Source organism: Coptis chinensis, chromosome 1 (assembly GCF_015680905.1).
Source record: "Coptis chinensis isolate HL-2020 chromosome 1, ASM1568090v1, whole genome shotgun sequence".
Taxonomy (NCBI): domain Eukaryota; kingdom Viridiplantae; phylum Streptophyta; class Magnoliopsida; order Ranunculales; family Ranunculaceae; genus Coptis; species Coptis chinensis.
In genome coordinates, this window is record NC_141456.1 from 79,017,803 (window position 1) to 79,161,981 (window position 144,179).

The following is a 144,179-nucleotide window of genomic DNA, read 5'->3' on the forward strand; positions in this document are numbered from 1 at the left end:
AGGATGACCGAGAGCACGATCCGATGCTCCCTGTCTGGTTTTAAGTTTATTAGATATGCTATTTAGTTGGGCTTGGGCTGAAATAATCTCTTTTGTTTGTTTGGGCTGGTTTCCATTTTTGTTTGGGGGCTGGGTCCCTATGATTTAAAGTGGGTCAAGTTGAGTCATTAAGTCAGTTTAGACTTTTGGGCCAGGTTATAAGGTTTGGGCTTTGGTTTTGGTTTTGGCTTTGGTTAGGTGGGCTAGGACCATGGTTTCTTGGAAACATAGATGGTAGAATGCAGTGGATGACGACGTTTGATTTGGATTCGCTTTTGGAGCCTTATTTACTGGTTTAAGTTTTCTGAAGTGGAAACTTTTGATTTGAAACAGATGTACTAGAGTTGGTTAGTAATTTTTTTTATTTGTGAATGAAGAGTTGTTCTTTTGGTTTTAATTTGATCTCATTTTTCTATATCGTGTTTGGTAATGAGTTATTAGGGTTTCGTTTGATCCTGGGTTTTCCGAAGATGGAATAGGGTGACGATTGAGATAATTATATCTTGGATAATTCTCTCTTTTAATTTTCTAGAAATTAAGGTTGTGACAAGCTAACAACTTATCAATTTCATTTTTTCTAGTGTCTTCCAACTCCTGTTTACGCTTATTAGGCGCAACATGAAGATTAACAATGGAAGCGAACTTGGAAAAAAAACAACCAAACATCATAAACATCTTTAGAAGCCACAACTAGAGCAAGTTGTAGACGATGTGCAAAGCAATGCACATAATATGCATATAGGCTCTCCTTTAGAAACAATGTCTGTAATCCATTCCATTGACCACGCATATTGCTAGCACCATCATAATCTTGACCTCCTATATTTATAATATGCAAATTATGGCGAGCAAAAATATTGCATATAACTTCTTTCAAAGTTAAAGTGCAAGTGTCTTTAACACCAACAATACCAAGAAAATGCTCTCTAACAAAACCACCTCTATCAACAAATCTTAGGACAATCGCCATTTGCTCCTTGTTTGAATTATCTTGTGGTTCATCAACAAGGACACAAAATTTTGCATCACCAATTTCCTCACGAATTCTCTCTCTCACTTTATCGGCATAGATATGCAAAAGTGTCTTTTGAATTGAACGTGAGGTATATGTGGCATTTCTCAGAGCATCTTTTAATAATTCTGCAACCTTGTCATTCAACATCGCTGCAAATCCCAACACTCCCTTGAAATTTCCACCATTTTTTTTACTTTTGGACTTGTCATGGCCTCTAAAAGAAATCTCTTGTGGTGCAAGAAATTGAATACACTGAAGAATAGCTTTGACTAGCAAACGGTTCTTAACAACCTCTTCTTTAGATAATGTATTTAACACATTATCTATATGACGAGAAGGATCGGATTCATGAAATTTTCACAAGTTATCATCATCGCCAACCTATGAGGTGAGCAAGGACCTCTTTTATGTTGCAAAAAGGAGCACTTCTTTCCATTATTAAACTTCTTCCAACATTTAAAACCTTCAACGGTGAATGCAGGACGCTTCGGCGGATTTGTTTCAAACATAAAACATGGAAAATAATAAGTGATCAGTCCCCAAATGTGCGTTTTATTGCCTTTACAATGTTTCGAATATGCCCTTCTTATGCTTAATGAACAAACAACTTATAGTTTTTGCTACCATTTGCAGGATACAGGCCATTTAGGACGCATATTCCTAATACGTGAATTTTGGCACAAAAAAGATGGCTATTTACGCGGCTTAAGAAGATTTCGACTTGGGAGCAACAATGCCGAAAAGTCAAAGTCAAAGTCAAAGTCAAAAGTCAAGTCAACTGTCAAAGTCAAGGACTCAAGAATGAAAGCTAGTGTATGGGCTTAGGTCAAAAGCCCATGAGTTTGTTTCTAGAAGGAATGGTATAATTGTAAATGGTGTCCTATATAAAACCAAAGTTGTAGAGAAAGATCTTTACCCTAGATCTAATCTTTGGTCATTAGGAGTAGATTAAATGTTTTTAATTTAAATTGTTATTTACTTATTTTCAATTTTCATGTTCTTCAAGCTTTAGTGTAACCCAAGTTCTTAATCATTTCAATACAAGTTCAAGATTGAGAGTAATTCCAATAGCCATAAGAAAATATGAGAGAAGAGTTACAAAGTTTAGTGTTTCATCCATCAAAAACCATCCTCTAAACAGAGAGTCTAAGATGAACAACAAAACCCTTTCCACCACTATCAAAATACATTTTTCAAATGGCGCCGCCGTCATGGATTCATATGGGAAGAGGAAGATGGAGAAAAGCAACAATCATTGAACCCTTCTTCTCAATCTTTATTTCAATTTTTTAGTTTTTTTCTAATTTTCACTATTGATGTTTCGTTTTTGTGTGTTTCCAGTATATTTCTTCGCAAACGGAGCCAGATAGTAGCACGAGACGAGTCACCGGAACTTGCTGTAGAAAAAAAAGTGCAGATGGAGAAAACGAACCCGCACCGCGCCTATCACACGCGCCCGCAAATGAAATGCACCCGCGTATGTCAGACACGCGTCTGCGTACTACATGCATCCGCGAATGATTTCCCAGCCATAAATGACACGAGAGACCACCAGCATTACCTTTTTTTATCAGATGAAGATTCTGTTGGCTAGGAATCTTCATATGTAAGTCCACTTTAATTTATCATAGTCTGTTTAATTCAACTGTTAGTAGATAAAAAGTATATAGATTTACAAGTTTTTGAGTTTTTAAAAATAAAAAATTCAATTAAAAAAGTATTTTAAAAATTAAAAGTTTTATTAATTAAAATGAATTAGTAATACATCAACAAGATTAAAAATTAAAATTAGTTTAGTAGTATGTTTAGGTCTTAGTTTTCATTAATTGTTGTTTATGCATGTTTAGATTAAGATAACATCATATAGTTACGTCAAAACACAAAAAAAATTAATTTAGAGGCTCCAGCGAAAATACATCCTCTAAAACTATACAATACATTGTATTAGTTAAAACCAACCTTTTATGCATCATCCAACGAACGACCAATCACTAGTTCCTCTGTCCTCATAGCTGTGGGTTCAAAAACTTCATCACTATTTTTCGGTTAAACTACATCATCAGTAGTTTCACCACCCTCATTTTCCTTCACTTGAGAGCACATTTTACTATCCAACCAGATACCAAATCCTTTCTTTCGCCCAGAATTGCTTCCAGTTGCAACACCTTCACTCTACATGACCACACAATTGTCACCAAAGCATGTACGTCGTTGGTTATATAAACCAAACTCCTAAAGCCAGGACTTGATTGCCCCTTCAAATTGAAAGATGAGAATTTCTCTAGATGTAGTCAAGATACATTGTCTAAAACCACACCATACATTGTCGCATATAAAACCAATTTTTTTTTTGCATCATCCAACGGACGACCAATCACTCGTTCTTTTGTCCTCAAGCTACTGGTTCAAAAACTTCATCACTATTTTTCGGTTGAACTACATCATCAGTAGTTTCACCAACCTCATTTTCCTACACTTCTGAGCGCCATTTACTACCTGACCAGATAGCACCTCCATTCTTTCGCCCATAATTGCTTACAGTTGCAACACCTTCACTCTACATGACAACACAATTGTCAGCCAAATATGTACGCTGGTTATATAAACCAACCTCCTAAAGCAACGACTTCAGTGGTCCTTCAAATTGAATCACGAAAATTTCTCTAGATGAGGTCAAAGTACATTGTCTAAAACCACACCATACATTGTTCGCATATAAAACCAACCTTTTTGCATCATTTAGCGGGCGACCAATCACTACTTCCTCTATCCTCAGAGTTGCTGCTTCAAAAACATCAACTAAATTTTTTAGTTGAACTACATCATCAATAGTTTCAACCTACATAACCCAATAATTATCACTAAAGTAAGTATATATGGCACCTATATAAACCTAACTTAAGGTAAATACACGACCTTGTTACTCCTTGAAAATAAAACATGACAATTTCCCTAAATGCATTGAAAACACATTGTCTACTATCATACACTACATTGTCGGAGATAAAAGCTACCTTCAAACCATCATTAACCTAACATATTCATCTACATGTAGTCACACAAGTTAACAAGTAAGTAAACCAAAAATAGCCAAGTTATTTTAGAAATAATTCAACTTACGACATCAAAATATCCACTTGCGACACCCACATTAATTTGAGAAACATAAATGATTCTAAAATGATGAAAAACTGCCAACAGTGTGCCAACTCTTGCCGACTTCACTAAATTTTCCTCACAATCCATTATCCTCATCAGCCTCTGCATTTTTTGAGCCGCACTTTCAGGTGAAGATAATTGAGACTTTGGTCGTCCATCCACAAGACATTTCAACTTTCTCTGCCCTCGAATTGGGTCAACAACAATTTCACCCCACCTCTTTGCACCGCCTTCTACTACCAGGCTACCATCAACATCTTCTTCTATTCCACTTTCAACTTTCTTTCTTTTCGGTTCAACCTCACTTCGTACCACACTATCTAACATCTGCACAATAATAACATCTAGAGTCGAAATCAAATAATTTTTTTTCTCCAAATAACTATTTGCATTATCAACATAGTACGAAATAATTGACTTACCTCCCTCATTTCAAAGAGTATGTCTAGATTAACAGACTGTGTATAATCAGCCCTTTTCCTTTCAAACTGTAAGAAATATACTAGTCAAATATTAATAAAAAATATAATCAATTGAAACCAAAGTAAAACTAGTTCAGACAAAGCATAAAAGTTGTTCAACCTCAAATGCATTTTTCACAGCCGGCTTTTCTTTAACACAATCTGCAAGACATAGCACTTCCTTTACCACTAGAGTCTTCCAATTGTCTAATTTATTTTCCTAGATAATTCCTCTTGTTGTCTTCCTAGGAACTTTCACCCACCCTAGCAACCAGGGAAAAACATTTGCATCTAAACGATATAGACCCAACGAAATCACATGAACAAAAATCCAAAGCGTAAAGATTACTAAACACCCATGGACGGCCGAACTATCCACCTCATCATCCTTAATTTTCAAGTAAAGACTCTCCAATTCGTTTTTAATGCTTTGAAATACAAGATAACCCCAAGGAAACCTATCAAAGGCTACCAAATCCGTAACAATGTCCACATGTCTCACGCTAACTCCACGTTGGCCATTAGGGATCAAGAAAGACCCAAGGACATACATCCTGTTCAGTCTATACACATCATTCCAACACGATCAATCAGTCTTGGCGTTTTCCATTGGCACCAACTTAGCCTTTAGAATTTCGTCCAGTAATATTGCAACTCGGTAGGTACGTCGCCGAAGGTGAGCGCCTATTGGAAAGTATTTTTCCCTGAACTTTGTTGGCGTATCTTTGTCCATCCGGTAGTAAGTGTCTTCAGGCTCAGTACGTTGTCGATAGCCCCGTGAAAAGTGCAACATCAGACTCCTTAAAAATCAAACACTTGTCCCTAACTCTATAACTCAATGTAGTGAACCTCCTACTCAACATTTCCAAAATTAGCCTCTCATGGGGTAACAAGTTCAACCACCTCACTAGGATATGCATTGACCAAAAATCTAAAAGGAGACGATTGTAACTTAATTAATTCTTGTGGGACCAATTAATTGAACAAATCATTTTGCAGCTTTGACAAACTACAACGTGCCTATATCAACATATGTTTTCCTGTTTTTCTTATACTTTTAGGCTTCTTTTGTTGGCCTTTCTTCTTAGGGATAATGACCTTCTTTGCCGACCTTTTTCTCTTCATCATGATAGAAAGCAAATACAAAGATTTACTCTTTACTTGGACACAAAATAATAACCTCTCAAAAACACAACGACAAACAAAGAACATCTAAAAAAGGATTCAACTACTCGATATACAATTGGGACTAAATACAGTTTATTCAACTACTAACAAACGCAACAAAACAAGATCCTACAAATAATATAAACCAAAGATCCTATTTTCATCAACATTAGGGACAAACCAAACATAACAAATTTCTTCAAAACAAATTAAAATTCAAACCTATTCACCATCATGCAGCCACTAAAACTCTGTTGGGTTCGGAAATAGGAGCAATTTTGGGGTTTTAATAAAAAATGTACGGGTTTAAACGATTTGTTTAGAAATTAGGTTTGAAAGTTGAAAGTATTGAATAGATTCTAATATTGAACATTTCCTACTTGAAACGGCGATTGAAAAAGTTGGGATTCAATTTAGGAATTCAATTTGGGACTAAAAGTTGGGATTCAAATATTGAACAGTTTCTCCCTCTTTATTTAGTGATTGTGACTAAAATGTGGGGCAATTTGAGTCATAAATCCCCTGTGGGACCGAATCTCTGTCCATTTTCACAATTTCTCACCAAAAAATATATTCATGTGCACCGTATACATCATCTACTAATTACCAAAAACATCAATCAAACTTAGGGGTGCCACTTTTTTTTTCGAAAACCCATTTTTTCCGAATTCCGATCCGATATTTTTCCGAATTTGGCAATGATATTTGTGTTCCGATATCCGATTTTTTCAAAAAATAATTGGTTTGGAATTGGATGTGTTTTCAAAAACCGATCCGATCCGATTTCTGATTAATTTTCGAATTTTTCACATATAGTTGTCTATTTCATATAGTTACTAAATTAAAACTACAGATAGTTTACAAACCAAATAAAAACCCTAGAAAAGTAGAACATTGTCTCTCTCACAACTTTAAGAAATCAATATTGTCATTCTAGTACATGTCTTTCTTTCTCTCATCTTCCTATTAATTGAATTAATGCATTAACATGAAGAAAAAACTTGTTGAATGAACATGTTAAAAAGGTCTAACTTGTTTACTGAATTAATACATTTCAAAATGATTGCTAAATAAATGTATTAGCATAACTTTGAGTAGGAGAATAGGAGTACTCTAATGGGGGCCTTGAGTAGGAGAATAGGAGTAACATACCCGTACTCTATCTCCATGATCGAGTGCACCACATTACCCTTTTTAGCATTTAAATATAGAATCAGCGATCTTATCTCCGTTTTTCCCCTCTCTTTCCTTCCTTTTCAGGAAACTCAACAGCCCTTTCAATCTCAACTACCACTGCAGCTCGTGTTATGGAGTCAACATCATCATCTCCTCCTCCACATCCCTCTTCTCCCCAACCTTTCTTATGGAGCTCTCTATTTCATTCCAGCGCCACTTCTTCATCGACCAATACGGTTTTAAGCAGCTGCTCTCCCATTATTGATGATGGGGATGCGATAGTTCCTCAAGATCTTATTGAAGAAGGTATATCTGAATGGCAAGATGTTCTGATAGGATAGTTTCTTGATAAATGACTGAGTTATCCTTATGTCAAGAGCACTTTGGAAAAAATATGGAAACTCAAAGGCTCGATGGATATCACAACTGATAGAGATTTATTTTTTTATAAGATTGTCGATGCTGGAAGACAAATAGATGGTCCTGGAAGGTGGACCCATCTTCATTGCCGGCAAGATCTTTGTTATAAGACCTTGGTCTCCGGAGGCTGAAAATCACAGAAACAAAGTCATGACTGTTCCAATATGGGCAAAACTATCCAAAGTTCCCGAAGAACTAAAAATGGGTTATCCTTCCTAGCAAGTCTTATTGGAGGACCTCTCTGTATGGATGGTGCTACTTCTATGAAGAAAAGACTGGACTTTGCTAAGGTCTGTGTTACCACTCCGTTAGACTTTGATTTCCCAACCTCTATTAAACTTAAAATTCGAGGTAAACATGAATATGTTGATGTGGAATATCCTTGGAAACCACCTTCATGCACTAAATGTTGCTGCTTTGGACATTCTTCTACCAAATGTCATAGTACTCCAGCGCCCGTTTGGGTTCCAAGAATTAGGAATGTCTCTGTACAGAATGATGCGGCTGAGGTTTGGGTCCCAAGAGCTAGTAATGTAACTGCACAGAATGTTGCTGCTACTGTGCCTGACACTCATGTTATCTCTTCTGATGCTTCTACTAGTGCAACTTCATTGGTACAGAATCCTTCTACCCTCGCTGTAACTCTGACTATTGCCTCAGCGGGCAAGCCCACATATGGGGCCTCTCCTAGCGACCCCTGCTGCCTCTCTTCAAGAAAGGAATTCTCCCACTTCTGACAGGTCTACTCTTTACTCTATTCTAGGCAGTTCTCCCTTCTCTTTGAGAGCTTCTGGAAATCCTTCGGCCTTCATCAGAGACAGATCAAATGCCCTCAGACTAAGCACCTCTATCACTGGCCGAGGCAATGAAGTAGTGGTTTTTTCTGCTCCACAAGTGCAACAGGCCCCGGTTACTCAAGATGACAGCATACTTACTGAGGAGGAACTCTATAATTTTTAGGTAGAGTCCAACACTTATGTAGCCTTAGCGTTTGATGAGGATGGGATTGAAGATGACATCTCTGAGCAACAAGAGAAGCCCTTTGATGATCAGTGTGTGAATACTGAATAGTGTGAGAATTCCTCTCTTATCTCTAGACTCACTATGCCTTCTTAGGTCACTACTAGAGCTCAACTCTAGCGGCAGCAACAAAGTTCAGCTAAGAGAGGCAAAGGAAGGCCTAAGGGCTTGGGAAACAAAAATAAATAAAAAATATAATCATCATGAAGATATGTACATATAATGTTAGAGGATTAAATGATAGTACTAAGGCTAAAGATCTAAATAAGTTTAGGATAAAGAATAAACTTTCTTGTTTTTGTTTCCTGGAGACTAAAGTTAGAAGGGACAAGTTTTCTAGTATTAGCACTATTTGTTGTCCTTCTTGGAATTGTGTACACAATTATTCTAGTGCAATCTCTGGCCGTATTTGGGTCTCTTGGGACTCTTCTCTGCTATCTGTGCATAAGATTCTGGAGAGTGATCAATTTATACATTCTCAAGTAACAGTCTTGGCTACCTCTCAAGTTTTTCATCTCACAAATGTGTATGCCAGCAATAGAAGAACTTAAAGGATGGTTCTATGGCAAGATCTTATTACCTTTCATGGGTCTTTCACTGGTCCTTGGTGTGTTGTTGGGGATTTCAACAATGTCCTGTTCTCTCATGAACGGATCAGTTCTGATTTGGTGTATCCTAGGGAAACCACTCCATTTGCCAATTGTCTAAACATTCTAAGTCTTTTTTATCATAGTTCTAGTGGTTGTTTCTATACCTGGACTAACAATGGTAATGGAAGACTCAGAATGTGGTCTAAGATTGACATGTGTCTAATAAACCTTTCATGGACATCTCTCTTTCCTTCTTCTGGAGTTGAGTTTCTACCACAGGGCCTCTCAGATCACACCCCGGCTATGATAACCCTCTCTAATAAAAGTAAGTGCATAACTCCCTTTAGGTTTTGCAATTACTGGCTTGCCCTACCTTCTTTCAAGGATACTCTCATCAACTGTTGGACTATCCCTAACCAAGGCAATCCACCTTACATGCTCTTCAAGAAACTTAAAATCTTAAAGCAGGCTCTTAAGGGATGGCCTAGGCTCAGCTCTTCGGATCTTCAAAAACTGGTGGAAGTTACGAAAGCTAGTTTGGAAGACATCTAGAGACTATTGCAGTCAAGTCCTCTGGATATTCATCTGTGTAACCTCGAAAGAATAAGGAAAGATGAACTTTGTAACTTCATGCTCATGGAAGAATATGATCTCATGCAGAAATCTCACACTGATTGGCTCTCCTTTGGTGACAAGTGTAATGCTTTCTTCCATAATGCTGGCAAAGAAAAGAAGTCCAGAAGTAATATTTGGTCTATCTTGGACTCTTAAGGTGTTTTACAGGAAGGACAAGAGAATGTGGCCAAGGCTTTCATCTCCTTCTACAAAAAATTGTTGGGAAAAGAAACCCCCTCCTCTTGTTCTTTATAGTTTCTGGACTATCTCAATCTCCAGAATATCTCTCCTCAGATGGCATATAGTTTGATTATGGATATCAATGATCTTGAAATCAAGGAAGCTTTCTTCTCTATGCCTGACAATAAAACCCCTGGCCCAGATGGTTTTAATTCTTTCTTCTTCAAGAAAGCTTGGGATATTGTAGGTGAAGACTTCACCCTGGCAGTTAAGCATATGTTTGCTCATACTTTTATTCAGAGAGGTACAAACTCTACCCTTTTATGCTTAATTCCCAAAAATTCTGCTCCTTCCAAGGTAGAAGAATATAGACCTATAACTTATTGTAATACCATTTACAAATGTGTTGCCAAGATACTAACAAGCAGGATGAATGATTGCATCTCTCTTTTGATCTCTGAGGCCCAATCTACCTTTGTACCAGGCAAGAACATTCAAGACAACCTTATTCTTGCTCATGAACTTCTAAGGGGATATTCAAGGAAACATGGCACTAGGAATTGTGCCATCAAGATTGATATTAAAAAAGCTTTTGATTCAATCAACTGGCACTCTATGGTTTTGATTCTGTAGAGATATGGGTTTCCACCTTTCTTTATAGATTGGCTCAAAATGTGCTTTTGCTCTCCATCCTACTCTATCATTATTAATGGCAGAGCTAAAGGCTACTTTGAAGGAGAAAAAGGGCTGAGGCAGGGTGATTCTACCTCCCCTTATCTCTTTGTTCTAGTGATAGAAATTCTCTCAGGACTTTTAAATCATGCTCTTTCCACAGGACAGATTAAACCTCACTCCAAATGCAAGAAAATGGGCATTTCTCATTTGTTTTTTGTGGATGATGCATTCCTTTTTTGCAAAAGTGATATGGATTCAATTCTGGCTATTAAAGATATTCTTTTGAAATTCTCTGAAGCTACAGGACTGAATATCAACTCGGCCAAATCTACTCTTCTAGCTGGGTGTATGTCTAAAGAAGCAGGATTGGATCTAACAAATGCCATGGGGATTTCTCTCATTTCTCCACCTATTGTCTATCTTGGTCTTCCTCTCACCTCATCAAGACTAGGAATAAAGGATTGTCTTCCCTTGGTCGAAGATTGACTTCTAGAATCTCAAACTGGAAAAATATAAGTTTGTCAAGAGCAGGAAGATTAGAACTCATTCAGTCAGTGCTATCCTCTTTCTAAGTTTATTGGTCTAAAACCTTTGTGCTCCCAAAAAAGGTTCTTGACAAGGTTTCTAAGATATGCAATCATTTTCTCTGGTATGGGCCTAACATGACACCCAAAATACACCATGCAAGTCATGAAACCTTGAGGTATTCTAAAGAACAAGGAGGGCTAGGTATGACAGATGCTAGAACTTGGAATAGGGCTGCCTACTGTGGACTTGTATATAGAATTTCTAGTAAAGAGGATTCTCTATGGGTTGATTGGACATGGAGCCAGCAGATAAAGAAGCATCACTTCTGGACTATGAAAATTCCCTCGAGTTGCTCTTGGGTATGGAGGGGGATACTCAAACAGAAAAGTACAACAAGAAGATATATCAAGTATGTCATTGCTAATCAGAGACTCTTTTCTGGCATGATCCCTAGTGCTTTACCACTACTTTATGGAAACTGGCTGAAGCAAGAAATCTCATTAACCTTCAAGATGATGCAAAGGTTAGTGATATTCTAGAACATGGAGAATGGTCTTCTTTAATTACCACCCTTCCGGATGGTAACATCAAGAAATCAATTATGGATACAGAAGTGGATAGATATCTAGATAAAGATGAGGTTGTCTGGTCTCCAAGTAGCTCTGGTGATTTCTCGGTTAAGTCTACCTATGCAGTCCTCAAGAGAGTGCGTGCTAAGGTCAAATGGTGCAGAGTTGTATGGGGTAAGTTGTCCATTCCTAAACAATTTTTCACTCTATGGCAACTTCTTGCTAACTGTCTACCCACTCAAGATAGATTGATCAAGAAGAAAGTTTTGCATCATTCTCTGTGTAGCTTATGCAATTCTTCTGCAGAGCACTCCAAACATCTTTTCTTCGACTGTCAGTACTCAAAAAAGTTTAGGAAATGGTCAAAAGCAACATTGGTATTTCTAGTATTGTAAAGAACTACTCGGAAGAATGGTACAACATCTTTAGGATTTGTAGGCATACTTCTTCAACTGTGGAGATTTAAAAAGCTTTTGTTGGAGCCATGGTGTATGAGCTCTGGTGCGAAAGAAATAGAAGGAAGAAAAAGAACCTGAAGCTCATGGAACAACAGCTCAGTTTTAAGATCATGTCCTATATGAAGATGTATCTTCACCGAAACCTATTAGAGGTGAATGACTTACCAGCGAATAGAGCTCTGGCTGCTAGACTGGGACTAGAACTTAACTACACTGTTCACGAGCAAATCAGTTGCACATGGAGGAGCCCAGATGAAGAATATTATATGCTCAACACAGATGGATCAGTGTAGCAATCAGGTAATGGGTATGGAGGTACTATCAGAGACTCTCAGGGGAATGTCCTTATGGGATTTGCGGGAAGTTCTTCAAAGCCTTTTGTCATCTTCCAAGAGCTCTTTGCTATTACGGTGGGCCTTCAACAAGCCCAATCTTTAAGTATAGTAAAACTAGAAATAAATTCTGACTCTCTAGGTGCTATTAACATCATCAATGGCCTTGCTCAAAGTCCATGGTATTGCTCCAATATAGTGGCCCAGATAATATCCCTTAAAAGTTCTTTTGTGGATTGTATTTTTAAGCATGTGTATAGACAGGGTAATCAGGCAGCTGATTACCTTTCGAAGTTGTATAGATTATCAGTTGATCAGGTTATTTCCTTCTCCCCTCCTCTGGAATTTAAGTTACACTCTATTGTAGAAGAGGACAGGAAAGGAACTATGTACTTCAGAGATTATCTTAATACAGGTTGAGGTCGGCCATAACCTCTAAACTTTTTTTTAAAAAATAATAATAATAAATAAATGTATTAACTGGATAAATTGTTATCCTAAAAGAGAATCTGATTATATAATTCAAATTTCCGATTTACTTTCGAATTTAACCAATTCTAAAATTTCCAAAAAAATTCTGATTTTCTGAACTTTCTGAATTCGAAAAAGAAATTGCCATCCAAAAAATAATTGGATCGGATTTGGAAAGGATATTTCCATATGAAAAAAAAAATTGGAAAATTTTCCGAAAGCCCTTTATCCGATCCGAAGTCACCCCTCATCAAACTTAAAGGGATGCCTACCTAGAGTTGTGACAGCCAAGTAAGATGTCGATATCATGACGCTGAAATGCATATTTACGACAATCCAAAGAAATACTAATTAGTACTATGTTGTATTGTTACATTCATTGTCTGGTACTTTATTTTTTTTTCCAGTACTTAATAATTGAATTAACGGAATAGATAAAATATTATTGCAATCTACTGCAGTTAGTTGTCCCTTTTATTTTATTTCCCATTCAATGTTCCCTATGTTCAATGGGAATGTTCAATTGTATGCTCTGCATCAACATTGTTTGATATAAGTATTGAAGGCATTACATTATAAAATAATCGACACAAAAAGCAGTTTACATTGTTCACAAACTTTTACGTTCAAAAATATGTATTACCCACAAATGGTTTCAATTTAGAAATACATTGTCTCATTACCAAATCAGTCGTAATGCCATTTGGCACGACCATTACAATCTCTAACCACCTTTATACATCACTTGCAACTAATTCTTGCAGTGCTTCGCTTTACTAGATAATACACCCCATTCATTACTGGTCCGTTCTTTAGTTGGTGTTAATTACATGTATCAAATTTTCTGAAATAAGAAAACAAAATGTGATAGACTAAATACTTATGCAATCAGTTCCAGTCACCAAACCAAATATATTTCATTAAACTTTTCGAACAACTAATATCAACCCACATAGATTCACTGTAACAAAAATATTTGATCAGGACGCTTTATTAGCACGCTTTAATGACCCATGCATGCAACATTAACATTCTCATCTTCTTCATTATGAGAAAATAGTCAAGTCAACAAATAATTTATAAATACAAATGAGTCAATCTCCATTCTTATTATCGCATTTTTAAAGTACATTGTATCCAAACATCGTTTAAGAGAAAACATTTCGAAGCAAGCGAACCCTTTCTGATTCCTCATGCCATATATATAATGATCCAGATTTTTAGCTAAGGGTAATCTTATCATTTTACGTGTTGAGTTAGTGATTAAGTAGAAAATTAAGTGTCAATTGATCTTGGTGACGAGTATTGGTATATATTGTTGTGTAAGATAACTTTGGACTAATTTCGTTGAAACGAAGATATGTATTTTGAGCTTGGGTAGTTATAATTTTGACACTGATGGTTGTTTTATATTGGGGTTGTTCCATTATATTGGGCATGTCATATCGTTTTGGGCTTTATCTTAATTAATTGTGCTTACTTTTGGGCTTACTTTGTTATATTAGACTTGTTATATTATTGGGCTTATCTAAGTATATTAGTGGGCCCATTTGTATTAGTAGTTGCTGGACTCTTTTCCCCGCGTGGCTGCTGAGGAGAAGGACTAAAAAGAAATGGGAAAAAAATGTCCGGATTTTTTCAACGCCTCATGCTTGAGCTATTGGGGCTCTTTTCCCGCGTGGGTGCTGAGGAGAAGGACTAAAAAAGAAATGGGAAAAAATGTCCGGATTTTTTCAACGCCTCATGCTTGAGCTATTGGGGGGGGGGGGGGGGGTCTAGAGTTTACTTGGTGAGCGGTTAGTATGGGAATAGTGATGAGTCATTAGTGAATAGAGAGGAACTCTCTCCATTAAATCATCATACCAGGCATCGTATGGGCGCTTTTCTACACTTTAGCTGGAACAGAAAAAGAAAATGAAGTTTTATGCGCAAGAGGAGGTGTCCGGGGGATGTTTGATTTTTTTGAATTATAAGCTTAAAATCCTCGAAAGATTAAAAATAAGGGGATGTACGATATAGTATACCGATTCAAGGTTGAGAATAGGTTAGTGGACGTTACATGATTAGAACAGGAGTAAAGAGCCCATGCCGCCTTCTTCATCGGAATGGCTTTTAATCTATTCCCATAGATCCTTACCCCAAATAGGAGAACTACGATTGGCTTGATCCCTTAAATGGGTATGTAGACAGCCACCCGGCTCAGCCGCTTCCATAGGAAAACCCCCACCCCTTGTAGTAAGGGAATCAGTTGTTCAAGTTATTTTATTACTGGTTAATTCTAGTACAATTCATTTGCCTACAAGTATAAACTAGTGTAGAGAATATGTAAAGAACACTCACACACAAGACGAGAATATATCGTAGTTCGACAATGTGCCTACGTCCACACGACGACATCAATGATTTACTAGATGAACAAGATAGATTATTACAATTAAAGAGGAGCTCTCTCTTCACTCACTAAGAATACTCTCTAAAATCTCTCTCTTTTCTTTTTCATAAAAAAATTTAGGTCAGAACTATAACTTCTCTTTTATAGTTGGTACAAATTAAAAAATGAGGAGAAAATGAGTGGAAAAGGAAGTTGGCCAAAATTTCGAAAAAATTCCGACCTGCCCGCGACATATCGCCCAAAAAACTAGAACTTTGCACACTTTGCACAAGTTGGGTCAATGAATATGCCTTGGCGTACACACCTCATGTTTAGGCGTACCCAACCCAATTCCCATTTTCCAACAGTTGTTATTACTATTTCCACAACTACTAAATCTGATTATCCAAAGTAGTATTATAACACCCCGTGTTTTTTTATACGTATTTTTTCTATTTAATTAATTAATTTAATTGTTTATTTTAAAAATTCGTTGGACCGGACTCGGGATACGTGGGCCTGGTTTTGGGCCCGAGTCGGTGTTGGGCTTGGGTTTCGGACCCAAGTATATAAACACTTTTTTTCTAGAAAATAGGGTTCGAGAAAAATAATATATTAAAAAATGGAGGCAGAAAAAAGTTGGTTTCTTTGGAGAGGTGAAGCGACGATTCGACTACGGAGGATTCGGTTTGGGTTTTAATTCAATGAGTAGCTAGTTTGCTATTTCACCGATTATAGTTTTCCGTGTACCATCGTGATAATCGTTAAAAGCTTCGCTTTATGTTTTTTTAGGTTCGTTTTATGTTATTGTCGCTTTGTACTTGTGGTTGTTAAAAAAATATATTGGTTAAACCGCTTTTCTTGAACTCGAAATTTTATTTGATCGCCCAAGCTTTATGGCCGGCAGCTTAAAGCCCAAGCTATAGATCGCTTTTTGTTTGCTTCTCTGTTTCTCTCGTTGAACTCGAACTTAAACCGCGAAAACTCGACAGAGCTAAATAATGCACCAAGAAATCGCCGATACCAGTATGTAACCGTGATGGTTGGTTTTTCGTTTTGGATTGTGAATGATTGGGTTGTAGTGGTTTTGGGTTGGTTGAATCAGGGGAGGCGTCAATGGGCCAACGCCATTCGAGCTACCTTGGGGGTGGGGCGATTTTGTTGGTAGTTTGAACCGCGTGGGTTGTGTTTTTGAATGTTGTGTTGGTTGTTGTTTGATTGAGTGTTGTAGAGTGGTGGGGTCGGGTTTGAAGCTTGAAAGCAAGCTTTAATGGTGGCGAAATTGTAGATCTAGTTTGGATGGAAAAATCGGGATTTAATGATTAGGGGATTTTGTGTTTGACAAAGTTATAGGGTTTTTGTTTGTGATTAAAACCGACATGATGGAGTGGAAGATGGAGAAGAGTTAGTGGTGGTCGGTTTGGTTTTGGTGGTGGTGGTACATTTGGCATCTAGAGAAGATGAACAAAGGACCTAACTTGGGCTTAGGCGAAGTTCAAATTGGGCCTTGGGCCGAAATGTCTAAGTTCAGTTTTTGGGCCGGTCTAATTTCATTTGTTGTTTGGGCCAAATTCTTTTAGTGGCTTGGCCGAAATTTCAGGGATGGTTGGCCGAAATTTCAGATTTAGTTTTATGTGGGCCGAAATCTAATTTAAGTGGTTGGGCCTTTTCTATTTGTTTTGTAATCTTTGAACCAGGTTTAATTAAGTTTTGTTTGGGCCTCTCCAAATTATGTTTTGGGGCGAAGATAATGTTTTTGGCCTTTCTAATATTGCTTTGACCACCCATTGGACTTAAAATAAATCCAATTGGCCGGGTAGAATTAATAAGTTGGTTTTAGACTTTCGGGTTCTAAGGTTTTGGGGCTTGGCGGTTAAGGTCCGAACCATGACCTTAGCCATGAGCCCATGAGCCATGCACCGTTGACCTTTGACCATCGATCTTTGACTTTGACCATGACATGTTGAGTTTGACTTTCACCATGACATGTTGAGTTTGACTTTGACCATGACATGTTGAGTTTGACCTTGACCATGATGTGTTGACCTTTGACGGTTGACTTTGACCTTAGCCATGAACCATGGCTATGGCCCTGAACCTGTTGAATATAGAAACGACAGTTTGACTTTGACAATGAGGTGTTGACTTTGACCAGAGTTGACTTTGACCAGGGTTGACTTTGACCAGTTGACCCAATTTGACTTTTTAACTCGGATTATGATTTGGGTTATTAGGATAGGTCTAGGGCTATTAGCATGCTTGGCTTTAGGCTAAGACCGTTATATATTCGTGTGTATGTGTATTAACTACTATGTGATATTTTCGTATTTTATGATATGAACGCTATGACACTTAGACATTCATGAAATTGGTTCGCACTGTGTTCGAGCCTAGTTTTGGCACATTTAGAATGAGATTCGCATTTTTTTGTTAAACAAGAGAAAGTTAGTTCGTGCGTCGGCTTTGCAACACAAAAAGCTTCGTTTTTGGATACCAATGGAAAGAGTTGTTCCATTCGAAGATATCCCGTCGAAAATCCAATTTGTCAAATTAGGATTTTGACCGTTTTCAACCTAAGTTTTCTTTTAGATGGGCTAAGGTTGGGACTTCGAGTTCTACATGAAAAAGTATATCTAAATACCTTAGTTTCTAAATAATTGAGTTACATGTCATTTGGATGAATGTAGGAAAAAACCTTAGCATTGATTATGTGGGTGATAAGAACTACGGGCTTGATTCCAATCTTGAAAGATTTGGATATCGTGAAGGCGACTTTGAGCAAAAGTCACAAAGAACTACACTATATCTATAATATATATATTAGTTTGTGTGATAACTATGTGATTATGTTAGAAATTACTGTTGTTTTGAGACTACATAAATATATATGTGGGAGATAGAAGTTGTATATGAATATAGACTTTAGTATATGTGGATATGTTTTAGACATTAGTGTGTGTGGACTTGAATTTGGGCTAATGAACTATTCGTTTACGATATTGTATATATGAGTGTGGTTATGTAAATTGTATTTGTTTGATTATAAGTCTGTTTACATTTAATGATATTTAAGTGCTTGATTTGCCTTGACGCGCGAAAGTGACTCTTTGCATGTGTGGTCTATTTTGACATGAGTAATGCTAGTATAATTATAAGTGATAATAATGTTTTAATGTGTCGCCCACATCTTTAGAACTCTCCACGCCTCAGGATTTGGTAATGAAAAGAAATGTTTATGACTTGTGATGTCATGTGATAGATGGGTATTCATTGAATGTGCCATGAATGACCCGGGTATTCATTGAATGTGCCATGAATGACCCAATCGTTTGGACTGCCCTAGAGAGGAACTAAGGTATTCGCCTTGCGGGTTGGTCGTATTCCTTGAATGTACGGGAATGTAGGTTTGGGTATTCCTTGAATGTGGCGGGAATGACTCAGGGCATTTATTGAATGTGCCATGAATGGCCCGTTAGTGTTATGATGGGTATTCCTTGAATGTGGCGGGAATGACCCAAGGTATTCATTGAATGTGTCATGAATGACCTGATATTTTGTTATGCCCAAAAGAGGCTTTGTGATTATGTGTATGGAAAGCCCGAGAGATGGTCGTGACTCACAAGTTCTGAGTTTACAAGATGAAAGTATGTTTCCGGAGGCGATATCCCGCTTGGGACGTATGTCTTGTAGTGGTACTTTCGGTGTGAGTGAGGGCGACGGATATGTGTGATTTGGCAAATGTGTGTAGTGCAAATCGTGGAGTAGGAACTAAAGGTTAATGTGTCTTTGAATAAATGAGTCAACAAGATAATTAATAAGCAAAGTAAAAATATTGATTTTTCATGTGATGGAGTTATTGCAAATGATGTATATTATTTCTTATGAGAAATGTTTATGTGGTTTGTATGAGTTGATACTCACAAGGGATGAATGTACTCCTTGGTTGTGACTTTTCCTCGTTCTCATAAGTAGACGAGTGATACTAAAGTAAAAGTATATAAATTGTGTGATGTTATGGATATGAAGTGTGACGGTGAATTATTAGTAAATGATTGTAATTTCTATGTATTTGTGAAATGACTATAACTTGATATGTTATTACGAAAATATTAATGACTTGTGATAGTCTGAGATCTATGGTTATGCACGCAGAAACTTTATGACGTAATGATGTCATATGAATGACTATCATTGATATAGGTATTATGATAAGTGGTATTCCTCAAAGATACGGGACGAACCAAGTTATATCAATTAGACTTCAATGTCTTAAATGAGGTTGGGTCATGAATAGAATTTTGACTGGCTGAGATAAATCAATTTATTGTGATGTCTAACTCTGTTTTGCAGGAGGGTAGGATCTATTAATCTTTTCTGCAGGGACGTAAATATCCTACCCTAAGACGACGTGTTGGCTTAAAGGTAAGGTATACCAAACTCATATTTAATTAGGTTATCATATGCAGTTAATAAATGAAATGTAAGTGGTATTGTATTGTGAGTTATTTTGGAAAGTGGGAATGACGAGTAATATTATATGAGATTCTTGGAATTTGTATGTTGGGGGTGAAATCTTACTTGAGAAGAAACTACTACACCGCGTTTTGGAAAAACGGAACTATATTGTCTTCCAAGTTGAAATTGTTTGTAATGTTATATTTATTCATTTGAAATATTATTATATATATTTTTGTTGTTAGTCTACTCATACCAAAGAAATTCAATTTGTCAATCCCATGTTTGCTTTGTTTTTAACGTGGGTGTGTTCTTAGGAACATAGATGGTGGAGTCACAATGAATGAAGACACGTGACTTGGATTTGCTCTTGGAGTCTTCTGGTTTAAGTTTTTCGAAAGTGTACGGTTTTGAATTGGAAACAAGTGTAATAGAGTTGGTTAATAAAAATATATATATATTTGTAAATAAAGCGTTGTTCTTTCAGTTTTAATTTGATCTCAGATTTTAATAGCGTTGTTGATAATATTTTGGTGGGTTTTGTTTCACCCCGGGTTTTCAGATGATTGAATATCAGTTTTAAATTTTTCTGAAAATTTGGGGTGTGACAAGTATGATTTCAATCCCCAATCTTAAAAATATATGCAATCAAATTTCTACATGTAATTCAACTTTAAAACCAAACACACTGGCTCTACCAATCAGTTGGGAAGCAACCAAATACAGCAGCATCACACGTTAAGGTACTATGATAAACACTGACTTGGTGGTCCACGAACAAAATGTTAATGTTCTGTTCATTGTTCTTCTTATAAGTGCAACCTATCATGCTTGCTTTGTTCACTAAATAACACTCAGAGCAAAATAATAAGGCCGGGGATCTGCATTTATAACTCTACACACCATCCAACGATATGCAACACTCTTAAATTCTGTCAATTCAAGTATCATCTACATGTGAGTTACTCAAAATAGCTTTTGCACATAGTACATTACAAAATGCAAACTTTTAGCAAAGACAATCTGCTTAACAAAATGCAAACTGAGACAATGCGTTGACCGATTACAATATCATGAGACATAGTTCTCAATCACCTCTGTTCCATTTGCAAGATTGTAACTAATGTATTGTGCTTTTGGTGCTCCTGCCTTCAATACACGTGGTCTTTTAGTTAGCAATAATGTCTCATACTCTATATCATCTTCAACCGTCATGACACAATCCAACTGCTCTGCTTTTCTTTTCTTGGACTGCACCAATACTCAAACAATTAATAACTACAGTAAGGAATGTCCATCTACACAACTTATGAAACATGACAATGAATATACCTTCTCTGCATACTAGTAAGGGTAACTAGAAGACAATGGTTCATGCTGCAATGTAATGACCACAACCGACTACAAAAATAACTATTGTACGACTGTCGATGATGCAATATACCCAAGCAAAATGACAATGCAAATACCTTCTCCACCTACCAATAACTACAATAAGATATCTCGTGATACAATGTAATGATCAAACTCGACAATCCAAATAACTAAACCAGCACTACCCATGACGCAATATAATATATTGAGGAAAAACGACAATCAAAATACCTTCTCCGATCCACCTACCAATAACTACAAGAAGATATCTCATGAAACAATTTAATTACCAAATTCGACAATAACAAAAACGAAAGCGGTAGTTTCCATGACATAATATAATGAGGCAAAATGACAATCAAAATACCTTCTCCACCTACCAATAACTACAAGACAATATCACAGGATACAATGTAATTGCCAAATTCGACAATGAAAATAACTAAGGCAGCATTTTCCATGACACAATATAATGAGAAAAAACGACAATCAAAATATCTTCTGCACCTACTAATAACTACAAGAAGACATCTCATGATACAATCTAATTACCAAATTCGATAATGAAACTACGTAAAACAGCACTTTCCATGACACAATATAATGAGGGAAAATGACAAGCAAAATACCTGCTCCACCTACCAATAACTACACGAAGACATCTCATGATACGATGTTATGGCAAAACTCGACAATGAAAATATGAAAATAACTAAAGAAGCATTGTCGACACAATATAATGAAAATGGCCTTCTTAAGCATTCCTCGCGGAGGGAGGAATTCTTGTAGGGGGTTGCTCATCATTGAAAACAAGGCTCTCATAGTATCTGGGAATGCCAAACTTATAAAGCAACTCACAGGAAGACACAAAAGAATCTAACTGCAGAAACCGCATCTCAAATGCCCATTGCACATGCAACTAAGCCGAAAGTAAACCACTCATAACGACCTTCCTTTTGGCATCACCATTATCAAACCTCAAATAAAGAGCCTTGCAGAGCATTTGTATGCGTCTTAGACTTTCTTTACTGTTTGGCTTACAATCCCTATTTATTCTCAATGACATGCCCCATACATACTCATGACAGGTTGCACATAATTTGAAGTTGTCCATTTTCAATATTAGCAAATCCAACTCCATACTCTCCACACAGTCACGTTTCATTTGCAAAACATATTTCACCAAGAACTTAACATCAAATCCCCAATACATAAGCAAATCTAAGTCACTCACAATATTGAAAAACTGTCCACTCTCAACAATCATCATATCCAAAGTCAGTTTGTACAAGCGGTTCAATGTGATGATGAATATTTCCTACATGTGGGCTTGGGTGTCTAAATCCACACAATGAGGTGATTGTGGATGGCATTGTAAGAACAACCTGAATCCATTACTGTTCACGATACCCACAATCTCTTCAAAACTCTTACCCACCAGCTAGTACTCATCAAATATCCCTATCTCAACATGCCATCTCCACATTATGTTTGCTCTAACTCTACCCTCTTTCCTCCTATAAGATTCAAGGTCATTTCCATATTCAAAATCCACCACAGCCATTACAATATTACAACCACAAACAATAATGAAATAGAATTACAACTACAACTACAACTACAACACACAAAATAGGCTAAAAGATAGATGACAATGAAACTTAATTAGAACAACAACTATAAAAGTTCAAAAGGTATGAACTGAAGACAGATCCCCTTCCAACTAAAGAACAATAAATAGGCTAAAAGAAACAAAAAATGAAAGGCTACGGAACAACTAAACTAAAGACCAACTTCTCTATACTAAATACCAAAGTCTGTGGGTCTTGTTTCAGTGGGAACTGGGAGGGGAAAAAAGGCAGGAATGGGCTGGCCTTAAGTTAACATGATTGGAAATCGGAATTCAACTGTAGTCTTTTCAGGACAGAGAGGAGTGGAGGAGGGAGAGATCTTTTCTGGATTGGGTAGATACAAACTGAGAAAAAGGGCAGTTTTGTACTTGCACTGGAATAGTAAGATTCAGCAACACTTTGACACTGTGCACGTTCTAAATGAGATTAAAATCTTCTTACCGAGTCAACTGGTACCGGTTTTGGCAATAATAAATAGTCAACGTCCAATTATTTAATTTTCCGTTTAAATCCGTAATTTCAAATAATAACACAGTAGATGAAATCAGTGGTCATTTATTTATTAATAGTTTGTGTACAAGTACAACAGAGAGTGGTAATAAAAAAACAATCTGTGAACATCTCTAATTCTTCCCTGATCTTCCACGAAGAGATTGCCAAAACACAGGCCAATTCTTTTTAGCTTCATTCCACCCCAACAAAGAACCTTCTCTCATTGGATCCCAACTAGTTGAAACAATCCCATAACTAACCCCTAACAAAGCTGACCCAAAGAAGATGAAAGACACAATGAAAGGTACCCAAGTAGGCACATCAATCTTCAATCCCACCTTAAGATAGTAAAAGAAAGGAAAGAACAATAACCCAACAAACAATGGAATGCCCACTGACAATCCCATCCTACCCATCATTCTGTTGGTTACTACTTCTGGTATTACACTGTCATCATCTGCATCCATCAGCTCATCTTCATCCACATCTTTATCTTTGCTGTCCACATCTCTTGTTGGCTTCTTGGGGCTGCTCTTCTTCTTCTTTTGTGAAGGACCAAAACCTCTTGGACTCTTTAAAGCTAGTGGTGCTGACCGAGAGAGAGAACATGTTTGGTTTAGATAGAATAATTCAGTGTTTTGTGTGACTGGGAACTGAGAGGTCGTCAATTTGTTTCTTGAAAAAATGGAATAAGTAGATGTCAAGGGTGGAATGCGTGCAAATTGGCAGGATTCCATGAATATTTGCTTACAAATTGAAATGGTGTACGTTTGTGTGTGTTATTTTGGACTTCACATGGAGAGAGGCTTATCCGCATTTCTTCTTTTCATAAAACTGGATGAAGTCATATATTTACACCAGTGCCCCTACAAATATATGCAAAATATGAAACGCAACCCACGGCCCGACCCAACAACCCAGTCAGGGAGGGAGAATTGGGGGCCCAAACATATTAGAGGGTGTCTATAAATATGAAATCCACAGTGTGAGGTTCTTGTGAAAAAAGGGACCATGTCTGCTGCTGCATCGTCTTCGTCAAGCCAAATTTCCGATGACAGCAAAATCAATCTGCTCAAGCAGGTGATTCTTTTCGTTTCACAATTTTCTTTAGACATGTTTGGTTTTGTTGCTTTAGTAGTAAAACAAATCCAACGTACTTTCACTCCATACAGTTTTGTAATATAATGTTAACCGATTAAACGTTTCAGATAAGGAGTCATGAGGTTGCAATAGCGGAGCTGAACCACTTATCCTCCTCCAGAGTAAGTTTTAGGGCAATCTCAATTAGTTATGTTATTATTTTACTTTGGCATACCTGCAACTCTCGCAAGCAACACAAAAACAGACACATATCACAATGCCTAATTATTATTATTTTCATTCTTTTAATGTCTGTTTGCTCCTAAGAGTTGTATAGGAGTATCAGTGATATTGGATGTTAATTGCTGAAGTGCCTTTTGTTTTATGTATCTTCATTAGCCTATTCCAAATATCTATCTTCGTTATTTGTTCCAAGTAACTTAAACATAAATGTCAAAGGTAGTATCAAAGTTAGACAACATTGGCTATTGTTATAGGCACTGGTGCCGAGATTCTTAAAAAAACAAGTAATGTATCTTGTAGGGCTTCTGGCACTTTCGTTGTTAGTGCAACAAATCCATTGTGCGTCAAAACACGATAGACCACAACTTTTCGTGTACACCATAGGCTTTTCCAGTTCTACAAAATTGCTTATGAGAACTTTTCTCTACAAAATATATGAATATGAACTAAAGGCTTCTATTATACAATGAGATCTTTGCAGTCTCGCAACAAGTGCTTTAATTCTTTCCACTGCTTTAATAATCAATCAACCTATTGTATTCCCATGATGCAAGGACTGAATATACTAGCTGCTACATTCTACACATTAACGCCTCTACCAGTCATTACTCATATCCTAGAAATACTCTTCAAGAATGGACACCTAATAAAAGTATAGATTATCTATATCTCAAACAGCAATATACTTGTTGAAATACTTGAAATTAGTGATGATACCAACATAATATTGTCTTTTAGTTGCTCATAAAGAGCAAATACACTAGTTTCTAAGAAGTAAAACCATAATTTGAAGAATTCTACTGCTCCAACTTTATATCAACAGTAATTTCTTTTCATGAAGTTTGGTTGTCATCAACTGCTACATGCTTACATAGTTATATGAACATCCATTCCCTCGTATCATCCTACAAATATAGTAAGACATATGTCAGAAATAAATCTTCATGTATATTGTGAAGAACATAAAATGATACAACGTTTAATAAGATGCATGTGTAATTATCCCACTAAAACCAGAAACCTTCTTTCTAATGGAAATTCAATAGAACTTGAAATAAGAAATAGTCCTTGGATTTAGTTTACCACAGTAGCAGGTCACACTTGACTAGAAGTAAACGGAAGTGAAAACAAGAGAAGCTCCAACATGATACTATTAGTAAAGTGAAAACATAACTTCATTGTGACCACAATAGTTTTTGGCATTCATATACTTTTAACACCAGTTATCAACCCAAGGACCATCAACTGAAGCTAGGGACTATCATGCAGACCTGATTGTCATAAGAATACTTATGCATTTTCTACTGCTCTTACTCTCTTCGAAGTGAAAAATGTTATGTCAAGTGTATATCCCTGCACATAATCATAATCTAACCATTTACAACTGAGACTCCACACTTTGGATTTAGTGGCTGCTTATCACCTTCTCTATAGACAGCACATGGTCATTGCTTAAAGACCCATTCACATGTTAATAAGCAACATGAACTGAAATACTGTAGGGATGCAGAAATGTTTCTGTTAAGTTCTTTCATGCAATGAAGCTGATGGAGAATTCCTTCCCCGACTCTACCCAGACACTCCCCCACCACCTACCCACAATAATGGGGTTCAACAGTGTGCAATCTCTTTCCTGGGGACCTTAACTGATAGTGTGCAATCATTAACTCATCAGTGTTTGCTAAGAAAAATCACTACTGTTTAAGTAAAAAAAAAATATGTTGTTTTTCGCTTTTATGCAGCCAGTCTACCAGAAAAATGGGAATATCTACTTCCGTACGAGCATCCAGAAAGCAACTGCAAGTGAACAGAGTAAGAAATCCCTTCTGTGTATTTTATATCCGACTTGTTCATGTATTACTCATGTAATGATAATTTATTTATTTCATTGGTGCTGTAAATGACCAGGATATCTTGATTCTGACAAAGCTAAGTTACAAAAGATGAATTCTGCTTGAGGCAGCCAACGTTGATATTGGATTAAAGATATCATCTCTTGGTTGAAGTTAATTTTGCATATGGAGGTACTAGATGATGAAAGATGCAAAGCCCTTAAACTTCTAATATGTTTGTGCTAGTTAGAATTAAGGTCTGATAAACATGTAATGTATATAAGTTGGTGTCTCTCTGTATAAATTTGCAACCCAATGCAGTTTCTACTGCAATTGCGCCCTTCAAATTTCTAACTGGAAATGACTTTTTTCTAGAATTGACTTAACCATGGCATGCTGTAGAAAAAGATGCAGTAATCAAATACTAAAGGCGGTACACAAATCACCCAATTATATAGATTGACATCACTGCTACATAAATGCAATTTCATTTGGATCTAAATTCATGTTAACAGCTTTTGAGCAAAGAACTACTTACTATTCAGTATAAACCCTAGTCAGTGACTATTATGCTGCAGTCACTGGCACCCCATATCTGCTCCTTAGACCATCAATGGCTCTCTCCATGGAATGTGCTAGCTCAGGAATTGATGTTTTGCAAACTGCACAATTCAACAAAAGAATAAAAAAATCAGTGTAACTTGTTATGTTTGATATAATTCCCTTGAGAGGTCAAAACATCAGCCCTTGGCCCAGAGGCTGTTTGGTGCACATATGAAATATTTTACCTTACAAAAGAACAGAACAGCATCACAACATATAATTTCATAGATTAACACAAACAGGGTGAAGGAGACAAATACGCACAACGATTGGCGGAGCCCTCTGCTTTTGCAATGATCTCAGCATAAGAAGTCTGAAAAGAAAGAAGGCAGACATACATTAGTATAAGCTATTAACAAACTGAGGAGTGAGAATGAATACCGTCATGGCTTCAACGTTGTCGATGATGAGATCAGATACCCTCTTGTGTTCTCTGTCTGCTTCATCCATCATTTTCTGGGTTGCCTGCGAGTGAACCTGTTGTACAACAGATCAAACTAGTGAATTAGATGTCAGATGTACAAAATAATTGAACACAAGGAAATAAATATGACCTTGATTCGTTTAGAGAGTCTAGAATGAGAAGCTTCCAACTCTTTAAGAATCTGAGAATGATAGAAATCAATACTTCGCTTGAGAGAATCGGATCGAGAAGAAACAAGATCTTTCAGATCTGAGATAGTTGTTGTTACTGATGTTTTGTTCGATGGAGAAATGATTGGTTTGACGTTCTTCTTCTTGGATGAAGTTGTGTTGAAGGGTTTCAGATCCAAATCCATGTTTTGAATTGGAGATGTTTTTGGTTCTGCTTTTTTCTTCATCTTCGTTTTTGTTTCTCTCTTTCTCTCTCTTGTTTTTTTTATTTTTTAAAATGAAAATGAGTTTTGAGTTTTGAGTTTTTCAAATTTTGAGGATGTATTTATAGGCGCGGGTTTCTTCATATTTGGGAATGGGCCTCATGAGTTGGATACTGTTTTGGGCTATTATTAGATTCTGGATTCAACCCGGCCCAACGCAACGTATGACCATCACATATTTGGGTAAGAATTTAGAGAGTTAAATTATGAGAGGGCTTCTTCAGTGCGCGAGCTGTATTGCTACGCACGTTTTTGGGCCACTCATTTTACAACTTACAACCGGTTGTTTAGGTGGCATTAAACGGGGTAAAAAAGGTATATCACTCCGGAGTATTAGCGGAAAAAAAAAGAAATTAGATATACTCCCACGTCCCATTTCAGAAAACCATACATCCAGAGAATAAGAAAGTTTGCATCGAAAAAAAAGAGAATAAGAAAGTTATAATGGGAATTTTCTCTTCGATTCGCGTGTCTTTAGATGGTAAAGTAATGCAGAAATTTCTTCTTCCTATTCTTCTTTAGATGGTAGAACTATTGGATAGTTGGAAGAACTTGATCTTGCTGAACTTGATCTTGATTTTTGAATATATGGAACATGATCTTGCTGGACTTGTTGCTTCTTCTGGGATCAAATTTACTGAGGCGCAGGTATTTTTTTGCTCCATTGAGTGTTAACATTTTGTTTTCGTTTTCGGACTACTTGATTTACTTATTTGATTTGACTTCTGTAGTATATTAAAATGCAAAGGCCATTTACCAGTTCTCAGTGGTGAGGCAATTATTTATCAGTAGAAAGGCAAACACACTTTATTTCGAATTTGGAATATGTTATCCATAAATTTCATAAGTATATGATGATACGAATACTCATTGACACATATTTTTAATTCATTTCGTACACTCACCTACCACACTGAGTCTAGTTCGACATAGATGTTTTTACCTCTGGGACGTAACAATTATCTGAAACTAGATGGACAACAAAAATAGTGGGGAGCAAGACAAGTGATCTGGTGGTTGGATTTCTGTTGGGTGGAGGGGATCTCTATATAGTGGGGGTGCAATATCCATTTGCGGATACTTAGATTTTTGGCATGAAATGACTTCCTTCAGTCGAACGAAAAAGGTGATCACCAATGTGGGAATTTCAAGCTGGTCACCCAGAGGTAGTTGGTCCATTTCCAAGCCTTCTGAAGTGAAGATTCCAAGCCCTTTAACGGTTTTTTGCAGTGGTTGTTGTGACTCCAAAACTAGATTTCTGCACCACTATTTTAGGGCTAAGAACAGTATTATGGGGAGTTTATGTCTTCCATGAATTGCTGATAATGTTCTTTGTTAGCTGATTTGGGACATTTACGGCTTTAATAGGTTCCATGATTTGGATTGTGCCATCGTCTGGTCTTTTAGAAGAAGGTGTTGATATTTTTCGTATTCTTGGTTTGCTTAATTAGTTTGACTTTCTTGGTGGTGGTGTGACTTCTTTATGCCTGGTTAGAGTTGTTTGGGGTTCTCACAAGTAGCCCTCTAGGTCTTTGTTCCTATGTTGGTTTCAACGAGAAAAAAGGGTACTTCTCTAGGTGAGAACGATTCTACGTTCAAACGGATTGGTGACAACTCCCTACAGATTTCTTGGTGTAATTAAAAGTTTTATATGTCTAATCCATTTGATGCTAATAAGAATCCAAATAGGATCAATAATCAAATCTTTCTTCACGTGACCTTATCGACGTTGTATAGTGGTTAACCCTAAATGTTTCAACACAAATGGCTTGCTGAAATTTCACTTTTTCACAAAGTAGGTAACACCCTCCCTTTCATAAAAGTTTAGCTGTATAAATCGCAGCAAAACGAAACCATATGGGGCTGAATAAAACTTTGTCGAGTGGTAAAGGTAGAGAGGGTTTAATTGAAAACATATTATTATAAAACTTTGTTTTGTGGGGTTCAATCTCTCATTCAATGCAATAACGTTCAAACGTAAGTATAATAACGTTCAAACATATTATTAACCCTAACGTTCAAACGTAATGTTCTCATCTACACTTGAGTTTTATATCTCTCTCGTCCTGAAATTCCCATCGTAAATGGGTTTTACTTGACTGTGCTTGCTAAAAAAATTGTGGCACTTGTTGGTCACAATGGTTTAAGAAAAAGCAGTATAGTTCCTTTCATGGAGAGGTTTATGATCCTATATTAGGTATATTTGGATGAACATTTTCTCATACATTATTGGCATGTTTTTTTTTTATTGATTTAATATTTTATTTATTTATTTTTTATTATTATTAATTTTTAGTTATGTTTTATCTATATCATCCGGCCGACTTGATATTGAATGCATTTTATTCGCTTTGAGAAGTCCCGTTGGATGGTGAGAATATTAAGAGTCTTAAACTAGAATGGTTAAGAAGCCAAATAGGACTAGTCACACAGGAGCCTGCTTTACTTAGTTTGAACATTATAGATAACATTGCGTACGGACGATCTGCCACGCCCGATCAGATCGAGGAAGCTACTAAAACAACGCATGCACATACATTTATCAGCCCCCCTGAGAAGGGCTATGAAACACAAGTAGAATATATGTGATATTTTCTTCTGTTCAAAATTTTTTCAACCTTGATGAAAATTATATAAGTAAAGGCATTCATTGAATTCTTGTATAACTATATTTGAAAAGTAAAGATGCAACCCACGACTCATTTTCCATCTTGACAATATACAAAGTATCAACTTGTGAAGTCCTAGAATTATAGATATTCCCGTCTCGTTAAGAGTGCAATCCAAAAAAACTCGAAAACTCTTGCAAAGAACACCCCCGAACCTCTGAGTGGGGAGCTCTTAAACAATGACTATTATCATAGCAAAGTCATGTATCTTAATGCTTGGTATTAAGTTATTAATGGAAGAATTATTCTTTTGTTGATATTCCTCTATTTTTATGCATTTTAGGGGCAGAGTGGGTTGGCATTAACGGAATAACAAAAGATTAAACTTTCACGAGCAAAGTGCTTTCAAATACATCTATTCTTCTTCTTGATGAGGTGGATGGTGGCCTTGACTTTGAAGCGTAAATGGCCGCTCAAAGGGCTCTAGATATTCTCGTGGGCGATCAACTATTATCATAGCTTGACGCCTTAGCCTAATAAGAAATGCCGACTATATAGTCGATGGAGGAAGGAAGGACTTGTTGAAATGGGTACCCATGAGGAATTGTTAGCCATCGATGGCTTGTATGCAGAGTTACTTAAATGTGAAGAAGCCGCAAAGCTTCCCAAAAGGTATAACCAATGTCCGCTTTTACATTCAAAGATTTTATCGCCTAAGTTATTGTCATAGAAGACAATTGATATGTTTTGGGGAAGTTTGAAAAGAATTGTTAAATTGTTATCCGATTCGCAATGCTACTAGAGATTCTCATTTCATGTTCATGAGCTTCCCCGCACTAGTTTAGTTATTACCATATGCATGGTTCGATGAAAGTTGCATAATTTGCAAAATCCCTTTTTGCCCTTTCTTTCATTTTTCATTTATATTTATATTTTTTATTTTATTTTTACCAAACTCTCATGTTAGGTGTGTTTGCTTGTTGTTAGAAAATATTACATGCATACAAAACTTTTGATTAATTGATAACTCAAAGTTATATCTATTTACCGAGGATTTTTTACACTTTAACGGGTTCTAGGGACATATATGTTTGACATACAAAATCACTCATCCCGACAACCACGGGATCTTGAAAGTTTAAAGGTCGAAAGATTGCCACGGTCGAGTCAAAATGATGAATTCTTTTGCTTTCTAATTCAAATCGAGCCAAGCCAAGTGCACTTGAGTTTCTATAACAACTTCTAAGTCCTCACCCTTTTGCTCCATGAAGCCTAGTGTTTTCAAGCTCACTTATTGTTTGGGGTTCAATTGGTCTGAGATCGCTTTGTTTATTATTTACAATGTATCATGGCTTGACATGGTATATATCCACATATACTTGTCTTGCACTTGAGCTTATTGCTTCCTTGGTTGCTAAATAATTCAATTAGAAATTCATATGTAGGGGCAAACTTAGCGAGGGGTCCATTCTGTGTAAGTGTTGCACGATTGAAACTTGTTAAAGTTTCTTATATTCTAGATCTATTTAATACTAATTAAATTGTGTTTTCCTTAATACTTATCTTCCTTAATCAATACAGATTATTGGTTACGCATTGTTCTTAAAAGCTCACTCTGGAGTGTTCGTTAAGTTACATGATGTAAAGGAAAGTAGTGATAATTTTTGTGCCCACGGTTGTTGCAGGCCTTTGAATTGATTTGGTTAGTAAGCTTATGCAATCCTACCTTAGCATCTTGCTAAGGACCAGGAGGTCTAATTCCTCCACCCACCCACCCTCTCTCTCTCTCTCTCGATTTAATAACATCAGTTTCTTTTACTAAAAAGGGAATATTAGTTGCTTCAATTTAGCATAGTTCTCATTCTAGGTTTTTATCTGAAAAAATTCCATGATGTATTGTACATGCAGAGGGGATCGATATGCCAATGTTGGTGATTCTGCCCTTGGTTTTGATAGTGAAGATCCTCCAAGGCATTTACTCGGATTATGTGGTATGTTACTGACTCACTTTTCTTCCTTTAATTATGTGGTACATTTCTTTGAACATTGAATCCATTAGAATTTGCCACTCCAATATGAAATTATGAGATATTTATAGTTGCAAAGAATCTTGTTTGCCAACTTTCCCCGAGTCATCATAGTTAGTTAGAAATTGATTCTCAAGTTCCTTTGGCTATATTGAATAGCATGCGTATTTATGTAGTACTTGTCTTACTTCTACATAAATGTCCAATTTTCGTAGTACTTGTCTTACTTCTATAGAAATTTTCTCCTCTAGTCAAGCCAATTATATAAATGTAGAAGCAAACTAATTCGTTTGGTTGTTGTTAATGAAGTGAACTAAGGTTAGATATATGGTAAAGTAACAAAGAAAAAAGAAGAATCATGCGTGTGTTACATCCTTGTGATTTTTTATTTTTTTGGTAGATGATCCTTGTGATTTATGATGTGACCTAAGGTTTTTTTACTAGTTGGGAACCTATCTAGGGGGAGTGCAACTCTTATTGTTCTATCATGTTTTTTTTCCCGAAAGGTACATAAGACCAAGGCCAATTGGAATCTTGTTGCTGCAAAACTTGCTCCCTCAGGTGCATTTAGCATTTTAGGCACCCTTGACCCCCTTTGTTAGTTAGTCTGGTTTGAAGCCGAATGAGACTATTTCTCACAGGTATATATCTCAATTGGGGATTAAAATATTTTGCAGTTTATATATTTTTTTTTCTTGTTTTTCTATATGCTCTAATGTAGTGTGTTATATATATTTTTTGATTGGTAAGCCCGTTTTAAATGAGATCAGTAACTCTTGGTGGGGTTCGAGGCCCAGACCTCTGGTATCATCACCCAAAGGTTTTACCGACTTTGCTAGTCGGCACCTACAACGTAGTTAGTTATACGCTTGTTTTTCATTTATTGTTGTCGCTATTGCTATTATAAGGATCATTTATGCAAGCATAAAGGATGCCACAGATTACATTTAGCCACTTTAAAGTGCACAAAGATATGACCAGTTTTTGTCTACTTCGGTGCTCTATCTATTTTAGTGACCTATTTGTTCGCTCATTCTTGGGGTTTGTTTATATATCAAGTGGCTCAAGTTCTCACCGCACCATACCGCTTTTGGTTATTAAGTGTTGGGACACTACCTCATTAAAATGTTAGTTTCTATACTAGTTAGTCCTAAACCTAACCACAATTCCCACCCAAAGACCATCACTCCCGTAGATGTTTTGATATACAATTTCTCTTGCTTAGCATTTATTCTTTTTCTTGTAATTGATAACAATTTTAGTGACTTGACTATTTATTTCTTTTCCAAGGTCCGTTCTCTATCCCCCTTCTCATCATTCGTCGAATTTGTTACCTTTTTCTTGAAGAGAAATTAAATTGGTGGTGGTTTTATTTTGCTAATTTAATAGATGTTTATATGTAATTTAACCAAGTTGAAATTTTTGCATGATTTCAGATTTTGGATGTCCTAAAAACATAGATTTTCATTCATTAAAGTAAAAGGTTAGAAGAGTATTGGGGTTATTTTTTTTCTTCATTAATCATTGAAAATCAGTGTAGGGTTTTTCTTTTGTTAATTTGAAATGCCCAATTTAGAGGACTTAGTGGGAAGGTTTGTAGTAGTGAACTAGTGGTACGTGCTGTATCACCTCAAAGTTTTCGAGATTCTAGGCATCCCAGCATACCAGTAAGTCTGAATGAACTTGGGTTTCTAGAAGTTTTACTAAAGATTTTAGTTATCTTGGCAAAATTAGTTCTGAATATATTGGTGAATATGGATGTTTTTTATGTGGGTGGAACTCTTATTGTTTGATGGATCAAGTTGTGACAAGTACGATATACCTAATTGCATTTTACTAAACAAGTCTGATTTTGGTGTCAGAAGAGAGTTCCAAAGACTGGGATTTGTGTGTGTACGTGTAACATAGAGGTATGGAATTTTGCTTTGCTTAATTTATCTTTTCTTCCGTTGGGTGTAAATCATTTTTCTATTGCTCGAGTGGGCCATTTCTTTTTGTTTTAGATATGAACCATGCTAAAAAAATGCTTATATAGATATTGTATTATTTGGTATTGTTATCGGAATAAATCAATCAATAAATAAAAGGTATTATTTGGCATTGTAAATGATTGTGGTTTCGTTGGTACTTTGGTGGCTGCTTGCAAGAATCTTTGGTCTTATGTGGAATTGGTAGAATTTTTTTTACCAATCGCCTTGTTTCTTTCCATAGTGATTGCAAGTGGTAAAATGATTGAATGGCTAAGGACATACAAGACTAGAAGTAGATAAGGTTGTTGAATCTTTTCCCTCTATCATTGTATAATTATTGTACAGTTCTATTAGTTTTAGTTACTAGATATGTGAATGAACATGCATATTGGTTATTCCAGCTACTTATAAGTAAGCCTACATACTCGAGTGAAAGAAAAATTTGAACTTGGTATCATAATACATAAGTTGCACTACGGTAATTGGATGTCATTCTAGTGGCACTACGTCAAAATAGAGGATTTATGACAGGCATGACTCCCAGAATAGGATGGCTTCTAGCTGTCTAAATATAAACCATGGCTAATTTCTTGTATTAGACAGCTATCACATTGTCGAGACCACCCCGTTCTACTCTGAGCGCCTAGAAACCATTTCCCACCAAAAAATTGACCAATTTTGTGTTTCCCCCTCAAATTTCACAGCTTACCCAAATACTATTATCTCATCACGCTATTTTTTCTCACTTCTTTGTTTTTGCAAAGGTACGTCACTACTTTCTCTCTCTTAGGTTTTTATTTATTTTTGTTCACTGAAATTAATACTGAAAATTCGTTTAATCTAGGAATTTAAGGTTCAGGGTTGAAGGGGTATACGAAATTTAATACACTCTCAGTTAAATCAAGGTGTATTTTGTTATGGGGTTTACTAGTTTGTTCTTCACTTTTTGAGTTTCCAAAACTTCAAACTTTTTCTTTATTTTTATAGTTTAACAAGTTTGTGAGATGTTTGATTTAATAGGTTCTTCCCCCATTGGAATTTTTTTTCAAGGAAAGGGTGAATCTTTCTCACTGCTTCTCCAAGGCAAGGTATAAAAGGTTTAACTTTATTTATACTTTATTTATAATAGATGATGATGATTTGGTAAAGGTTGCTACTTTTTTATGTGGTACGTGAACAAAATGTTATTAAGTGATGATAGAAGTAGATGTAACTTGGAATATATTATTTGGTGCTGTATTCATTTGTTTATATTGTCTCCATTGAGATGAACTAGCTTTAGGAGATGACAATTAATGGTTCATTATCAAGCTGGATTTTGATATTTCATCATGTATAACAATGATTCTTGTGTTTATTACTTGCTCCTTGCTGTTTCTGACTGCGTGGCATGGTGATGGTTTCTCCCTTCACGAGTTTTTATGTTATATAAGAGTTTTCTGATGCCCTCTTTATATCATGATTTTTTATAATTTTTTCGATAAGGCTCTTTATGTCATGCATTAGTGGTTGCATTGGGACTGTCTTATTACTATAATAAATCTCACATATATTTGGAACATGGAAAATTGGTGTGTCGACACCATAAGCTTTATATGCATAGTGTAATGATACTAATGTTGGGCCTTGTGACTAGCCATGTGCATTTCAGCTTCTTTGTCCCTTGCTCAAAATAGTAACAAGAATTCGATAGTCACGATCAATCAATATGCCACATTGTCATCTCATGTGAGAAGCAGCAACACTTGTTCTCCTTTGTTTACGCTGTAGCACACTAGCACTCGCAGTTTAGGTGATTTTGCCTTTGTGGTTTTCTTCAATGACCTGCAGCACATAATCAGTTAGCCGTCAGTCGTCCAAACTATACGTCAGGGATATGGCCCAAATACGAATTCATAAATCCCAACTATAATACTTACTTCTGCGGAAGGAAGGGGCTATCAAAGTTTGGCACAGGACTTGCATGGGGCACCAATGTCTTCCTCAACTGTTTCAGTGCCTTCTCTTCCTCCATCTGTATATGCCCCAAGTAAAGAAAAAGAATGTTATATAAACGTTCACAGTATTCCTTCATATGTATGGAAAATGCTTTGAAGTACACAACACCTTACCATTTTGGCAGACTCATCCGTATATGACTGATTACCTAGTGGCAAAGAATGGAGTGCTAGTTTGACATTGCTTCTATTTACTAAGATTGGTTGAGAAGTACTTTTCTAATTTCATTTCCATGCAGATACCACCAAAACCAGAGCCAAAGCAATGCACCAAGCCAGAGCCTTTCCAATTGTAGAGTTTAGTGAGACATGAAGAGGAAATGCAGCGAGAAATGGAAGAAAGGCAGAGAATGGAAAAAGAAGAGGCTCAAATGAGAAAATTTAAGGTGCAACCAATCTTGAAAGAGTAAGCTTTGACATGACGTAGTATCTTTATAAACTATTCTAGTAGTGTAAGCTGTTGTTATTGTTGAAGAAACATATTCTTAATTGTGCTTTTCTCCGGTCTTGGTGCAGTGATCCACTACCAGTTCCTGAAAAGGAACGGAAGCCCCTCACTCAGGTAGAAGAATTTGCATTGCATGTTGATCATAGAGCTGTGGACAGAGCAGAATTCGATAAGAAGGTAGCTAACCTCTTCATTTTAACTCATTAAAGCACAACTGATCGTGGTTGCTCTGATATATTCAATTTCAGGAAATATGCCTTTATGTTCAAATGTCTAAAGTTAGTCGTGTAGCACCAATAATATGTCACAGCATATGTGCATGTTGAATTGCTTTGATGTATTCAATTTCAGGAAATATGCCTTTATGCTCAAATGTATAAAGTTAGTTGTGTAGCACCAATAATATGTCAGCATATGTGCATGTTGTATTTATATGTGTATTTGCTCTATATATAGAGAGAGAGTGTGTGAAGTGTACATGTATACTTTTTTATCTAGACTTGGACTGTTGAGTTAGAATGTGTACGTTTTGTAGGTCATAGGGATGTTTGCATTCACCTAAATTCATATTAATGGCTTTGTTAGTGTTTATGTGCATTCCAAAAGTTTATTTTGTTGAATATCACTCATAGAAATGTATGATAGAAAAGTTTCTTTTTTGTATAATGAGTGACAGACAGACATAAATTGTTTGTAGTCGGGTTAAGCAGGTATGAATGATGTGAATGAACACTCGTAAGAAATAGGATAGAATTTCTCTTTTGTATAATCAGTAATAAAAGTTCACTTTGTAGAATTTCACTCATAGAGAAATGTAGGATAGAAAAGTTTCTTTATTGTATAATGAGTGACAGACGAACATAAGTTGTTCGTAGTCAGGTTAAGTAGATGTGAATGAACACTAAGTAAGAAATAGGATGGAGTAGTTTCTTTTTGTATAATCAGTAACAGACATACATAAAATGTTCTCATTTTGGGTGATCTGTGTCTGCATATACAAAGGCTATGTGGAATAGTTTCATTTTGTATAATCTGTGTTGGTGACTGAAATATGGTCCTTGTGCACTTAAAAGATTTTACATTTATACAAAGGTTAACTATGTAAGCTTTCGGGACTAGAGTTATGAAGTTTGTTTGTAGAATTAGTTTTCTCACATTCCTCACATATTCTGTTCAATTTTTCCATGCTTGTTGACACTATTTGAGTTGGTGTTTTCCAGGTCAAAGAGAAAGAAACGATATATAAGAAGTATCGTGAGGAGAGAAGTGTAGACTTTGTCGCCTTTTAAACAAATGGGTCCTTAGTCCATATAAAATTTGGTCCCATTCAGCGACTTTGTCTTTGATTCAATTATGGGTTAAGGGAGAAGATTAATTGATATGGGGATGTTAACTTGTCCTCCTTCTTTTACCTTTTTTTGGGTGTAATTGAGGTGGTGATGTAAGAGCAGTAACCAGGTCCATCACCATCTGTCCATGGTCACAGCTCAATGCCTCCATATAAACTTTCATTTGCCTACTAGGGGTGATAATCCCAACCCATGACAAAGAAGGAGCCCATTAGACAATTTCCTCAATATTCTTGGTATGGTGAACTCGTAGTCTGAAAATTTCAGACACATATTCTTGGTATAGTGAGACACTGAGACGAGAGTTGCACACACAATTGCTCAGAAAAGATTCTCAAATAACACATATTCGTACACTATATTTGATCTTAGAAAAGACTACCGAAAAATGTAAATGCTATTTGCATTTATTGTTCCTATCTTGAGTAAACCATTTAGATTTGGTAGGTGGGTTGTTAGTGAAATGACCCAACTCATCAAGTGAGCGGAGCGAACGTTTTTGGGAGGGGTGGGGGTACGTGGGACAAAAGATAGTTTGGTAGGTTTCTGTCTGTCTGTCCTCACCTATCCCTCTCTCTCTCCCTCCTTCTTTCCCTCTCCCTCTCAACCAAACCCGAACAATCTCTCTCCCCACCCACAAATCCATCTCTCCCTCTCTCTTCTCCACCCTCCGCTCACGCCCCCACTGCTTAGCAGTTATCCAGTTTATCATGGGCCTGACTTTGGGCAAGGCTTTGCAGTATCTAACTAGACCTTTAATGCCCACTTAATTGAGCCCACCTATGAATACAACTACCCATTTCTCTAATGCCCATTTTTTCATTCCCTTCCCTGAAACTTAAGATTGAAAAGAAGAAAAGAGAGAGAGCTAGGGTGTACATGTGTTGGACCGACAATCAAGGGATAGCAAAATTGGGGCTTGGAGAAGATTACACAAGGAGCTAGCTATATTTCATTTTTAATTTGAGGCAAGTAATTCTACCTTATTTCTTACTAGTCTAAGTGAATGATAATATTTGGTTTGAGTAGAAATACTATTATGTGAAATCCGAAGTTGTTCGCATGCATATGTTGAAATTGAATAATGGTATATCAATGCTTAATTGCTTATCATGTGAGTGTTGTGAGCCGATGGAGATGCAAGCTTGGACTATGAGAAGGTCCAATCTTAAGTGAACTTTGTGGTGAGTAATCTAAATGGGATATGCACTCTTTTATTTTTGGATAAAGCTTGATATAATAGCTCAATTGAAATTTGAAATGCTTGTTGTGTGCTTGACAAACAAATATGGAGTTGTGGGTGCTGACTTTTATTGTTGGGTTTGTTGAATGTTTGAACAAGTTTGTACATCTGTAATGAGTTGACATTTAAACTTCCTTAGTTTGCTTAGTAGCTCTAATTGTGTTTTCTGCAACGTTTACTGTTGTAGTTATTATTAAACATCGTAACCAGATTATGTACTCTAGAATATATCATTGGCTTGGTACTGTTAGTATTGGAATTTTGTAGTTTGGTGGTTGTGTTGGTTTTGAATTTTTTAGCGTCATCGTATGGAGCTCTATTGAGCATGTTGACCTTTGGAGAGTATAAAACTCTATTGAGTGCATTTACTCCTTTGGAACGTACAGAGCTCTATTGAGCATGTTGACTCCTCTGGAGGGTATGGAGCTCTATTGAATGTGTTGACTTTTCTAGAGCGTATGGAGCTCTATTGAGCGTGTTGACTCTTATGGAGCGTATGAAGTTCTATTGAGTGCATTGACTCATTTGGAGCGTATAGAACTATATTGAATGTATTGACTCCTTGGAGCGTAATTGACCCTTTAGGGTGTATATCGACTTATATTAGCGTTGTACTATGAGTGTTTTAATATTTGGGGATATGTCTTTAGAGGTTGGATAAGTTTATATTTTATATAATTTAAAAAGGCTATTGATGGTATTGTTGTCTTAGATGTATTTTGCTTTGTCCCTTTGAGTATGCTTTAATGCGCTATATCTTATTTTATTTTATTTTATTAATTTTTAGTTTGAGATTTGGTTGTACATACATGTATGGCTTTTGATTGTTATGTTTCTCCTGTTACACTCTCCTTTCACTTATTTTAGTGGGTTGTTGGGTAGTTCGTATTTGCTAGGCGCATGGTTTTTATGCCCTTACAGATTCTGCAGGATAGCGTTGGTTGAGTGAACGGAGAGGTAACTAGAGTACGTGAATATTAACTTCAACTATATATATATATATATATATATATATATATATATATATATATATATATATATATTGGAAAATTATGAGATATGTGCCACTTGCTAAAGATATAACTAGTGATCCTTCGAGATCTATGGGACTTGGAATTTTTATTTTTATCTTAGTTTATTATGATGATTTCATTCACTATAACTTGGTACTTGGTAGATCTGGCGTTAGTTGAGATGCCTAGATATTTACTTTGGTGTTCTAAGCTAGTCTTCGTGTTTCAGTGTCTAACTGGGATAAAGGACTCGGGACGTCAGTTAGGGTGTTAAGTGTGTAAGGAGGCTGAAAGGAATTTGAGTACCACTTTCTCTGAAACCTTTATCATGTTTTCAAGTTGGTAAACATCTATTTAATACCTTAAAATTATCATGTGCACTCAACTATTAGTCTTTATCTACATATTTGTTTAATATGTTACAGAAAAAAGATAGCCCGACTGGTAAGGTTTCATGGACACAAGGATATGTGGCCACCCATACGAGGAGAGATGGCAGTTGCATCAACGCTGAAACGAGGCAATCTCTTGTAAGAGACAACGAGACATATTTGTATAGCTATTGCTTATGTTTGTATGACCAGGACCAGGTATTACGTACTTAAGAAATGGTGTCTTTGATTTCTTTTGTAAGAGGAAATTAACAGGCTTGTTAGCATAGAGCCTGACATAGTGGAAAGGGATCTTGACAATGATCCCGTTGCTTTGGTGGTGTGATGCTTGTTCCCATCTTGTTTTTTGTTTTTCTACTTGGTTTTGTTCAAAATTCTAGCTAAACTTTTGTTTGCTTAATAGGTTATTGGTCATGATGGAAGGGGGCGTGTTTGCAGTCTAGGTAGTGGTGTGACAAAGACTTTACCATGCTTCAACTCCATATAAGGAGATTGCTCAAAGAGAGAAGAGAGCACGTGAAAGCAGTGAGTCAAGTTATGAGGCGATCATGGCGAGACTTGATGAAGTAGACAAGGCTCGCAAAATACTTGAGGATGAAGTCGTAGACCTTAAGAGACAATCTTCAAGGCTTGGAAATGCATCTCAGGTAATAATTTGTTAATTTATGTCTAGACTAAGACTATGAACAAAGTACATGTGTAACTAGTATTGCTTGAGGCTCTTGACGGTGCTCGTATTGCTTAATATATGTGTAACTATGTTAAGGCTCTTGAGGCTGCTCGTATTGCTTGTAACTAGTATATTACTAAGTATGCTGGGGAAGATGCTTTTCATTTGAGAGTCAGAGTGCACCCTTACCATGTTTTGAGGATTTACAAGATGCTTTCGTGTGTTGGAGCTGATAGACTCCAGACTGGGATGAGAAGTGCTTTTGGTAAGCCACTAGGGACCTGTGCTAAGGTCTGTATCGAACAGGTTCTTCTTTCAGTGCGATGCAAGGATGGTAACAGATTATGTACTTAGGTCTATTTGTTGCATGCTCTCTGTTTGTTACGTACTCACATTTTACTCGGGAGAGCCTTTTCATACATCTTTTATCAATTCAAACGAAAAGGAAAAGAAACTTTAGTTTTAATCTTTTTCGGTGCGTTTTGGTGCCTTGTTATTTAGGGGCTGAATTTTCATTGCACTTAATTCTTGACCTCTATGAATGTTTTTCCTTGTTCCTTTTCTATTTTATTATAACTATTACCTTGTTGTTGTGTAAAATCTCGTGTGCTCTCACAAGACATTTTTTCCCATTTATGTCCTCTTTGATTTATTAATTTGTTCATTGAGGTTTTTTCTTCTTGTTTATAGTGGTTTGCAAAATCTAAATCTTGACTGATCGGTGCAGTGGTTATATATTATTGCCTATTACAAGTGATACTTTGGTTTCTACAGTAAGCATGGCTTGATCCTATATAATAATATATACAATATGTGTGTTTTTACACCTGTAATTAGGGCATTAGGCGCAACTTAGACTATTTTTTTTGTCAATCTAAAATTTTCATATATTGTTATTGCACGTTTAACTTCTTACAGCAGCTAGGACGTAGGATAACTGTGAGTGCACTAAAGGTCACAGAAGACCTTGTTCCAATAATAGAGACCGTCACATATATTGACTTCCATGGCCGGAAAGTGTGTGAACCATGTCAGTGGTTGTTCACAGAAGACCTTGTTCCAATAATCAATTAGTAGAATGCATATGGTATTGCTTTGTAAGCTAAGTATTAGCTAGGTTCTCCGTCATAGCTTTCGTAATAAGTATTCGCCAAGTTTTTTTTAAGTAGACTTATATTGATTGTTATAAAATCTATTGTTTGAAAAGTTGTTCTGTACTAGCTTTCTTTTAGGTTTTCTGTCCACGTTCTATAGCTATGTTGATTTTTTTTGTTTAGGTATTGCTACATGTGTTTGATTTTATTTGTTCGAGGGATATGATTTTAGGAACAACAAACTTGGGTGCTTTTGGTTTTTGGGTTCAATAAGCTATTTTAAAGCCTCTTCACTCTACATTAATTTCGTTGTTTTTTCTTATTTATTTAGGAAATACAACAATCCCCAGTTCGTGCTGATTCATGCAATATCCGACTCAATCTACAACTTGTCATTTGAAGAGTTTCATAACAAAGACTGTGGTTGCACCTGGAGAAGTCTGCACCTATTTAACGACACCTCCAAGTTCGTATAATGTCCGAATCGATGAGATACTTGATGATTTTGCACCGTTATACGAAGGAGATGGAAGAGTTGGAGATATTGTGCTTGGTGACATAATCACTTGGCCAAAAATTACGTGATTTTTCACTAATGAAGCTTATAGATATGCTGTGAATCGACAAAAATATATCTTCTCTTGGCGTGCCTTAACTTGTAAATCCAAGTACAAGTTATATATTTTGATGTTTAGGTAGTGTTTACTACCTAGCCGTTGAGTGCTTGTCTTGTAACAATTCAAGAGTTCAAATATTTTGGTATCTTGTCAGACTTCAAGTGCTTAACTGGTTATGGTACTGCAGTGTTACTGTATACATTTTGGTATAATATAAAGAGGTTTTGCTATTTCAGTTTCTTATGGTTTCTTAATTACAATGCAGTTTAAATCTAAACTATTTGGTTAGCAAATCAAATCATATTATTAAGGCTGCAGGTGGAATTTCCTTCCCAATACACTACTGGTATGAACCGTCTATAATAGAAATTCTCATTTTTTAGGATGGAGCAGGAAGCAAGTTTTGACCCCTAAACGACGGCCCTTAACCGTCCACAAATTTCAGTAATCTACAGCTTGTTTGGTCTCATATGACTCTAAATTGTTTGTAATGAAAATATCCATAATGTCGTATGTCATTCTCAATGTCATATTGGCACTTTACTTCTTAAAGTTTCTAAAGTAACATACGTAGGCTTTTCTCCAGCACCAAGTCTAATTTATATCATTTGGAATGACATATACATATATTATACTATTTGTAATGACATTAGTACTAATATATCATTTGGAATAATATATATATATATATATATATATATATATATATATATATATATATATATATATATATATATATATATATTACCCATTTGTAATGACATAAGAACTCATATGTTATTTGGAATGATATAGACATATACTACGCAGTTGTAATGACATAAGAACCCATATATCATTTGGAATGACATAAATCTATATTACGTCATTTGTAATAACATCAGAGTATCTCTAGGTGGTGGAGGCAAATCCGTGGTGGAGGCAAATCCCTACAGTTTGCCTCCACCAATGTGAATAGTCACTCACAAATCGTCCCCAACTCTAGGTGGTAACAGCCAAATCAAGTAAATAGTGGGACCCAATTTTATTTTAAAATTATTTTTTGTTAAAAGTGAGCCCCAAGTTAGTTTTTAAATTATTTAAAAATTAATTTTGCCAAAAAAGTGGCGATGGTTTGTATGTCATTCTCAATGTCATATTGGTGCTTTACTTCTTAAAGTAACATATGTAGGCTTTTCTCCAGCACCAAGTCTAATTTATATATCATTTGGAATGACATATACATATATTACGCCATTTGTAATGACATTAGTACTAATATATCATTTGGAATGACATATATATATTACTCCATTTGTAATGGACATAAGAATCCATATGTTATTTGGAATAATATGGACCTATACTACGCAGTTGTAATGACATAAGTACTCATATATCATTTGGAATGACATAGACCTATATTACGTCATTTGTAATGACTTAAGAGCATCTCTAGGTGGTGGAGGCAAATCCCCACAGTTTGTCTCCACCAATGTGAATAGTCACTCACAAACCGTCCCCAACTCTAGGTAGTAACAACCAAATCAAGTAAATAGTGGGACCCAATTTTATTTTGTAATTATTTTTTGCTAAAAGTGGTCCCCAAGTTAGTTTTTTAATTATTTAAAAATTAATTTGGCAAAAAAAGTGGCAGGTTTGTTGAAAGAAAACCCTCGCGACACTCCCAAAATCACCCCTATAAGTTGAAAAGTCAAAAGAATACCCACGCGACATTGCCAAAGTCGCGCGACACTCCCAGTGTAGTGTCGCGCCATATCCGCAAACAAAATGCCAAATTTGCGAATACGGATGCAAATATAGGGGTTTGATGCTAGATTTGCCTCCATCTAGATATGGAATTTTGGTAAATTCCGAATTGGTGGAGGTAAGCCCATGTATTTGCCTCCACCTAAAGATGCTAAGTACTCATATATCATTTGGAATGACATATACATATATTACGCCATTTGTAATGACATTAGTACTAATAAATCATTTGGAATGACATATATATATTACACCATTTGTATTGACATAAGAACCCATATGTTATTTGTAATGATATGGACCTATACTACGCAGTTGTAATGACATAAGTACCCATATATCATTGGGTATGACATAGACATATATTACGTAATTTGTAATAACATAAGAGCATCTCTAGGTGATGGTGGCAAATCCCACAATTTGCCTCCACCAATATGAATAGTCACTCACAAACCGTCTCCAACTCTAGGTGGTAGCAATCAAATCAAATAAATAGTGGGACCCAATTTTATTTTAAAATTATTTTTTGTTAAAAGTGAGCCACAAGTTAGTTTTTTTAATTATTTAAAAATTAATTTGTCCAAAAAAGTGGCGATGGTTTGTATGTCATTCTCAATGTCATATTGGTGCTTTACTTCTTACAATAACATATGTAGGCTTTTCTCCAGCACCAAGTCTAATTTATATATCATTTGGAATGACATATATATATTACTCCATTTGTAATGACATAAGAATCCATATGTTATTTGGAATGATATGAACCTATACTACGCAGTTGTAATGACATAAGTTCCCATATATCATTTGGAATGACATAAACCTATATTATGTCATTTATAATGACTTAAGAGCATCTCTAGGTGGGGGAGGCAAATCCCTACAGTTTACCCCCACCAATGTGAATAGTCACTCACAAACCGTCTCCAACTATAGGTGGTAGCAACCAAATCAAGTAAATAGTGGGACCTAATTTTATTTTAAAATTATTTTTTATTAAAAGTGGGCCCCAAGTTAGTTTTTTAATTATTTAAAAATTAATTTGGCCAAAAAAGTGGCGATGGTTTGTTGAAAGAAAACTCTCGCGACACTCCCAAAATCACCCCTATAAGTTGAAAAGTCAAAAGAATACCCACGCGACATTGCCAAAGTCGCGCAACACTCCCAGTGTAGTGTCGCGCCATATCCGCAAACAATATATCAAATTTGTGAATACGGATGCAAATATAGGGTTTTGATGCTAGATTTGCCTTCATCTAGATATAGAATTTTGGTAAATTCCGAATTAGTGGAGGCAAACCTATGTATTTGCCTCCACTTAAAGATGCTAAGTACCCCTATATCATTTGGAATGACATATATATATATTACTCTATTTGTAATGACATAAGAACCCATATGTTATTTGGAATGATATGGACCTATACTACGCAGTTGTAATGACATAAGTACCCATATGTCATTGGGTATGACATAGACCTATATTACGAAATTTGTAATGACATAAGAGCATCTATAGGTGGTGGAGGCAAATCCCACAATTTGCCTCCACCAATATGAATAGTCACTCACAAACCGTCCCCAACTCTAGATGGTAGCAACCAAATCAAATAAATAGTGGGACCTAATTTTATTTTAAAATTATTTTTTGTTAAAAGTGAGTCCCAAGTTAGTTTTTTAATTATTTAAAAATTAATTTGTCCAAAAAAGTGGCGATGGTTTGTATGTCATTCTCAATGTCATATTGGTGCTTTACTTCTTAAAGTAACATATGTAGGCTTTTCTCCAACACCAAGTCTAATTTATATATCATTTGGAATGACATATACATATATTACGTCATTTGTATTGACATTAGTACTAATATATCATTTGAAATGACATATATATATTACTCTATTTGTAATGACATAAGAATCCATATGTTATTTTGAATGATATGGACCTATACTACGCAGTTGTAATGACATAAGTACCCATATATTATTTGGAATGTCGTAGACCTATATTACGTCATTTATAATAACATAAGAGCATCTCTAGGTGGTGGAGGCAAATCGCCATAGTTTGCCTCCACCAATGTGAATAGTCACTCGCAAATCGTCCCCAACTCTAGGTGGTAGCAACCAAATCAAGTAAATATTATGACCCAATTTTATTTTAAAATTATTTTTGTTAAAAGTGGGCCCCAAGTTAGTTTTTTAATTATTTAATTAAAAATTAATTTGGTCAAAAAAGTGGCGATGGTTTGTATGTCATTCTCAATGTCATATTGGTGCTTTACTTCTTAAAGTAACATATATAGGATTTTCTCCAGCACCAAGTCTAATTTATATATCATTTGGAATGACATATGTATATTACGCCATTTGTAATGACATTAGTACTAATATATCATTTGGAATGACATATATATATTACTCCATTTGTAATGACATAAGAACCCATATGTTATTTGGAATGATATGGACCTATACTACGCAGTTGTAATGACATAAGTACCCATATATCATTTGGAATGACATATACCTATATTACGTCATTTGTAATAACATAAGAGCATCTCTAGGTGGTGGAGGCAAATCCCCATAGTTTGCCTCCACCAATGTGAATAGTCACTCACAAATCGTCCCCAACTCTAAGTGGTAGCAACCAAATCAAGTAAATAGTGGGACCCAATTTTATTTTAAAATTATTTTTTGTTAAAAGTGGGCACCAAGTTAGTTTTTAAATTATTTAATTAAAAATTAATTTGGCCAAAAAAGTGGCGATGGTTTGTATGTCATTCTCAATGTCATATTGGTGATTTACTTCTTAAAGTAATATATGTAGGTTTTTCTCCAGCACCAAGTCTAATTTATATATCATTTGGAATGACATATACATATATTACGCCATTTGTAATGACATTAGTACTAATATATTATTTGGAATGATATATATATATATTACTCTATTTGTAATGACATAAGAACCCATATGTTATTTAGAATAATATGGATCTATACTACGCAGTTGTAATGACATAATATAAGTATCCATATATCATTTGGAATGACATAGACCTATATTACGTCATTTGTAATAACATAAGAGCATCTCTAGTTGGTGGAGGCAAATCCCCATAGTTTGCCTCCACCAATGTGAATAGTCACTCTCAAATCATCCCCAACTCTAAGTGGTAGCAACCAAATCAAGTAAATAGTGGGACCCAATTTTATTTTAAAATTACTTTTTGTTAAAAGTAGGCCCCAAGTTAGTTTTTTAATTATTTAATTAAAAATTAATTTGGCCAAAAAAGTGGCGATGGTTTGTATGTCATTCTCAATGTCATATTGGTGATTTACTTCTTAAAGTAATATATGTAGGTTTTTCTCCAAAGACTAAGTCTAATTTATATATCATTTGGAATGACATATACATATATTATTTGTAATGACATTATACTAATATATTATTTGGAATGATATATATATATATTACTTTCTATTTGTAATGACATAAGAACCCATATGTTATTTAGAATAATATGGATCTATACTACAGGTTGTAATGACATAATATAAGTATCCATATATCATTTGGAATGACATAGACCTATATTACGCCATTTGTAATAACATAAGAAAGCATCTCTAGTTGGTGGAGGCAAATCCCCATAGTTTGCCTCCACCAATGTGAATAGTCACTCTCAAAATCATCCCCAACTCTAAGTGGTAGCAGAAAAATCAAGTAAATAGTGGGACCCAATTTTATTTTAAAATTACTTTTTGTTAAAAGTAGGCCCCAAGTTAGTTTTTTAATTATTTAATTAAAAATTAATTTGGCCAAAAAAGTGGCGATATGTTTGTATGTCATTCTCAGTGTCGTATTGGTGCTTTACTTCTTAAAGTAACAAATGTAGGTTTTTCTCCAACACCAAGTCTAATTTATATATCATTTGGAATGACATATGACATATACATATATTAATGCCATTTGTAATGACATTGAGTAATATATCATTTGGAATGATATATATATATATATATATATATATATATATATATATATATATATATATATATTACTCCATTTATAATGACATAAAACCCATATGTTATTTGGAATGATATGGACCTATATTATGCAGTTGTAATAACATAAGTACCCATATATCATTTGGAATGATATAGACCTATATTACGTCATTTGTAATGACATAAGAGCATCTCTAGGCGGTGAGGCAAATCCCCATAGTTTGCCTCCACCAATGTGAATAGTCACTCACAAACTGTCCCCAACTCTAGATGGTAGCAACCAAATCAAGTAAATAGTGGGACCTAATTTTATTTTAAAATTATTTTTTGTTAAAAATGGTCCCCAAGTTGGTTTTTTAATTATTTAAAAATTAATTTGGCCAAAAAAGTGGCGATGGTTTGTATGTCATTCTCAATGTCATATTGGCGCTTTACTTCTTAAAGTAACATACGTAGGCTTTTCTCTAGCACCAAGTCTAATTTATATATCATTTGGAATGACATATACATATATTACGCCATTTATAATGACATTAGTACTAATATATCATTTGGAATGACATATATATATTACTCCATTTGTAATGATATAAGAACCCATATGTTATTTAGAATGATATGGACCTATACTACGCAGTTGTAGTGACATAAGTATCCATATATCATTTGGAATGACATAGACCTATATTACGTCATTTGTAATGACATAAAAGCATCTCTAGGTGGTGAGGCAAATCCCCACAGTTTGCCTCCACCAATGTGAATAGTCACTCACAAACCGTCCCCAACTCTAGGTGGTAGCAACCAACTCAAGTAAATAGTGGGACACAATTTTATTTTAAAATTATTTTTTGTTGAAAGTGGATCCCAAGTTAGTCTTTTTAATTATTTAAAATTAATTTGGCCAAAAGAGTGGCGATGGTTTGTTGAAAGAAAACCCTCGCAACACTCCCAAAGTCGCCCCTATAAGTTGAAAAGTCTAAAGAATACCCACACGACCATTGCTAAAGTCGCACGACACTCCTAATGTCGCGCCGCATCCGCAAACAAAATGCCAAATTTGCAAATACATATGCGAATAGAGGGGTTTGATGCTAGATTTGCCTCCATCTAGATATGGAATTTTGGTAAATTCCGAATTGGTGGAGGCAAACCCATGTATTTGCCTTCACCTAGAGATGCTAAGTACTCATATATCATTTGGAATGACATATATATATATATATATTACGCCATTTGTAATCACATTAGTACCAATATATCATTTGGAATGATATATGTATTACTCCATTTGTAATGACATAAGAACTCATATGTTATTTGGAATGATATGGACATATACTACACAGTTGTAATGACATAAGTACCCATATATTATTGGGTATGACATAGACTTATATTACGTCATTTGTAATGAGATAAGAGCATCTCTAGGTAGTGGAGGCAAATCCCCACACTTTGCCTCCACCAATATGAATAGTCACTCACAAACCGTCCCCAACTCTAAGTGGTAGCAACCAAATCAAATAAATAGTGGGACCCAATTTTATTTTAAAATTATTTTTTATTAAAAGTGAGCCCTAAGTTAGTTTTTTAATTATTTAAAAATTCTTTTGGCCAAAAAAGTGGCAATGGTTTGTTGAAAGAAAACCCTTGCGACAGTCCCAAAGTCGCCCTTATAAGTTGAAAAGTCAAAAAAATACTCACGAGACATTGCTAAAATCGCACAACACTCCCAATGTCGCACCGTATCCACAAACGAAATGTCAAATTTGCGAATACGAAAGCGAATAGAGTGGTTTGAGACTAGATTTGCCTCCACCTAGATATGGAATTTTGGTAGATTCCGAATTAGTAGAGACAAACCATGTATTTGCCTCCACCTAGAGAGTAGAGACGCTAAGTACCTATATATAATTTGGAATGGCACATACTTATATTACACCATTTGTAATCACATAAGTACAACCTTTGTTAATGTCATACCAAGTTTGGTCTCGTAACACTAAATTGAAAAAACAAGGCACTAACAGCATTTTGGTGTTACTTTTTCGAATGTTGATCCTCAACACCCTAACTTTTCCTTCCTATTTTAATGTCACATCAAGTTTCCTTTAGCAAAGAAAAAAAATGTATAATACAACCAAAATGGGCATATTCTGATGTCAACTGCCCCTTATTGCTATATGACGCATAATAATAAATAAATTGTTTTACCAAGAAAAAATTAATCGAAGTACAATTGATAATACTAAGATTATAAATATCACCTTACACATCTACATCAGTTTTAGCTGGATGTAATGTTGCTCATGTAGCAATAGCAAAACTTATGCCAATATATTCATCATATTTTAAGTTACGCTAATTATTTTCTTGTAAACTTAAGTATGTCATATGAAATGACATCAAAATTTAGGCATATATAATTTAAAACTACACCGATATATGCTACATATTCTGTCATAACTACCATATAACACATTTACTAACATATTAAGAGAAATCGTCTTCACTCCAAACGTGAGCTTAAAGGGCATTAGCTTCCTTATTCTTACCCCATCTAGGCTTAATTATACATTGAAAGATGTAATTGTAACATGTTGAGTCTACTTCTATCATCAATCTGGTGCAACTCTTCCTTGCAGCTTTTTCCGCAGTAAGTCAGCCTCAAAATACACCACTTGTCCTCGCCCAGTTGCTGAAACACTCACAACAGTTAAATCCTTATATTTGCAAATAAAGCCAAATCCACCTCTACCACATTGAGATACACAATTAAACCAAATAAGTTACTCAGCCTATAGTAAACATCGAAACTTTATATAACCAATCCACATTCTTTTAAAATGATATAACATAATAATATGCAGTACCAATCATAAGCCTAGCATGCATAATTATTAAGGTATGCATTTTCAATCCATAACAGACTTATAAATAAAATCCTTAGAATATAATTATACAAGTATTTGAACTAACATCATCAAGAGTAGAGTAATTGCGTTCAATAAAAGGTAGTTGAGTAGAAACACAAAGATCTAAATTAACCAACTTAATCACCACAACAAAACAATAATTAGAGATACTACACAAAATGTGCTATTGATAAAAAGGTGTTCATAACATGTACTAACATTAGATGCCTCAAACTGCTATAAGAAAAAACATACCAAATTAAACTGTAAAACGATGAAAAAGAACGCGTCTCTAATTTTTAAAATCGTCAACTAAAAATCAATGGCACAATCTATAAGGTGTTATATTAAGAACACAAAAGAACCATTAGATCTTGAGCTTCTAGTGATGAAGATGTAGGCTAGGAAATTTAACCTTACCAACAACTCAATTAGCCCCGAGAGTTAACATACGTTCATCAACAAAAGCATGATGTCTTGGTTAAAAAAATGAGATAATACAGCAGACCATGTCATTAATACCTTCAATAACTTTATCATAAAAATCTAGATAGTTTAAGGCATGTGATTCCTAATACAGCACATACTAAAGCAATGTAATTACCTCATGCGTTGATCCCCAGTACTAGAAAGCCATTCTGCGCAATGAATTGTAGCTTCAACATCCTGTAAAAGCAAGCAATGAGCAAATACTGTAAATTAAGGCCAAAGTAACATATTAACAGCTGAACTCAATGAAACACAAGAAGCTATTACTAGTGAATGAAGGTTGTGGCCTTGGGAATATTGATTAAGCAAAGAGTGTAGGTGTCACCAAAACTTCCCATGTAACTTTTCATTCATCAATACAAATTTTGCTCATTTAGAAAAAAAAACAAACCAAAAACAACACAAAAAATTTTAAAAAAAAAATGTAGTGATTGACATGTTACACAAGTATTGTTAAACATAAAGAATGGTGTGTCTTCTGTAAGTGGACGAACTCACCCTAAGCCTTTTGTAATTATGTAAGTTAGATATGGACATAATGAATAAAATGTAGCATAATTTCCACTCTGTTCAATGGTGAATGGAGCAATTTCAAGCATAACTATGTTCGTTCAAAACTCATAATGTTTCTATTTTTTTGCTCTAATAACGACTTTTTTCTTTCTTTTTCTTAATAGAAGAAATGTGTTTATTGATATGACCAAAAAAGATTATGTCAACCTTAATTAGCAAGAGACTAAAATCTTGAGCCCATGCACCCCAAACAACCGACCTAAACTAGATTACAAATACACAAAAACACCCCTGGGAGCCTCGAGATTAGCTTCGTTCCTTCCCTGCATCATCCTCGTCCTCCACTTCACACCTTTCTGCGCCCTCCCCCTCTTTAGTTCCAACCACTATCTCCATCACGAAATTGCCTTTACTCCGTTCACCACCAGTTGCCTTAACCCAGAAATTGGGTAATGGAAGAAAATCTTTTCTATGTACCACAAGCAAGCAACAGATCCAAAGAATAAATCCAAACAAGAATAGAAGGAATGCGAAGAATTATCATAAAAAAAATTCAATCCAGAGAACGTGAGGATATTCAAAGACCAATGAGGAAAAACGAACAACAAAGACAATGAGTATCAAAATTATCCAAGAGAAGACAAACCTTCCACCCATCCTTCTGGTGCATTGAGTGTTCTAACATTATTATCAAGAAGTTGTGTATGAGGTCTTCTATGTCGCCAATGTTGGCACCATGAGTATAACTGCTTGAACCTCTCTGCCAAAAAAGAAAAAAACATAATTTAGTATATTCGTATACAACTTGGGTATCACGTAGATGCATATATCACAGCATAATGTAACAGAAACAAACAGCCTTTTGCATCTAAAACAAAGATTTAACGGCAAGTGACTTTATAAGGTGATAAAGCTTCTAATGAATCGAAAATTCCCTCTCAAGTCTCCTTTTAAGTGTGGAATGCAGCCTTGAATAAAATCCCTACCATAGACAAACTTCGTCAAAAGAAAATTTTATTGTTAAGTACTTAATGCTTGTCTGATGGGGAGTCGGTCAGTCACACTCTCATCTAGTGTGTCTGGGAAGGTGTGATGGTTGCTCATCAATCTTTTGCTTGGGTAGGTCCCCAGTGGCGGTTGGTGAAAGATCTTCCAATATCCTGGACCTTAAGAAAGATCATTCTCCTGAGGTTTGCAGACTACGGAGTATATACCTTTTGAGATTATGTGGGGTTTGTGGATGAAAAGAGATACGTGAGGATATAATATGTGGGTAATATCGATTAATGGGGCTTGTGGCTTATTAACGATGATTTGGGAAGAGCGGAGGGACACCTTTTGGGAGCTTCATAGTCAGACTGCCGATTTTTTCTTTTACTTTTTTCTTTTGTAGTGTTTTTTTTTTTTATATATATTTCTTGTTCCTCTCATGTTGTATGTAAAATATTTGTCCTACATATTCCAGTCACCTTAATAATAAGATAATTATACTTATACAACTCTTAAATCAAGGGCCAATTTGCCTTACGGCCTTACCTCATGATTTGAAATTAGAACCTCTAGTATCCACTCTGGCCATTCCTCCATGCTAGTAAGTCTGCCTCTATTCTCCGGATGACTGCAAGCCAAAAACGCAAGATCCTAAAATCATGTAGAAAAAAAAAAGTTCAGGAACTAAAGCTGATATAGGATCTCAATAAGATTCTTCACAACAAAATTAATGAATAATACCACAACTTATCTTAGAGTTTTTCTTTTCTTCCCCCCCCCCCCCAAACACCAAAAAAAGAGGTTAGATGTAAACCCCACTGGAGTTTCAAATTTGGGCGTACAAGATAAATATCAAATCTTTTCTCTCGTAAGATCTATTCACAACGGACGGTCCACATACTTTCAGCTCTTTTGGAAAGGGTCGGAATTCTCGTATGAGCTAATTTATTCCGAGGATGGCTTCCATCGTAGGAGATCATATCCACCCGAAGTCATCCGAATTCAGCAAGTAGGAGCACTTTAGAACTCCAGTGAGAGGTTATGTCTAATTTTCAATAAATTAGGAGGGGGCGAGTCTAATTCCGGATTAGCAAGAAAAAGAGAGGGTAGTAAAACCTTATATGCACATGTCAATAAATTCTAGAGATTCATATCGATGAAAACGCGAGGCAAGCATTGAGCAGAAAATACCAGGCTGGAGACTTCAACCTGCACCTTTTTCTATATATTTGCCGAGTACTTTTAGAATGAGGTTTTGCTGAGGACTTTTAGAATGAGGTATACAGTCTCGAGCTCAAGGCTTAAGCCTTTATTGGTAAGAAACTTGGACCTCAACCACGGATTTTACAGCAGACATAGTACCAAATTTCACGCCAGACTAATGTATTAGATTGCCCAAGTTCCCATATTTTTGGCAAATCTATTGGATCATGTGTTGGCGAGATGAGGTATTGTAAAATTTACATTGATATATATTGCAATTTAGAAAAAAGTCAGTGGCAAAAGGAGGTCACAAAAGTTCACTCTTTATTTTTTTGATCGGTAAAAATCAATTCATTAATAATAACATAAAGATATAGTGTTACAAGTAATAGGCTAAGTAGCAAGGAGCTACTCAATGCCCAAGATTAATGAATTTGTATCCCAATTGCAAATAAAGTCTTGGTAGGTCACCCCCTTGAAACAAAGGTTAGCACATGCCCAATTGTGTAACTTCTCTTTGATCCCTTCCACTACCTTGTGGATATCTTTTTCTAGTTGCTCAAATATTCTTGTATTCCTCTCCTTCCACAAGTTCCAAACAATAGCTCTAGGGAGGTGATCTGCAATCAATGATGTTTTGTTAAAAAGTAGTTGTAGTATGAGTTTACTACTTAGTGCTTCTTGATGTTAGAAGGTGCCCAAGGAATGATGAGAAAAAGGAGTCCCAAATATTCTTCAAAAAGGAACAAGTAAGAAGAAGATGATCCACTCTCCTCACTCACTTTGCAAAGTGGGCAAACATTGTGGAGTTTCATACCTCTTCTATTCAAGACATCAATGGTTTTAATTCTCCCCAAGAAAGCAAGCCAACAAAAGAAAGCCACTTTAAATGGAAATGAATCTGCCCATATCTTTTTGTAAGGAAAGTCACGAATTATCTTTTCGTCTTCTAGGTTATGCAAAGCATACCCTTTAGTCAACACATGATGGAACGACCGCACCGAGAACTCCTCTTTGTTGTCCCACAACCAATTCCTTATATCCACGTCACCAAACTTTTCCCCCTCCTTATAAATACTAGCCAAAAATTATTCATAGGATTCAAATTCCCAATCATTTAAATCTCTTCTTAAAGTCACATTCCACTCAACTCTTTGCTCCCCTCGTTCCATGTAATCCAACACTAATGCTTTCTTGTAGTAACCAACACAAAGATATCACTAAAATTCTCCTTCAATGATACTTCACCTACCCAAATGTCTTCCCAAAATAAAATAGATTCTCCGGTGCCGGGTATGTAGGTGATACCTTTGACGAACTTGTTTCATCCATCCACAGTGCCCCTCCAGCACTCCAAAGAGTATTTCCATAAAAATTTGAAGGTTCCTTTACGATCCATTTGGTAGCCCCCTCAGCATATTTGTCCACCACCACCCTCCACCACAAATGCTCTTCTTCCTCTCCAAATCTCCACAACCATTTTGCCATCAATGCTTGATTCATAAGTAAGATGTGCTTGCACCCCAAACCTCCCTCATTTTTAGAAAGACAAAGCCGGTCCCACTTCACAAGATGAATTTTCTTTTCTCCACCCACACTATCCCATATAAAACCCCTAAACAACTTCTCTAGTTTCTTCATAACCGACAAAGGAATAGGGAACAAAGAGATAAAGTAGGTAGGGATATTAGACAAAGTGAACTTGACCAAGGTACATCTCCCGCCTTTAGATAAGCATTTAGACTTCCACCCCGCAAGCCTAGAAGCAATTTTTTCAATCACTTTCCGCCAAATAGCTATGGACTTGTTTCTAACTCCCAATGGCAATCCCAAATACGTCGTCGGCAACATCTCAACCTTACATCCCAACACATTTGCAATACCCATCAAGTTTTCCACTTCCCAATGCCATAAAGGATGGACTTGAATTGGACAAGTTGATTTTCAATCCCGAGCATAACTCAAACCAAGAAAGGAGATTTGTTATGGTAATAGTTTTCTCCATCGTGGCACTAGCAAAGAACATGGTGTCGTCTGCGAATTGCAAGTGAGAAATAGAAATAGCCCCCTCCTTATTAGATGCTTTAAACCCATCAAGGAGACCCTCATCCACCAAAGACGATATCATCCTACTAAGTACCTTAGTGCACATAATAAACAAAAAAGGTGAAAGAGGATCACCTTGTCTTAATCCTCTCGAGCTTCGAAAAAAGTCATGTGGGACACCATTGATAAATATAAAGAACCGAGCCATAGATATACCAACTCGAATCCACAAAAGTTCACTCATTAATATGATTTAGTTTAGGTCCTTTAGTTTATTTATAATTCAAAACAAGCTTTCACCTCCAAGTTATCCACCCACGTGTATAGTCCAAACAAAAGACAAGCCTACTATTTTACCATAAGATTTCTCAATGTGAGCACCAAAGACACGGCTCAGACATTCTAAGAACTAACACTAGGCAAGCAAAACAAGATTAGTCGTCTTCTTCTTTGCAATGTGTGCTTGCATCCCATGCTTTACGATTTTAAGTTTTATATCGATTTATACTTATATTCTATTCTTATTTCTTGAAAGCTTATCTTCTTCTTGGCTCTTCCACGGTGGTGTGATGTCAACAACACGATTTCCAATGATATAAAGGTTTCAAGAGACAAAATTCCAACAACAAAATTATGTCTCTCCTTCCGATATATTTAGTTCTTCACAAAATACCAATTTTATCGGGGAAAAAAACGTGATTTTTAACCAGTGAAGTGAGTTCCTCCAACCATGGAATTAATTCTTAGAATGTCAGTGCCGGTTAGCTCAATAACCGATATATTTCACGAAGTATCACAGCACTTTTTCTTGAGTTTCTTCCTCAGTTTAATTCTTTCCTATGGTTTAAACTTTAGAGTTTAGAATGTCACTTGCAAGATTGTTTTTTGACATAATCACCAAACATATTATGTAATCCATAAAGCCTAAAATTCCCTCCCTTAGAGTCTAACGAGATCTACGGCTTATATTGTCAATCACTAACATTACCACATTAAAAAATATTCACCTCTAATTCCCAGTCTAACCTATTTTGAAATTATCTCATCGAAATCCATTCACTTGTATAGCTTCGCTCTCTACACTCCATTTTTTATTTTTTAGTATCCTATATTTAAAAGCTTTCTTATGTCTTACTCCTTTAGTCCTTTTGGAAGACTAAGATTTTGCAACTTTTTTACTAAAGAGAACAACAACAACAAAGACATTCATTTTTCTAGTGATTTCTGCTGAACTTGCATCATTTCTTCGCATTTATATATTTTCAAAAATTCAATGCTTTGTCATTCCTTTTAAAGATCCAAACTTCAGATCTTCATCCCTTGTTTTTTGGAATCAGTAAAAATTACCAATCAAGTCAATGCGTTATATAGACAATTACATTCACGACCCACCAGAGTAGAAGATGTATATTACGCTAAGATCTATCCAAGTAAACACATTGACGTAATCTATTGACAGTTTCTATTGTTTCCAAGAATCCTAAGACACGTGCTCAGAATCATTCAAGCACCGGTATTACTAGGGCCAATTGTAAATGTGTAAGGATGTTGAGGCTGCCACCAAACTTCAGTAAAACTGTACAACATACATATTGAATATACCTGTATGGCTTAATTTGAAATTCCTGGATGCATATGGAAGTGAACGGAGAAGAACCAGCAAAAGCTGAACGTGTTCAAATCGATGACCATGATCATAAATATTTAACCCATCATCTTTTGTAGAAGCATTTATCTGAAAGAAATCATATGGGGATCAATTGGTATAATTATAATCAAATGGAGACCTAAAACAAACAACTCTTAATTCCTAACAGATGTTCACATGCATATTATCAATCAAACATGTACGAAATCATGTGAAGATGTATATGTGCACAGGCAAGATCTCTGTGAGTGTGTGTGTGTGTGCGCGCGCGTGTGTGTGTGTGAGAGAGAGAGAGAGCGAGAGAGTTGTTCATCAAATCTGCAAAGCCTAAAGTTGTTGGCTTTCTCTATTTCAAGAGTAATTAGTATGATGGCTAATTATCTTGCAAAAGCAGATTCTTCTTCTCAACTGGACGACTCTTTTTCTCTTTATCAATAAAAAAATTCAATTCAATCCCACAGAATTTTAAAATTACATCTCACATTTGATGTGCCGTAGTAATGAGACGCTACAAGGCCATCAAGCGTACACCCTTTACGCAACAATCATATCCCAATTACAATTAGAGCCAATTGTTATTTACTCCTCGGAAACACGAAGATATGCATGCTCACTCAAACAAAAACACACACACCCCCCCCCCAAAAAAAAAACAAACAAACAAACAAACGCGCACACACTACTTGTGCAAATCCATCTCCCTTTGTTCAAAAACTCATATTTCTTTCGTCAAGTTTGGATATCTTCATTTCTTGTGTAGTATATATATATAATAGACCGCCTAGGCTGCCCTCCTCGGAACGACTACCTCCTAGCGCTTTTTAGAACACTGGAAATAACTATGTACAACCTTAGGTCCAGTAACAATAAAATAACTGTGTAAAGTGTTTGTTCCATCCAATTCATTGACAAAAGAAAACCATACGACAAACTAGAAAACCAGTAGTAGCCATACCGATGCAGCCAAAAGAGCCATGTAGACATTAGTTGTCATAAGCCTACGTGGTGCCGCATGAAGAGCTTTTTGCAAGGCAAAAAGTAGCAGAGAAAGTTTATCATCAAACATCGTTCCACCTCCATCATGCAGTCCATTACCCAGAATGCTACTTGTCATATTTGATGGAGTATGTGCACCAAATTTCAAATGTCCTGCTGCCACGAATGCACCTAATAGACTGATGATCCGAACAACAATGCCATCGCCATTGTCAATATTATAGACATTGTTTCGAGCACTGTCAGCAGTTATTGAGAAACTTATACCACCCAAATTCTTTACAAGTAAATTCTCAGACACAGACGTTCTTCTATCAATACTATTGTGGATGGAAGCATCAATGGAGTTGCCACCACTACCAGACAATTGTAATTCAAAGGCTTCTCCATCAGAAACAGATTCGTTTCCCTCAACTGCTACTAAAAGCTTCATTGTGACTTATTTCATCCATGATACCAGTAACATCAACAGATCCTTGAAGAAACTCATTTTCCTCATTCTTAACAATAGAGTTTTCAGTATTACTGTTGTCACCAGCTTTTGCTTCTCTTTGCAGAAGGACAAAAAGTGTTTCTATCCCTCCTCAAGATAGAAACGATTCAGCAAATGTGTGAGCCCTCGATGTATTTGGTTGAACCACCAGCCTGTAGATTAAATGCAAAACCCTCGCAACCTGGAAAAGCAAAATTATTAGGCATATGATCTATATCAGATTACATTGATTCCCGAAGAACACATCTCAATAAATAAAACCTAAAGCATGAGCTCTCGAACAAATTTTACAATCCTACCCTGATGGGCAAAAAAACCTTTTAACTGTGTGCATGCTGCAGAAAGCGGGAGATTGTAGCATGGTTGTCCATGCAAAACTTTTGCTTTGGGATCATTATGAAAGTTCCGAGTTCTAACATTGGCAACTTTTGCTTCATTATAAAAGTATAAGTTAATTTACTCCCATATGTTTTAGCGTTCTTGAATACCAACATGTTTTTCATATAGTAGTATCACTACCCCCCTCATCTTTAGTCAATTTAGACCTCTTTCTTTTCATTTCCATTGCTGCCTACTCTTCAACAAACAAAATACCAAAAATCGGAAAGGTTAATATAATCCGTTGTTATCATTTATTCACATTCATCCACTGATGCTTGAGCAAAATCAGAGAAATGATACTAGTTACAGAAAAAACAGAGGATTGTTTCAAATTCTGAAACACTTTAAAAAGTGTTGCAAGTTTCAAGGTCATTCGTATCTAGGATCATGATTATTGTCACAGAATAATCCATAGGTCATTGCCACTTTAGCCACAGAAATCATATAGAATTGAGTCATAAAAATTCATGTGAAATTACTCTTTGACATTCATCTATCCATCCATAACAGTGACGAACTCTGGTTAACATGACACACTCGTAAAGCCCTCGTGAGATGAGCCAAGAGCTGCTTTTAGCAAACAAGATAATTGCACCAAGAACATTATCCTCCAAAAATAGCTCAGTTTAACAAGTTCACGATAGGAAAGGAGGAGGGCAGATTTAAAAAGCTACAGTCTGTATCATCTTGAATCTCATACAATGTGCTTAGTGAAATGGACCACTCTTTATTTCTGTCTGAGGGATAAAAACTATTTTTTGTGAGGACACTCTTAGGGATGAGAAATACTCCACCATAAAGTAGCCTCGCGCTAATCCATGTGAGTACCAAGAGTGAGTGTGTGGATTTGGGTGTTTGTGCATGTGTATCAGTTATTGTTTATTAACAGCGCCATCTTTGGAAAACACCGAACAAATAAACTCATGCGGCCCAAGTTGAGATAACTCAAGCTTGGTGAAGATAAATCTCCTTCATATATAATACACCCTCATAGTATACAACAGTTCCAACAATTCTGGCCATATCAAATGTGAATTGCAAACGCTAAAAGTTATAGGTTGTTCTCTCATAGATTCAACATGGTTAGAATAAACAATAAAGTGACTTTTTGGGAGCATGACCTCAGTTGTTTTATCATAAATTCATCAAAATCAACCTTGATGCATTTCCACGTTGATCATAGAAAAGTAACAATAGTAAGAATACACTACGTAAATTATTAGATATTGCACCTGATTAGGCTGTGGACAGTCAACTAAAAACCCGATCAAACAACGAACATCATCTGGTGCAACTGAAGGAGCTGCTCCTCCCAGTAAGAGTTCAATAACCACTAAGAGCTCATCGACTAATGCATTTACTTCACCAACTGGTCTTGGTGTCTCCTGCAGTGAAAAAGTATTGACAGAATCTTTTTCTCGAATGACCCAATAGCATCTTCTGCAACTATCAAGAAGCATCTGCACAGCATTAGCATCTCGCATGACTGATGACTCGGTAAATACCATGTCAGCGAGGGAAGATAGGAGCTTCTTCTGTAGTCCATAGTTGCATAAGCTCCACATTTTCAAATCCAGTAGTAAAGTACTAAAAAACTGCACTTTGAGTGCATAATTATTCTTCTGAGATTGACAGAGGGAAACAATAGCTGCAACTAGTTCCTCATCTCCAACTCCATTTTGCTTTCCAAGATCTAAAGAAGACAGAGTCTGCATAAATAATCTAAGATTCTCGACAAAACCTCAGGCCCCCTGATCGACGCAACTCTTCATTATTTCCAGGATATTGTATGGCCATGGAAATAATTCTAAATATTGAAGCAGAAAGAGTTGTCATAGCAGAAGACAATGGAAAAGACCCCTGTAGGGGTTCCAAGCTATCTTCCTGCACATTGCTTACTGCCAGAGGAAGCAACGACATGGATCCACCATAAGCCAAGGCCCACAGAGCTTCAGTTGGGCACATTCAAGTGGCAACGTGAACTTGCCCAAGAACCTCAGCAGGTCTTCTGTGTTCCTAATATAAGAAAAAAGAAAATGAAACCATTTACATTGGAAAATTAATTCTACAAACCATTTACAAAAATAACAAACCATCCCAAAATTCTCTAAGTATTATAATAAGAAAATGTATATATTAAACGACTCAAGAAAAATTAACAAATAAAAAATAATCATAATGACAATAATAGTAAGGGACTGTCTATGAAGTAAACCCATCCATCAGCACTACATGCCATTACAGGCATGAGTAGAAGACAAGTTGCCTCAACTAACAAGCATTAAAAGAAATAATTAACAATTTATTCCAACAGAAACCTTTTTTTTTTAATCTGATTAGTATCTATTAATCTGTACCATTTTCAGTTGGATTCTACAACTTCAATACTCAACACATATTCACAGAACCTTTCTTCCCAACTTCACATAATAATTTGTTTAGTTTCTTCTGTTAATTTCAACCAGTTGTATATCATCATGTGTCCCTCTCTTATAATTCGTTTTTGTTAAGTTCAAAGATACAGTGAGATTCAATTCCAGAATACAGCTTCAGTCCATAAGTTGATTTGCATTAAGAATACTATTCTCGAAGATAATTGTGATAACAAACTATCTGTCCGAACAACTGTACTTATGTTAACTTCCTGCAAAACTTAAAAATAGCAATAAAAAGACAAACTAATAAAAGAAATTTCATATTGTGACTTCTAGATCTGATTCTCACAAAGATTTTTTTAGTTTTCGCACAGATGTATCTTTCCAGTAATAGTTATACTTCCATTTTCTTTTCTTTTTTCTGATTGATCTTTCCAATAATGGTTGCATACTTGCATCCCATTTATCCAAATAAAGTGAAGTTATATATCAAACAGGCCTGCAGCATGAGCATTGCAAATGGATCCTTAGTATTGAATAGTAGTACCAAGAGTTCATTAAAAGCAACAGTTCTGCTCCATATAAAAACCACATGGCTAGAAAAAGAAAAATAAAATAAAATAATATATATAACGGAAGGTTCTAGGGGCATATATCATAAAAACAAGTAAGCAAACTCATAATCGTTAGGGTATTTTAAAGTTTTAGATTAGGATAAGTTTGTGCAGATATGATCTCCTGACTATTTTAAACATTTTCACAAAAAAATCGAAGTATTTGGGAATTTCTGACCTTGCGAAATATAGCATCAATTATCTTGAAAATGTACGGTTCTTGATTTGTTGACTACATTCGATGGCGATAGAAGTTTCCGATTTAAATTAATTTTTGTGACAATGTTTTAAGTGGTTGGAAGGCCTTAACGCTCATGAGTTTGTTTACGTGTTTTTATAATATATATCCACAGAACCCTCCCCATATATATATATATATATATATATATATATATATACATCCAATAATAATCCATAACTAAATTTAACTTTAAGAAGTCATAAAAATGATTCTGGAGGACCACAGTAACAAGTGTATACTACGTCATTCAGGTTCCTGTTAATAGAAACAGCCGGATCTATCCACACTGGCAATTGATGATTGTTAGTGTACGTTATAAGCTTCCCACTATATAACAAGTGAATTATCAAATTGTGTTTTCAACTAGTCTTTTCAGAACTAATTTGCACTCTTCCATGATTCAACTCAGCTACTTGGCCAAAATGTATATCTAGGATGTAATATAATATGCTTCTAAACAATTATCCATCAACCAAATACACAATGAAAATACTTTGTATAAAAAGATGAGACTTTCAAATCCAACTTAAAAGGACATTCCAACAACTTCCAGAAAAAAAAAATATAACATTCCAGCTTCCAACAACATTCCAATAACTACAGACCAATGCTTAGTAGATAAGACGTGGAAAACAACAAAAGGAATTTCAAGCATTTAAACGGGGAGCTTTAGACAGGCAATTCCAAGATTGGTTTGAGAATGGAATGCCCTAATATTCAAAATTTGATGTACTGCATTTTGGGGGTCTTGGGTTTCTGTTCCTTGATATCTTCCTAAAAGTATAATGAATTGGAGTCTGAATGCTCTCCTATTCGGGTGATGTAAATTAAGTTCACATCAAAAAAATTACATGTTTCCAATCAAAATTAGAGGAAAAAAAATAAATTAATAAAAATAATAGATTAGATATGCCATGCAAAAACCTCAATGAAATTCGAAACTCTCCACTTCCTCTCTTTGGTGTCACATATGTTGCTTCTCTACTTATAGAATTGAATAGAAAATATTTAAGTGCTTGTGGTATACTGAGAAAAACATAAATTCCACCCTCAGAAAAACGTTCATATCAAGGAATGTTTGCGGTTTATATGAAGGAATGGCATAACAGATGAAGCCGTAAAGGGATCAGAAGGGGATGAAATGCTAACAATTGTCTAAAATTAATTAGATTAATGTGGACAAGTCAAATTAAGAGAAAGAAAGAAGAAACATGTAAGCGAACCTGCAGCACCAGAAGGGGAAGCATCTGGACAGAAATGACCACTAAGCAACTTAGGGTGATAAAGAAGGTGCAAGCTTCCTCCGAGTTCTGTATCCAAAAATGCACTTTCTTCTGCCAAACTCCGTACATGGTCATTGGATGCTAGCCATGGCAAGCCAGCTCCATTACCAAAAGAAGGAAGTACATCTCCTCCTCTAGAAGCCAGACGAGCCATCCTTTCAGGGCCAATTATCTCCTTGAAAATATAAATAGGCCCCATCTCAGCAAATAGTGGGCATTGACGCCGACGTTGTTGCAAACCAGCCATTGTTGGAGGAGGATTTGTCCCAATGCAACAAAATGCTAGAGGCTTGGATATCCGTGGGAAATCAAATGGACGACTTTCATACAAAGAACCATCAATATACAATCTCAGCTCACTTTCTGCTTTCCCTAGCAAACTCTGCTTGCAAGTGTGTTCAAGTCCAATAAAATAATAGTGCTGTGGCTTGGATGCATGAGTGAAATGCAAGGAAGCCTTCTTTCCCTTGCCACTACCACATTCAACTACCAAAAACTGAGCATGAAAATTAGCCTCTATCCCTTGATTATCAGCAGATAGAAAACTGAACAGCCGAGGCATGTGAGTTGTACCTTCACCAGCAAGCGCACTTGCAGCAGCGGCAGCCGACATGGCTGAGGATTTTCCAGACGTGGCTGCAGTAGCTGCTGCGATTTCTGCAGCAGCTGTGGCTGTATTTAGAGTATCAGCAAATGATTCTATGTAAATCCATGTTGCAAATGCATAGCCATTAGTGAATGGCCAGCGACTCTCACCAGGACCTAGTAAAGCCAGAGCTTTCACCATCAAACTCAAGCGTGCTTGCTGGACCTCTGCAGAGATTGGGGTTTGGGTCATAGGTGTTATCTCGTTGGTTTGTACTGGTTACTGCACTTGTAGTATTGTGGGTGGGGGTGGTTATGAGGCCTTGGGGCAGGACTGTAATCTTTTTTGGTTTTAAGAATTAATATCTTTTGCTTATTAGGAAAAACATGAATAAGCAATATACTGATTTTCTTTTAACAGTTTTCTAGCTTTACCTTAAGGGGTAGCACGGTTGGTTTGGCCTTGGGTTTGCTCTCCAATGGTCACCAGTTCGATTCCCCTCAAGGCCACTGGTGAGGCAGTACCTGGTCAAATTTCCAACCAGGGCCCCGGGATTAGTCGAGGTGCGTGTAAGCTAGCCCGGACACCCAGTTCGAAAAAAAAATGTGGGAAGAATTTCCTTCACTTCGAAAAGTTGAATTGATCTATATTTGAGGATGTGCACTCACTTCTTTTCTTTATATAATAAATGAGTAGTGTTTCCAATTATCTAATTCAAAATAAAAAAATATCATATAAAATGGTCTCAACAAACCAAAAAAATGGGACGATGGGAGCAATGGATTGGGGTAAGTTTCGAGCTGAGGTCGTGGCTATACTTGAAAATATTGAACTTGCTATAGAGAAAGGGTGAGTATCAGTGTGGGTAGAGTCTGACTCTTTGGTTGTGCATTCGGTTCAATTATGATCCCTTAGGAACTAGAGATTGATACAAGGTGAAAGCTATGTCGGATGAAACTCAAGTTCTGTATGATATACATACATGGAGAAGCCAACTTTGCTGCAAAACAGGTAGCAAAATTGCAAAAAGATGTGTTTGTTTTGTATGAAGAGAAACCCCTACAAATCTATATGTGGGAGGACCCTAATGTTGTTTACTTAAGATTTTCCTGAATGCCTAAGAAATTAAATGTCTTGTAATCTACTTATTGTTACACTAAACTTGGGAATCATTCTAGGAAACCTTGTAATCTTCTCTTATCTTAATCCATTCTATAATATACAAAGCAACTTAACTAGCAAAAAAAATACACAACAAGACAAGAAATAAAACCTTTAGTCCCACTAAAGCATGTATCATATCATTTTTGGAAAAGAACATAACGACATGGAACAATATATATTCAAAAAGTACTTTCGCATTGTTCTTAACATGAAAATGGACAATAAACCAGAAGAATTAAGAAGACAGCATGTAATTTTATGTTTACACATAAGACCCATAAGTATAGCATAATAGATGCTAATATAATATCGAATATAAATGCTTCACAACCACCAAAGAGGGTGTAGGTGTTAATCAACTCTTCAATCATTTGAAGGACCCTTATGGTGCAAAGTGCAAACGTCAAAAATGGAGTTTTGATAAAGATGCAATAACCTTTTTCTTTCATAAGTTGAAAGGAACAAAAACAATCAATCCCCACCATGTGATTTTTGAAAATCTGAATTTCAATCTCTGAACCACCCACCTTGAATTTTAAGCCCTTGGGAGGCCTCAACGAAGCTTCTTGTCTCCCATAACACTCATTTGACTCCTGGGATTCTAATCATGAGTACTATCTATCACATTTCTCAAGTTTGTTGCATACCAAAAGAAATATGTTTTCCTCTTACCAAATATCCAACCCAATTCAAAAACAAATTTTAAAAACTTCATCGGAAGAAATAAACAAAATTTATTAAAAGGTGTAGAAGAATAACTTACCTTCTTTAAAGGGCAAAAACCATACAATCTCTGTTGTATGATGGGTAAGTCTATGCAGCACATCGTCCAAAAGAATTTGTTTCCACAATCTATGGCTTCCAGCTCTCTAAAAAAAAAACACCCCCATCACTAAGATGAAAGAATGCATAAACATATTTTATTCGTGAACATCTACATATAGCATCTATAATTCTATATAAATGATAGCCTATACATCATGGACTCATGGTGCATGTTATGAACAAAATATCAATCGTGCCATTACTTTATATAGCTAGAGAGCGAAAAATATCCATTCAACAAGATATGATCTTTTAGCAAAAAAAAAAAAAAAAAAAAAAATGTTTTGATTTCAATTCTCATTGCTATGAGAGTAAGACTTGAACTTTGAAACTTAGAACCATTTGCTAACATACCTCGTGATGGCCATATCAATTACCACTCCAACTATGTATAAAGTCGAAGATCAGATTGACATTCTTGAGACCACAAAATCGTAACAGTAAACCAAAACCAAGTCGTGAATAGAAAATCGTGAATCGAACAAAAACAAAGAACACTTAAAAGTATCTCTGTTTTCCTTGAAAACTAGAGCCGCCTTCTTAACTATTACAATCCTTTTTCTTTCTCTTTAAGCACCGATCCAAGAGATTTTCTCGACTTCTCTACCGACCGTTACTCTCTAATGCTATTACATCCATTTCCACTACAATTACCGACTTGTCCCTATTAAACCGATAAAACTACTTTGTGCGTCCTATAGGACATGACAGGGGAGAGAAAATGAACGCTTGATTACCTTGACGAAGTCCCTAGTATAGCCTCAGTGTAATCAATGCTAATCTTGGAGTAAAGATTAAGACCCTCCCTCCCAACTCCATGTGTTTCCTTGACATTAACGAACAAATAAAGGTCACCTGCTATGCCCCGAGAACAAGAAAATCATGTGACTAGCGTTCATCAGCAAATAAGTGGTTACATTGACTATCATTCAATTATTACAATCAACAACCCTACCCTAAACGGCAAAGAGTCATAAAAAGGCATTGAGTGCACCCTTTCCTAACACTTCAGATAATAGAGAATATACATAAAAATATATAGGTCCATGAAAAATCTAATATGATAAATGTTTATTTTGCAATGATATAATTGATAAATGACAAGGCAATAGAGAAGGTATTAGAAGTACCAATACTATTGAAGTTAGTGTTATTATATGTAGTAGCACTTTACGTGTACATCATGTAATAACACAAAGGGCACTCGTGCAATTTCATAATACACTTAATATATAATGTGGTATTCTCTCATTTCAGAGAACCCAGTACTTACCGCAATCCTCAAGTAAGGGGAAGAAGGTCACTTTGAAGATTTTTGAATTGGATTGCATGAAGTTAATAAGATCATTAGGAAAATAATTGACACCGTTAGAACTTTCGGGTAGCAAATCCGTACTTGTGATCAAAAGTTAAGAATCTAAATCCTCAATAATTTTCTTTTGGTCCACTTCTAAGAAGGGTAGAATGTCGCTCTGGGTGATTTCTACTAATTATTTCATTTGCATGATGATGATGATGTGAATCATAGAATAGGACTCAAATGCAAACCTTTCTTTATCAATGTTCCCTTCTCCTTGAACTTCATTGTTGCTCCATCATTAACACCAAGTGGGATAACTACTTTGATACTTCGCTTCAATTGCACTTTTCCTTGCCCATCACATCTTCGACAATATTCAGTTATTATTTTTCCTTCACCACCACATTTTGAACAAGTGGACATCTAGATAACACATTACATATACGAGAAAGTTGAGTAAATAACATAAATTTTCAATGTTGTGAATAGCATCACATATTAACTATATTGGGAGTACATTTAGAGTAGAAAAACAAGATATCCTTTATAGCATAGCAAGAGTTTAATAAGGTTCAATAACACGAATAACAACATCGAATAAAGTGAAAATTGATTTGGACATATTTAAGAAACAGTTGTGTTGGAACTTTCATCTTATAGGAGAAAAACCTCATAATCGCATAGTTACTCAACTAGTCTTTTCAATCACCTACTCGTGTATTAGACTGTGGTATGAAGGCTGCCTTTTTATATGTTTATACTGCTTCTACCAATATTACCCACCAGCAGAGAGAGTGACCATCAAAGTCTAATTAATCTTATTTCCTTACGTGTCTTTACTTTTTTGACAGGCATATGTTATACAGTCTAATTACTGATACTCCTATGTTTGTCTCTTATGGTCTCTGTTTGTCCCTTCATTTTGCGCAACTCAAGCTAGTTTCAGTGATGGGACCACAAGAACAAACTTCAGCATCCTTACGAAAAAAACAAACGTGAAATATCTTCATGTTACAACTCTCATAAGTTACCTGTGACATCACACCAAATGGTGTTCTCTGACTTTTCATTACCCCTCCTCGACCTCCCCAACCCACACAAGATTTTACACAACTGTTGGATTTTGCACCACTCCCATTGCAATGATCACAAGTTTCAAAACAGGAAACTTCAATGTTCTTCTGTCCTCCGAAAATTGACTCTTCGAAGCTCAAAGACAGATCATACCTATAACATTTCAAGATGAATTAGAGAGGAATTAAAATACCTGTTAAAAGATGAAGGTTCGATAAATGATAAGTGAAGGGTTACCGGATATCAGGACTTTGGTTGGGATTGTTTCTGAAACTGCTTCCTCCAAAAAATGAACCAGATTCTCCAAAGTATGTATCAAAGACATCAAAAGGGTTCACCTGATTGTAATTTTATAATACATGGATATGAAAGTTGTTTACCTTCCAGTGTACCGTAACGAAGTTGAGTATGAAAAGAATTTATTACCGTAATTTATAAATTTAGGTATTGGGGAAAGTACAGAGTGGTTTTTGAATGGGCTCTTACCCCCTGTGAATTGAAATCAGATCCATCATGTTGTCCCTGTACACCAGGCTCACCAAAGCGGTCATACAAAGATCTCTTTTCATCATCTGATAAAACCTACATAAAGGCTTCATTACAATATACGAAAAACAAAGGAAATGAAAGTAGTATGAGTAAAACTTAAGACATGACACGAAAAAATAATAATTAGTACTTGAGTGAGTTGGAAGAGAGTATATGAGTCTGAGTTAAAGGATGAATTTTGAGTAGAACAATGAAAAGTGTAAAGAAGAAGAAGAAAGAGCACCTCGTAAGCAACGCTGATCTCCTTAAACTTATATTCGGAGCCAGGGCTCTTGTTCATATCTGGATGATACTGTGTTCAACAAAGCAAAAGACATAATAGTAAAGGAAGCTTAATAGTGATGCAAAGAGTAAAACAGCTGAAGGAATGCAAGCAAAGATAGTACAAAGTAGTAAACATATTGGGACAAAAACACAAACACGTAGAGATCATGATGCATGGCTGCAAAGAAAAGATGATTGTTAATTAATTGTACCTGACAAGCGAGTTTTCGGTAAGAGGACTTGATTTCCCGCAGTGTTGCATTTCTACTGACATTCAATGAGTAGTAATTCTTGTTGCCACTTGCAGCTCTTATTGTGCTGCTTCTTCGATGACAACGAGCACCGGAGATTGAAGGAAAGTAGTAGGAAGGGCCAACTTGCTCTAAAGCAAGTTGACCAAAATGAAAGCTCAATTACACCGTAACAGAATTGGTCCCCATCCATGACCAACTTGCTCTAAAGCAAGTTAACCAAAATGAAATCTGAATTACACCGTAACAGAATTGGTCCCCATCCATGACATTGGGAATTAACTAACAGTGCATTATTCCTGCATGGAAATGATGCACAAGAATGGATTTGAAAGATTGCTACGCAAAATGTGTGAGTCTATTCTAGATAAATCAAAATTCACATCAAATTAAAACACCCCCAAAGCTCAAAAAAAAAAGAAAAAGGTAAACTTACTCAGTCCCTTTTGCCCTTAAAAGCCCAAATTGCTCAGGAGACAAAATAGCCGGCCACTCTTCTTATGATTTCTGCACAGCCATAACAACACCACTTGTTCTTTCACTACACAAACTTCTCATCATGAAAACGAAAAAATATCAAACACCCCAAGTTCTAAAACTATCAAAAAACATCAAGTATCACTAAAATAATTATACCCCATCACTGGATACTTCAATTCAAAGAACTCCAACTTATTAAATTAACTCGGTAATCAGTCCACTGAATTGAAGAGTTTGTAAGAGGAATAAAACTTACACAAAATCTGCCTTTTTCTTCTTTGTGTTTTCTAGGTCTGTGTTGATTAATTTGGAGTGGGTTAGAGAGACAAGACTGAGAGATTAGTCCGTGATGAGAATGAGAGAGAGGAGTTGAGGGAGAAGTTGAGAGACAGAGAAGATATCGGCAGGACAAAGAAGAGAGATTGGGAGATGTTGGAGGCGAAAAGAGATGGTAAGTGGTTTTTTGGGAGACTTTTGAAAAGCCGGATTACGGTCTCTAAATTTTGAGTGGGAAACTGGAATTTGGGCGGCATTCTTAAATTTTTCACCGAGATACCAGCGGGAAAAAATTAGTTGGCAACAATTAAGGGGTGTCACAAATAGGGCTGTTAATGGATTTCGATAACCCGATAACCGATCTGAACCAAACTGATAAAAAACGGTTTGGGTTGGAGTAATTTGATTTATTTTCTACCGATCTAAAACCGAACCGAACCGATAAGATATTGGTTTGGTTTCGGGTTTGCCCTCCACTGAACTGATATGAACCCGAACTGATAAGATAACATTTTAGTAATATTTATGATTAATTTTGTATATGTTTATCAATTATGTGATTGAAATTAATTGATTTAATTTAAGATTTAATTGATTTTATAGTTTTCGGTTTGAGTCGGTTCGGGTTCGGTTTGCAATATTTCTTATCGGTTCGGTTCGGTTTCGTATTATCAATTTTCTTATTGGTTTGGTTCGGTTTCGGATTCCTAACTTTCTTATCGGTTCAGGTTCGGATTTTTCATACCCCGACCCAAACCGATCTATTGACAGCCCTAGTCACAAAACCATTTAACCGGACCGAACCGCATGAGTTGGGTTGGTCCGGATCAGTTTAAAAAAATAGAATACCAATAGGGTTGGTTCGGTCAACGTCAACGGTTTTTAGAATTATAAATCGAAAATAACCGAACTAAACCATATTACTACCAAAATTACAAGTTGATATATATATCTACTTAAAAGCTATTTGATTATTCTTCCATAATGTTGGTTTGGTTACGTTAAAGAGATTAAAGACAATTAACCATAAAATTATTAGTTCGGGTCAATTTTTGGTTTAGTTGCAGATCGGTTAACCATAAGGTGTTGGTCTGATTGCGGGTCGGTTAACCATAAGGTGTAGGGTTGGTTCGGTTCTTGTAATACCTAAACCGATTAGGGCGGTTCGGATAATGGTTTCAACCCAAAACCAAACCAAACCGACCCATGCCACACCACTCTTGGAAACAATGTATGAGGCTACTATTCCTACACACTCACACTTTGTTCGAAGTCTTGAGTTTTACGTTGAAATTATGGTTTGGCAAAAGATAGCTTCAAGATTGTCAAAGGTCTGCTGAGTTGAGAGACTTGATGGCCATATTATAATTGATACGGATCTCAACATTTTTGCCAACTTGGTCTATATGAAAATGATATTACGTGTCTTCTAGCTTAGTTGGTAAAATCTTTGGGTGATGATACTAGAGGTCTGGGGTTTGAACCCCGCTACACACTATCGAGTTACTGATTTCTTTAAAAACATATTTGCCAAAATATTCTGTTAGTGCCTTCTAGCTTAGTTGGTAAAACCTTTGGGTGATGATACTAGAGGTATGGGGTTCGAACCCCGCTACACTATTGAGTTACTGATCTCTTTAAAAATAGGCTTGCCCATACATTTTTTCGTAAGTGTCTTCTAGCTTAGTTGGTAAAAACCTTTGGGTTATGATACCAAAGGTCTGGGGTTCGAATCCCGCTACACACTATTGAGTTACTGATCTCTTTAAAAACAGGCTTGCCTACACATTTTTTTTGCAGGTGCCGACCAGCAAAGTCGGAAAACCTTTAGGTGATGATACTTAAAGTCTGGGGCTCGAACCCCGCCAGCATCAAAGAGTTACTGATCTAATTTAAAACAGGCTTGCCAATAAAAAAAAATATAATAATAATAAATAGATATTACGTGGGCTTTTAGATGATTAAACATGACAAAAACATTAGGTTTGCATTGAAATACATTACGCCATCTCAAAAGTGTAATAAATATAACCTCACATTGACTTTTGCGTGAATGCTTTCTTTGAATTTTGATTCCCCCGTCATAAAGTATGTAAAACGTGGGGGGTTAGCTAAGCAATATTTATCTAGAAATGGCCACAAACGTTAAGTCAAATGCAATAAACCACATTACATACACCGAACTGATGTTACTATCTTCACCACTACCATATTCAGATTATTCATCCCTTTTCAAGCTATATAAGCATCAACAAAACCTTGATTACATAAACAATCCATCAATTTTATTCTCCCTCTATATACACATGCATGACAACACACGGACAATCCATTATTCTATTTCCTTAGATCATATGACAATTTTCAACATGCTTAAATTTGATCAAATTGTATTGCTAATATGATTCATTTGATAGGTTAAAATATAAGCAATAATAAAACCAATAAATGTATAAATCATAATATAATCATATATTTGAACGAAAAACCACTAGTTGTAATGATAAACCTATGTATCTCGCACAAGTACATAATAATTATTATTAGGCTAAGGAGATCCTCAATTCCCTTTGGTTGGGGATGATTATGAATATTGAAGTTGCATGCAATGAGAAGCCAAGATCCGCCTTCATGAGCTTCCAAACTTTTATTGATTATTGATTGAGGGATTAATAGGTGAATCTTTATGACACCTTATATATGAACAAAGGATAATGCCAATTCATTGATGACTCAACCTATTCCCTCGTTAACTCAATTTCAAATTTTTACGAGAGGATAATCAGTGGAAAGTAAAGAGTTCATTGAATGAGATAAACTCTAAATGAAAAGTATCTCGAAACAAATCATATTAGACGAATACTACATCTCAAAACAAATCATTCCTTTCAAAATTTCGACATAACCTCTTTTGTATTTTTAGCGTTTTCGAGAATGGGAAACCTGTCATAATGCACTTTCATCCAAATCCAACCATTTTCCAATCAATCCAACAAAGAAACCATAATAGTTTACAAAGAAGATAACAATGTTCACCAAGAAGACGTTATTACATATAGAAACTACACGAAAGATTATACATCTGTTCCAATATGTTCCAATCTTAATATACACCATGCAAAGAACACAGTATATGTCGAATCACATACCAAAATCCATTTGTAAAGCATGATCCAAATAGATACATTTTATTTCTTCTCCATTTAAATCATATACAAACGCATTCCCCGCACATTTAACTAATTAACATTAACATGTGAGGTAAAAGTTATGTATTAAAACTTCAGTTTTGAAGTATCATCTCACTAAAGGTAGTAGTCCCGGAATTCACAATTTAATAAAGAGAGATTAGTAATGCGTTAAAGATGTAGAAAATGTTCATGCTCTAGAAAATCCAAGTTATTAAAAAGAATTTTAAAGACATTCATACTAATATTACACCGATATACAAAATGCTAATTTAAATGTAAAAGTGTTGTGTAGCAAATATATGGAGGCACATTCTTAAAACTAACACTAATAAAATTCAAGTTCATGCAAACACTATAACAGAAATAAAAGACCAAACTAGTTATTTCACTAGCAACAAACTCAACCATACCAAGTACTAACATATAATTTTGATCTCAGTAGGCAGTGTAATCTTGTCGTGGCTTAAACAGTGAAACACCACAAATGGTCGGGGATGGTAACAAAGAAAAACTTAAGAACTAAAATTCAAAACTCACGGCCAGCATATATTTTAGGTTGTACAAGTATATAAGATGTATCGCTGCTTTAATGCTAAGCATTGTCCATGTTCATGCAAATTGTCACACCCCAACCCCGCTCTACAACCCAACCCAAACTTCACCACAAATAGTTTCCAACCTCCCATCATATCAAATTCTCAACCAACACAAATAACACAACCAACGACATCATAACATATGGTTTAATCTCAAAATACCTATAAGGGCATACCTTAATTGGTTCAAATTTGTAAATAAGGCTTTCGTCTTCCCCAGTTCAGCTACACTCTATTTTGTCTGTATTTATATGGTATTTGGCTCTAACTATAAATTAGATATTGTTTTCAGAAATAAAATAGCTCAGACAACATTAGGTGAGAATTATTGAGATTAATATGGTGAAATGGACAGATTGACAATTTCGAGAAACACACTCATAAGTCATAATTCTCAAATATTGATGATACAATAATAACCCACAATCATCCATACATAACTTTTAACTGGTTTTCCAATCTGAACAACTCAATTCTATATTTTTAGATCCATGAACATAGAATAAACTACATTATAAGTGAATTCTCTTATGTAACTAGAATCCTCAAAATAAAAAAGAACCAAAACTAATTAATAAGCACTCCAAACCAACTCCGAGTATAGTAATAGAAATAAGAACACTACATATGTGCTAGGTTTTATGTTTTTAACCAATAAAATTCTTAAATCAAACAATTCACCACCAAAGTAATCCAATTAATACCCCCACCCCACTAGTATACCAAATACCCAGTACCACCAATGGCTTTCAAAATTTTGTAGTGTTGTATTGTCATTGCCATGTGTAACAGAGGCGGAACAGATCGGGCTTTTTAGCCCATTGTCCAAGATTGGGCACCAAAAGCCAGCTCCCCACTGCTTGGACACTCCTCAGCCCGAGGACAATCTCTCAACATTCAGATCCCTTTTTCTTTTCTTTGCTTTCTCTCTTTAAGCTCTGTCCCTGTGACTTTGCTCACTTAAGAAGCTACACATTGTTTCACTCAATAACTGTTTTCTTTAGACAAGAACACGTTTTTTAACCTGAAATGACCAATCTCAAGTTAGACTCCTAAAACGTAATCAAAGTCTAAGGAGAAATGGCTAATAGAAATCAACTCTCAATTACAGAGACCAGAACACCCTTTCTTCTCTCGCTCCCACGTGCACCGCCCGGAAGAAGTGGAATGAGTTACTAGCCTTTCTCAAGTCAGAAACAAAACTACGGATTAGAAAAGAATTCTCCAAAGCGAGGCTCCTATTTACTCCCTGAGGCTTAGCGCAGGCGAGTCCCAAGCAAGTACTGTATAGAGGGAAAGGGGGATATTTAATTAGAGGAAAGGATAACAGACCATGGAAAGCGGCTCTCCTAAACCAAGGGCTTACCTTATAAGCTCTTTTTAAGTTTCCTTTTCACTAAAAAGAAAAGGCCTGCTAGCGATAGAGACTAACAAGGGAACTTACCAATACTAAAGGCGGATCGATCAGGCTGAAGCTATTGTAGCATCTCAAGCTTATCTTTCTTCTGCACCCACCTACCCTGTACTGCCAAACGTTTGCTACAGTTATAATCCTCTATAATAACTAATAAACCGATTCAAGTAATTGAAACACAAGACCCTTTTCCACAGTTACAGGACCGTTGCGACAGTTGTTGATACCTATACAGTTTCCCTCAGACATCTCGATCGGGAAGACCTCTTATGAGAGTTGCTTGCCTTCTACCGATTGACTGCTTCTATTCCCGTTATGCCCCTATTTCACTGCTTTCCCTATTTGCTTATGGATTTGCTTAACGAATGCTTCCCTCAGGCTGGTTATTCCTTGCTTGACAACAGAGAAGGAAAAGGAAAGTGCTTTCAGAGAAGAGTTTACTAGAAAGCATTGGAAGGGAGGGGCATACAGATGCAAAAGTTGGTGTCACACGTACTCATTGATCGGTCTGTTCGCTGAAAGCGAGAGGAATGGGAGTGGCTCAACCGACGGGAAACTAGGAGTGGCTTTACTGTTAAGGAGATAAACGGAATTAGAGTTACCGCTTTCATTTCGGAATGTCGGACGAGACTAGTCCGGTCAACAGATACTAAATCATACTTCATATTCAGTACTTTTAAGTACTCCCAGACCGGGGCTAGTAACTTTGGATCCCCATAAGTACGACAATCTCTCCTTCACTCGGCAGGGCACGGGCATCAGCCTTACTTAATAAAGTACGTTTCCGTTTTCACGAGCAGAAATACGCTTGATTGAAGCAGGCAACAAAAGGGACGAAGTAGCATCAGCTTTATACGATATTGGGCAGATTGCCAAGACCCCTTTCATAACGTAGTTGGGGATTCGGCCTGGTTCCATAGAGGGACGAATGGCAGGGGCCCTGTCGTACGAAGGGGACTGAGAGTGCACTTTGTGAAGCTTCTTATAGAGAAAATAGAAGCGGGATTGTGGAGCTGTGAAGCGGCAAAGCTGACTATAGATACACCCCACTTGCCTTTTAGTTGGGACTTGTCCTATTTGGTTTGGTAAAGGGTCAACTGGCCCAGGAGACACAAGTGGAAGCTGGCTTGGTGCCCTATTCGGTTAAAGGTTTCGTACTATCAAACGTATCCGACTTTCTATCAAACAGCTTTTTGCTCTATCTTTCTAAAAACTGAGAATGCCCTTCTTTCTTGTCAAAATTTCATGTTAGTATCCTGCATGCTCATGGTTGCTCTATGTGTTTCTAACTGCTGTGTAGTAGGGACCTGAATCCGTGACCTCATGGAGGTGCTTTTCCTAATAAGCTAAATGTGCCCTTGTTATACCTCTGAAGTGCAATTATAAAGTAAATAGCCAGAGAGAAAATATTCATGAGAGTTCTTCGATAGAGATTTACCTTGTTCTTCTTGATTCTGCTCTTCCTTCTCACTCCCCGAGCCTGAGGTGTCGATCTTGGCGAGACTTCAACCGAGTGGCATCTTCTTTGTTAAGCGAAGGAGATAGGTACCCCACTTATACCTTAACATATATGCACCGCTGCTGATCCTTTGTTGATATGTCGATTAAGCCAACCGTTCTCGATGCTCCTAATGTGAGTAATCCGAGGTCGGACTTCGATTCTTGGGGAATGAGACTTTTTGAATTTCCGTTATGAGAATATCACTAGTGGACAGTGGACCGACCCATGTAATCGTCTTTACATTGGATGGTTCGGTGTTTTGATGATCCCTACTTTATTGACCGAAACTTCTATATTTATTATTGCCTTCATTCTTTGCTCCTCCCTCCAAAGAGATATTGTTGGTATTCGTGGAACCCGTTTACGGGTCTCTACTTTATGGAAACAATATCATTTCGGTGCTATTATTCCTACTTACGCAGCTATTGGGTTGCACTTTTACCCAATATGGGAGGCAGCGTCCGTTGATGAATGGTTATACAATGGCGGTCCTTATGAACTAATTGTTCTACACTTGCTTACTTGGTGTACATGTAGCTTGTTACATGGGTCATGAGTGGGGGCTTAGTTTCCGTTTAGGTATCGCCCTTGGATTCTTTGTTGCATATTCAACTCCTATGGTCTGCCGCTCACATTTTTTTCTTGATCTACCCAATTGGTCAAGGATGCTTCTCGATAGTATGCCTCTAGGAATGTGGTACTTTCAATTTCATGATTGTATTCGGTGCTGAGCACAACATCCTTATGCACCCATTTCACATGTTAGGCGTGGCGGTGTATTCAGCGGCTCCCTATTGATTGCTATGCATGGTTCCTTGGTAACCTCTAGTTTGATCGGAAACCACGAGAAAATGAATCTGCTAATGAAAGTTCTGGATTCGGTTAAGAGGAATAAACTTTTAATATCGTGAGTCGCTGCTCATGGTTATTTGGCGATTTATCTTCCAATATGCTTGTTTTATCAATTCTCGTTCTTTACACTTCTTCTTAGTGCTTGGCCTGTAGTAGGTATTTGGTTTCTTGCTTTAGGTATCGGCACCATGGCTTTCAACCTAAATGGTTTTAATTTCAACCAATCAGTAGTTGATAGTCAAGGTCGTGTAATTAACACTTGGCAGATATCATCAACCGGCGCTAACCTTGGTATGGAAGTTATGCATGAATGTAATGCTCACAACTTCCCTCTAGACCTAGTCTGCTTGTTGAAGTTCCATCCACAAATGGCTAAGACTTAGGTCTTAGTGTATGCGCCCGATTTTAGTGTATATGAGTCATTGAAGTTGCGGGACTAATACCAAAATTCTTGTTCACAAGAAAGCGGTATTAGTCCCGTGATTTTGTTTTAAAAGTGTTTTATCCTCTATCGATAGATAGGCTGAAATCTGAAATGAGAAATAGAAAAACGAAAGAATTATTATCGCTTAGCGCTTGTGCTAAGGAAGAATGCTCCCTCGCGAAAAAAGATTCCTCTACAGGTGAATTCCCTCTTATCCGGTTAGGGCTTCTTCCCAAGAAATGAATAAGCTGCCGCCTCCTGGAGAGTGGTTTCAGCTCTCCCTCTCGTTCGCAATCGAGTGCCCCGCAGGTTTCAACTAAGCGGGTGCGTGCCTAGATGAAATCCAGCTATCGTTGAGTGAGATGCTACTGCTTTTCTTCTACGCTTGACTTGCTTGAAGAACGGAGCAAGCGAGCCTATTTCCTTGTTCACTGCTACTGGCCTTTCCGTGGTGTAGTCTTTCACATATGAATTCACTGGCCTTTCAAACAAAGTCAGTGTAGTCCCGATGGATCTCCACTTTCTGGACCCCCTCCTCTCTTGCAAAGAAGTCTCTCCCTCTGGTCCCCCCCTAGAAGTTGACTTGTTGACGAAGTGGGTGCGTCTTGCTTTCTTCCCAAGCCAGGAAGGGTTCCTGAAGAAGCCAGCTAACAAAGCGGCTGGACTTGATAAGTAGGGGAGTAAGCCCTTACCCGTTGCAACCAAGCCTTTCTAATCTAATGAATAAAGGCGCATTGAAGCTCTCATTCTTGGTCGATATTCTTCAATCCTATTGGTGAAACTAAACAGAAGAGCTGCAAGAAGCCGTAGCCCCTGTTTATCAAGCCTTAGTCAAAGAGTGAGTGCCCGGTGTGGTGGTAAAGGGAAGGGGCCTAGAAGTGCCTACTACTAGACTACTCTACGACTTGCAGGCAGCTATGAATGAGATTAGATCTCTTGAACTGTTACCCACATTGGGAACATCCTAGTTATGACTTGAAGCAACTGTTTGAACTGTCCTATTTGAGACGGGGCCTTAGCTTGGCTCCATTCAATCCGGTCTGGTATTTCGGTAAGGGGCGAGCTAGAGCTCAAAGTGCCTCACTCACTAATATCATATCTTCTGCTCTGCTTCCCCACTAATTGACTTCGCAGGTGCTGCTTTGCTGCCTGAATTCCCGGATAGCTGAGCTGGTAAAGTAGTCTTCAACATCGTCTGCAAGATCGTCTGCTGCTCTTTCTGCTGAGTCAAATGCCCTAGTAACAATGCTGAATTAAGATTTCTCACCTGCAAATGAGTCTCCCATACTTAGGGTTACACTTTAAGGTGCGGTGCTGCTTTCCCATCCCCTGCAAAGAGAAAACCTCCCCCACTTTAGCATTCCCTCCTAAAGGTTTTTTCCCATACAGGTTCTTTCACCGTCCCTCCCTGTATCCCCCGGGGGTGCTTCCATAATTCCAGAGTGAGTGGCGGTAAGTTCAATCAAGTGATATTTGAGACAGAAGCAAGCAATTGGTCCAACCAGTCCTAGCTGACCTTCAAAGAGGCTTCGGCGCAACCTTCTTACTGACAGAAAGGAGGGGGGGGAGAAGACTACCAAATAGCCAACCCCTCCGATCCGAGAGGCAGACTTCCACTCGCGGAAACTTACTTTCTGGCGGTCGTTCAAAGCAAGCATTTCCTTCTCCCTCAGCATGAATTTGAGGCATAGAGATGGAATGGAGTTTGGGTCAGCCAACAACTCCGGCCCAGAAGCACGCTTGTCTTAAGTTGCATCCTTAGGCACGTTCTACCTCTGCCTATTGGTCGGTAGAGCCAACTTCCGACCTTGAACCCGCCTTCGAACTACATTCAGCAAGCATAGGATTCGGGATTGGACAAGAGCACCCGCTAAGACAGAGTTCACCGCTCCACATGAAAGACCGAATTGAGCAGCCAACCAACCACTTGAGTGACCCGCTAAGGTAGTTAACCTCCCGGAATTCCCTCTCTGATCTTATAAAAAGAAATACCCCAGAAAGAGAGCCAACAGATGAGCGAGCCTGCTTTTTCTATTGGATGGAATGATACATTGCCCGCATTCCACCAACCAGTTTGATACTTTGACTCTCGGAGGGGTGATCTACGCTCTTGAGGTGAACAATAAAGGCAATCTGGTTGTACCACATGCAGAAGTAGCAAGAAACTAGCACCTCTCTTCCGGCATACCATAGCCTAATAGGAAGGAAGCATAGGAAGGAAGAGGCCTCGTTGCAAGCCTGAAGACTCTTTCTTCTTTTACGGGTCAATCTGATTCCAAGATATGGGGGTTAGGGTTGCTCACCTATCAATGCAATTCCTCCTATGTCTCACAACATCCCCCGCCAAAAGTGCTCCTTGCCCACCTGTTGACGAAGTGGGGGCGGGCTGCTTTTATTTTACACCTTCTCTAGAGTTTGAGGAAAAGACGCATTCCCCACTCTAGCAGGAACCCGATAGCACCTACTTACAAATAGAAATAATTGGTCTATTGCTTAAAGTATGAATATAAGCAAGCTTTCTTATTCTAAGACAGATAGAAATATTCAACAACAGTTCGGAAGGCAAGAGCGATCACCACGTTCAGCCACTCACTCTGGAATTATGGCAGCACCCGCCTCTTCTCTCCATATATACCCTGAACTTCGACGAGCAGGCAGCAGGCATAGTGCATAGGGCCAACCACTCAGTCAAGCAAGAGCAGGCAGACTAGTTTATTCATCTTAAACAAGAGATCAAACGCAGGAACAAGCCGCTTACTTTCCCAACTACTAATATTCTTCCCCGGCTTAACCTACTCGTTTAGGGTTCGGACTGCTGCGGCTGCTACCTGAGAGAGGGTAAAGTCTTCATCAAAGAGACCGATTCACATCAACCCGACTCGCTATCAGTAAGGTCAGCTGGTTGAGTAGCGGGAGGAGAATCCACAAGACAAGTAAGGGTATGAAGAAAGAAGCAAGGGATGAGCGCCCAACGCGCGAAAGCTAACGCGCTTTAGTTTTCTTCCTTCTTCGGGCTGGGTATGCTTTTTTTAATTCCGTTCTGGCTGCGGATATAGAGGAAAAAAAAATTGGGGGGGGGGCACCTCAACTTTCCCACGAAAAAAATGAGTCTCCTCGGAAAAAAAATTGGAAAAAAGAAGAAATATCATTAACAAATAGTTGAATTATATACATACATGTCAGAGAAAAAGATTGTCATGGTTTCTATGTGTTAACATGATAGCTAAACTAGTCAAATTCCACAAAAACCTGGTGTGAATACATCCCAGCAGGAAATGCTTACTTGTGCAAACGCATATGGTAAAGCAGAATACATCCCAACAGCTCTTTCTCTTTAAAAGACAGTCCGTTACACAACCACAACTGGTTGCACGGTTGAAGCATTTTGAGTCCCAATAACAGAACTGTTGTAAAGATGGAACCCATTGCACTGAACTTGCTTCCTGAACCTGCAAGTTTCCCAAGAAGAATAGACGTATACACATGTTGTGGTGAAGGACTTGAAAGTTTGTAAGTTAGAGATTAACTTACGTTTGAGAACCTTGCTTCCAGAATATTGACCCAAACATTAAGGTAACAACAATTGTGAAGAATATTTGTACTGCAGTATATGCTGGATCACGCCAGTAGGACAAGTGTTGCTTCCACAAGCAAGCCATGCACTGGGTAAGTATGGGCTGGGAGTATTGAGTGCTAAAGTAGAGATCCTTAGAACTTGGAGGAGGGACACTAAATTCCTTTATCAAGAGCTTGTTTCTCCTGAAAATATATTTTATAGACAGGCTAGAACCAGAAGAATTGATGTTAATCTCAAGCAGAAACTTTACTCTACTCAGTGAACGAGATCTGAACCCTTATATATTTCAGCAAATCTAATTCCGAGATTCTCTTCCTGGGCTGCAGTAGTCACCTCCAACATCCATGTTGTTGGGTTATATTTGTCTCGCATCTTTGGGACTCCTTTTATACCCTTGAAATAGCAATATCTAGTTTTCAGTACAGATTTGTGAGAGGAAAAAGTCACATGATCAGATTTGGGTTAGGACTCACTTCAAAGTACTTAATTAGATGGCAAGAATTGTGTCCCAGTGGGCCAAAATATATTTCTTCTCCTCGCTTCATTAGGAAGAGCTGCAATTATGCATATAAGACTAAAATATCAGCCAAGTTATAGTGGAAAAAGGACAAGAAAATGAGTTTAGCTCAACTCTTGAGAATCTCATACCTCGTCAAACGCCTCAAATATGTCAATGATAGGCTGGTGAATGGTACACACCACAGTTTTCCCTGTATCCACTATGTTCCTCACTGTTCTCATCACTATAGCAGTTGCTCTTGCATCGAGTCCAGAGGTTGGTTTGTCCATGAAAGTAATAGAGGGATTGGCGACTAGCTCAACTGCAATGGTAAGTCACTTACTCTGCTCAGTTGAGATCCCACTGACTCCAGGCAACCCTACTAGTGTTCCCCTCAGTGAGTTTAGCTCCACGAGTTCTATGACTTCTTTAATAAACATCTAGAACATTAGATTAAGACCAAATAACCAAATGAGCACAAGAAAGAGAGTAACTGTCAAACGAACCTTTCTAGCTGCTGAGTCGACTCCAGTGGGTAGCCGAAGCCATGCGGAATAGAGTAGAGATTCGTAGACTGTAAAAAAAAAGGATAGTGAAGAAATATTGAAAAAGTATGATACTACTATCAAAGGCATTATAGACACAACTTAGACCTGGCTATAAAGTACCACTAATGAATGAATGAAATGCATACCAATAATCTGATGCTCTTGTTATAAGAATATCATACGGTATTTTAGCCGACCCTTTTGCATTATGTAACAGTGGTGCACAATGGCTTCTTCAGAAGTATGGGATGTGGTTTTGGATGGCTCATGATATCCACGGGTATTGTAAAATGAGTCGTGTTTGGATTGACACCACCAGTTCCAGTTCCACTATCAACTGAGATAACCTACGTATATTAGTAATGTCATTAAAAAAATAGACACGGTCCGCAAACGCATTTGTACCTAAAGATTCCGATATTATCTTTTTTAAATGTGTAACACTTTTAAGCTTTGGTACATCATCTCAATTAACTACCCCATAAGCAAGCCTGGATCTCACAAGGTTTTGTGAGCACCACGGAAGATAAAGCATCAGTATATACTAGAAGACTTTGTTTTTTATGTAGAGGCTCTGCTCATACAGATGCCACTCTATGAGACGAAGTTTTGTAGCAACCCTCCACAATTTGTCCAAAATGTGGGAAGCTCAAACATAAAGTTCGATGGTGGAACAAAATGTGGAACCAACACATCCATCATAAATTTACTGCTACAAGAAGGAAATCCAAACTCAGCGACAACATGAAAACCTAGTTGCTAAAAGCGGAGATGTCACATTAGCATTGAGCTGAGATGGCCTTGTTGCCAGCAATATATGGAGCCTCTAGTGAGAGTGCAAATTTGCTAGTGAAATGAGAGAATGGCTAATGAATTGGTTAAGGATCATGCAATATTTACGAGGCTATATACCTAGAACTAAACGACGAAGTCTATTAACTGAACAACTATGAGAAGAAGATGTATTTCATTAAAATGTGGTGCTATGGCAGCGTAAGGATTCAGTTATTCAAAATTAAGAATTAATCTTCAACTGAGTTTTTTGTAGTTAAGGGGCATTCCTACAACTTTCTTAAACACTGAGTTGTGTCACGGCTTGAGTAATATTTGGAGAGCTAGTAGAGCACCTAGGCTCAAAAAATTGTTACTGGTTGTCTCTAGGGCAGGGAACGGGTCGGATATGGCTATATCTGAATCCGTATCCGAATCCGAATCCAAATGTTTCAAAAAAATTCTATCCGAATTCGAAGCCGAATCCGAAGCGGATAACTGATTGGATAACACTAAAAATTTGAAAAGTTACCCAAAACCCTTATCCGAACCCCGTATACGTATCCGACCCGAATACAAAATCGAATATGACCCAAACCCGACCCGAATTCATCGGGTTCGGGTCTACCCAACCTCATTCCCTGCCCTAGTTGCCTCCAGCCCAACGACAATTTAAGGTAAACTTAGATGGTGTATCAAGGAGAATCTTTGAATTGTTGGTTATGGTATATATGAGTTAGAGTCTTAGAGATTAGAGGTGTGCATAAAACCATATAAACCGACCGAAGCGAAACGAACCACGTGAGTTGGGTCAGTTATCGTAGGGTGATTGTTTGGTTCGGTTTAATAAAATACAAAACCAAAAGGGTTGGTTCGGTTAGTGGTTTTTAGAATAAGAAATTATATATAACCGAACCAAACCATATTATTACTAATATTACTAAAGTAGATTTTTTTACTTATAACCTACTCTATTATTCATCAATAATTTTCGGTTCAGTTACAGTTAAGGTCGGTTAACCGACAAAATAATGGTTTGGATTGGTTTTTGGCTATGCAGAAATAGGATGGTTTGGTTTTGGGTCGGTTAACCGTAGGGTGACGGTTTGGTTTGGTTTTCGTAACACCTAAATCGATAAGGTCGGTTCGGATATCGGTTTCAGCCCAAAACCGAACCGACCCGACCCATGCACACCCATTTTGGAGATTACATTAAACCTTCCTTATCCTCACGTACTCTAGCAACTAGACAATCACTATATCAGTTTATGGCGTGTCCGGTTATTCTTTTATAAAGGTTGAGATAAAAGACCTAACATGAGTTATTCTTAGTCCAAATTCTTACCCTGATCCTTCTCATCTCTGAAAAAAAAAAAAAAGTTTTCGAGCTCTCCCACAAGAGAACACATGTCGATTATAGATTGTATATTGTAAAGTGACAAACTTAAAATTTTTTAACAAGTAGTTAATATCAGATTTGGAAAACTTTCTAGAATAGGGCGGGTTGTCTTCTTTCCCCAACAAAACTTCATGCGCCTAACTTTTCAACAAAGAAGGTGAACTAAAACCATTTAAAGAATAGACAGAGTATTTTATCGTTGAGCCGAGATCCATTCAAAGCATAAAACAAATGACACTATAACGAGCAAATGCTATAGCTAACGAAAAAGAGTAAACACACTTTCTACAGCTCAATACTAGCATGATTGCCAACTGCCACAATCTTTCATCCCCTCAAGTTTAGCATCCCCAACACTTAACTTGAATCCAAATACAATTCATCAAGACTTCTTTCTCAACCCAACTACAATCCATCAAGACTAAACAAACAAACATGGTAGGGAAATATAAACAATCAAACACCAAACAAGATTATGTAAATAAAATCCTAAAGAGAACTTCACCATGCTATGTATAACATTGAATGCCTCAAACAACATTCTTACGCATTTACCAACTTGTGAGAGTTCAATTCTTAAATGCATTCGAAAATAAGTTGGAAACAATCATAATGTTCTCCAAGTAACTGATCAACTGGTACAGGTTCAATTATCTCATTACTGATACTAACATTAAAATTGACAACCAAAGAGTAACAAAAATAATTTACAACAAAAGCATAAAAATCCGAAAGCAAATATCTTAATAGTAATCACAACTCCTTTTCGGCTAAACTTCACTCCTCGATTTTGATTGAATTCCTAAAGAATATTGTCGCATTCTCTAACCCACAACCAAAATTTATGACTTTTACTTCACCCGATTCAATTAAGCAAGTTTGTCAAATAAAAGGAAGACTATTATATTGATGGCGAAAGATCCTCTTATGATTATTATTGTCTGTACTTTACTTCAGTTTTCATAGATTCTAGACATAGAAATTTGAAGGATGAGATTCCGACAAACATAAATACAATCTCATGCTACATTAACATCAATTAAAATCAATACACATGATCTTTTGTTTAAATGTTGTCAAAGAATCATATTTCATAAATATGAATGTATATAATTAAGTACCATTTTTAACCACTAGCCATTACTAGGCCAATTAACTGCCTAAGATTCACAAACTGTAGAATCTTGTTTGTTCCACCCCGATTCCCGAATCCTGCTTTCTCCATGACCCAAGCACATCGGGCGTGAATCTTGAAACCCAAAGACACATCTGAAAAAAAAAAAAAAAAAATGATTCAACTCTAGTTCTTTTTAGTTTCCATGGTGTAAAGTTCAACTCAAATAATATGAGAACTAACCAAAAAGTAAAATATAGTCCAAGTTACCATTTTTTCATCAAGACCAAGTGTTGGTTGAATTGAATCCTAGGGTACACTACCATCGTACCTCACTTATGGAAAATCTATCTTGCATTAGCAATCCCGTCTCAATACTTGAAATATTTACAGCGGGATAACCAACCACATCCTTGTTTTTCGGCCCTTCGGACATAGAGCAATCAGCTCATCCATTTTCAACCATTAGCTGTCTTTAATCACGATGCAATGATCCAATTTACGTGTTTCAATCTCCAATTTCATTTCAAATATGAGGTAGTTTCACAATGCATCTTCCAATCTACCAACCACATGAAACAAAAAATCTGCAGCACCTAACTAGCACATAGTATAGTTGAATATTACCCCGCAATGGATTGATTGGATAAACTGAAAAAATCTGAGTACTTGATGCAATTTTATCACTTTCGAAGAATGATAAGTGAATTTGATTCAGGGAATTGCTAAGTCTGAAAGCACAAAGCACTCACCATTGACTTGACGAAGAGCATCACATTTCAGTTGTGGGATAATCCCAGCTCAGCAAAATTGATACACATGATCCATGTACATCTCAAACATGAAACAGCTGATGACAATAAGTAATGTAAGAACACTGTTCTCTGATTTGAGAAAGAACATCTTTTATCAACTCTGCCAACTCGAAACAGATCTGGGGACTAGAGAGATTGCATTTGAGGCCTTCTCCAACCTGTTTAAACAAATAGTATAACAAAATGATAAATTGATTAATAAAAAACATACAAACATGTGGAAGGGATGAAGGAAAGAGAAGAGCGCACTTTGTAATCTCTTCAACAGCCTTCATAACTTCTGTTGCACTTGTTTCAAGCACTTGACCTCCAAATATGATTTCATTGAGAACCATATGCATCTGAGATAAGCAAAACTATAAGTACGTAATATTTGCTTACTAAAAAGACTTAAAAACACTGCATGCCCATTAAAGAATGAAGAAGAAATAATAATCAATAAAGTGAGAGAAAGTGTGAAGCATGTAAATTAAAGGATTCCAGCAATAGCACTGAATGTCTCATGCAAAAGAGTGGCTCGAAATAAAGTGGGAAACAAATTTGAGTTTGACTTAGATTTTTTAGCACTCATGGGGAATCACAAGAATTCATAAGGAAAAAATGGAAATAATTCCACTTTTATGTTTAACATTCCTATTACAGAACTGAGAACACAAACCTGACATTACATGGCTGATTTAACTAATAATAGTTTATTAAATTCTTTTCCTGTCAGAGCAGAGTGTTCAGCTAGATCTCTATAAGCGCCTAGATATGGATCTAGGATTCTAGGCACATCTTTTCCAACAAACAGAAAGTGTAATGTAACTAAGAAATACAAAAAGTGATCAATTACCTTTATTTTTATCAGTCATAGCAAAGGATATACTTTCTCTAGATGTCTTTTCAAACAATTTTCCTCATTTGGCATTAACAAATGAGCAATAAAGTTCAAAAGGCAAGAGGAGAAGATCCAAACCTTGCTAAAATTGAAAACGATATCAAGCTCGCACACATTTCTAAAGCATTTATCTAATGTCTCCACAAAAACTGAAAGCAAGATATCATGTGAACAAAGTAGCATGTCAGTTAACTAAGGAAGTAAAAAACCATTACAATTATTTTTTCATAAAAGTGAAAAATACACAAATAATGGCATCATGGAGCTTCAAGTTGTGGGCTGCCCTTCAATAGGAATCTCCAGTAATTCTGATGTTCAGCCCAAACCTTTATTGTCCATTATTTTATCTGTCTCTCTCTCTCTCTCCTTTTTTTTTTGAAAGTCATGCTAACTACAACTAGTTAGTTATGGTGTTGAAGGCACACCGAGTAATTGGGTACTTGTTTGGGTAGGCATATTTCATAGCAAGTGTCGTACTCAAAGTATGTGAATGGCAAAGGCATGGGAACTGATGCGGAATGGATTTGCTGAAGACATGTGGATTGCAATGGAATGTTACGCAGACAGGGTAATATGTTTCTGAAAGTTGGTTTGACTAGGGATATTCCCACCATGAATGTCGAAGGCATGAGATGTTCAAAAGGCAAGTCTACTAGACTGGAATAGTGTTGAAGGCACGCAGAAGATTACGAAAATTTGTATAGGATGATAACACTGTAGAAAGTTGTATTGTCTGTTTTATGTATAGAGCGCGACCCGCGCTCAGATAAGGCGTGTATAGAGCGCGACCTGCGACCCGCGCTCAGATAAAGCGCGTATATAAGCGCGACCCTCGCCTCGCTCGGGATGTGTCGATAGATTGAAGCCCGACCAGCGCTTGTCTCCAAAGACAAACAGAAGCGACCAGCCCTCGTGTTTCTCAAGCCACCGACTGTTTTGTTTCTTATTTTGTAACCTCTATATAAACCAAATTATAATCTCTTAGAATTCAATCAAGTAAATAAACACTGAATTGAATTGAGACCCGCGCTCTATACATAAAACAAACAATACAGCTTTCTACAAACACGAGAAATGGACAGCCGTTAAGGCACTAAATACACGGGAGTGAAATGTTAAATGCACATGGGGGACACGTAATAGTGAAAATAGTATGGACGGTGCAAAGTTCACGGAAAACTAGGTTCACATGGCAACTAATACACCCTCAACGACCACACCAGTCTCTGCAACTCATGTTTACTAACAAACAAGTATCAAGATTCAATGCATCAGAGTGTGTAGATGGGAAATGAAGTTTCAATGTCGACAAAGAATTAAGGAACATACCTTGGATAAGATCAAGCATAGCCAGTTCATTTTCTGAATCATCAAATACAAAGACAAAGTATAGCGTTGCATAATGCTTGTATACTGGCCGAGTATCCTGCAAAAATGAGCAACAACCAACCATAAATTTCAAGTTTGAAAAGCCGCGAACATGGGAAAGAAAGAAACACAATGAACAAGTACCAAAAGTTCTAGTAGCATATTAGTATTTAGTTTAAAAAAAACCTTTTCTGAAACTCTTCTGTATGAAGGGACACCAAGAAGCTGAACAGTGGTTGTTCAAGAAGAGATTGCAGTGGGACGTCAAGGATAAAATTTGCCAGTAACAGAATGTATGATCAAAGACAAAAACTAGCAAAAACTCCCTAGAAAAAAAAATCATTTGTTCAAGAGTACCGTTGATAGGTGTGCGAAAACAAAGTCGAAAATCCCAGTTGAAGAGTTATTCTTTGAAGAAGAAGAACCACCCTTTGCTCCAAAAAGCTCATTAGATATTGAAAAACCAGTTGAAGGTGAAGAAGAAGAAGCAGCAGTTGGTTTTACAATATTGTGGAGTTGGAGTAGTTTCTTTGATTCGTGAAACCCATTTTTCGTTTCCATTGTCGACAAAATTATGATGCTATCTTTTAAAATCTTTTTTTTCCGGTTTTACCCTCTTATTCTTCCGGTTCTACCCTCGTATTGTGTGGCTAGAAATTGTGCGCACCAAAACTTTCGGTACATCTCGCGCACCGTAGATTTAGCCTTAAATTATTGGCAACATGAATACATAAAACTCCATTTTATCTTTTATTCTCACTCAGACAAATTAATAAGACTTACTTATCTGCAATTTGTTCAGAAATTAATTAGGTTAAGGCAAAATATGCAAACTACCACTGTAACAAAACCAAATTATAATTGTTTTTGTGAACAAACTAGGACCTGCATTCAAATATTCAATTCAATTTCTTATAAACATCTTGCCTTCTTTGTCCTCCTTCACACATAAAACATAAACTACTAATCTAGAGGAGGAACATTCAGGATTGCTAGGTAAAATTACCAAAAAAAATTATACATTTGAGATTTAACAAATCAATCAATTGGGTGCTTGTCAGCTTGTCGAGACGTGTAATGAGCAGAAAGCAGGAGCAAAGAAAGGAAAGCACTGGCTACAAAGATTGCGTCGAACCACCTGTGATAGAAGTCGAACTGAATGTCTCCACCTAAAACGTCAGTAATGATAATCCTGCACAGAGAAATTGGATCAAATATATCTACCATATGTAAAAACAAACTGGCATCTACAAGGGAATACTTAACAGACTACAAATTTAAATGATTGCTTACCTATATTCGGTTGCTAAGCTTTTTCTTATCAATAAAATTGAAGATACAAAGTACATTCCCATGATTTCAGATAGAAAAAGTACAACATTGGTAGACGATCCACTACCAACCCTGGAAACTGCAAAGAAGAACTGCATGCAGGAAAAAGGTTGTGCAACAAAATCCAGAAGAGATCATACATCATATTCGGATGAGACAATGAAAACAAAGTAAAGATCAGATTATCTCTACTAGATATATATACATATATATTTCGCCACTATTAAAATCAGTCGACTCTCATGAAGTCAATAGCTAACATCTTTTTATCCTCTGGCACAGATATTCTTTCCTTACCCATGCAAACATAATGTTAAAAGTAGTTTTAATTTAATTTACATGGACAAGAAGAGTTTAAAAGGCAGATAAGATAACATACCTTCATTAAATTTGTTAAGAATCCCCGGACAGATATGACAACCAACATCCCAATGAATAACAAAGAGATGTACTGCAAAAATTAAAAGGAATAAGAATAAGAGAAGAGAGCTTCTGTACACCAATTCAAAAGAATGCAGTGATGACGGGTGGGTGGAGGATGCATTTAATTGGCCCCCCTGTAATTTTACAAAGATCAACTATTATCATTTTACATCTACTTGCATTTTGCAATCTCAAAATTTATATGGGTAACTGATCCGACACATCTTAAGTCAGTACTAAAGCAGACCAGTCCAACAGAGATCCAGGGTAATGGGGTCAACCGGCTCTGACTAAGGTTGAAACACCCGACAGTATAATCATAACAAATAGCCTGACTCAGACTTCTTTCCAATTATTTTACGTGGGTAGCCCGACAAGAATATTCCACCTGGCTAGACTATATTTTGTTTTCTTAACGCTTTTCCAATACCGAAAGGGCTTGTTATGTATATGATGCATGTGTGGCATTTTGATCACGAGCTCCAGATACAATGCATGCAGCGTATACCTCATTATCTCAAAGCCTTTTCTGATGTACGTGTCCAACTTGTTCCAATTAATATACAGGGTTAGAGGTTACTACTTAATTAGGATACTTTCTGGTGAAACACTCAACTTAACGTTTTGCTATTCTTTTCCCAAAAAACTGTCATGTGATAAAACTTGGCATCCAGTCACTTACTTGGTGAAGCACTTTTACAGTTTTACTTGTTCCAGAACATCTATCCTAGCCTGACTTTTAGTCTCACATGCAATTATGTGAAGCACCTTGGTGAAAACCTAAGTTACATTGACATGGATATGTGTGTCCGTCTTTGACACAGATACAAAGTGTCTGACACTGCGAAATATCAAAACTTGATGTATATCACATACAATATGTGTCCAACATGGACACGTGGATACGTATCCAACACAGTTTACTTTTACAATATGGTGTGTAAGATAGGCGAAAACATATTGAGATGAATCAAAATTCCACACCACTACTAATTACCATATCATCCGAAATGCACATCCAATATTTTTGTTACTGGATTAACTTTTGAGATACTGCACAGGAAAATTGTAAATATGCTGATGTAGTTCGTCAACTAACCTGTGATAATAGTGCAGCATTTATGCCTATATCAAAGAACTGCAAGAATATGCTGATTGTCAATGTCACAGGATCAACTGAACCAGCCTGTCAGACATAATATACAGACCAAACACACCTCATAATATGTCCTAAACAAGAATAAATCATTCATTTCAAGGTGCATTATATAAAAAGAAAATCTGAAAATAGATAGGACCATTGAAGAAAACCTACCCCTTTGAAAACAACACTCTGCAAAGACTGCACAATCCAATGAGATAGATTAGATACAATGTGTTAGCTATAGAAACAGGGAAAGAAAAATAATATCATTCAAGGGTAACAAAACATTTTTGTTGATATCATTAAGACAGAATGCAAATTTAGGGCACATCGGCTACAGCATATACGGTGCAAGTTCGATAAAGAAAGCACCAATGGCATTCGAAATGTATCCCGATATAGACAGTAAGTAAAGATCAAGATATTATTCAGAGAAAATAAATAGATAGACGCCTCATCCATGGCTAAGAATTAAGGCTTGAAGCACTAGGAGAGGGTCAACAACAATGAAGAAAACCAATCCTTGATCTCCTATACGAATTTGATGTGTTATTTTGATGGAAGGACAACAACAACAACGAAGAACACCAATTAATAAAAAAAAATCCAAACCAAATAGGATTTCAATCACCCAAATGGGGGAGACACAAAGTTTCTTAAGTTAATTCTCAATAAAGCATCATAACTAACTTAAACATATCATAGCAAAAAAATAAATAAAAGGAACAGGAAAACTAGAGAGAAGAAAAGGAACGGGAAACGCTATATTAGAAAGAAAATGCTAGTTGGGCGGTAGTTGGATTGGTCACATGACGGGCAAGTGGTCGCCCTAAAGAGGCATCCCTGCATCACCAGGTCGTATGCAAGTAAACGCCAGTAAACGTAAAACAGGGAAAGCAATCATTTACCTCCCTATTAAACCAGCATATAAAGAGTGGACACCAATGTATATATATGTTCATAACCGGAAACCAGATCCGAACCATATAATTGTTCACAGATGGGAAAAGAACTTGAAAAGTGTCCACAATAGCTTTAAGAAATAAATTAGCAGTGAATACCTTACTACCTTGATCATTTTATACACACAGTAAACAGAGCAAGCATAGCCCAATAGATTCTGCAGGTGACCCTTCCATGTACGAGAATATGCAGCAGCTTCCTGAACAGATGTAAAAAGCCTATGAAGTCAAGAGTGCACAAATACACAACAAAGAAAAAAGAATGTGATCACCTGTCTATACAAAATTATGAACAGACTGCAAAATACTACAACCAAAATTAAACTGGCAACTCGTGCTAAATGATGTGATGGCTGGAGTGATGTCATAATTTAAGATTTTCCGAAAATCTTTTACTATTAGCAAGTTTTTATTTTATTATCAAATCATATTTGATTTGATTTGATTTTACTAGGTTGGTTGATTAGCAATCAAGTTTATTCTCTCGATCAATTGATTTCCTAGTACGACGGGATTACTTAACAACCAAGTTAACCTAATTAAATAAGGCCTTTGGCCATTTCTTGTAATTCAGTTTCCAGTTCAAATTAAGTTATAATGGAAGATTACTCTTACTCTGACTTTTGATACAAAAGCCGCCATAGGCGTTCAATCCTTATTGTTGATTTCTCTTGATTATAACTATAATTACTCCGTGTTTACATCAAAATGGTTATCAGAGCCAACCAAAAAGAAAGAAATAAACCAAATTCTGGTATAGATCAATTATAAATCAAACTATTCTTTCACAAAATAGCTAAACACTTGGCTGTTCCCAAAGGTAGTGAGCGTGAGGGATGGAGACTCTTTGCTGAAAGCTTAGCTAGAACAACTGCTGGACCTAGTTTCATGGAGATTAAAAGGGGCCATGGTGAAAGATTGGCAGATCGAGAACCTGGTGCTAGCAGGGTGATTCAAGGAGTGTCTTTTGCTGAAGCATTACAAAGAAATTCTAGTTATCCAGCAAGAGAAAGAGATGAAGTCATGAATATTACTCAATGGGTATCACTGTGGGGACTTAATTTAGATTGTTGGACCGCAAAGACTCTTGAGAAATTGAAGAGCACCATCCCAGGAGCTAAATCTTTGATTTGCATCATCTCAGACCAGATCGGTCTATTAGCAGCGGTAAATTTGAGCAAACAAGATATCCCCAGATCTGTGAACCTAGAGGTAGAAGGCAGAATCTTTAAGGTATTTATAGATTTAGAACCGTCTGAGCTTCTCTTGAGGAATATTGTATCAGCAGAGATGGGTAATGTCCAAAATACAGAGGGAGGAGCCACTACCAGGAGCACAGAGGCTAGAAGAAACTCAGATCACTTTTCTGGAGAGAGGGCTGATGTAGCGTCTTTGAGTCAAAATGGAATAAGTGTGTGTTTGTTTTGACGGAAAGACTATGGAAAGGAAAGGAAAAGAGGTGGTGGTCCACCTTTTCCATAGTTTTTCACGTGTTTGGTTGCCCTGTGGAAAGGAAAAGTGTTTTCCGCGTGGAAACAAAACCACGGAAATGGAAAGGGTTTTGTGTCCGTGCCCTAACCCAAAAAAATTTCACAGAAAGGAAAGGATCCAAAAAAAAAAAAAAAGATCAAACCATTCCAACAGCCACCACACCCCTTCTTCATCTTTGACAACTATCTCCACTCTTCAATCTTCAGCTCTCAAACTCTACCTCAGGTACTATCTTCTTCCCCTCTCATTCTCTTATGGAATAAACATAAATATTTTTTTAGATATTTGAAATGTCTTTTCTTTTTGCTAATATGTCGATCTTTATACATACTACAACTGGAATGTTCTTGTTTAAAGCTTGTTACTGAACAGTATGATTTGACAAAGTGGGACAATGCATGGCTATTTCTTTTATCAATTGTTAGATCCAGTAGTTAAGCAGTTCTGTAAAATTGCAAAAACAACTCCATATATATTTCGATCCGAATTGGAAAGAATATTTATTTCATAGGGCTGGGTACAGTCTTACTTTCTCCCCTGTGAATACTGTGATTTCAGCACAACATAAAATAATTTAAGAGTTAAGACATTCCCAACGCCTTATTATTTTGTTGCGTCAAGACCAGATTAGGTGCATGAAGAATAGCTTATAAGCTTCAGTTGTCATTTTCACTAAAAATAAAATAAATAAATAAATATATATCGAAAAGGAAAAATTATGATCATTTAAACAAAGATGGGCTTCTTCTCGATCTGCATCTCTAGCTCTTTTATATATGTATGTTTCAATCCACATGCATGCTCCACCTACTTCAGAAACATTGTTCTAAGAATATTATGTCGATCAAAAGGCAAGTACTTGAGGTCAGTTTAGTTAGTTAAGATATGAACATCTTAATCAAAAGTTATATGTGCTTTTCTATTTCGTTAACATGGGTTGTTTCATGGGTTCTAGTTCTACTTAATTATTAAGAATTTAAGAGATCGAACGCACAATGCAAGCAATGTGAGTGAGAGGGATATGTAAAAAGTGTTAACTAGTTAAAGACAGCCTATGACGACTGATCAAATGATTTAAAGGGTTTTGAACTCCCATCGTAATCTCTTTATTACCTTTGTCAAAGTGGGACAATGCATGGCTATTTCTTTTTGTGGGTTTGATCGATCAGAAAAAAAATTACTAGCTTTTTAGCTTTTGGTTAGTATGAATTGATTTCATTTGAGTTTAGTAAGAATTGATTTCATTGGAGTTTTGAATATTCAAAATTTAACTCTTAGTAAGAATTCTTTCATTGCTCTTGTTTAATGAAATTTTGAAATACCCATTCTTAATCATATGAGTTTTTTTTTATCTCATTCTATTAATCATGGTACAACTCCTTGGTAGTATTATTTGCTTATCTATTAATTGTAACTCTGTTGATCAATAACAGCTGTCTTAGGAATATGGATGACTACGAAATGGCTGCAGTCTTGTGTAATTGCTGTATATTTTATGATGTCACGCGTGCTTGAGAACATGCCTATTGATAGGGCGCCACACAGAAATCGTGATTACGAGAGACACCTAGCTCTAGAGAGGTTGTATTTAGAAAATGATAATAATTGTCATAAAATGCTCCGGTTGAATAGAGTATGTTTTAATAACTTATGTGAGCGACTTCAAGAAAAAGGTTTGATTGCTAGTAGGTGGGTTCCTGTGAAAGAACAAGTGGCAATGTTTCTTTACATTTTAGGCCAAGATACATGTGGGGCCTACTGCTTGGACTATGATAAGGTCACAAGAAACTATCCACCGACATTTTCATAGAGTTTTGCGATCTGTATTGAGGCTTGGTAAGGAATACATAAGACAGGCACGTCAAACGAACTCCCCAGCAACAGGAAGTAATCTGAAGCCTTGGGCCATGAGATATTTTAAGGTAAACCAAGTTATAAAATACTTACTCTTAAACCTTAACCTAGCTAGCATTTGTCTTAAAGGTATAAAGTTAGTCGTAATTTTTTTTTTTTTATTTCCTCATTTTATAGGATTGTGTTGGTGCAATTGATGGTACTTTCATACCGGCAATGGTACCTATAGAAGACCAACCATGGTATCGCAATCGGAAGGGGAATTTAGCGCATAATGTTCTAATGGCTTGTACATTTGATATGAAAATATCATATGTATTGGCCGGATAGGAGGGTTCTGCTCATGATAGTCGGATATTGAGAGCTGCTCTAAACCATCCAAGGGAGAGCTTGTTTGTTCCACCTGGTAAATATTACTTAGTCGATGCCGGTTACCCACTTGCCCTTGGGTTTTAGTTCGCATCGGGCAACAAGGTATCATTTATCCGAAATCGAGAAATGGCGCATCGAAAACGAAAAAGAGTTATTTAACTTTAGGCATTCTTCACTACATAATGTAGTCGAAATGTACTTTTGGACTTTTGAAAAAGCGGTTAAACTTATTTAAGGGGTAACTCCTTATTACAAAGTGGATACACAAGTTGATTTAATCATAGCTTGTTGTATACTACATAATTTCATACGAGAGGCTGATCCTGGCGATGTTGGTGGATGGGTGGATGAACCGGATGTGGAGGAACCTAGAGATATGGGTAGCCAAGCTCAGGATTATAGTGCATTGAGGCCAACTAATGAGTGGAAGTTGTTCAGGACCAACCTTACTGAGAGTATGTGGAACGAGCGTCATATGTTTCAAACACAAAGAGAGTGATGGACCACTATTATGTTTTTTAGTTATTTATGTGTTGTATTTGTTTTTGGGTGGTAAGAATATGTACTTGCATCTAACATTTTATGCAAAGTGTGAATTGCAAATGTTATTATTTGATTATATGTTGTTGATTAAAATGATGAAATCTAAATTTTATGGATCTTTTCAATTCCTACGTACTATTTTTTTTTTATTACTTATATTATGGAAATAGATGTGTTATAATCATATAATAATTTTAATAGGGATGGCAACACAAGCAACACCTCAAACACCACAAGTACCAGTACGCGATCAGAAAGGGAGACTAGTTTGGACTCAATCTATGGATGATGTCATGTTAGAAGTTTTCTTGGAACATCTTGCAAAGGGTTTAAGAGGAACCGGTGGATGGAAAAAAGAAATCACATTTTTCGCTGTCACTGAGGCAATGAGAGATCAGTTGGGTTTTGCTATCGATATTGAACACGTTGAAAACCGAATCAAGACAAAGAGGGCTGCGGTTAAATCATTCAAAGATTTGAGATCTTTTTCTCATAGTGGTTTTGGTTGGAATCCGGATACAATGATGATAGAAAGTGATGCTTCAATATAGGCAAATGCAATTAAAGTAAGAATATTTGTACGAACAAGTTTTGTTAGTTATTGTAGTATAGTGAGTATTTTAATTATTTGATTCTTTGATAACATAGTTATTAGAGGTTATTCTTTGATAATATAATATGTTAGTTATTGTAGTGTAGTGAGTATTTAGTTATTATAGGTTTATATTTTAGTGTGTGATGCAAATGCAATGATACAAAGGTTGAGGAAGCAATAGAACACAAACTCTTGTTTATGCCTGTGCAATCCAGCTTGTGTTGTTAGTGCCCAAGCTAAGATTTTATGTTCCTTTAATTTTGTGACAAATAATATAGTGTGTAAGCAGTTTTTGTTGGTTTAGTTTCTGGTGTCGGTTCAGAAGATTCTTGAAAAATCGTGTTTGAGAATTTGGTCTCGGGGTTTGAATAAGATTTTTAGATCTACGAGTCTACTTTCCAATACAGTTGGATTCATCTTGTTTCGATATCTGCACAATAAGTTATGACTGTTTTTATACATAATGGTCAGCCTGGATTTTTCTGACGAAGTTCTGTGTTTGGTGGCGATCTGTGCATTTTCTGTTGGGAACCTACTTTCATGGCCTGAACGTTCGTTGTAGACAATTTAGTGTAGTTTCATACCCAATTTACCTTGTACCAATCCAAGTTATACAAATAAAGTTACGACAGTTTTAGTGCAGATAGGTCAACTAGGATTTTTCTGACAAAGTTCTGTGTTTGGTGCGTTCTGTGCATTTTCTGTGGGGAACCTACTTTCATGGCCTGAAAGGTAGTTGTAAATAATTTAGTGTAGTTTCCATACCCAATTTACCTTGTACTAATCCAAGTTATACAAATAAAGTTATGACAGTTTTAGTGCAGATAGGTCAACCAAGATGTTTCCTGACGACTTTTTATTTGTTGTTAGGCTAAGTGAATTTCTGAGTTGGAATCGGTTTTTCGGGTGTGAACAAATGTTGTAGAGGTTGGAGTGTAGTTTCTGACCCATTTGGATTTGTGTCAATCCAACTTATATAGAGAAATCTAGGATTGTTTCAGTAGAGTGTGGTTAATTATGATTTGATTTTTGATTATATATATATTGAACCGATTGGTTCAATATTTTTTTATTGAAATCCAACAAATATTTTTTTATGTCGCAGGAAAACCCAAAAAGGAAGACCTATAAAGGAAAGCAAATACCTAGGTTGTTGGAGTGGGTTGAAGTGCTCGGAGACAATATTGCTTGTGGTAACATACTGAAAAACTGGTCTTCTGGGGGGATGAGGATGCTACAATGGCAAGTGAGATGGACATGTCATCACAGGTTCAGTATTCAGATACTTTGCTTAGGGAAGGCATGCGTATCCATATAGATAGCTTCCCACCAACTAGTAACGAGGGTGGAGGCTCCCACACTTTACTTCCCCAACCATCAAGTCGGGTCGCCTTGCGTCAAACAAATTGCCTCAGAAGAAGCGCAAGAGCATGGAAGGTGGAGGCAATGATGTTATGGAAGGCATGAGGCTTGTTATGCAGAATGTGGCAGATTCTTTGCGTGTGAGGAGTGAAATTGAGCGTGAAAGGACTGAAATTGAGCGTGAAAGGACTAAAATTGAGGCTAGTAAGAACAATGCTCTAGCCCTCACTTGGGACCAAATTTGTTTAGCCATTGATGAAATTGACGTGTTGGATGAGGAACAAAATATTGCAGCTATAGAGTTGTTTTCACAAGATGATGCTGAAAACCTGAAAATGTTTTTTCTCAAGATAAGTACCAACAAGCGTGCTGGTTGGTTATTGAAGAAGCTTGGTAATAATTGAGTGGATGGGTTCTCAAGTCTTTTGTGGGTGTTTTAGATACACTTTGGATATGCTTTAATGTGTTCTTTTTCTTTTTATGATGGAGTGTTAAAGTCTTTTGTTGTATTTCAGATCCATTAACTGTTTTAGATGTTTTCAAGATTACTGAAGTTTTTTATTATTGCTTTAGTGAATGCAACAATGGTTTATGTGTTTGAAGGAGTTCTCTATTAGTATTGTTAGACAATATTATATATGAGTTTGCAGGTGTCATACAAGTGTTTATACTCCTAAAACAAGATAGTTTTTGTCTTTTTTTTTTTTTTTTTTTTGGTTTTATATGTTAAATTCATTTTAATTTACAAGTGTCATGTATATATCCGCAAAATAAAAAAGGTCATGCCATTTGTTTTTTTATTTTATTTTTCCCCAAGAGCAATGAGTTTTGGAGAAAAATAACAAGTAGCTTGGAGAAAAATGACAAGTAATATGAATGAATTATTCATGTTTCCAGCTTTCTTTTCCTTTCCACAGCTTTTGCATAACAAACAGGATTATTCCTTTCCTCAGTTTTACTTTCCTTTCCACAGTTTACCAAACAGATACATATTTGAAACTCTTTCCATTCCATTCCTTTCCATAGTGGACCACTTTTTTTATTTCCTTTCCTTTCCATTAGTAAAATTTAAACAAACACTCCCTAAGTTTGAATGGAGGAGAAAATGACAGGGATCAACATGTTACAGAAGTGGAAGGTCAACTTATTTCAAACTATAATAGTAGGGGCGTAGGGCGCAAGTGCAACAGGAGATTCTTCTAGAGAGAGAAAATATCATGGCCCCAGCTGGTAATATTCACGTGGCCTCTCCTACCACCAGAATTTCTGATTCTTATCTCTTCCCTAGTCTTCACGAGAGTTTAAGGAGAAATAATAGAAACGTGGGATCTGATAAGGACCGACCTCTTTAGTCGGGCCCAAGCCCAAGCCCTTAATACTAACTTTCGACGAGGGACTTAGTAATGAACAACATGGCGGGGTTTATATCTCATCGAATAGTGGGCGAGCCCGACTATTCGGGGGAATGAGTTCATTAACCACCGGGAAGAAAGAGCGGGCACCTTTGGGTTTAAACAAGTTCGCTCCACTCTCGGCGTGGCGGAAGTCCGTGAGGAGAGGGTTTCGTCGAGTTCACGGGATTTTTTGTTTCAATGAGTATGAGGAGATGATGATGCACTCCACACTTTGCCCCCAATGGAAGTAGAGAGACCAGCCTTTTCTTCAAACAATTAACCATATACATGAAGAGGAGATATAATGGTGATAAGTTCTGAGGGAGAGGCACACACAACATTAGAAATTTCCTACGCGAGGCAAAGTGGATAGAGAGGTCGGAGTGGAGATGGAGAAGATGCTAGATCGAATAGAAGGTACCTTGAGAGTGACAAACCGTAAGAAAGGAGTGAGTCCCCGAATTCTTCTAGAGATAGGGAGGAGGCGAATACTATTCGGATCTTCATATGCAAAGCGAATCTACTTTGGATAACCGATGCCTTGTAAGGGGTTGCGGTCTGAAAGGCTACAGGCGGGGAACATAGAAGAGCGAAATCTCGAGTTTGAGTTTGGGATGAAAACAATATGCAGATTGATGACTATACAAAAACTCGATAGAAGGCTTGGAAACAGATTTGGGATGATATAGAGAATAGAATCATGTATGAAGAGGGCTACGTTGAGAAAATTATGGAAGAGGAGACTATGGAGGCAACTTTACCTTCACCCAGATCGGATGTAGTATCCCATCCGAGTCCGAAGTCTTTTTTTTCATCCCGCCCTTCTATCGTTTTTTAGATTTTAACCATAGTTTTGAGTATCCTACTAATTCCATCTTCTATCATGACCGGTTTCCCCTCATTGTTTGGCCGAAATGATTATAATGCCCCTGGTCAAATCGGTGGGAAGGAATTCAAACAGAGAAGTGTGGAAGCTTCTTCTCTCACTCTAGCCTTGTCGGAGAAAAAATTGTTTGAACTCTGAACAGCCGAGATTACCGGTATCAATCCTTCCGAACAAGTGCAATCTGGTATAACTATATGCTATAACAGGGAGATGGTCGTGAGGTCTCTCAAACGATAAGGCTTATAATGTCGGAAATTGGCGTGAGTATTATCCAAATGGGTGTGTATGAAAGGGAGGTCTATCGGGGAAAGGAGCTTACCTCGACGCCTTTAGATCGGACACCTTTAGAGATGGTAGAGGTAGGTGCTGAACCCGATGAGATTCTTACTTCAGTTTGGTTGTCCAAGCATTCTAACGACCTTATTCGATTAGCGGGGTTATTGTATGAAGGGAGGAAACTGGAAGCCTTAGACCTCCTCAAATCTATTTTTTCTTTAGTCAAAATGGATCGAGTTAATCCAGTAGCCGAAAGAGTTGGGGGAAGTCAAAATAAAGAGAACTCTAAGAAAAACAAGGAGAAATCTTGCAGGGAGTCGGGTAAAAGAGCATCGAAAGAGCTTCTTAGGCTTGCAACTTCGGTGAACTATGGAGAAGAAGTGCTTGAGGGTAGTGTTAGGAAGGGGAGAAAACCTGTTTTTTATGAATCATAAAATCCTTACTTGGAACATGAGGGGTTTGGGTAAAAAGAAAAAGCGCCCGGGTATAAAAGAGGTTATTTGGAAGGAGAAACCTAGTATGATCCTTTTGCAAGAGACTAAGCTTAACAAGCTCTCTCTTGAGTGTGTCTGAGAGGTTTGGGGTAACCATAATATCGATCGTGTGGAGCTTCCTTCGGTTGGCTCCAAGGGTGGGGTGTGCATCCATTGGGACAAGAATAAAGTGGAAGTTTTTGATAACCTAGTTGGGGGTTTTTTGGTTTCTATTTTGTGTCAGTTTTCGGGAGAGGAGAGTTCTAAACTTGTCACCGCAGTTTATGGGCCTCCTAACAAGGACTTTTCCTCTTTTTGGAATGAGCTTGATGATGTTTACACCTTTAGTAGTGGTAGACCGTGGTGTATTGCTGGGGATTTTAATGTGATTAGATTCTCTCATGAGAAAAAAGGAGGATGTCGCATCTCCCATCATATGAGAGATTTTGATGATTTTGTGAGGAGATGTGAGCTCATTGATCTCCCTCTTGCGGGGGGTAGGTTCACTTGGTCTAGTAAAACAGAGGTTCCGACTCTTTCCAAGCTGGACAGGTTTTTGGTTAACAGTGAGTGGGAAGAGGAATGGCCGACCTTAATTCAATCTGTGGTTACGAGTACGAGTTCTGATCACCATCCTATTCGCTTGGTGAAAGAGATGGGTAGGGGCAGACCCACACCATTTAGGTTTGAGCTTATGTGGTTCTCAGACCCTAACCTAGTCGGAAAAATCAGAGAATGGTGGGAGGTGGAGCAGATTGGTGATAGGGCAAGTATTCGTTTCGCCAAAAAATTAAGGTATTTGATAGATAGAATCAAAGATTGGAATAAAAATGAATTTGGAAGGCTTGAAAGGCAAAAAGAAAAGCTTTTGAGTGAGATAAGAACTCTAGATTTTAAGGAGGAATGCATTCTTACTAGGGAGGAGAGGTTTATCCGTCAGGAGTTGAAAGGGAAATTTGAAAAGGTCACCTATCTAGAGGAAATGTCTTGGAGATGCAAGTCGGGGGTATCTAGAGGAAATGTCTTGGAGACACAAGTCGGGGGTTAGATGGATTAAAGAGGGGCAATCTAACACTAAATTTTTTCATCTTTGTGCCAAAGCTAGACAAAGAGAGAATCATCTTGATAGATTGGTTATAGAGGAAGAGGAGGTGACCGGAGAAGAAAATCTCAGAGATAAGGTTGTTGATTACTATTCGAAATTGTATACCGAACCATACCCCGTTAGACCTTTTGTTGATAATCTTGAAGTGGTTCGTATTTCGGACGTGAAAAGAGATGCTTTAGAGGATGACATTCTAGAGGAGGAGGTTTGGGAAGCCATAAAAAGTCTGAAAAGTGATAGATCTCCGGGTCCAGATGGCTTTCCCATTGAATTCTTTAGAAAAGTTTGGGATGTGGTGCATATTGACTTTATGGAGATGCTAAGAGATTTTCATGAGACTAGCTTTTTAGCTCACAGTCTTAACAGCACTTTTGTGAAACTCATTCCTAAAAAGAAAGGCGTCGAAAATATTGGTGATTTGCGTCCCATTAGTCTTATTGGGAGTGCCTATAAGATAATATCTAAGGTTTTTTTTATTCGGCTAAAGAAAGTGTTATCTCGGGTGATTGCGCAAGAAGAAGGGGCGTTTGTTTTTGGGCGACAGATTTTGGATGGTGTGTTGATAGCAAATGAGGCTATTAATGATAGGATTACGCAAAAAGATCCTAGGATTGTGTGCAAGATAGATTTGACCAAAGCATATGATCATGTTAATTGGGACTTTCTTGATTATATCATGAAACGCATGGGTTTTGGAGTGCGTTGGAGGAGTTGGGTGAGAAGGTGCGTCTCGTCGGCTTCCTTTTCTATTCTCATTAATGGGTCCCCGACTGGTTTTTTCAGGAGCTCCAGAGGTATTAGACAAGGAGATCCATTATCTCCTCTCCTATTCCTTCTGGTTGTGGAAGTTTTTGGTAGGATGATTGACAAAGCGAATCAATTGGGGGCTATTGAGGGTTTTAGAGTTGGTCAAGGGCAGGTTTTAGTGTCTCATCTCCAGTTTGTGGATGATACAGTGGTTTTTCTGGGGCACGATTTGGATCAGCTTAGATTTCTTAGGGGTCTCTTGTGTTGTTTTGAAGCTGTGTCTGGTCTTAAGGTTAACATGGGTAAGAGCATGATTTATGGCGTTGGTCAGAGGGACAATCTGAATCATCTTGCTTCTTCTGTAGATTGTGTGGTGGGCACCTTGCCTACGAAGTACTTGGGTCTTCCTTTGGGAGTGAAGTATAGGTCTAAAGCTATTTGGAATAATGTGATTGAGAGATTTAGTAATAAACTAGCAGGGTGGACGGGGCACTTCTTGTCTTATGGTGATAGGATCATTCTGATCAAGAACATGTTGTCTAGCCTTCCTGTTTATTATGTCTCTCTTTCACATGCCTCTCAGTATATCACATAGAATGGAGGCGATCATTAGAGATTTTCTATGGGATGATACTGAAGAGAGGCATAGATATCATCTTGTGGCTTGGAATTTAGTGTGCCAATCTAAAAGAAATAGTGGCCTAGGTATTAGGAGCTTACATGAGTTTAACGTGGCACTGCTAGGTAAGTGGTTGTGGAGATTCGGGGAAGAGAGGGATATCCTTTGGAGAAAGGTTATTGTATTGAGGTTTGGGGAGAGCCATCTTGGGTGGCTTAGTGGCCCAGTTACGAGTCCTTATGGGTGCGGGGTTTGGAAAGGCATTTTAAAAGTTTGGGATGAGTTTCATAAGAACATTAGATATGTCTTAGGTAACGGAAAAAGTTTCAGGTTTTAGGAGGATGTTTGGATCAGTGATAGGCCCTTATTTAGGATTTTCCCGAGATTATATGCCTTGTCCGTTTTGAAAAATCAGCCAGTTCGCTCGTTCATGAGGATTGATAATGGTAATACGGCTTGGAACATGGGAATTGACACAGCTCTCTCTGACAGGGATATAGTGAGTGTGGTAGCTCTTACAGACATGCTGGAGTCCATCCCACCGGACAAAGATAAACGTCTTTGGTCAATCAATAATAAGGGAAAATTTTCCATCAGATCTTGGTATTATGCCTTGAGTTCTCATAACAGACCTCAAGCTCTCAGACACACCCTGTTTCCTAGTCGTGTTATTTGGGGGTCCAAAGTTCCTTTAAAAGTCACTTTCTTTGTATGGTGTGCAACCTTGGGTAAAATCTTAACTGTAGATAATCTTAGAAAGAGACATTTCAAGGGAGCCTTAGTCAACTTCTGTCCTTTGTGTTTGAAAGATGGTGAGTCAGTGAAACATATCCTCCTTCGGTGTCATTTCTCTTGGCAAGTTTGGTGTTTTCTCATTCAGGGGTCAGGTAGTTCATGGGTCAGTCCAGGTTCGGTGAAAGGTGTGTTAGCCTCGTGGTCTTCAGATTTGCAATCTCAAAGGGGAAGACGTATATGGAAAATGATTCCTTTTGCGGTTTTGTGGGGCCTATGGATGGAATGGAATAGAAGAACTTTTGAGGGTGTTGTGGCTTCTTTGGAGGAAGTAATCATGTCAATTAAAGGTCTCTTATTCTTCTGGGCCAAAGCTCATGAGGAAACTAGTAACATTCCTTTTGAGCACTTTGTGTATAGATGGGAAGATATTTTGACTTGAGAACGGTGTTTTCTGTTTCTTGTGTACATTTGTTGTTGTTCTTTCTTTCAGTTGGTTATTGATGTAAGGATACCTCATCCTACTATTCCTATGTTTTTATATTTTTATATCAATGAAATATCTATTTACCAATAAAAAAAAAATAATAGTTTTTTTTTCCCACCCATCTTCGATATCCTTAATTCATGGGTAACAAAGCAAAGTGGGAAGGCCACATTGAGCAACTGCAGGGCCAAGTTTCATCTCTTATTGCTGACATGCTACAAACTCAAGCAACTTGATGCGATTCTCGAAGCTCTTTGCTGAGGTATCAATGTCCCAGACAATCCTGCCGGTCACACCCAATGTTGCTGCCACTCCAAAAGGAAAGAACAGTGGTGAATGGACTACCTCCACATGCATTGGAGGTGGTCCATTGAGCATGTTCTTTCCCGTTGCGTTTGGTGTGATGACAGTGTTACCTCAGACATTACCAAATGTGCCAAATTTGGCTTCAGTTTGTGTCATATCAGCAGTTTGAGATAAAACTTGGCCATAGAGGGATTCCCACTTTGTTACCCATGGATATTTTCGATGGATGGAAAAAATCCAAAAAAGTAACTTTTTCTATAAAAACAAAGGATCAGAACTTTCGATCAATACATGAATTATCTAGCTCAAATTACCACTTCATCTAGATGCAACAAAATAATACCAATAATATAGAAATTGATAATAATATATGAAGACTTTAAAATCAAAAGACATTCCAATAATAATCTTCAATGAAGACTTAAAACATGAACTTACAAAACCGAAAACAAGAGATGGCCAAAGGCCTTATTTAACTATGTTACATGAAAACACCATGCTTTAAAAATAATGTATGTGGGAATGTGGGATACGTATCCACGTATCCCTGTCGGACACACACAGACACATATTGTATGTATATACCTCATTTTTTACAGTTCGCCGTGTCATACACTACGTATCCGTATAGGATGCAGACACGTGTCCCTGTCAATGTAACTTAGTTATTTAGTGATGTTTACTTGCTAGTTTTGTAACCCCGCCAAACTAGGTAACTAATTTATTGAGAAAATAAAGTTGGTTGATATCAATCAACCTGATAAGGGAACCTACTCAAATCAAACAACAAAAAGATTGCAAAACATCTTATAGTATGACATCAGTTCAGGTAGGATTACATTCTACAGATAAGATGAAACTAAAGAATCTTCACACTCGACAGATGCTTCTTTGACCGAGAAACTCGATTATTGCTACTTTCTTTTTCAATAGATTTCATAATGTATTCAACATTAATTCCAAGAAAAATGTAAGATTACGGCTTCTATATATTCGTGTGTAGCTGGAAATCTTTCTAGTTTGGGTTTGATGATATTATATTCATGTGGGATGCAGTAAATTTGGCATATAGAACGGTTGTACTTGGAATATACTGTGTCATTTTATCTTATTTTTATAGTTAGAACATTTATTCCCTAATTCCCTTAAATACCTTTTTCCCCCGGTGAAGGTGGGAATCAAACCTAAGTCCTTAAGCCCAGTCTCCAAGTCTTAACCAGTTGGCCACTTGGAATATACAATGTCCTTTACTATAACACAAGGTTTTCTTTCCGCTGCAAATATTATTTCCTTTACCTAGCTAAAAAGGGGGAAACAAAGTCTTATCCAGTAGGCCACTTGGAATATTACTCTATTATATTGTGAAACTGACAACAGAAAGTGTAATTAGGACGTCAAAAAAGTGCAGTTTAATAAGATCCAACGTTTGATGAAGACTGACCTACCCATACCCTAAGGCCTGAGCACAACCTCTTCACATATTTATACTGCAACTAAAGTGGAGAAAAGCAGGATACATAGTACGGACAAGAAGACAGCAATTCACTTCTATTCCAGCCTCCACTGATCAGAAAATTCATATTCTTATAGGCAAAGTAGAACAAACAGCACTGATGTAGGAAGCATCAACATGAGCCTTAATATCAGAACTCTCACCCTCAATCTTCTCATTAGATGGTTTTCTAGGTTTTACTATTTTGTAGCAAATGTTTGCAAGTAATGACTTCCCCACACACAAAACGTTTAAGAGACTCCCCCTCTCAACCAAAACACACCCACACACACCAACAACACATATAATTACAAGTTTCTTCCCCTAAACCCTTTACCTGTGAAGGTAGGATTTGATTCAATAACTGGGGCTTAACCAAGAAAGGCTTAAAGAATCTAATTTCTGTGCTATATCGTAGATTTTTTTTCCCCCAGGTTAATCAAACCTTACCGATCATTCTGGTGGTCATAATAACATAAATGAACCCACTCCTGTGTCATTATTACATGTTGACACACACATGTCCATGTTTGTTAAACATCTCAAAGAAAAAGGATTTTTTGCATTTAACAAAAATATAAATAACTAAAATACCAAGCATTTCTTCAAGAAAATACCTTAGCTTGCCGGAGCTCATAGATTTCCAGGAATAGCTGCTTTGATAGCTCTTCCAAAGCTTGTACTTCTGCTTCCAAGCTTTTAATATCTTCAATAACAATAAGAAGAATAAACAAGAGCCCAAAAAAAAAAAAAAAAAATCAACTAAAAGAAAACTAAGTTATATTGACAGTTTGACACGGATACGAAAAGTGACACAGAAAATTTCAAAAAATTGAATTATATCACATACAATATGTGTCTGACACGGACACGTAAATACATATCCGTCACGGATTATTTTTAAAATATGACATGTCCATGTAACATAGAAAGACAAAGGTACTGATGCTGCATTACAACAAAGTACACCTTTAGGTTCAAAAGTCTTTCACATTTTCTTCTAAAATGCATTCATACATGCCGCATGAAGCACACACTTCGAACTGATGCAACAACAAAGGAAGATACCTACAACCCATCCACCTCATAGTTTGAACCACGAGACAAACTAGAAAATCAAAATAGATAGGAAACATGCATTTACAGCCTCAAACCAATAGCAGATTGGCTATTCCTTTCTCGTGGGATCTACAGTGGTCACCCTATTCCACATGGGGCCAGTTTGTTTGAACACCGGCAAGTGATTTCTTCTCCAAAAGCTATCTACAAATTTCTTTTCGAATTCTTGCAATCCTCTTTCCTCACCATTTTCCTCTAAATTTCTATTGGACGTCTTCACATCGGAAAAATAAAGACAGTTAAAAAGAGCCCATCGTATCATTTTCTACATGAACAAACCCATTTATTCATTCGGTAAACACGGGTTACTAAGTAGCACCACTTCACTCATGGAAACGTAGTTTGTGGGTTGCTGAATTTTATCTCTTTTGTGAGAGAGTACGATGGACTGGTTCGTACAAATCGATGACGTGGTATTGGTGAATACCTTTCTCCCCTTTCTTTTCCTTCAGTTAGATATTTGAAAGCCTAAAAATTTAGTTTGTATAGGTTTTCGGTTTTTCCACTTGCATGTTCAATACTTGTTCGGATTAAATAAGGAAATTAGAAGCTCTAGTCTTTGCTGGTGTATTTCTTTCTCATATAATTTCCCATTAGTTTCTTTTAGAAGGCTTAACCTTGGGGTGTTCTTGGGTTTGCTTGACCCTTTACGGCACTGATAAGGGGTTTATATAATTATATTACCTCATAGCAATCTATATTTCCTTATGCATGTTTCGAGAACTCATGTTTACCTTTGTTGAGATGGTAGAGTGGCATGTAGCTTATTTAAGTTGGGTGCCAAAGAATTTTCAAACATATGGTGGAAAAACCAAATGGATAAATGCTGATTAAATAAAGAAATTTTGCATGCTAGAAATGACTAACAAAATATAAGTCTTTGACAACTTTACCATTGACAAAATGCAAAGTACTAACGAAGAACAAAACATTACCTTGCTCCTTTTGATCGTCCTGCACAGAACGCACAACTGTACCAACAATACGCTTCAAAAACGATCTTGCCTTAAGGTTCTGAAACAAACACATCAATGAGCTAAAACTGAATCCATGGATTGTAAGAAACAGCATAATCAAAAAAGTTTATTTTGTTGCATGACAATGATAGTTATTACTTTACACCTAAACAAAATGGATGCAGTTTTGGGAGATGATTTTTCATCAATGGGATGATTTGCAGTTAACCAGTGGAGATGCTCTGAGTACTTGAACAGAAAGTAAGAAGCTTTTTACTCTTGCAATGTTTTCAACCTAGAGAACTCAATGTGCCTGTGTGGGTCAGTGAGTATCTGCAGTCTAGTGAATTGTGTTTGAGACTTACTTGACTATAAGTACTTAAGTATTTGTGTTTTAGTATTATGCTGTATTGCTATTTGCCTATCCATTTTCATGCAACAGGTAGAACCTCAAGCCTCACCACATTTCAATTAAGCTATAGTAGTTTGACTAGTTTCATTAGCATGGCACACTGTTTCTCTTTTCTCTGGATTTACAGCTATTTTTTCTGATTTTTCCCGTCGTCTCTTTTTCTTTCTCCCTGTTTTTTTTCTTTATGGATTGATCCTTAAGCCTCAAAGCCTCACAGAAGCAGTGAGCCTCAAGGCTCTGATGCGTTTTTTAAAACACTGCCGAGGACAAAGGAAGAACTTGGGTGTGGGATAGAACAAAAGAGTACAAGGTTAAATCATTTTATGGAGTTTGAGCTAAAAGTTATTTGAAGAGGGTGTTGGAGTGAATGAGATAGCAATCCTAAATTCCCACATATAAGGATTTGGATATCTTCCATTCCTTTTAGAATAGCGCTCTTCACTTGGACGGCTTAACTGAGGTGCATTTAGACCATAGATAAGCTCAACGCCAAAGGTATGGAGATAACCATATTTGTTTGCTTCATAGTGGATTTGAGGAGGATGTGGATTGTGTTATAGTTGGATATCCTATGACCTGGATTTTTTTGAGGTTTTCCATATTGTAAACAGACTATTTTCCTATATAAGAAGTGTGAGAGAAGACCGAAACTAACTAAGCCGACTCTCTTTTCTCTCTCAACTTTCTTCTTCATTAGCAATACTAAAATTTTCCTATGGGTTAACAAGTATTACACCCCCCAATACACTCAAAAAAAAAGTCAAATTGGCCATGTTTGTTTTGTGTGTATTTGGGGGGAGACCCTAATTTCCCATCTAGTGGGGGTGAAATCCTAATTGGCTCATCCAGTGGGGGTAATACTAGTTAACTCTTCTACTATACCCTATTACTAAGAGTGGGTTGGGAAGCATTTTTGGATCCGTTCAACAAGCTGCACCGCCAAATAATCAAGGAGGCTCTAGGAGGTGATATCATACATATTGTCCTCTCTCCAAAGGCAAGATGCAATGCTGAAACCTACCAATGCAAATTGTTTGGCTACTGTGTAATAAACTATAAAATGAATATGATAATCTTTGCACTACAGTTTAAGGAGACACACTGATGGGAGTGGGATTATTTTTATGAAATTTATTAATGAAATGTCTCTTTCATCATTCAGTGAAAAAAGAAGAGAGAGAAGATATGGATATGAACAACGGAACATTACCAATGGTGTTAGGAGATACACTCTAATTTTGTTTCTTTTGATCCTATTTGCTCCAGACTCGAAACACTGTTATCAAAGAAGTTAAAAATAAAGGCTACCTCTTCTGATCCATGAATCCTCTCCATCTCCTTTTGAGAAAGAATAATTTTCTTCTTCTTTGCAATGCACGTTTCAATTGATTGCATCAATTGTCTTTCCAAGCCCTTGATATCTGTTTCCTCTATCTCCCTAGAAAAAACCAATAGATTCGAATAAGCAAGAGGCAAATATCTCAACCAGTGAAAATGTAATTAAGAAAAATAATTATAGTAATAAAAACAATATAAAGGCTTTGATCAATGAGTGCTGGTGGTTAAGATGTTTAGGTCAAAGTTAGTCGCAATTATTCCCTACTTGACTAAGCTAGATGAGACCTGCATATGGCGCTACAAAGATACTCACAAACATAAAACAAAATGTTTCTCTCGATAAACAAAGCCTAAAATTCACATTAACTTAACAAGTGTTAGACACATGCCTTTTACTTTTTGGGAGTTGGGGATGTTTTTAATTTTAAGTATCTGATGTCAAATTACATACTGTATGGTAGTTTCATATTTAGTACTAAAAATAAACATTGATGTGACAATTTTCCGTGTAAGCTACGGTCTCTGGAATGGCATCTGACGATTGTCTTCCTTACCCGAATAAAAAAAATTAGCCATTGTGTGGGATCAACTTTTTTGTTAGCCAAACTTGCTAAACACCCATATTGCTATCAAAGGTTGTGTTTGCATTATATGGAGGAATGGGTAAATGAGGAGGGCCACTATGACAGCTTGACAGAGCCAGTACGTAGAGTATCAATTTAGAGTAGCATTTATGAGAGACATAATTTAGAGTAGCCGGTTGGAGTCGCTAAGAGATTTGGAAAGGTGGGGGGAGCCTATATGTAGTAAAGATAAAACCAAACCTAAATTAAACATGGTCCCATAGGCCATCTTCATGAAATAGGTTTACTTGTTGAAAGGGTGACCTAAACAGACTAGGAAACTAAAGTAGTTGTGAAACAAAAATAAAAGTAAACAAAATTTCAAAAGGAACACAACAGGAATATGGAGCATGTTGACGTTATCGCTATGTACATCACTTTGTTCCACTCTGTCTAGCTGCTTGGACAGAGAGGAACAATGTTAGGAAACACAGTCTGCAAGGAACATGCTGTTCAAGGATTCATTCGTTCCACTCTTTTCATAAAGTCCACCAATTGCCTAGATTAGTAGTAACGAAAATAGCTTTCTAATTGGTGATACATTGTGACATTGTCATCAGTGCAGGAACATGCTTTCCGAAAAAGCATCTTCTGTAATGATCCGCCCCATGCCCATACTATCACGCTGATATTGTCCCCACTTGGCCACCGCAGACCTCCAGCAGTACGGGGTTTTATCCTGGCAGGACTTCCTAGGAGGTCACCCATCCTAGAAGAACTCCATAAACCAAGGTACTTGCCCAATCAAACAACACTTCTTTGACCTCTTCCACTATCTTGTGAAGTTCCTTCTCCTTATGCTCGTATTTTAGTATCTTGCTAAGTGGGTATTAACCTTTTGTAATTTTTATCATGTCTTGGAATAAATGAATAACTTTTACCGCTCCAAAAAAGGAGTAAAGCATGTCTTGGAAGATTTTCATTACAAGTTTCTCTCACTAAAAAAACACATTCCTGGACTCATGTCTCATGGTTCAACCAGACCAACCTGCCGTCAAGGGCAAGGCCAGGATATGAAAGCCTCATTAGGAGCAACAGTGTATCCTCACATTCTCTCAAGGCTGTCAAGATCATCAACTAGGAGGAAAAACATACGTGGAGATTCAGCAACATAAATTATGAAATTCAGAGGACTATAAACCAGACGAAAATACATAACGGTCAATCTTAATCATATATTAGGATGATGAGCTCTTAGCCTCCTAGAAGGATCGTATGGTAATTCTATATTTTCCACAGTTAGATATTTTAAACATGATATCAAAAGCGCGGATGCTAAAGAGTGGTGTCCTATAAAATTGAAGTATGAACAACAACAACAACAACAACAACAACAACAGGTAGGTGTACACTTAACTCAGGATTTCTTACCAAAAGAAAGAGAAGAAAAAACTAAGATGATTTTCTTCAGTTACCTGATGAAGAGAGAGAGATAACTATATGGCAAATTGACAGCTCCAAAACCAGATAGCACAGCCATGACAGTCACACCAATTACTCCAATCCTACTAACCAGCTGAGGCATGGTGAAAAAACCTGGAAAAATAGAATCAAACTGAGACGGCAGACACTACCAAAATATGCACCACCATTAATCGGTGTGAAACAAGAAAATATAATTATCAGGATAAAAGAAGATAACATTCACTGCCACTCAAAACTAACAACAAAGATAACAGAAATTTTCAACTCTAAGAAATTTCAGTCACTGAAAAAAACTTATTTTCGTTTTTACAACTTAGGGCCATATAAATAGGTTCATAGAGATCTCAAAATAAAAGTAGAAATATCTAGAGAAGTCCGGTATTAATTCTACTAACTACGAGGACCTAAAATCACTTAAAGTACTGTAGAAAGAACTTTAGAAACATCCTAGAACACTCGAGGCACCGAAAAAACAAAAATAAAACACATAATGTAAACCAATTCTACAAAATTATAAATTCTATCTTGGGAAAAGATCTCAAAATATCATCCTGACATAACTTGAAATTGTCTAACCATCCATCATCAACTTAGGTCATATACATCAATGCTTTCGCTCGAGTGGGTACCAAGGCTTTATGTTTATGCCTTTCCTGTATAAAAACCAGTATTCAATTCCTTTTTTATTCTATTTTGATAGTTATAACTTTCTTCCCATCAACCCTAAAATGCCCCTTCCCAGGCTGAAGGTTATATTTGATTCCAAGACCTTGGGCCCAACCTCCTAAGGTTTGACTAGTAGGCCACCGTACGCCTTCCGTTGAATGCCGTTATAAATACTGCACATGCGTAGTTTCCAGTTTTCCACTGCCTCTCTTCAATAATCGATACTCTAGATGCCAATATAAGGAAGGATGAGAGGCTGACTACCATGTACAACAATCTGCATAAGCGCCTTGAGTTGTGCAGAATAGTTGATGTAGAAAACAGACATATATATCTCCAAGCTATGTTGTAACAACAAATAAAAATAGTGAGTGGTTCTTATTCAATCAAGTGTACAAGTCTGTATATACTGGTGGGAAATCCATATATGCATTACTTTTGGTTGTTCAATTGTTTTCTTGATCATTCTACAAATGTCAATTGGTATTCACATAGGGTTTTGGATTATTGATCATCATTCTTTAGTTCATTACTAGCCTCTCGCTACTTAATTAGTAGAAGTATTTCTTTTTTCTTTTCCTCAACGGAAATGAATTTCACTTACGAGAATGGCGATTTACACTGCAACCAAATAGAGGGGTCTAAATGCATCTATACAGCAAGTAAGATATTCCAGCTAGGTAGAAATGTAAATAGTATAACACTAACAAAACCTTAAAATATATACATACAATATATTGAACACAAAATGCGTACACACATGTACTGATGTGCACAAAGTGGGGGGAGGCAAATGTTTCAAAACGGTAACAGAAGGACAAAAACATATTGCAGGAGGAAATAGTGTGATAGGACAATGACGAGCCACTGGGAATACTTTATACCTAGTCCTTTAGACTGCATACTATAACAAATCTAGAGCAAGGGTGTTATAGAAAGAAAATTAATTAATTATAAGCATATAGAATGGCCCTAGCATCACTTCATTGGTGCAGTCAAACAAGGTAGAAGTAAACCTTTATCGGGTGAAGGCATAGGAAAGTGAATTCCCATTCGCCAAAAGGCATAGAGAAATGCCAACAGAAATAAGATGGCTCCAAGTGCAGCTCGTTCCCTTCTTACTCCTGCAAAGAAAGAAAGAGTCATTAAAAATAAAAAGGAAAAGATCACCTAGGATTTAGCTAAGAAAACTGTACATAAAACTAGTCAAATTAGTTAATTTTCTGGTCCACAACATAATACGTAGCATCAGAAGTAGGCCTTTAAGGCTTTAACAAAGGAAGAAACTAAAGTTTGTAATCAACTAAACATATCATACCTTTTTTCAATTGCTAGCAACCTAAACATGTCATACCAAACATAATATTGTTTATTACTCAGTAGCCAGCATTTGCAGAATATTTTCATATGCGACCAAGTCCAAAGTCTAAACCATCATGAAGTGCAAAAAAGGAGATATGTTAGTCGGATTTTTCATCCATGTTAGTCACACTAAATCTTATTTTGAGCTTTCTTTCCTAGTTAGAATTTCTACTTTTGGTTAAGGGTCAGAGGTAATATGGTCATTATCAGTGTAAATGCACAAAAAGTATGCACATCGATATGATTTGGTTTGCATACAGTCATTGACAAGGTATTTTACGAGGTTCCCCAAATGATAAGCGGGTACGTCCTCGGACTCGTATGTTGATATTGACTTGAGGATACATTGTTGTAAGTTGATACATGAGAGATGTGTACAGAATGTGTTTATAGTTTTACCCAATTCCATTTACATGAAAGTGGAAAAAATGGCGTGGAGGAGAAGCCATGCGAGTGTAGAGAATGTGGGGGAGAAGACCATGACGGTCTTTGCTTATATACCTAGAAATGCAACTCTCCACATTAACTTTGTAATGAATCTTGTAATCACCCAACCATAAATCCTGTAATTAGCGCAATTGACCATAAGACCTTGAATTGGTCAAATTGTAACTCTCTTGCCTTGTAAATGTCCTTGCTACGTGTCGTACTCCTAGTGGTTGTGAGAAATGTCTCATGTTGTGCCATGCAGTTCCACGTGCTGCTTTATGATTGGTGGACAAATATATACGCTTTACAGATATAACACCGACCTAAGCACTACTAAAAGTTGCGGTATAACGACTAACGTCAATGCCCCATATAACTCAACATTGCTACTAAATTCCTCTTTTTTTTTTTTTTTTTTTTTTTTTGCATAACTCTTCAATTGCATACCAGTTTCACTTTGAATGTGTCACACGACCTGCCATGACATTACACTTGCAAAAACCATGATATGGTATTGTGACATCTCACTTAATGCAGGTGGAACACTATAACGTCTTAGCATTACACCGCATATCGGTAGAGTGACTAAGGTTGATCCATACAATATACGGGACCTCAATAAAAACTAATTACTAATGATTTTCTGGTACAGCTCGACCCATTGCAGGTGAATCAAACTCCGAATTGATGGATATATCTTCCCTAGTTAGTATATCTGTGCGTTTTTGGAAAAGATAATCTCCAGTGTCGGCTACTTAGCTGCATTTACATTTGGGATTGCCTTTGCTTTGTGTGGGTCAAGACGTAAATGCAGAAAAGTTGAAGAAGAAATAGGCATGCTTATAGAAATAGTAAAACAAATAGCATACCACTGTTGCGAAGCATCAGATAGCAATGATAATAAGGTAACGCAAACACGAGTAGCATTATCAAGCAAAACAAATCGACCTTCCAGTTTATCCATCTTGCCCTGCAATAAATAAGTAGTAGTAAACATAGTAAAATTAGGAAAAAGGGTTACGAAAAAAGATTACATACTCTTTGGAGAGAAGTGGAATGATCTCGAAGATGACGAGTTGAAGAAGATTACAAGAGAAAGCAAAAACGACACTGAATAGAATCTGAACAAGAGCTCTTTTCTCTTCGTATTCTTTGTATAATCTTCGATTCAAAAACCAAAGCCCAGCCCATCCGAGTAACGAAAGAGATCCAATCACCACCGTTCCTTCGTACACCGCCCATCCCCATCCCATTTCTTCTTCTTCTTCTTCTTCAGCTGTCTTCGACTTTAATCATTTCCGAACTATGTATCACGTTTCACGTAAAAAATTCAGACTCGAACGGTCCCGTCCATGGTTATGGGGCCAGACCCTTCTACCAAAATATTTAGTTATTACAAATTTACCACTATTGTAAAAATCAAATTTGTTGCTAATCTTTAATGTTTGATACTCAATTCTTATGAGGATTGCTAGCGTCCTGTCCCTTTAAAGGGGTAGGACCGTCCTACCACACTAGAAACAAACTATAATGACCATTTACCTGTAAACATTTAAAACTGATTTAACTCAATTGACTCACATCTTTTCTCAAACACCACCACAAGCAATCTCCATCCAGCAGCAGCCAAATCCAACACTACCACTGTCCAGAACCGTCACTGCGCACCTTTCTCATCTTTATCATATTTTGCTACAATTAATTGTTGATAATTTTTTTTTATTAACCTTTTTCATTTGATTTTTCTTTTCCTTCTTTTCTTCCTCTCCACACCACCACCAACTATCAAAACATCATACATCATACATAGTTGATTTTGAAATTATTGTAGTTCACTTGTTGTAAACATGGTGATGGGGTTACTTATTAATGGTTAACTTTTTATGGGGGGTGTCAAATTTCTAGAAGATTTACATCTCAAACTTGAAGGCATCTATTTTGATGCTATGATGTTATGCTTTTGTTGTATCTCAAACAAAGAATATTAAGTGTTGATTCTTCTTTTGTTTGAAAAAAAAAATTACTCGCCTTAACGGATTCCGACAGCCGGAACTAATGGGTGCTGCATTTGTTAAAAAAAGAGAGAAGAAAGTGAGTCAACTCATTAATTGACTTGTTCTCAAAACAATTAAGAAAACCTTTAGAATAGGTGAAAAAGTAGTATTTTCTTGTTTGTAGTGTGGTAGGACGGTCCTACCCCTTTAAAGGGGCAGGATGCTAGCAATTCTCAATTAGTATTATTAGAGTTTAATTCAATGTTTTTGAAGATTTATTTTTGTTCGCCCAATTTCAAGTCATGAGTTCGAATTTCATCTATGGACGAGATTTGTTGGGTGCTAAAATTATCCAAATCACCATTTATCCAATCACTATTCATATATATTTCAAATAAATAAAAACATTTATTGGTATTATACATAACCGTCATTTTGGACGGCAAGTTGGCGGATATCTCTTATTTACCAGTTCCTTACTTGATGAATTTGGTTAATTAAACGTATGATACTGCGTTATCATGTCAAATTATTAGAGTGCGTGTGCCATATAAAATTTGTATTGCGCGTGTGAAATTGTTATAATGCATGCGTGTACAATATTGGTGAGAGTGCATAATCAATATCTATATTCATATCAAGGCCCAAAATATCGATATCGATGAATATATCGGTGTACCTAAAAACCGATATATATCAAATATATCGGATATATCCAATTTTTTTGGTGACCAGTCCAAACTATTTAAAATATCGGAAATATCGGAAATATAATATCGGAAATATATCGGAAATATATTGGAAATATCGGATTTATATTAAAAAATGGTCAAAAAGTCAACTGATATATATCGTAAATATCAGATATATCGATTATATCAGCAATATAAAGTTTTATATCGAAAATTCCGATATATATAAAAAAAAAAAAAAAAAAAAAGTTCTATATTCGGTGGATATATATCGGAAATATCGATGTCGGTGTACCAAAATACTGATATATATCGACAATATATCGGATATATCGGCGATATTTTGGTCCTTGATTCATATTACATTTTAGCTCGATTTTTTTTTTTCTTTAAAGTTAAAAGAGCTCAATTGGCGGTCTTGATTTTCTTGAGTTCTGTGACAACAATAGAAAACAAGATTTTCAATAGTTTAACCAATTCTAAAACTATTTCCTTTTCCTTTAATTAATTATTTGCGGCTACTTTTTAATAAAAAACATAATTTTCAACATTTTAACTAGTTCTAAAACTCTTCAACTTTCCTTTGATTTGTGATTATTTTAAAGAATCCACAACACACTTTTTTTAAATAATTATTATTAAAAGGGTAAAGTCCACAACACTTTCTATTCCTTTTTCATCTCAAACAATACTTCCTTCTTCCTTCCAGCCACCACCACCAAATGTTGTTGTTTTCTAATATTTTGGCGATGAAGTGGCGGATGTTCCATATTATTATGTGTTCCAATTAACTTTGTTACACTAATATGAGTGGGTTTGAGAGTGTATTTGCATATGTTCTTTAAAACCTTTGTAGTCCGTGAAACTAATTATATTAACACATACATTACACGTAACGTTAAATAACTGTGGGGTGGGGGTGTCGATGGACGAGATGGTGGTTTTGATGGAGGAGGTGGTGGGCAGGGGTAGAAATGAGCAACTCAAAATAATTTGTGGGCATAATACCAAAAATGACTACTTGAACTTGTCCCGTTTTTCCCCTTTGACCCTTAAACTATTTTGCACTAAATAAACCTTGAAATTGTTTAAAAAAATAAATAACTACTTTAGTCGGTAGAGTGTAGTTCGTTATTTTCACTCATTTGAAGATTTTTCAAATGGAGGTGTATTTTTAAATGGAATCCGAACCATTGGAAATGAAAACTCCTTCTAAAACTCATAAGGGGTAAAACTTTAACAAATGTGAAAGAGTTTCCATTTCCAAATATGAAAGACTCAATGCTAGTTTTTGGAAATAAAATGATTGTAGAAGAACTTGACTATGACTGTCGTGCATTACGTAATGAATACGTTAAACTACGTGAAGGACTTAATAGTTAATACTGAACAGCGTGAAGTCTTCCAATCAGCACCGAAGCAGTATATTCACATAATAGAGGTGTATTTTTGGTTTATGTCAATGGAGGAAACAGAAAGACATATTTGTACAAGCAAGACTATCATTTCAAAACTAATATCTTAAGGTAAAATGGAATTTGTAGTCGCCTCTACAGGAATAACGTCACTCCTTCTATCAGGTGGACGAACAACACATTCGAGGTTCAATATTCAAATTCTTGCCAATGAAGATTCAACATGCAACGCCTCAAAACATGAATTACTGACTGAGCTCATACAAAAAGCAAATCTTATTGTATTGGATGAAGCTCCAATCACTCATAGGCCAGGCACAAATTCGAAGTTGTTGACATAACTTTAAAAGACATAATGGATGAAGATAACAAACGGTTTGACGACAAAACATTTCTAATGGGTGGTGACTACAGACAAATTTTGCCAGTTATTCCAAGGATGTGACATTGTCAACGCTTCAATAAGCATGTCTAAAATCTGGAAAGAATGTAAAGTCGACCCAGAACAAAGGATTAAAAAGTGACAATGTAGACCCCAAAACAATTAGATCTATTGAAGCATTCAGTAAATGGGTTTTAGACCTTGGAGATGGAAAATTGTCAGCAATCGCTATGGAGAAAGATATTTAACCAACATGGATATAGATTCAAGGTGATCTTCTTCTTCCGGAATTAGATGACTCAATCAGAGATATTATGTCAACCATTTATCCAGATTTTGGTGAAATTACAACTCTGCTAAACACAAACACCTCAAGGAAAGAAGCATTTTGGCCCCTAAAAATGAAATAGTCGATGAAATAACACAGAAGATTTACAAAGTTACTTGAGTGTAGACAAAATTTGTCACATAGAAGCCATAAGGTTAACATATTAAATAAGAAAATTGTGTTTTTCTTTTAGACGGTATTTACTTTTATTAAAAGATTATTTTGTTGTTTTACAGGAAAGTCTGTTGAACAAGACGTTCCCTACCCTACAAAATTTTATGGAGTACCAAACCATAATATCGAGCTGAAACTTGGAGTTCCTATAATGTTAATGTGCAATTTGAATCAGAATGAAGGGCTTTGCAACGGTACTAGCCAGGTTGATAGTGACAGGGTTGGGAACCAAAGTTATTGAAGCAAAAATTATTACAGGTACCAACATAGGAGATCCAATCTACATGCCTCAACCCTCAACTCCTCAACTCCTCAACCAACTTCATTTATACCATTTCAATCACAACCATTTATTGTTCTAACTCTATTTCTTGTTCAATCACATCCATCCATTCCACCAACCTCATTTTTTGTGTCAACTTTATAGACCACAAATTTTTTAACTTTGCCTTCACTCACACTTTTTCCATTACTATTCTCCACTTTGCAACCTTTCTTCTCACATTCAATCTCAACTTTGTAATCTTTCTTCTCACATTCAAAATGGCTTCTTCTTCTCGCTATGTTGAATCAAGCTCCTCATCCAATGATGAGAACATGGTGAATGACGATGAGAACATGTTCGTACCTATTTTCTCGTTGTTGCAAGACATACACGAAGCTACTCGTGATCATCGAGGCTCGGTCTGCGGTAGAAAGTATATTTATCATGATCGAATCGACGCCCATAATAGGATTATGAGGGATTATTACTTCATGCAAAACCCGAAGTATCCCCTTGATGTCTTCCGTAGGAGGTTTAGGATGCAACGCCATCTCTTCCTCTGAATCTTGAAAGTCGTCTCCGACCATGACAAGTACTTCACATACAAGGTCGATGGCGCCATGTTTGACGGGTATGCAAAAGGTGGTTGCTTGCATATGGTTATGGTACGGATGCATGAGATGAATACGTTCAAATCGCAAAGAGCACCCTTTTCGAAAGCTTTAGGCATTTTTGTGATGCCGTGTTGGCGGTCTTTTAGGAAAAATATTTGAGGGTTCCAAACGAAAAAGACATTCAACGTCTACTTGCACAAGGTGAAAATCGTGGCTTCCCGAGTATGCTTGGAAGTTTGGATTGTATGCATTGGCAATGAGAAATGTGTCTTACGACATGACAATGTACACATGTAGGACATAAGAAGAACCCTACAATCATTTTGGAAGTCGTTGTTGATCAAGACTTGTGGATTTGGCATGATTTTTTTGGTATGGCGGGTTCAAACAACGACATCAACGTTCTCACCTCTTTGACAATTTGATGTGTGGTGATGCTCCTCGTTGTAATTACACGGTGAATGGTCGCCAATACAAAATGGGTTGCTATCTAGCCGATAGGATTTATCCTAAATGGGTTATACGTGTACAAACAATCCCTCACCCAACAGCTCAAATAGAGGGATTCTTTGCTAAGATGCAAGAAGCGTGTCACAAAGATGTGGAGTGTGCATTTGGTGTCTTACAAGTTAGATGGGGGATAATTAAGAGGCTGGTGCGAATGTGGAGTAGGGATGACATTAATCGGATAATGAAGACGTGTATAATTTTACATAATATGATTGTCGAGGATGAATGAGAGATTAATATCGAAGATTGGCAAATTGACATGGATTGGGAGCCACCAGTCGCATTGCATGTTGTTGGGAATCGAAATGAGAAAATTGCAAGAAGACTCAACACACTTCGTCACATTCAGAGCAGAGAGACTAATGTTCAACTAAGAGTTGACATCATCAATCACTTTTGGCAATTTCGTGCGGATCAAGGAATGTAGTATGTATTATCTATGTTTGTTCTATTATTTGAGTATTATCTATGATTGACTTTATGTTGTTTCAAGACAATTCAAATTGAAATTGAAATTACAATATTGCAAATAAGCTAACAACAATAATGGAAATGAAAAAACTAAAACAATATTAAAATTAATCTAAGTAGTCGAAGCACCACCCCCACTAGAAGCACCACCACCACCACTAGAAGCACCACTTGGAGTTCCAAATGTTCCACTCTCTCCTTTGGCAAATTATCTCCATTTTCATCGTCTTGAAGTATTCGACAACTTCCGGCTCAAGAGTGGAAGTATCTTGTGCTAATATTTTGTTGTCTTCTTTTCACTTCTTGAGCTCCATCATCTTCACCCTATCGGCAGCGGCATTCGTCATTTGTGCCAAATACTTCTCCATCATCTTGTAATTCTCTCCTCCTTTCTTCAACCTTTCTTTCTCACCCCTTGTTTCCGGTGGTCGTTTTTTCTTGGTTCCACTTCCACTTCTCCATCCCCAACTTGTGTAGGAAATGGATCAATTGGAACGCCACAAAGAGTTACCGATGACGTTGTGGGTGTTGAAGGCACGACTTCATCATCTACATCGAAAATGATGATGGTTGGTCTTCTCGATGTAGTTGTGAACCGGCTCTCCAATTCTTCATTCCATTTTGGGCTATCCTTGAGGAGGACCCAACAATGCTCAAATTGAAAGTGTGTGTTATGAGCCAACATATATGTTGTTTTTTCCTTGGGCAACCGATCTTGGATCGTTGTGCCACTTCTTACGGTCCTCTCTGAAGAGGATATAATTCCCACCCACCGGTTGCAAGCTCGTTGGATGTGTCCAAATCAAGTGGACACCGAATCCTTGCTTCTCTTGTTGTTTTCGCCAACTCTCTCTCGAAATTTCTATAATATTCTCTCCCAATAGTGTATGACTCGTTGCCCCGCACCAACAATTAGATCTTCATTAACATATATCCATGCTTGGCAAAGAGCCTCGTCTTCTTGAATTGAAAAATTGGCTGACCTTGTAGATTTATTTCCTTTTGATGTGTTGCATGTTCATTTGGATCCATTGTTGTACTTGGAGTAGTGATTGTTATAGTTGGAGTAGATAGAAATTTTATGAGAATTGGGAGTAAATGGTGAGAAAGTTATGTGAAGTAGTTGCTATAAATTTGCAATTTCAGAAAAACTAGCCGTTGGGATGTCTGGACTATGTGAAGTAGTGTCTGCCGTCTGTTACAACTTAACATACATACAGCAGAGTTTCAGCCGTCCATCTCCCGAACTTAGCAGCTGCTAAAAAGTGCGATTGGAATGGTTTTTGGAGTTTGGGCTGCCAAATTTGGCTGGGGCTACTAAAAGGCCTATGTGGCACCTTTTAGTAGCCCATTATAGCAGCCCTCCATTGGACTTGCTCTTAAGTAAATAAGGGTAAGTATGTGGATGGAATGTGTTATGGTAGAAAAAGATGGTGCTGGTCACACCCTTCAACTTAGGTCTTTCTTGGAATTCAAGCCTTGCACTTCACTTCATTCCTTAATTATGTGAGAATCAATCCTTCCATTTAATATCTTGTTTCCTTGTTGATTATATCCTCCACTTATTACTACCTTCCATTCCATGCCTCACACTAAATTAATTGATCCTTCCATTCTTGGTACCTTGGGATATATTTCATGCACGGTATTTCGTACCTCCATTCAAGTACTTCAATACTCCATATGGGCTTCACTTTTAGGCTTGGACTTGCAACTGTTAAATTATGCGGCTATGTAAAGTCCCTACAAGAATATATAACCACTTGAATTTAAAATACAAAATTCTTAGTGACACACACATGTACATAAATATACCATTATAACCACAAAAACGTGCCTAATGCAATAGACCAAAGAGAATGCATGGTTTGACATAAAAATTATACAATTAAGCATAAATGTTGTTATAAAGTGCCTCAGAAAAATATATAAAATATACAATTTTATGCACTTATCAAACACCCCCAAACCTACATTTTTCTAGTCCTCGAGCAAAACAAAACAAAAAGAATCTTAACTCACTTTCGTAGGAATCGCAGTTACACTTAGCTTGTGCAACAAGCCGTTAAACCTCTAGGTTCCCCCTAAAGGACGAGTGTTGTCTCGTGAGGGTTTGCAGAGAATATACCCACAAAATTATGGTGTTCTAAATTAGACTTCAAAGACTCGATTATCAAGGTTATCACCCTAAGTTATCTAAGCAAAGTCATTTCATATCTTTTGGCAATAAACTTCAATTTTCGTGACACCAAAGTTAATGAGAATGCAATAAACACAAGCATTAAGCAATATAAGCATTGTGCTATGAAAAGATGCAATGCTATGCACAAGTAACTTCACTTCTGGTATCTTTAGAAAGTTCATTAACTTAGGTTCTCACTGATTATGTCATAGACATGTATCACTCATATTTATTGCACTCCAAGTCAAGGTCTATCTAGTGTGCGAGGGCACACTCAATCCTTACACTCTCAATGACTAAATCACATCATTTCCTTATTTTCACACCACACTTAGCCTACGAAGCTAGAGGTCTTAAACGGGTTGTAATGGGGCTTAGGTAGGGGTTCACCAAAAAAAGGAATGGATATTTGATAAGCACCCAAAACTGTAATACTAAACCCCGAGAGACATAGCATTTTGGTTAATTATGTGTTTAATAATCATGAAACAATTATATTATCGTACTTTTGTAGGTTTTCATAGTTAACGTGAATATGATGATAAAACATGCATCAAAGTGCGGGAATACTGTGCGTACTTGAAGTCTTCCCACTCAGCCCCAGTGAAACCCAACATAGCCTAACATAGCCTAACTTCCAAAGGGATAAAACCAGTGCAGAATGGGTTCACGTGTAAAAAAGCAGCAAACTTCCGAAGCTCACATCTTTCAAACCTGGATGCTGAGTTCGGCAAGTGAACTGCCAGAATGACCAGGGTGACGAGCTCTACGCAAAGACAGAAACTTATAAAAATGCCAAAATTCGAGCCGCCACTGGACACAGCACGTGAACCCAATCTACGGGCCCACAAGACATGATGAGTCATCATGCATCGACAAGTGGCAAGACACTTGTGTGCCACCTTGCAAATAAAGAAAAGACAAAACAAAGTTTAATGCATGATTTGATGTTGCAAATGAAGAAAAAAACAAAACAAATTAAAACAAGAAAAGACAAACTTTGTTAATACAAAGTTTGGATTGTTAGTAATTAGAAAAAGACAAAACAAAAATAAAAGGGGGCTTCAAATGAGAGGGGATATATATATTTGATGATATGAGAGAAAGCAGGGTAGACTTTAAGCCTTTACATTCTTGCTTTCATTTTGCTTTCGTTGTTTTATTTCCTTCAGTAACTTTTCATTTCAAGTAGTATCAAGTACTATAAGTATTCACTTTAATAAAATTCATTTTTCTTCAAGTTATTCCTGTTCTTCATTTACTTGTTTATTGTATACAGACAGATCAATCAATCCATTAATGACCATGAGCTAAAATCCTCCCAAGTGGAGGGTTAATGATAAGTGCTCAAAAAGTGCTATTTAACCCTTGATTATGCCTCTTGTTTAGCCATCTTAGTGGACTAATAGTGTTTATAAGTTGTGTTTTAAGATTCTACAGGTGAAAAAGAGAGTTTTGTAGAATATTAGAGAAAATGGGGTAAAAACGAAGCAATTCGGAGCCTTAATGATCACATGGGAGGTCCGTGGACAATCATGGAGAAGGCCAAGGAATTGGAGCTATTAAAGATGCGACTTGGACCTATTTTAAAGTCTATTTGGAAGCCCAAGGCCAAAGGATTCGTTGCTTGGACCAAAGCTCGCAAAAGAGGATAGAAGGATAGAGCAGAAGAGAGAAAATCGGCTTATGCGTCTGGGACGCATGGATCGAGCGTCCAGACGCATTAATTGCGTTTGGGACGCATAGATCGAGCGTCCAGACGCATTGATTAAGTCTGGGACGCATGAATAATGCGTCTAGACGCATGAATCAACACTATAGCCAATTCCTTCTCAGTTTTGAAGACGAAGTCGGACTCTGGAAGAAGTCTATTTGTATTAGAAAACAAATGACGGTTTGGAATGCTTCTAGAGCTCATTGTAACCCCTATAAATAGAGGACCTAAGTGCCTCATGTAATGGGCCAATTCACTTATATTCTTGTCTCCAGAACTTGAGGCAGAGAGAGATTAATAATAAAAGATCGGTTTTAACTAGCTGAGTCTTAATAAATTAGTCTTTCTAGTCTTATGTTCTTCGACTCTTCTTCTCGTTCTTCGTGTTCTTCCTTCTTTATGGAAGGCTAATCTTCTCCTTCAAGGGAGGAGATGAAGCCAGTGTTTAAGGTTTAATGATTCTTCTGGTTCATGGTATTCTTCAATCAGGTTAGTTCTTTATGTTTTTAGTTATTAGTTCCATTGCCCACACACCAGGGATGGAAGTATAGATTAAGGTTTTTATTTATTACAATTGAATATCATGCTAGTTTAGGGTTTTATTTATTGCAATTGAATATTTGCTAGTAACATGCTTTTATTTATTGCAATTGAATATAATGCTAGAATAGAGTTTTATTTATTGTAATAGAATATTATACTATTATTTTCTACTTTTCTTCTAGTTGTGTAGTGTTTTAGAGTAAGGGAAGTATTCCTTGTGTTTGCCTTAGATGGTGATTCATTGAATAGCTGCCCAAGCTCATATAAAAAGAAAGAAGATACTAGTAACATGAACATAGGAACAACCTTGAGTAGAGTTAATTGTTAACGATGTTTCATCCAAGAGGGCATCGGCACTCGCTCGATTGCCCGATTGTAGTCTACTTGGAGAACAACATGAAGGAAAAGATCATTGAATCAAAAGCATTGGTGGATTTGAATCTCTTGAATCTATCTCTATCATATTCTCTCCTTATTTCCAATTCTTAGCTTTAGTATAAGTTTAGTTAGTTTAGTTTAGTTTAGCATTAGAATCTACAATCTCTACAATATTAGTTTTTAATCCCTCAACCCCTTTCCAAATCCATCCTTCATATAAACATACACTTAAAAGTGGAACGATACCCTACTCATCCTTTACTTATTGAGGGATAATTAGGTTTTGATACGCTTCTCTTTTGTTCAACGACCATACCACATCTAACACAAAAAGAGGGTAGTGTCAGTTAATGATGCTCATGTGAGGATCAGGTTGACACTTTAATGTTCCAGAATCACTACTTAGGAATTAGGTTTAGATTATGCATTCGGTCTCAAAATGACTGAGTCTGACCAAGTTTGAAGTGCTGATACTCCATAATAGTCTCGTGAGAGACCTAGTCAAGTCTCGCGCGAGACCCTATGGTGGCCGTTAGCCCTCACGTTTGTCCAGCTGGTGTATAATCAAACCAGGAGTTGAAGTGATATTCTAGAGATGGAATGTTAAGTCAACTTCTTATGCTAGTGAGATGATCTCAGAGATGAGTGCATCTCACTAGGGATCGTTCCTCGACGCCGTTTCGGGTTTGTCTATGAACTCAAGATGGATTAGAGCTGTAGTGATATGGTACTCTAACTTTAGAAACTGATTTTGCATGATTATGATTAACCCTTTTCCTGTATCTCTATCCCTGTTTATTTTAGGTAGAAATAAATCGTTGTAATTTTACGTTACTTGCATTACCGTTAATTTACCTAAACCAGAGAAATAACCTAAAATCCTACTCACTAAAAGTTGTAAATCCAGTTGTGAACCTTGTCGACCCCTAAGGTATGGACGATCCCTTACTCGACCTATCATACCAACCCACGTGAGTAAGATAACTTGACTAATCAGACGTTTATGGACTTTGGACTTTGGACTTCAGACTTAAAGGACAAAAACCCTGAAATTTTAGATTATCAAATGGCGCCGTTGCATGCCTAAGGACTCCGGACATTAAACATAACAACTGAATACATCATTAGACAACCCCCCCTCCCCTCTCCTACCCCCTCATTTTTTTTTCATTTGTTTTGCGATACTAACGTGTTACGTACCTGCTTATACCAACTTTTCTTTTTCTACTAACATATATCTATGAACCAGATCTTGATTATCATCATTAGCACAATCTAAGAATTCCGTAGGAAGTTGAAGTACTGCATTTATCTTACAGTCTCGGACGAGACTTTCCAGGTAGCGCGCGAGACTGACCTGGAGTGTCAGCACTCAAGTTGTCAGGCCCAAGTCACTTTCCTTCTCAGTGCTATTTTGGACTCTCTGGAATTGTTTATCCAACTTCCAATACGTTCACAACCTCAGGCATTACTTTGATCGTTTAATTCTAATAGGTGAAGTTGCGGGACGCCAGGTTTCGCATTCTTAAACTCCTCAAACTTTGTCGAGGAAATTATTTTGTTGATTGCTATAACCTGTTTTCCCTTGCATATTTGTATGTTGGCATGAGAACTCTTTGCATGTATAGATTTTTTCCTAAGTAAGTGTAGTTCGTCATTACATATTGATGTTAACACAGTTAATATGATTTGAATATATTTGGATGTCTGCGTGATTTCAAGCCACCTGCTTAGATTATTTTTGTATGTGTATGTTACATCCATTCATGTATGCGGAATTACTTTGCATGAGTTCGTTCTTGACGTTCCTTTAGCTCGCATCTAGTTGCACATATCAATAGCTATATATTATTGCATGCGTACGTAGGACGTGTTTCTATTCACGTATAAGTAATATAGAGTTGCATGTGTAGACTTCCTGTGTAAAACTAGCATGTGTTAATTGCGTGCTTAGTCATCTATTTTGGCATCTCTCGCCTTTAATTGCATGTTTTGTAAACCCTTCTCCATAATACATTAATTACGTAAACAAAAAAAAAAACCTAATAATAAAATTTTTAGCATAATCATATTAATAATAATTGCATAATACACAATCATCAATCATCATCATATTCCATTAGTGTCTAGAAAACGTGAAAGATTGAGGTTACCTAATTAAGGAACGTGCTAGCACGGACAACCTCCCTCAATTCTCTCATGTGACCTAGCTGCTGGAATATTCACACGTTATCCTAGCTTACCTGCTCATGTTAGCAACAGCTCAGGAAAACATGGTTCACCTCCCTCCTTCCGTAATAACTAATCCTTATGTCATAATTCATTCCTTATGAGCCTAGAATTAAAATTTGTGTTTGCATGAGACTATGGTCTGGTACTAATAAAGAATTAGAACATACATATCGTTATCGAAAATACAATAAACAACTACATAAGTTATCCCCTAGACGTAGTTCTTCCTCCGGAAACCAACCTCGTCAAGTATCTCCGTTGCCATTATCTCCCATAGTTATGGCCCAGGAAAATCCCACAGTCGAGAAACCCCTTTAGGACTTCTATACTGCCTTACAGGAAGGACATGTTTCCTGCATTAAACTTGATGAGATTGCAGGTGATTTTCACATTCCACCAAACATTTTCGGGTTGTTACCTGTTTACCATGGCCTATACCATGAAAAACCGTATAATCACCTTCGTCGGATTCAACAAGTGGCCACCACTTTCCACCATCCGACCGTTACCAAAGAACAAGTCTTGCTTAGGTTGTTTCCCTTCACCTTAGCTGATAAAGCTTCAGTTTGGCTCGCGGGCGAAGCACCGCAATCCCTGGACATATGGGCCAAGCTCGTACAAGCATTCATGATAAAGTTCTATACTCAGAAGAAAACTATAGAGATGCTTAAGAAGATTTAATTCTTTCGCCAGCATCCCCAGGAATCTTTTACGGAAGCATGGAGCAGATTTATTGATCTGCTTCTAGAATGTCCCCATCATCAACTCAACACCGCTGTCTTAGTCCGGTCATTCTTTAATGGTCTCTTTGACCATTAAAAGGAAATATTAGATATCATGAATGGCGGTTGTTTCATGGACAAAGGCGCTACTGAAGCATACAATTTTCTTAAGAAATAGGTTTCATGAAACGCCCATTGGGGTAACATTGATTCTTCCAGATCTTCTAAAGACACTCCTACCAAAGTTATGTCTATGTTCTAGGTCAAACCCGATATGGAATTAAAAACTATGATCGAGTCCCTAACCAAAAAGGTCGATGCTCTTTCTATTCAAGTGAATGATAAAAAACCCAAACAAGTCATGGCCGCCAACACTACCCCATGTCTTCTTTGCTTAAGTCTTGAGCACTCCGATTCTTATTGTCCTTTGGCATACGAGTGCCCTCCCCAACCATCTGAAGAGGCTTGTGCTTTCAACATCCCTAATGCACCTTGGCGACAACATCCGAATTTGGCTTGGTGTACCCCTGCCCAACAGCCAGCTCCTCCGGGTGTCAAGAACCCTCCTTTACGACCACCCACGAACTACAATTCCTACTGTCAAGGAAATCCTCCGCAATTCCCGCAAAGGCAAAGTCAGTTTCCCAACACTGCCAATATAGGGTACTAAACCAACCGCAACCTTGTTCCCCCTAATCAAGGTTATGGTTACCAAAATCAACCCGTAAACAATAACCGTGAACTTGTTCCTGCTACTCCATTGGGACAATCCACTGCCGATAAAACAACTGAAACGTTTCTGACTTACATGAATCAACAATCTCAAATCCTAGCATCTATCCAACAATCTCTTCAGCTGTTAGCACAGGATAAAAGTCAAAAGGGCATGTTTCCTGGCCAAGCAGTTCCCAACCCTAAGCTCACAAACACTGCCTTTGAACTCACAAATGCACTAGGATCTAGTAATCCCAGCCAGGGTGAGGTGAATGCCATTACCACCCTTCATTCTAGCCAAACCGTCGACAATCACATATGTATGCCAGACATTAAACTGACGAAAGCCGCGGCTGATGTCCTTCCAACTCCTACCTCTCAACCTATAGCGAATGAAGTTGTTCCTTCCAAATCTACAACCACGTCCCTGGGGAAAGTTGCCACTAATCTATATGCACGATTCCGCCCAAAAGCTCCGTTCCTTGCCCGTTTGGCAAAGAACAAACCTGACGAACATTTCGATGAGATCCGAGAATCCTTCAAAAATTTGACCATAAACCTACCTTTTCTCGATGCACTTAAGCATTTGCCCAAGCATGCCAAGTTTTTGAAGGACATGTGCACCAACAAACGACGAATGAATGTTCCTCAATAGGCGTTCCTCACTGAGTAGTTTCCCTCCATTACTGCTACCAATGGTGTGGTTAAATACAGGATTCCGTCGATTAACCGTACCATGCATTGTTGTTGAGTATATCTGCTACCGCACTTTTAGACCTAGGCACGAGTGTTAACCTACTTCCCTACTACTTATTCAAGTAGTTAGGTCTTCATGAATTAAAACCTACTAGCATGACCTTGCAACTCGCAGATCGCTCCAGCAAGTACCCAAAGGGCATAATAGAAAACGTCCTAGTCAATGTCCAAGATTTTTACTACCCCGTTGATTTTGTCATTCTAGATACCGAAGTTGCTTGTGACTCTACTCCTATCATTTTAGGACGTCCATTTCTTGCAACTGCTAACGCTCTCATCAATTGTTGGGATGGTTTAATGACAATGTCTTTTGGGAACCTTTTTGAAGAAGTCAATGTGTTCAACTTAATGAAACAAACTCCTAATCCTGACATTGAGGGTGAAATTAGCATGGTTGATAGTTTGGCATAGGAATATTTTACAAAGTCTTTTCCCACAGACGAGGTACACCAATTTCTTTCTTTTGATACTCCTGAGTTTGACAATGACTCGTACATTAAGGATGTCCACACATTATTAGAGTCAGTACCATTATTTGACCCTACTGCTGCATTACCATCCGATTCAGAAGAACCTAACTTGCTCTTTTCCACTGAAGAGATGACCCCACACGAATCCTTGATCCCCAATCCTCCAACTCCATATTTAAAACCTCTACCCTCTGATTTGAAGTACGTGCATCTCGATCCCGATGGTAGTCACCCTAAAATAATTTCTTCCCACTTGACTACCGACGAAGAAGCACGTTTGATTCATGTCATTCGTGAACACCGCTCCGCTATCGGTTGGTTCTTAAATGACATCAAAGGAATAAACCCTAATGTATGCACGCATCACATACATCTAGATGATGGCACAAAGGCATTGCGAGAACCGCAACACCGCCTTAACCTTGCCATGAAGGAGGTGGTGAAGGAGGAAGTTTTATGCTTACTTGATGCTGGTATCATATATCCTATCTCTGATAGTGTTTCAGTTAGTCCTGTCCATGTTGTTCCCAAGAAGTCCAGCATTATAGTTGTGCGGAATGAAAATGATGAATGCATCTCCACTCGCGTCCCGGTGAAATAGAGAATTTGCATTGACTATCACAAACTTAATACCGTAACACGTAAAGATCACTTCCCTCTTCCATTTGTTGACCATATGCTAGAATGTTTAGCCGGTCATGCTTACTACTGTTTTCTTGACGGCTATTCCAGCTACTTCCAAATTGTCATCGATCTAGCTGATCAAGAAAAGACAACTTTGACATGTCCTTTTGGAATCTTTGCATACAAACGAATGCCTTTTGGTCTTTGTAATATCCCTGGTACTTTCCAACGCTGCATGCTTCACATTTTCAGTGATATGGTGGAACGTTATACGGAAGTCTTTATGGACAACTTTTCCATTTATGGAAACTCCTTTGACGACTGCCTATCCAACCTTTCTAAAGTGTTAATGCGTTGTGAAGAGAAAAATCTAGTACTTAATTGGGAGAAGTGTTATTTCATGGTTACCAAAGGAATTATTCTAGGTCATGTTGTTTCGAAAGACGGGATAGAGGTTGATAAAGATAAAATTGTTAAAATTGCTTCTCTACCTATCCCCCAAACAGTTCACGATATCCGTGTCTTTTTAGGCCACGCTAAGTTTTACAGGCGATGCATTCAGAATTTTTCTAAAATTGCTCGGCCCTTAACCAATTTCCTGCTTAAGGATGTGGTCTTCGACTTCAATTTCAATTGCAAACAAGATTTTGAAACTCTAAAAATTGCCTTGACTACCGCTCCTATCATTCTACCTCCTGATTGGTCTCAACCATTCGAACTGATGTGTGACGTTAGCGACTTTGCTATTGGAGTCGTACTAGGCCAACGACGTGATGACAAACCCGTTGTCATTTACTACGCTAGTAAAACTCTTAATGACGCTCAACGTAATTACACGACAACTGAGAAAGAGTTACTAGTTGTTGTCTATGCTTTAGATAAGTTTTGCCCTTACTTGGTCGGCTCTTCAACCATTGTATATACTGACTATGTCGCACTTCAGTACCTACTTGCGAAAAAGGGTGCGAAACAGCGATTGTTCTACTGGATCCTTCTCTTGCAAGAATTCACCTTGTAAATCAAAGACAAGAAACGAACTGAAAATGTGGTGGCTGACCATTTATCCAGGCTGGTTGGTGACATTGATAGTGATTCTGACGCCATTTGTGATTCCTTCCCAGACGAGCATTTGTACTCCATTTTCTCCTCTCCATGTTACGCGAATATCGTTAGCTACTTAGTTACTGAGGAAGTTCCTTCCTCTTGGTCACGTCCAGATCGTAAAAAGTTCTTATCCAATGTAAAATATTATTTATGGGATGACCCCTACCTTTTTAAGTAATGTTTTGACCAACTCATTCGTCGCTGCATTTCCGACTGGAAACACACTAGCGTGTTATCATTTTAGTGGGAAGAAAGTTGTGACCAATGTTTTGCAATATGGTTTTTACTGGCCTACCCTTTTTCGCGATGCACACGAATATTACAAAGCTTGCATTCGTTGTCAGCACCTAGGTTGAATTACCTAACACAATATGATGTCCCTAAATCCCATTTTAATTATGGAATTTTTTTATGTTTGGGGCATTTATTTTATGGGACCCTTCCTTATTTCTCAAGGTTTTCACTACATTCTAGTCGCTGTGGACTATGTGTCCAAATGGATTGAGGCACTTGCATGTCACTCAAATGACCATAAGACTGTCGTGAAATTTATAAAAGAAAACATTTTCCCTCGTTTTGGTGTTCTCAAAGCTATAATCAGTGATGGGGGCACACATTTTTATAATAATTTTTTTTGGTTTTTAATGAAGAAATATGGAGTTACTCACAAAGTTGCTACTCCATATCACCCACAGACGAATGGCCAAGTGAAAGTCTCCAACAGAGAGATAAAGTCCATTGTGGAGAAAACTGTCAATCCCTCAAGGAAAGACTGGTCTCTCCGCTTATCGGATGCCTTGTGGGCATACCGAACGGCCTTTAAGACACCTATATGGATGTCTCCTTACCGCATCATTTTTGGAAAACCTTGTCATCTGCCGGTTGAACTTGAGCATTGTGCCCTATGGGCCATCAAAAGCTTCAATTATAATATTAACGCGGCAGGCGAGAAGCGAAAACTGCAATTAAATAAGCCTGAGGAGATTCGGAGTGATGCATATGATCTCTCGAAATGCTACAAAGCTAATATGAAAAGAGTGCACGACTAGCACATTTTGCGTAAAGATTTCAAAATTGGCCAAAAAGTTTTACTTTATAACTCCAGATTACACATTTTTCCTAATAAATTGAAAACATGATGGTCTGGTCCTTTCATTGTGTCAGCTGTGACCCATTATAGGGCAATCTCTTTGCTTAATCCACAAGATAACAATGAATTTCAAGTAAATGGCCAATGCCTCAAACATTACCACGAGTTATGCTCTCCAACTGTTGAACAAACTCTTCTTCAGGATCCGGTCTACATAGACTAAATGTTTCGTTTGACTTACTCAATCTTGTTTCTCTGTAGAGGGTACGTCATTTTGGTAGCCGGGCCATTTTCTATTTTATGATCTCAAAAGTACTTTGAAGTGTGTGGTTGCAAGCGTTGGAGCTGTAGTCCACAAAAACTCTATTTCAAAACTGAGTATAAATGTCTTTTGACACACGAGCAAACATTCCTGCTGGTAAACGATGGGTACCAAAAATTTCCCCTCCTTCCTTCTCTTCCCTTTTCTACTCTCTGCCTCGCGAACTTCAGCTAATCATTTGGTGTAAGTCTCACTCATCATGAATAGGTAATGGTCGTAGTATTTTTGCTCATAAATGACATGCGCGAAAGATGGGGTGGTGTATGCATTGTCAAACACCTTTCTGTCCAGGTCTTGACTTCCTATCTAATACTAGCCGGTATAAGGTATACTTTTGTCTAACACCAGTTGAGCAGGATAAACTTCGTCGCCGCGCCGTTTCTCCTATGGGTTGGGAATCGTCTTGAGGATCTGACGTTAAAAGACTTGCAAATGTCTTGAGGATCTGACGTTAAAAGACTCGATTCGTCTTGAGGATCTGACATTAAAAGACTCACCTTGTATATATGTATATATTGTTGTCTTTTAAAATTCCCCTTGCATTAAGCTGTACACATAGAGATTCATGTTCAACCTCGGATGTTGCCTACTTGGAACACATACGGGCAATGGATTCCACCAGGCCAACCACTAGAATTGGTTACTTTAAGTTCCCTTTGGGGCGGTTTGAGGATAGTGATTCTGTAATATGAATAGTCTACCTACGAAATGAACGATGAATCCACAACGTAAGTAAACTAAACTTGTAGTTTTACGTGCTTGAGTTATCAAAGATTTCTACTCTCAATCCTATGAGATATAGTGGAGTAGATAAGTTCGTTCCACTCCTAGTGCTCTAGCATGGATGTTTTCTAATCTAACTAGTCGTTTTTAAGTCTATGAGAGTTTTACGAAGGGAATTATACTACGATGCAACTACCCACAAGATGCAACTAGTCGATTATCTAAATAATTATGGGAAGGCTACGTTGATTCTATGATAAGGAGTTAGAGGGGATTGATTCCACCTTAACTCAACTTAATCCACTAACGACACTAATCGTCAGTAATCGAATTGAATCTTCCGCAGAACAATTGGTTATTCCTAATCCCTAATTATACATGGCATTTCTACCAATCATAACTAGCATGTGAACAATTAAACCCATTCTCATGGTGAACTAATCATTTCTAGAGTGGAATAGAAAATCGGCGACTTACTACGATAATCGGACTCAAGCTTTCATCAAGGCTTCACAACCCCTCTAATGGAGGTTTAGCCTTGAATCATTCCATAATCATTTCCATTTAGATTAAAACTAAACATAATATAAAGCATTGAAATTTATTTAATTAAACAATAATGAAATCTAATTTAATGACTAAATTGAACTAAGGACATGAATCGAAATTAGATCTAGAATTGGAATTGACAAAATCGAAATTGATAAAGAATACTACTTTATTGATCTAATCAAATGAAGAACAAGATTCAAGGTTTAATCTAATGAAATGAATTAGATATTGAAACTATACTTAATCAAAACAATTAAATAAAACTAGATCTAGAAGCTATTTTAATGGCTACTTTCTATTCTAAGCTATCTATTATTTTCCAACTACTGGCTACCATTAATGAAGAGCTAAGCTTTTGTTTTTATACATTCAGATCCAAAAATCGTGCATGGGCTTGGAGCCATGGTTTGGGCCAGAGAATCAGGCCCAAAACCCAATTTTTTCAGTCCAAAAAGGCCTCTTCAGCTGCAGTTGGCTTCCACAGACTTTTCGTCCACTTCTGCTCCTCTGATTGGGTCAAGGCTTGGACCATTGCAAAGCTCTTTCCGAGCCGGTCGTTTTGACATAAGGTAGGCCTCAATCCGAGGTCTGAGTCCAAAGATATGGCATTCGAAGTTCTCACTGACTTTTGCTCCTTTATCTCGCTAAAGTGGCACATTTACGCACATAATGGACTTTGAAGCTGAAATGCATAAAAACACTTAATCAAGATTAACTCTTACTTATTATTCACATAATTGGTCTAACAAGTATGATTATTAAGGGGTTAAAACTACAGTTTTGAGCTCTTATCAAACCACCCCCAAACAAAGATTTTGCTTGTCCTCAAGCAAAGATGAAAATTAGAATAAGTGACCAAAAATGGAGTTCTACCTAATCTCGTTTATTTGAGTCGCGATTGCATTGACCATATGCAACAAGGCCTTAAACCACTAGGAATTCCCTAGTGGACGAAGTTATAGCCTCGTGAGAGTTTTCCATGAAGGTACTCACAAACTTCATCTATACTCTGGCGACTAAGAAAATAAAACTATTGTTTCCTTATTCATGCTCAACTATCTATACATCTCTCTAGCAATTACATAAGAATAACCAGTCAAAACCCTAAGTTAATATATGCGTAATAATCAATCATCTACATTAAACATATATACAATGAGTAGTACTATCAAATGTTTAGCAGGTTTGTTTTAGAGAACTTCGGAATAAGCGTCCTTAAGTAGGTTCTCACAATAATAGTCAAGAAACAACACTCGATTTTTGCACTCAAGTTTATTTACTCCGATTAATACAAGGGCACACTTTACCTTACAATCTCAATGACAACAAGGAAGCCGGGGTCGATCAAACACATCTGCCACTTACTATCACACTCACCTATTCCTAATTGAGCTAGAGGTCTTTATTAGGTATTACGGGGATTAGGAGGTGGTTTAAGAAGGAAGGAAATGGATATTCAAAAGGACAAGTCTGAGATAATAGAGTCTTCGTATTATGTAACTTAGAGAAAACCTTGTTATTTTCTTTTGCTTCTATACTTTGTTTCCATCCTTAGCCATATTTTTCTTTTTCTTTTCTTTGGCTTTTGACTCCCTTTTATTCTATTTTTTTTTTTTTGAGTTTTTATTTTATTTCTATTTTTCTTTTCTTTGGATGGAAACTTCTTTTCTTTATTTTCTGAAGCAACTAACAATTTTTTTTTTTACACAGGTTTTTTCTCTTCTTCTTTCTTCACTCATTCTATTCTCAGACTTATTCTAAATTGGGTAGGTTGATTTATTCTCTTTTTTTTTTTTTTTTTTGTTTTTGTAACGGGGTAAAGGAATTGTGGTTTATGGAAGGGCTAATGAAAGGCTCAGAGTGGCGACTAGCGGAAAATAATTCATAGGTTTGAATTTACGGCTATATCGATCCAAAGAGCGGCCTAAATTCTCACTTAGGATATGGTTTAGTGATCAAGCAAGTGGGCGTGTGATTTCTCTATCCGGATTTTACTTCTCCCCCTTGTGTCATTTCTCAAATGTTTAGCTCATATAAGGCTTTAGGCTATATTCTCCAGGATTTTAGAATAAGTACTCTAGCCTAGATTTGAAAAACTTATCGCTAACAATCATAGATACTCATGTAATATATTTATAGATAGATGCAAAGATTATTACCTACATTATTAACCTAAGTTTCTAACCATTATTACGATGCAAATGACTATGTGAGACTTCTAGATTGTTAAAAGCATGGAGAAAGATACAATACCAATATTCCTAAGTGTATAGCATGACTTATTTATTTATATTTTTAAATTTTTGAAATTTTAACTAGAAAACAAATGCATATTATGTCTATCTATATCGTAACAGATGTCTTAATTACACGTGTTTCTATGCCCCCCCCAAACAAAAAGCATGCTTTGTCCTCAAAGCATTTAAATAAAGAGGGTAGGAAAAATACCATTGAAACGCGTGAATTTCAGGAACATCTGCAAAACAAAGTTAGAACGTACTAATATAGGAAATAAAAACTGACACAACTCTATAAGAGTTCTACCCATTATGGGGTTAACATAATTAAATTGCTTGGGACATAAGCAGACACTATGAACTAAAACTTACCTCCACTCCGTTGTTATTCGTCATCTTCATCATCCTCTACTTCTATAAAGAAGTGAGGTTCCTTCAGCGATCTGCCATGCTATGATAATTTGCCAGGCTTCACGCCATTTATCATCTATGGTTGCTAACCTATTAAGTGCCACTTGGTCTGATGGGGTGTAGGGTGCAACCTGGTGAGGTTGTATCCGCCACCCATGCCAAGTCATTGCACGGAAAGATCGAATAATACTATTGGTGGGTCGCACCATGTCTACCTTAATCTAATCCGTGAAAACGTGTACAAAAACAGGAAAGAAACATAGCATAATCGTTGAAATTAGAACAGGCATAAGAAGGTACTTATGCCTCATGGTATGGGCTCGTGCTAAACTAGACATCAAAGTCCCGGAAGGTCATAGAACCGGGCGCCCATTGGCTAAAAGCAAGGAAAACGCTGCAAGTGGCGTCATTCACGTAAGAAAAACGCCATTCCCTAAAATGTTTAGCATAATCCAAAACATAACAGTTCCTATGTTCATGGACCCGGGGCTACCAAGGGCAACGCGCTATAGTCCCCTTTGGTCCTCAATCACGGAAAAATGCCTGCCCCATAAGCCTCGTGCAAAGACTCATAAGTATAGACATGCATATTATCGACCCAATAGCACCATGGGTCTTGTATCTCAAATGGCATAGCAAGTCCAAGAACAAATGCTAGCAAGAACACGGTAATTTCCATTGGTTCATCGTCAATGGTGATGGAGAACACTTGTTCTCCATCCGGTCTCTCAAAGAAAATGCAGTTATTATAAAAATAAGATGCAAGTCTTTGGAGAATAAAGTTCAGCCGGTCTTACCATAAGAGGTTCCCACCAACGTATGTGATCACCTCATGAAACCAAGCACCATAAGTAGTGCTTTGGAACAAATCTTCGAAAGACTGTTCGGTATTATTATGGGAGATGTCATCTCAAAACTATGTTCGGAATAGCTGCAAAACGACCGGGCACAACGCGAAAAACCGGAATTTTTCTGGTCCAGAAGTCGAGCTGGCGCTGGCTAAATAGAGGCGCTGGCGCCGCTTTTGTATTTTAAATTCCAAGAACTTAGCTGGTCGCGCTTTGACTTGAAGCGCCGGGCGCTCGAGCAAATTTTTCCGACAGTAGTGTAGAAGCTGGCCTTCAACTAGACGCGGCGCTCCGAAGTTGCGATTTTGTGAAAATGGAGACGAAACGTGGGAATCTTGGGTGTGAAGGGTGCGTGATGGTGTTTAGGTGTAGTGTGAGTTGTGAGGATAGATTGTATCAAGTTTATATAGGTTTAAAGTTGCTAGAATGGATCGGAAAGTTGCCAAAACTAATTACGGCAGTTTCCGGAAATCCTAAATTTTCCAAACTCGAAAACGGAAACAACTCATATCCTGGATTCTAATTCAAACCCAGTATCTCTTATTTGGATTTTATGACTGAATGTACCTATTTAATCTAGATTTCATCCTACAATGATTCTCAATCATAGATAGGCCTAAACTCCATATTTTCACCTTACTCCACAGTAAATTCTAACACTAGGGTTTTTTATAAAAAATACAGCTTGACATAATCAAACCACCCCCAAACAAGTTGGGAAGGTGGGGTCAATATGAAACAAGCACACAAACTGAAAATAACCCCTTATATTATAATTTTCATTCGGAGGTCCTTTCACTTACAAAATTCAAATTACGAGAATAAAAATTACATTACAATAAAAACAACAAAAATAAATAAAACAACAACTTATAAAACAAAAATAACTACGACTATCACTCCTCATCCTCTCTAAACACCTCACCAAGGGTGGTGGTGAGGGCCGAGATCTCTAGTGGTGGCTCACGGGCTCCGAAGGTCCAAGAGCAGATCGCCTTCGGCGGCGCTCATGCCTCGTCGTAGGCTGTGTCCTCAGAGGCAGAGTCTGTATGAGGTGGGAAGAGTGCTAGCATATCCACTCTAAACTGGCGCTGGGCTTCCATCTCAGCCCTCGCCTGCTCCCATCTCTCATCCTCCCTCCCTCGGGTGCGGATCTCGGTTGTGATGAATGGTCGCTGTCGAGTCCGGAGGTCTGCATGAGAGAGTGTTGAGTGAACGCGATGCCCCTATGAAGCATAGTCATGCGCTTCAAAGATCGACCAACACCTCCTCAAGGGCATCCGTATCAAAGCAAGTCCCATCCTCCTCATCCTCCTCCGAATCATCCTGCTGTCCCCCAGCTCCACCATCCTCTTCTTCTTCCTCTCTATCCTCAGCCCTCCTCCAAACTTGTTGGACACACTCCCTATAGATACGCGGGTTACGGTGCAGGGTAATGTAAATCCTCTTAGATGCAGGAGTTGCTTTCATCTTCAGCATGATCTTAGTAATAAGCACAGGGAGAGGTGCCAAAGACCTTCCGAACCCCCTAATAATGTTCAGCAAAAACTCCAGGATGCAGAAATCATACTTCTGCTCCTGGAGTACCCATAGGACATGGAGGCAGGTCAGACCGATGTCACTGACCTTGTCCTTGCCTAGGACATTCCGACCAATCCACTGAGCTGTAGCCAGTTGGTTGGTCCTGAGGGATGCCTGGCGAACACAATGAGAGTTTGGATTGTAACTCCCATTGATGACAGTAACGCCCATCAACGGCTCTACCCCGTCAAACTGGGGCTCCTGTAAGGTGGCCTCCAGATGGATTCTAGGCGGAATGCCTAGAATCTCGACCAACAACCAAGATAGTTAACTCCGCTTCTCTTC

The 144,179-nt window shown here is 37.0% G+C and overlaps 9 protein-coding genes and 3 pseudogenes across 35 annotated transcripts; 4 read left to right on the forward strand and 8 right to left on the reverse strand.

Annotated features, from left to right (window-relative positions):
* Positions 1–664: 664 nt before the first annotated feature.
* On the reverse strand, positions 665–1,201 carry LOC147525314 (uncharacterized). The gene has a single exon (XM_086579061.1). The coding sequence runs from the start codon at positions 1,199–1,201 to the stop codon at positions 665–667; it is 537 nt and encodes a 178-aa protein (XP_086435187.1).
* A 7,810-nt stretch (positions 1,202–9,011) lies between these two features.
* LOC147525315 (uncharacterized) lies at positions 9,012–9,599 on the forward strand. The gene has a single exon (XM_086579066.1). It carries the CDS (start codon positions 9,012–9,014, stop codon positions 9,597–9,599), a length of 588 nt encoding a protein of 195 aa, XP_086435192.1.
* Positions 9,600–23,241: 13,642 nt separating this feature from the next.
* Positions 23,242–23,935, reverse strand: PAM68 (PAM68-like protein (DUF3464)). The gene has a single exon (XM_086606167.1). The coding sequence runs from the start codon at positions 23,933–23,935 to the stop codon at positions 23,330–23,332; it is 606 nt and encodes a 201-aa protein (XP_086462293.1). The 3' UTR covers positions 23,242–23,329.
* A 261-nt stretch (positions 23,936–24,196) lies between these two features.
* LOC147525317 (Prefoldin chaperone subunit family protein) lies at positions 24,197–26,730 on the forward strand. Its single transcript, XM_086606217.1, has 4 exons — positions 24,197–24,278; positions 24,407–24,460; positions 26,264–26,333; positions 26,430–26,730. Exons 1-4 carry the CDS (start codon positions 24,210–24,212, stop codon positions 26,477–26,479), a joined length of 243 nt encoding a protein of 80 aa, XP_086462343.1. The 5' UTR covers positions 24,197–24,209; the 3' UTR covers positions 26,480–26,730.
* On the reverse strand, positions 25,160–27,853 carry LOC147525318 (uncharacterized). Of its 5 annotated transcripts, none has more exons than XR_015221252.1 (5): positions 27,511–27,852; positions 27,338–27,433; positions 27,142–27,269; positions 26,919–27,015; positions 25,160–25,426 (listed from the first exon to the last, which is right to left on the reverse strand). XR_015221252.1 is itself a non-coding variant. In XM_086606194.1 (5 exons), exons 1-4 carry the CDS (start codon positions 27,775–27,777, stop codon positions 26,921–26,923), a joined length of 468 nt encoding a protein of 155 aa, XP_086462320.1. In that variant the 5' UTR covers positions 27,778–27,853; the 3' UTR covers positions 25,160–25,426; positions 26,892–26,920. The 5 variants fall into 5 exon arrangements, 4 of the variants coding, with proteins under 4 accessions (XP_086462320.1, XP_086462314.1, XP_086462308.1 ...); XM_086606194.1 differs by having other exon boundaries at positions 26,892–27,015; positions 27,221–27,269; positions 27,377–27,433; positions 27,511–27,853; XM_086606188.1 differs by having other exon boundaries at positions 27,221–27,269; positions 27,511–27,851.
* Positions 27,854–30,998: 3,145 nt separating this feature from the next.
* LOC147525319 (uncharacterized) lies at positions 30,999–43,472 on the forward strand. 19 transcript variants are annotated; one of them, XM_086606256.1, is made up of 11 exons: positions 31,000–31,094; positions 32,004–32,124; positions 32,331–32,413; positions 32,956–33,010; positions 34,312–34,359; positions 35,440–35,507; positions 36,656–36,822; positions 36,933–37,041; positions 40,895–41,059; positions 41,265–41,508; positions 42,957–43,472. In XM_086606256.1, the coding sequence occupies exons 7-10, from the start codon at positions 36,737–36,739 to the stop codon at positions 41,346–41,348; spliced, it is 444 nt and encodes a 147-aa protein (XP_086462382.1). In that variant the 5' UTR covers positions 31,000–31,094; positions 32,004–32,124; positions 32,331–32,413; positions 32,956–33,010; positions 34,312–34,359; positions 35,440–35,507; positions 36,656–36,736; the 3' UTR covers positions 41,349–41,508; positions 42,957–43,472. The 19 variants fall into 19 exon arrangements, with proteins under 19 accessions (XP_086462458.1, XP_086462444.1, XP_086462453.1 ...); XM_086606332.1 differs by lacking the exons at positions 32,004–32,124; positions 32,956–33,010 and adding an exon at positions 38,085–40,811 and having other exon boundaries at positions 30,999–31,094; positions 40,895–40,999; XM_086606249.1 differs by lacking the exon at positions 32,956–33,010.
* Positions 41,410–41,885, forward strand: LOC147525320 (large ribosomal subunit protein uL16 pseudogene; annotated as a pseudogene).
* Positions 43,473–58,739: 15,267 nt separating the features above from the next.
* LOC147525321 (BEACH domain-containing protein C2-like) lies at positions 58,740–66,144 on the reverse strand (annotated as a pseudogene). The gene is made up of 5 exons (XR_015205485.1): positions 65,144–66,144; positions 61,923–62,648; positions 60,380–60,490; positions 59,776–60,243; positions 58,740–58,907 (listed from the first exon to the last, which is right to left on the reverse strand). The product of XR_015205485.1 is annotated as a BEACH domain-containing protein C2-like (transcript).
* On the reverse strand, positions 66,143–71,375 carry LOC147525322 (uncharacterized; annotated as a pseudogene). The gene is made up of 7 exons (XR_015205486.1): positions 71,178–71,375; positions 70,925–70,993; positions 70,639–70,734; positions 70,390–70,490; positions 70,110–70,305; positions 69,327–69,501; positions 66,143–67,822 (listed from the first exon to the last, which is right to left on the reverse strand). The product of XR_015205486.1 is annotated as an uncharacterized LOC147525322 (transcript).
* A 10,221-nt stretch (positions 71,376–81,596) lies between these two features.
* On the reverse strand, positions 81,597–84,605 carry LOC147525323 (ABC transporter G family member 39-like). Its single transcript, XM_086606365.1, has 7 exons — positions 84,533–84,605; positions 84,176–84,453; positions 84,001–84,081; positions 83,803–83,920; positions 83,482–83,709; positions 83,234–83,399; positions 81,597–82,778 (listed from the first exon to the last, which is right to left on the reverse strand). The coding sequence occupies exons 2-5, from the start codon at positions 84,314–84,316 to the stop codon at positions 83,693–83,695; spliced, it is 357 nt and encodes a 118-aa protein (XP_086462491.1). The 5' UTR covers positions 84,317–84,453; positions 84,533–84,605; the 3' UTR covers positions 81,597–82,778; positions 83,234–83,399; positions 83,482–83,692.
* Positions 84,606–88,280: 3,675 nt separating this feature from the next.
* Positions 88,281–91,522, reverse strand: LOC147525324 (AP-3 complex subunit sigma-like). Of its 3 annotated transcripts, none has more exons than XM_086564870.1 (7): positions 91,279–91,522; positions 91,108–91,146; positions 90,883–90,979; positions 89,632–89,702; positions 88,923–89,014; positions 88,611–88,831; positions 88,281–88,454 (listed from the first exon to the last, which is right to left on the reverse strand). In XM_086564870.1, the coding sequence occupies exons 1-6, from the start codon at positions 91,480–91,482 to the stop codon at positions 88,768–88,770; spliced, it is 567 nt and encodes a 188-aa protein (XP_086420996.1). In that variant the 5' UTR covers positions 91,483–91,522; the 3' UTR covers positions 88,281–88,454; positions 88,611–88,767. The 3 variants fall into 3 exon arrangements, with proteins under 3 accessions (XP_086420996.1, XP_086421003.1, XP_086421009.1); XM_086564877.1 differs by having other exon boundaries at positions 88,281–88,458; XM_086564883.1 differs by lacking the exon at positions 91,108–91,146 and having other exon boundaries at positions 91,279–91,519.
* Positions 91,523–91,755: 233 nt separating this feature from the next.
* On the reverse strand, positions 91,756–119,309 carry LOC147525325 (GPCR-type G protein 1). Its single transcript, XM_086606369.1, has 13 exons — positions 118,885–119,309; positions 118,716–118,816; positions 117,072–117,179; positions 115,380–115,500; positions 113,312–113,441; positions 111,571–111,649; positions 110,134–110,222; positions 94,890–94,982; positions 93,992–94,018; positions 93,776–93,862; positions 92,633–92,704; positions 92,215–92,345; positions 91,756–92,113 (listed from the first exon to the last, which is right to left on the reverse strand). The coding sequence occupies exons 1-13, from the start codon at positions 119,097–119,099 to the stop codon at positions 91,960–91,962; spliced, it is 1,407 nt and encodes a 468-aa protein (XP_086462495.1). The 5' UTR covers positions 119,100–119,309; the 3' UTR covers positions 91,756–91,959.
* Between the last annotated feature and the right edge of the window lie 24,870 nt (positions 119,310–144,179).

Bases quoted from the DNA above. Each gene is read 5' to 3' on its own strand.
- LOC147525315 (XM_086579066.1), top strand. From the start codon at position 9,012: ATGGTTCTATGGCAAGATCTTATTACCTTTCATGGGTCTTTCACTGGT.
- LOC147525314 (XM_086579061.1), bottom strand. From the start codon at position 1,201: ATGTTGAATGACAAGGTTGCAGAATTATTAAAAGATGCTCTGAGAAAT.
- LOC147525317 (XM_086606217.1), top strand. From the start codon at position 24,210: ATGTCTGCTGCTGCATCGTCTTCGTCAAGCCAAATTTCCGATGACAGC. The intron at 24,279-24,406 runs GTGATTCTTTTC...TAAACGTTTCAG, and splicing joins AAATCAATCTGCTCAAGCAG to ATAAGGAGTCATGAGGTTGC. The intron at 26,334-26,429 runs GTAAGAAATCCC...GTAAATGACCAG, and splicing joins AGCAACTGCAAGTGAACAGA to GATATCTTGATTCTGACAAA.
- LOC147525319 (XM_086606237.1), top strand. From the start codon at position 36,737: ATGCAGCGAGAAATGGAAGAAAGGCAGAGAATGGAAAAAGAAGAGGCT. The intron at 36,823-36,932 runs GTAAGCTTTGAC...GTCTTGGTGCAG, and splicing joins GTGCAACCAATCTTGAAAGA to TGATCCACTACCAGTTCCTG. The intron at 41,060-41,264 runs GTATTACGTACT...TTTGCTTAATAG, and splicing joins GTTTGTATGACCAGGACCAG to GTTATTGGTCATGATGGAAG.
- LOC147525323 (XM_086606365.1), bottom strand. From the start codon at position 84,316: ATGGACAAACCAACCTCTGGACTCGATGCAAGAGCAACTGCTATAGTG. The intron at 84,082-84,175 runs GTATGAGATTCT...GCATAATTGCAG, and splicing joins TATTTGAGGCGTTTGACGAG to CTCTTCCTAATGAAGCGAGG. The intron at 83,921-84,000 runs GTGAGTCCTAAC...TGCTATTTCAAG, and splicing joins ATCTAATTAAGTACTTTGAA to GGTATAAAAGGAGTCCCAAA.
- LOC147525324 (XM_086564870.1), bottom strand. From the start codon at position 91,482: ATGGAAACGAAAAATGGGTTTCACGAATCAAAGAAACTACTCCAACTC. The intron at 90,980-91,107 runs GTTTTTTTTAAA...TCATTTTTGCAG, and splicing joins ACAGAAGAGTTTCAGAAAAG to GATACTCGGCCAGTATACAA. The intron at 88,832-88,922 runs GTGCGCTCTTCT...TTGTTTAAACAG, and splicing joins GCTGTTGAAGAGATTACAAA to GTTGGAGAAGGCCTCAAATG.
- LOC147525318 (XM_086606188.1), bottom strand. From the start codon at position 27,777: ATGAAGAAAAAAGCAGAACCAAAAACATCTCCAATTCAAAACATGGAT. The intron at 27,434-27,510 runs GTCATATTTATT...GTTGTACAACAG, and splicing joins GACTCTCTAAACGAATCAAG to GTTCACTCGCAGGCAACCCA. The intron at 27,270-27,337 runs GTATTCATTCTC...CTTTCTTTTCAG, and splicing joins ACAACGTTGAAGCCATGACG to ACTTCTTATGCTGAGATCAT.
- PAM68 (XM_086606167.1), bottom strand. From the start codon at position 23,935: ATGGAATCCTGCCAATTTGCACGCATTCCACCCTTGACATCTACTTAT.
- LOC147525325 (XM_086606369.1), bottom strand. From the start codon at position 119,099: ATGGGATGGGGATGGGCGGTGTACGAAGGAACGGTGGTGATTGGATCT. The intron at 94,019-94,889 runs GTAGTAAGGTAT...TGGATTGTGCAG, and splicing joins GTGTGTATAAAATGATCAAG to TCTTTGCAGAGTGTTGTTTT. The intron at 92,114-92,214 runs GTAAGCAATCAT...TTCTCTGTGCAG, and splicing joins AGCTTAGCAACCGAATATAG to GATTATCATTACTGACGTTT.